Source organism: Salvelinus sp. IW2-2015, linkage group LG37 (assembly GCF_002910315.2).
Source record: "Salvelinus sp. IW2-2015 linkage group LG37, ASM291031v2, whole genome shotgun sequence".
Lineage (NCBI taxonomy): Eukaryota > Metazoa > Chordata > Actinopteri > Salmoniformes > Salmonidae > Salvelinus > Salvelinus sp. IW2-2015.
In genome coordinates this window covers 4330906-4444194 of record NC_036876.1, presented here as the reverse complement: position 1 = coordinate 4444194, position 113289 = coordinate 4330906, and the positions used below count along the sequence as shown (strand labels likewise).

At 43.3% G+C, this 113289-nt stretch overlaps 6 protein-coding genes, 2 long non-coding RNA genes and 1 pseudogene across 15 annotated transcripts; 4 read left to right on the top strand and 5 right to left on the bottom strand.

Annotated features, from left to right (window-relative positions):
• The first annotated feature begins 23730 nt into the window (after positions 1–23730).
• On the top strand, positions 23731–54319 carry LOC111960420 (FMR1 autosomal homolog 1). 4 transcript variants are annotated; one of them, XM_023982415.2, is made up of 17 exons: positions 23731–24414; positions 39145–39197; positions 42174–42267; positions 43027–43098; positions 44346–44494; positions 44854–44947; positions 45178–45294; positions 45390–45560; positions 45662–45740; positions 45938–46047; positions 46673–46759; positions 49500–49728; positions 50410–50589; positions 50899–51099; positions 51217–51321; positions 51494–51579; positions 51673–54319. In XM_023982415.2, exons 1-17 carry the CDS (start codon positions 24364–24366, stop codon positions 51778–51780), a joined length of 1986 nt encoding a protein of 661 aa, XP_023838183.1. In that variant the 5' UTR covers positions 23731–24363; the 3' UTR covers positions 51781–54319. The 4 variants fall into 4 exon arrangements, with proteins under 4 accessions (XP_023838183.1, XP_023838181.1, XP_023838182.1 ...); XM_023982413.2 differs by having other exon boundaries at positions 45938–46095; XM_023982414.2 differs by having other exon boundaries at positions 43027–43113.
• Positions 54320–55584: 1265 nt separating this feature from the next.
• On the top strand, positions 55585–62992 carry LOC111960422 (prostaglandin D2 receptor 2-like). The gene is made up of 2 exons (XM_023982416.2): positions 55585–56982; positions 59162–62992. The coding sequence occupies exon 2, from the start codon at positions 59227–59229 to the stop codon at positions 60400–60402; it is 1176 nt and encodes a 391-aa protein (XP_023838184.1). The 5' UTR covers positions 55585–56982; positions 59162–59226; the 3' UTR covers positions 60403–62992.
• LOC111960253 (G-protein coupled receptor 4) lies at positions 62980–65430 on the bottom strand. Its single transcript, XM_070437923.1, has 3 exons — positions 65295–65430; positions 64128–65082; positions 62980–63840 (listed from the first exon to the last, which is right to left on the bottom strand). The coding sequence occupies exons 2-3, from the start codon at positions 64712–64714 to the stop codon at positions 63444–63446; spliced, it is 984 nt and encodes a 327-aa protein (XP_070294024.1). The 5' UTR covers positions 64715–65082; positions 65295–65430; the 3' UTR covers positions 62980–63443.
• A 599-nt stretch (positions 65431–66029) lies between these two features.
• ugt5g1 (UDP glucuronosyltransferase 5 family, polypeptide G1) lies at positions 66030–78493 on the bottom strand. Of its 5 annotated transcripts, none has more exons than XM_023982176.2 (2): positions 78417–78493; positions 66030–68249 (listed from the first exon to the last, which is right to left on the bottom strand). In XM_023982176.2, the coding sequence occupies exons 1-2, from the start codon at positions 78479–78481 to the stop codon at positions 66608–66610; spliced, it is 1707 nt and encodes a 568-aa protein (XP_023837944.2). In that variant the 5' UTR covers positions 78482–78493; the 3' UTR covers positions 66030–66607. The 5 variants fall into 5 exon arrangements, with proteins under 5 accessions (XP_023837944.2, XP_023837942.1, XP_023837940.1 ...); XM_023982174.2 differs by lacking the exon at positions 78417–78493 and adding an exon at positions 77994–78160; XM_023982172.2 differs by lacking the exon at positions 78417–78493 and adding an exon at positions 77061–77355.
• On the top strand, positions 78247–88605 carry LOC139023862 (uncharacterized). Its single transcript, XR_011475067.1, has 2 exons — positions 78247–78357; positions 83948–88605. It is a non-coding gene; the product is annotated as an uncharacterized lncRNA (long non-coding RNA).
• On the top strand, positions 80966–83009 carry LOC111960252 (UDP-glucuronosyltransferase 2B31-like; annotated as a pseudogene).
• LOC111960254 (uncharacterized) lies at positions 83078–88006 on the bottom strand. The gene is made up of 4 exons (XM_023982178.2): positions 87924–88006; positions 87316–87482; positions 85225–85409; positions 83078–84176 (listed from the first exon to the last, which is right to left on the bottom strand). Exons 1-4 carry the CDS (start codon positions 88004–88006, stop codon positions 83949–83951), a joined length of 663 nt encoding a protein of 220 aa, XP_023837946.1. The 3' UTR covers positions 83078–83948.
• Positions 88130–94151, bottom strand: LOC111960255 (cornifelin homolog B-like). Its single transcript, XM_023982179.2, has 4 exons — positions 94042–94151; positions 92540–92656; positions 91961–92115; positions 88130–89064 (listed from the first exon to the last, which is right to left on the bottom strand). The coding sequence occupies exons 1-4, from the start codon at positions 94112–94114 to the stop codon at positions 88942–88944; spliced, it is 468 nt and encodes a 155-aa protein (XP_023837947.1). The 5' UTR covers positions 94115–94151; the 3' UTR covers positions 88130–88941.
• Positions 94152–100400: 6249 nt separating this feature from the next.
• On the bottom strand, positions 100401–101187 carry LOC139023851 (uncharacterized). The gene is made up of 2 exons (XR_011475041.1): positions 100672–101187; positions 100401–100569 (listed from the first exon to the last, which is right to left on the bottom strand). It is a non-coding gene; the product is annotated as an uncharacterized lncRNA (long non-coding RNA).
• Between the last annotated feature and the right edge of the window lie 12102 nt (positions 101188–113289).

The following is a 113289-nucleotide window of genomic DNA, read 5'->3' as shown; positions in this document are numbered from 1 at the left end:
TAAATCTTTTAAGTTCAGCATTTTTTTTTTTACCTCTCTTCATGGCTGTGTGTCTTAATTCATACTTCATTAATTCCCAATCTTTCCCATAAGACTTAAAATAGTTGGCCTTTCCTCCAATTGTCTTGTATAACATCTTTGGCATCCATCTTGAAATTATCATCTTCCAACAGTCTACTATTGAGTTTCCAATAACTCCGATTCGGTTTAACTTCAGATCCATTCATATTTAAAGATAAGAATATAACTTTATGATCAGTAAGAATAGATGGTTCAATTGATACCTTGACTACAGAATTATCTAATGAATTAGAAATCAACCAGAAGTCAATTCTTGACTGTCTGGACATGTCCTTGTTACTCCAAGTGAAGTCCTTTTTATCAGGATATTTGGATCTCCAAATAGAGACTAATCCAAGAACAAGACATAGATTATTAAACTCAGGACTAACTATGCTGGATATGTTGGGAGGGGATAGGGAGGGGATATCTGTCTATCATCACATTAGATACAGAATTAAAATCTCCAGCTAAGAATTTTGATATGCTGAAATACACCTATAACTATTAATTTCTTCTTCAAATTCTTGAATTAATATCCTGTTTTGTTTGTTGTTGGATGTATAAATATTCCCTAATAAAAACATTTCACTGTGGAAATGTAATGTTAAAATTAACCAACGTCCAGAGTGGTGAGTCTTACGACTTATGACCTTCCCTTTAAATTCACCTCTTAAAATTGCTACACCAGCAGAGTGGTTGTTGCCATATGATAACCAGATATCATTACCCCATTGATTTTTCCAAAAAGATCGATCGGAAGAACAAGCATGAGTCTCTTGTAAAAAAGTAAGTCTGGTCTCCTGAGGGATCTCCTCCCAGACCTGGACTAAAGCATCCGCCAACTCTTGGACAGTCTGTGGTGCAACGTGGCGTTGGTGGATGGAGCGAGACATGATGTCCCAGATGTGCTAAATTGGATTCAGGTCTGGGGAACGGGCGGGCCAGTCCATAGCATCAATTCCTTCCTCTTGCAGGAACTGCTGACACACTCCAGCCACATGAGGTCTAGCATTGTCTTGCATTAGGAGGAACCCAGGGACAACCGCACCAGCATATGGTCTCACAAGGGGTCTGAGGGATCTTCATCTCGGTACCTAATGGCAGTCAGGCTACCTCTGGCGAGCACATGGAGGGCTGTGCGCCCCCCAAAGAAATGCCACCCCACACCATGACTGACCCACCGCCAAACCGGTCATGCTGGAGGATGTTGCAGGCAGCAGAACGTTCTCTACGCGTCTCCAGACTCTGTCACGTCTGTCACATGTGCTCAGTATGGAACCTGCTTTCATCTGTGAAGAGCACAGGGCGCCAGTGGCGAATTTGCCAATCTTGGTGTTCTCTGGCAAATGCCAAACATCTGCACGTGTTGGGCTGTAAGCACAACCCCCACCTGTGGACGTCGGGCCCTCATACCACCCTCATGGAAGTCTGTTTCTGACCGTTTTGAGCAGACACATGCACATTGTGGCCTTGCTGGAGGTCATTTTGCAGGGCTCTGGCAGTGCTCCACCTGCTCCTCCTTGCACAAAGGCAGAGGTAGCGGTCCTGGTGCTGGGTTGTTTGCCCTCCTACGGCCTCCTCCACGTCTCCTGATGTACTGGCCTGTCTCCTGGTAGCGCCTCCATGCTCTGGACCACTACGCTGACAGACACAGCAAACCTTCTTGCCACAGCTCGCATTGAATGTGCCATCCTGGATGAGCTGCACTACCTGAGCCACTTGTGTGTGGTTGTAGACTCCGTCTCATGCTACCACTAGAGTGAAAGCACCGCCAGCATTCAAAAGTGACCAAAACATCAGCCAGGAAGCATAGGAACTGAGAAGTGGTCTGTGGTCACCACAGAAGCACTCCTTTATTGGGGGTGTCTTGCTAAATGCCTATAATTTCCACCTGTTGTCTATTCCATTTGCACAACAGCATGTGAAATTTATTGTCAATCAGTGTTGCTTCCTAAGTGGACAGTTTGATTTCACAGAAGTGTGATTGACTTGGAGTTACATTGTGTTGTTTATGTGTTCCTTTTATTTTTTTGAGCAGTGTATATATATTGGTCATAAAGTTACCAAAGTATTCTTGTGGGAGACATTGTGTAGATTTTACAATAAGCAGTTATTGACCTATAGTTAGTGTTTAGTTTACCAGTTCTCAGGTCAGCCTTTTCTCATTCAAGTGTGTGTGTACATTTTTATAATAAAAGGCTGCTTTTCACCTGGTAATCAGTTTTTTGGCTTGACAGTACTGTCCGAGTTAAGACTCTGGCTCTCACTCAAATGTTCTGATTTGGCCGCATTTCTTTCCCAACGATGATCACTCTGGAGGGGCGCAAGTTGTGAGCATTGTTGTCCGTGCTCACCACATTTTCATCACCAATTGCAGTATTTTCCCCCACAGTTACATTCTGAAGAGGAGTACCCAAAATCATACTATCTTTTGTGGTTAATTGTCCATCTGACGATCTCTCCCATTTCTTTCCTTCTGGTCGTGGCAGTTTCCATGTAAATTCGACAAGTAAGTTTTTGAGCTAGCTAGCTTATCAAGTGTTGTCGCAAACTTAATTTTAGAGGTGAGTAACTTGCAGAAAGTAATCAATTACTTTGGTAAATAAACTAAGCCATATTCATACGGGGTTTTATGACCGTAGAAATAATCCAATGGTCATAATTGGGTAAAGAAATCCAATAATTCCTTCAMCTACCAAAACAAATTATCTGCACTGACCGCCATCTTGTGCGCCAGATTAGCAAACTAACGTAGTCTAGCTGGCCCAACCGTTACCAAATGCTACCTAGCCAACAAACTTTGTTCAATGTGCAAGTTCAACACATTTCTAAAGCCGGATAAGCTGTTGTCTAGCAAGCAAAGTAGTAAAGCCGGACGAAAGTGGAGCGGTTAGCTGGCTAGTTATGGAATACCGAAAAAAGTCAAGACTCCATGACAGCATCCACCGCTATGCGGCTAACATTAGCTAGCCATGCGATAGCTCAATAACGACACAAATACGAATGTCAAATTCATGTAAAGCAAATTCAACTAGTTATTTTTACATAAAACACTTCGAAATAACGAATACATTACCGTGGCAACATTCATTAGCTAACAAACTCACCTTACTACTAGGATGACGACGAAACAAAATATCCCCTCACGTCAGTTTTCTGACCGAATGCGACATGCCCACTAACAGGTTTGATTGAATGGCCTTGTCTGTATTCACTGGTAAACAAGTAGTTTGATTAGAGAAACTGGTAAAACGAAATGAATTTAACAAAATCACAACAAACTGGTTTTCAAATAAATCTTCAGGAAGCCAGGGCTGTGTTAACACAGACAGACCAATTCTGATCTTTTTTACACTAATTGGTCTTTTGACCAGTCACATCAGATATTTTCACATCAGCTCTTTTTCCCAGAGCTGATCTGATTGGTCAACAGACCTATTAGCGAAAAAAATATCAGAATTGGGCCACCAGTGTTAACCTAAGTCACTGAATTTTGCTCTTCTTTTTAAACTCATGTTCTGCTCAGTGCTAACCAATATAAGTGCTCACACATCTCGGTATACGTACACACAAATAATACATTTTCAGACAATTGAAGTTAAAACATTGTATTATTTACACTCATATTATATAAAGCATAGGCAACACATGTCTCCCCCAATATTCAGAACAGGTCGATTCACCCCCCCCCAATTATTTCTTTTTRSCCCCCCCCCCCCCCCCCCAGATAGCTAATGAACACATCAAAAGCGATGGCAAATTGTGTAGAATTGCAGGAAATTTGCTTTAATGGTAATCTTTGGGCACGAAAAACGGTCCAACTCCTCTTTCAAACATTTCAGGCAGAAATGGGGTTTGCCTTTTTGCAGCTAGTCAGTAACTTCTCCAGTATGTGTTGACATAATTTGATAGGATTTGTTTTTGGACGGAAGCTGTAGAGATCAGTAAGAAATATCTTATTCATCCCCAAAAATGTTAAGCATTAAATGACCTGTGCCCAGTTTCCCAAAAGCATCTTAAGGCTTAGTTCATTGTTAGAGCCTTCGTATGAGTGTCATTAAATCACTGAGCGGTTTCCCAAAATCATCATAATTAATGTTGCACTTGAAAACGCTCGTAATCTAACGCCTGCCTCAGACCACTTATAGAACATCTAAGTGCATCGTTATGTTTTTTGCCCTCCTGTGTCACTTTAAACACAGAAGATCTCCGCTAAACATAGAATCACATGATTTATCCATCTCTCTGACCACAGATAACTTCAGAATAATGGTGACTACAACAAAAACAGTTGCCAATATATTTGCAATTGATACAAACAAGCTAGGTATAAAAATATGCTTCAAATGAAGACCGAGATAACATCATGAAAATATAAATACAGTAGGCTATAGGCCTATTTCAATATTTAAATACATTTCATGTTCAATAAATGTAGTTATATGTCGTTTGTTGTAGGCTACTGTCTGTAATTTGTCTCAATATAGTTAATAAATGTGTAGCCTAACATGTACGCAACGATGTGCCAAATCCATGATTTTGTGCATTTTTATTGGGTAAGCGTTAGAATAAGCCGCCTCAATATTTGCAGCCGAAGGTGGTAATATCGCTCAAGGAGCTGATCCGTCGTCAGTATTGTGAAATAATTATACTAAGTTAAGATTTGAATTGAGAAAGCTGATCCGAGAGCAGCACTGCCTTTCTTTCAATTCAATCAGTACTACCGACACATGCTCCAAATCAAATCGATGCAAATAGTCTGAGTAGCCATTTGATAGCTGTTCAGCAGTCTTATGGCTTTGGGGTAGAAGCTGTTAAGAACCCTTTTGTCCCTAGACTTGGCGCTCCGGTACCGCTTGCTGTGCGGTAGCAGAAAGAACAGTCTATGACTAGGGTGGCTGGAGTCTTTGGCAATTTTTAGGATCTTCCTCTGACACCGCCTGGTATAGAGGTCCTGGATGGCACAAATCTTGGCCCCCTCTGCGGTCGGAGGCTGAGCAGTTGTCATACCAGGCGATGATGCAACCAGTCAGGATGCTCTCGATGGTGCCGCTGTATAGCTTTTTGAGGATCTGAGGACCCATGCCAAATCTTTTCAGTCTACTGAGGGAGAACAGGCATTGTCTTGCAACTCTTCACAACTGTCTTGGTGTGTTTGGACCATAATAGTTTGTTGGTGATGTGGACACCAAGGAACTTGAAGCTTTCAACCTGCTCCACTACAGCCCCATTGATGAGAATGAGCGCATGTTCGGCCCTCCTTTTCCTGTAGTCCACGATCATCTCCGTTGTCTTGATCACGTTGAGGGAGAGTTTGTTGTTCTGGCACCACACTGCCAGGTCTCTGACCTCCTCCTTATAGGCTGTCTCATCGTTGTCGGTGATCCGGCTTACCACCGTTAGGTCTTTGGCAAACTTAATGATAGTGTTGGAGTCGTGCTTGGCCATGCAGTCATGGGTGAATAGGGAGTACAGGAGGGGACTAAACACGCACCTGTGTTGAGGATCAGCATGGCAGATGTGTTGTTGCCTACCCTTGCCACCTGGGGGCGGCCAGTCAGGAAGTACAGGATCCAGTTACAGAGGTAGGTGCTTTGTCCCAGGGTCCTAACTTAGTAATGAGCTTTGACGGCACTATGGAGTTGAACACTGAGCTGCATTCTCACATAGGTGTTCCTTTTGTCCAAGTGGAAAGGGCAGTGTGGAGTGCAATAGAGATTGCGTCATCTGTGGATCTGTTGGGTTGGTTTGCGAATTGGAGTGGGTCTAGGGTTTCTGGGATGATGGTGTGGATGTGAGCCATGACCAGCCTTTCAAAGCATTTCATGGCTACAGACGTGAGTGCTACGGATCAGTAGTCATTTAGTCAGGTTACCTTGGTGTTGTTGGACACAGGGACTATGCTGTCCTACCAAGAAAAAAGGCAGTAACTGCTCATAGCGTGGAACTGAGAAAAAATGCTTTTATTTACCTTGGTTTCACAGTAACTTTATGCAGTTACTGCTAACATGACCCCCATTTTCTCCAAAACATAATACAATAGAGGCAGGATCCTTGTAAACATGATTAAGCATGTATTTAATGTAGCAAAAATAACATTAACTCATTGTCAACCAAATGAGCAGTTACTGCCTTTTTTCTTGGTAGGGAAGTATGGTGGTCTGCTTGAAACATGTAGGTATTACAGACCCGGTCAGTGACAGGTTGAAAATGTCAGTGAAGGCCTCCCGATTGGTTCAGCAGTCTAAGGCACTGCATCGCAGTTCTTGAGGCGTCACTACAGACCCGGGTTCGATCTCAGGCTGTGTCACAACCGGCCGTGACCGGGAGTCCCATAAGGCGGCGCAGGCTGACTTCGGTCGTCAGTTGAACGGTGTTTCCGCCAACACATTGGTGCAGCTGGCTTCCGGGTTAAGTGGGCGGTTGTTAAGGAGCGCGGTTTGCCGGGTCATGTTTCAGAGGACGTAAGACTCGACCTTRGCCTCTCCTGAGCCCGTTGGGAAGTTGTAGTGATGAGACAAGATTGTAGTTGGTTCGCTATTGGTTATCACGAAATTGGGGAGAAAAGGTGGTAAAATACTATCAAAAAAGGTACTTTTTTTAGAGCATCTTGTATCACCGCTTAGTACAGCAACTGCACCGCCCGCAACCGCTGGGCTCTCCAGAGGATGGTGCGGTCTGCCCAACGCATCACCGGGGCAACACTGCCTGTGCTCCAGGACACCTACAGCACCAGATGTAACAGGAAGGCCAAAAAGATCATCAAGGACATCAACCACCCAATCCACGGCCTGTACACCCAGCTACCATCCAGTGGGCGTGGTCAGTACAGGTGCATCAAAGCTGGGACCGAAAGACTGAAAAACAGCTTCTGTCTCAAGGCCATCAGACAGTTAAATAGCCATCACTAGCTGGCTACCACCCGGTTACTCAACCCTGCACCTTAGAGGCTGCTGCCCTATATACATAGACATGGAATCACTGGTCACTTTAATAATGTTTACATACTGCTTTACTCCTTTCATATGTATATACTGTGGCAGACGGCAGGGAGAGGTGAGGGGAGTGGTGATTGAAGGAAGATATCTTGCAGCCCGCTGGCTCCACCCCGGAGCCTTAGATTGATCGATAAGCCATTGAGTGCTTGGGGATAAAAGAGGAAGCAGGCTGCACAAAGAGGGAGAGGACCAAGAGGGAAATGCGTGTTATGGAGAGTGTGAGAAGCAGGATAATTATCTCTACGATTACTCGTTGTGAACTGGTTGCTGGATTTCCCCCGTTCCCACCGTATGCAAATATCACTAATAAATTCCCCATTTGCATTCTAGTTGTGCTCCTTCTGCGTGTTTGGTTATTGAACTTGGTGACGTGGAAACCCCACACCCTTGAGCCTGCTACAATACTGTATTCTATTCTACTGTATTTTAGTCAATGGCACTGTGACATTGCTCATCCTAATATTTATATATTTCTTAATTCCATTCTTTTACTTTTAGATGTGTGTATTGTTTTGAATTGTTAGATACTACTGCACTGTTGGAGCTAGGAACACAAGCATTTCGCTACACCAGCAATAACATCTGCTAAATATGTGTATGTGACCAATACATTTTTATTTGATTAGCAAGCTAATAAGCCTGAACTAGGAAGCTAACAAGCTTGTGTGTGCAAAGCGGCAACAGAATTAAAAACACGTCTTACCTTTTTGTAGTTAATAAATTCAACGTAATAACTAGGTCTATATTATCCTTAACTATCATTGAAAAGGTTAATCCATTCTTCTCTAGCTAATTAAAAATCTTTCTCCCCATCTTCTCACGCTTTGGGCTCCCGAGTGGCGTAGTCATCTAAGGCACCACATTGCAGTGCTGGAGACGTCATTACAGACCCTGGTCCGATACCGGGCTGTGTCACAACCGGCCGTGATCGGGAGTCCCATAGGGCAGTGCACAATTGGCCCAACGTCGTCATTGTAGGAATTCATTGTAAATAAGAAAAATTCTTAACGGACTTTCGTAGTTAAATAAAGGTCAAACGTAAAAATAATTCTAACGTCAGCACAGTAGCCTATCCTCTGGAAGAGGGAGGGGCAGGTAGCCTAAACATGTACACACACAATGGTAAAGATTTTCAGCTTGCAGGCAGACACTAGTTAACATTAAAGGAATGCAGACCATGGGGGATAGAAAGATGCCGGATTGGCGCACATTCAAGAAATCTGATTTAACAAAGTGGATATTTGTCAAATCCATCATATGTGATGTATTGTAACAGGCCCACAACGTGGTTACTAAAGTCCGACTAAAATATCTTTGTCTGTTTTCGCTGCATAACATTCAGAAGTAGTCCCTTTTTTAGGTTTAGAAAAAGTGACTGCTAAATGCTAACCCCTGTTCCAATAAGCTGGTAGCATAGCTAGCATAGAGAAATTGGTGGTGGTAGTCAGTCGTTTTTTAACTCTGATGCAGTTGATTGGTGATGACATGAACATGTATTGGGGCTGACATCCATACAAGCATTAAACTCAGTTTTTCACAATTCCTGACATTTAATCCTAGTAAAAATTCCCTGTTTTAGGTCAGTTAGGATCACAACTTTATTTTAAGAATGTGAAATGTTAGAATAATAGTAGAGATAATTATTTCTTTCAGCTGTTATTTCTTTCATCACATTCCCAGTGGGTCAGAAGTTTACATACACTCAATTAGTATTTGGTAGCATTGCCTTTAAATTGTTTAACTTGGGTCAAACGTTTGGGGTAGCCTTCCGCAAGCTTCGCACAATAAGTTGGGTGAATTTTGGCCCATTCCTCCTGATAGAGCTGATGTAACTGAGTCAGGTTTGTAGGCCTCCTTGCTCGCACATGCTTTTTCAGTTCTGCCCACATATTTTCTATGGGATTGAGGTCGAGGCTTTGTGATGGCCACTCCAAAACCTTGACTTTGTTGTCCTTAAGCCATTTTGCCACAACTTTGGAAGTATGGTCGGGGTCATTGTCCATTTGTAAGACCCATTTGCGACCTAGCATTAACTTCCTGACTGATGTCTTGAGATGTTGCTTCAATATATCCACATAATTCTCCTCCCTCATGATGCCATCTATTTTGTGATGTGCACCAGTCCCTCCTGCAGCAAAGCACCCTCACAACATGATGCTGCCACCCCTGTGCTTCACGGTTGGGATGGTGTTCTTCGGCTTGCAAGCCTCCCCCTTTTTCCTCCAAACATAACGATGGGAATTATGGCCAAGTAGCTCTATTTTTGTTTCATCAGACCAGAGGACATTTCTCCAAAAATTACGATCTTCGTCCCCATGTGCAGTTGTAAACCGTAGTCTGGCTTTTATGGCGGTTTTGGTGCAGTGGCTTCTTCCTTGCTGAGCGGCCTTTCAGGTTATGTCGATATAGGACTCATTTTACTGTGGATATAGATACCTTTGTACCTGTTTCCTCCAGCATCTTCACAAGGTCTTTTGCTGTTGTTCTGGGATTGATTTGCACTTTTCGCACCAAAGTACGTTCATCTCTAAGAGACAGAACGCTTCTCCTTCCTAAGCGTTATGACGGCTGCGTGGGTCTCATGGTGTTTATACTTGCGTACTATTGTTTGTACAGATGAACGTGGTACCTTTAGGCATTTGGAAATTGCTCCCACGGATGAACCAGACTTGTGGTCTACAATTTTTTTTCTAAGGTCTTGGCTGATTTCTTTTGACTTTCCCATGATGTCAAGCAAAGAGGCACTGAGTTTGAAGGTAGGCCTTGAAATACATCCGCAGGTAGACCTCCAATTGACTCAAATGATGTCAATTAGCCTATCAGAAGCTTCTAAAGTAATGACATAATTTTCTGGAATTTCCCAAGCTGTTTAAAGGCACAGTCAACTTAGTGTATGTAAACTTCTGACCCACTGGAATTGTGATACAGTGAATTATAAGTGAAATAATCTGTCAGTAAACAATTGTTGGAAAAATTACTTGTGTCATGCACAAAGTAGATGTCCTAACCGACTTGTCAAAACTATAGTTTGTTAACAAGAAATTTGTGGAGTGGTTGAAAAACAAGTTTTAATGACTCCAACCTAAGTGTATGTAAACTTCCGACTTCAACTGTAGGCACATTTTGCTAGGGGGCAAGCAGCATCTTTACCCCACATGTTTCCATGGCATTTCCATTGTTTGGGTCGAGTTCCATTGACCTCTTTACTACATCTATGGCACGGGTGTACCCCAATAGAATGGTGTGGACGCATTCACCTTATTAACTCGGAAACAAAACAATGTCCGAATATTCTGTTTTGTGGAGGACTTCTATTGTGGTGTTCTTGCCATTTTGCGAACATTAGCTAGCTAGCTCAAAACGTTTTGGGATCATACGTGTAGCGAAGACACTGAGTTGAGAAGCAGGTGCAGGGGAAATGTTTAATAAAACAACAAACATGGAACGAGACAACAGAACAGTAGCATCTTTGCATTAACACAGGATCAATACTGACTGGGGAAGGAACCTAAGGGAGTGGCAGATATAGGAGAGGTAATAAGTGAGGTAATGGAGAACAGGTGTGCCTCATGATGACGTGCAGGTGTGCGTAATGATTGATGCTAGGTGTGCGTAATGATGGATCCCAGGACCGGTGGTTCGTATAATGGTGACGTCYAACGCCTGAGGGGAGGAGCGGGAGTAGACGTGACAGTACCCCCCCTCTGACACACGGCTCCAGCCGCAGGACGGCACTGACCAGAGGTGACGACCCAGAGGACAAGGTGCAGGCCGGTCGGCGAGGTGGAGATCACGTATGATGTTGGGATCCAGAATGTCCTCCACCGGAACCCAACATTGCTCCTCTGGGACATACCCCTCCCAGTCCACCAGGTACTGGAGCTGAGAGTCCAGTAGGGATCTGACGGCATAGGCCGTACTCCCCTCGATGTCCAGGGGAGGTGGAGGGGTGTCGGGGGACAGCATCAGCTAGGGGACCAGGAACCACCGGCCTAAGAAGGGAGACATGAAAAGATGAGATACGGTAGTCACTGGAAAGCTGTACGTCACCTCATTGACCCTCCGAAGAACCTTGAACGGCCCCACAAACCGGGGGCTGAGTTTCTTGCAGGGCAAGCGGAGTGGGAGGTTCCTGGTAGAAAGCCAGACACGATCCCTAGGGTGGAACACAAGGGTCACACTGCGGTGGCGGTGTACCTGCTCCTCTTGACGATGGACGGCATGATGTAGTCTCATGTGAGGCCGGTACCCGGAAGTGAGGCTGACCGTGACCCCGAGCTTCTCCATAAAGGCTCTCCATACCTATGATGTGAATTGGGGGCCACGGTCGGAGACAATGTCCTCCATAATGCCATAAGACCTGCTGGAATAGTGCCTCAGCGACCTGGAGAGCAGTAGGGAGAACAGAAATATGGATTAAACAACAGGACTTTGAAAATCTATCCACAACCACCAAAATGGTGGTAAAACCGTCAGAGGAGGGTTTTAAGTAACAAAGTCAATGGATGGATAGATGGGATCTGGGATGCTGAGGCACAGGAAGGGGAAGGAGTTTCCCTGCTGGAGCATTCTGAGGGGGATTTGGTTTGGGCACATACGGAACAGGAGTTGACGTAGCGAGTGACATCCTGTGCCAAGGTGGGCCACCAGTATTTCTTAGAGATGGATTGGGTAGTGCAAGAAATACCTGGATGTCCAGCGACGACAGTTGTGTGTGCCCAGGTCAGTAGCCGGTCCCTTATCCCCATAGGAATGTAGATGCGCTCGGGAGGACAGTTAGTGTGCTCCCTCTCCAGAGCCTGGCGGATGTCCACATATACGTCCCAGACCACAGGGGCTAGAACTCGGGAGGAAGAGATTATAGGTGCATTCTGGACAGGACCCTCTCCCGAATCAGAAATGGGACAGGGCATCAACCTTGGTGTTCTTTTAACCTGGGCAATAGGTCAGCGTGAAGTCAAACCTTGTGCAGAAAAGGGCCCACCTTGCTTGGCATGGATTCAGTCTCCTCGCTGTCTGTATGTCTCTAGGTTCCAATGGTCGGTGATGATGACAAATGGTTCCTTATGTACTGGGCCGTTCGCACTACCCTCTGTAGTGCCTTACGGTCAGATGCCGAGCAGTTGCCATATCAGGCGGTGATGCAACCGGTCAGGATGCTCTCAATGGTGCAGCTGTAGAAATGTTTGAGGATCTGGGGACCCATGCCAAATCTTTTCAGTCTACTAAAATGTTAATCATAGATTTACTGATCCCGATTATAAATGAAGTGGTGCAACAGATCTCTGCTTGATTATCAACCTAGATTTACAAAACCTAGATTAGCTCTGATCCTAGATTAATTTAAACCATGTTGGTGCACCCTTTGAGATAGAAGTTTTATTTTTTCTCATCAAACTGTAGAATTGCAGGAAATGCGTTTTAAAATGTAAACAACAGAAATCTAGGGGAGGACAGCCCTTCTACTGTTTGCCTGCCTCCTCACCATTGATCTAAAGTACAACATTTGTACAGAATCAGATACTGTCGTTACATGATTGTGTTAATCATGTGCAATTTCAAGTGGTAGGTGCATCAAACAAGCCTATACAAAACACTGAAGATTTTTATCTTTTGATTCATTCATTGCAACCAATGTCATTCAGATAGTGTTATGATTTCCTGAAATGTTATGATTTCTCTAAAAGTGGCTGCTTTCCTATGGTGATTTAAAACAGAGATCTTTGTAATGCACTGTTGACTGGCTGTGCTGCCACTCTCACATTCTAGGATAGCACTCGACATCCAAACCCCTCTTAATTTATCTCTTGCTTATGCTGGCTAATCTGTGGCACAGAGGGGTAGTGTCCAACAGGCATAGGCTGTAGAGGCGTAGAGGGGTGAGAGGGGCAAGAGGGATGAGACAAGGGGTAAGGGGGATGTATGTTGATCTGGACAAAGGAAGGGACATTGACAGGGAGGAGAGGGCGCTGATGTAACTTCAACTTGTGGGCCATCTGGCACAGGTGGGGCAGCAGGTGACCATGAGGCAGTCGATGCATATGGTCATCTACAGGTGGTGGTGGTGGGGAAGATATGAGATAGACGGGTGTCATGAGATAGTTTTTTAACACCCGTCTGTCTCTATTGTCTATTGTCTATTTTAACACCCGTCTGTCTCTACTGTCTCTGCTACTCTCTGTTTATCATATATGCATAGTCACTTTAACTATACATTCATGAACATACTACCTCAATTTTGGCCCGGCCAACCAGTGCCCCCGCACATTGGCTAACCGGGCTATCTGCATTGTGTTCGCACCACCCGCCAACCCCTCTTCTACGGTACTGCTACTCTCTGTTAATCATATATGCATAGTCACTTTAACCATATCTACATGTACATACTACCTCAATCAGCCCAACTAACCGGTGCCTGTATGCAGCCTCACTACTGTTATAGCCTCGCTACTGTTATTTTTCACTGTCTTTTTACTGTTGTTTTTATTTCTTTACTTACCTATTGTTCACATAATACCTTTTTTTGCACTGTTGGTTAGAGCCTGTCAGTAAGCATTTCACTGTAAGGTCTACACCTGTTGTATTCGGCGCACGTGATTGGTCCTATTTAGTGATATAAGTCATTGGACCTATTTTGGCCCTCATTATGATTGAGTGTTTATTGATCTTGTCTAGCATCACCTGACAGCTCTGTGTGTATGATACACTGGTTAATTTCATTATTGGAGATGTTACGTTATCAGCCAAGAGTAACATCAGGGGTGTTTCACTCTACCTGGATGCGGTACCTCTCTCATGTTGCTCTTGAGGGCCAGAGAAGTAGATGGGATGCAGGCAGAGAAAATGTCCAGCAGGGGGAGACAGAGACACTCTCCGAAGTCTGTACTGACACCAATGCAACCACACACGCACACGCAGCTGCTCCATACCTCAGTTTTTGAGACTGCAGGGGACTGAAACGTGCCTGGCTGTATGGTCACTGCAGGCATCGGCTGGGGCTGGACTGCCATCACTATGGATATAAAGAGGACAATGCAAATCAAAGGGACTGCCAGAGATCTGCCCAGGTAAGATGGAGTTGAGTTATTTGACAAAGAAACTGAAAAATATGCTGATTCAACATACAATTATTACATTGTCTTTTGTCTTAGCTGAATAACGGAATAACCTTATAATAAATTTATTATTAGGTTATTCTGTTATTCAGCTAAGTTAACAGATTCAATTTACAAAAAGACCGGTGTGAAGGCCAACTTACAGAAGAGGAACTTTTTGAGGCAATTAAATCTTTTCAGTCTGGAACAACACCAGGTCTTGACGGTATACCAGGAGAGTTATATCAGACCTTTTTTGATGTACCCAAAGATCCATTATTGGCATGTTTTAGTTACTCTTATACAAATGGTAGACATTCAGGTACTCAACAAGGTCTGATTTCATTACTACTTAAACAGGACCCAGGTGGTAAGTATAGAGCCAGTTGTGATGCGACAATCCTGGCGAAATGCATAGCATATAGAATAAAAAAGGTTATACCAGATATTGTTCATCCTGATCACAMGTTTTTTACCTGGACGATATATTGGAGATAATATACGACAATTACTTGAAACAATTGAACATTATCAAACATTGAAGATACCAGGTCTGGTCTTCATAGCAGATTTTGAAAAGGCGTTTGATAAAGTACGATTAGAATTTATATTTAAGTGCCTGGAATACTTTAATTTTGGTGAATCTCTTATACAATGGGTTAAAGTTATGTACAGCAACCCCAGATGTAAAATAGAAGATAATGGTTACTTCTCAGAAAGTATTGAACTTTTAAGAGGAGTTAAACATGGCTGTTCGTTGTCTCCATATCTATGTATTATGGCCATTGAAATGCTAGCTATTAAAATTAGATCCAACAAGAACATCAAGGGGTTAAAAATACAGGGGATAAAAACAAAAGTGTCAATGTATGCTAGTTTTTTATTAAGTCCGCAATCTGGATCCCTGCACAGTCTCATTGAAGATCTTGATCACTTTTCTAGCCTCTCTGGAGTTAAACCTAATTATGACAAGTGTACCATATTACGTATCGGATCGTTAAAAAAATACATTGTTTACGCTACCTTGTAGTTTACCAATAAAATGGGCAGATGGTGAAGTAGACATACAGTTGAAGTCCGAAAATTATTTCACTTATAATGGAAACAGGTACAAAAGTATCTATATCCACAGTAAAACGATTTCTATTTCGACATAACCTGAAAGGAAAGCAAGGAAGAAGCCGCTGCTCAATAACCGCCATAAACAAGCCAGACTACAGTTTGCAACTGCACATGGGGACAAAGATCTTACTTTTTGGAGAAATGTCCTCTGGTCTGATCAAACAAAAATAGAACTGTTTGGCCATAATGACCATTGTTATGTTTGGAGGAAAAAGGGGGAGGTTTGCAAGCCGAAGAACACCATCCCAACCGCGAAGCACGGGGGTGGCAGCATCATGTTGTGGCGGTGCTTTGCTGCAGGAGGGACTGGTGCACATCACAAAATAGATGGCATCATGAGGTAGGAAAATTATGTGGATATATTGAAGCAACATCTCAAGACATCAGTCAGGAAGTTAAAGCTTGGTCGCAAATGAGGCTTCAAATGGACAATGACCCCAAGCATACTTCCAAAGTTGTGCCAAATTGGCTTAAGGACAACAAAGTCAAGGTGTTGGAGTGGCCATCACAAAGCTCTGACCTCAAGCCTATAGAACATGTGTGGGCAAAACTGAAAAAGCGTGTGCGAACAAGGAGGCCTACAAACCTGACTCAGTTACACCAGCTCTGTCAGGAGGAATGGGCCAAAATTCACCCAACTTATTGTGGGAAGCTTGTGGAAGGCTACCTGAAACGTTTGACCCAAGTTATACAATTTAAAGGCAATGCTACCAAATACTAATTCAGTGTATGTAAACTTCTGATCCCCTGGGAATCTGGGAGCTGGAATTGCATAGCATTCAATTGTAAGTGCATGGGATCTCAAAAAAGATCTGGTTGGTTTTTCTTTGGATTTTCTCCTACCATATCAATTGTGTTATAGTCTCATACATTATTTTAACATTTCTACAAACTTCAAAGTTTTTTCTATCCAATGTTACCAATTATATGCATATCCTGGTTTCTGGGCCTGGGTAACAGGCAGTTTACTTTGGGCACATCAGTCAGGCGGAAATGAAGAAAAATAGACCCTAGCCTGAAGAACCGCTCACTAAAAGCTTCACTCATACACAAATTATACGTAAACCCAAAATGGTTCTCCAGTAGATTATTAACTTCTCTAGGGTATGTGGGACGGTAGCGTCCCACCTCGTCAACAGCCAGTGAAACTGCAGGGCGCCAAATTCAAAACAACAGAAATCCCATAATTTAAATTCCTCAAACATACAAGTATTTTACACCATTTTAAAGCTACCCTTGTTGTAAATCTAGCCAAAGTGTCCGATTTCAAAAAGGTTTTACGACGAAAGCACACCAAACAATTATGTTAGGTATGAGCCAAGTCACAGAAAAAGACAATCATTTTTCCAGCCAAAGAGTGCAGTAACAAAAAGCAGAAATAGAGATAAAATTAATCACTAACCTTTGATGATCTTCATCAGATGACACTCATAGGACTTCATGTTACACAATACATGTATGTTTTGTTCGGTAAAGTTCATATTTATATCAAAAAATCTGAGTTTAGGCGGGACGCTACTGTCTCACTTGGCAAAAAGCCTGAGAAAATGCAGAGCGCCATATTCAAATTAATTACTATGAAAATTACTATAAAATCAAACTTTCATTAAATCACACATGAAAGATACCAAATTAAAGCTACACTGGTTGTGAATCCAGCCAACATGTCAGAATTCAAATAGGCTTTTCGGCGAAAGCATACGATGCTATTTTCTGAGGATAGCACCATTGTAAACCAAGAGAGATGAGCATATTCCAACCCTGCAGGCACGACACAAAACGCAGAAATAAATATATAATTCATGCCTTACCTTTGACGAGCTTCTGCTGTTGGCACTCCAATATGTTCCATAAACATCACAAATAGTCCTTTTGTTCGATTAACTCCGTCGATATATATCCAAAATGTCAATTTATTTGGCACGTTTGATCCAGAAAAACACAGGTTCCAACTTGCTCAAACGTGACGACAAAATATCTCAAATGTTACCTGTAAACTTTGCCCAAACATTTCAAAGTACTTTTGTAATACAACTTTAGGTATTTTTTAACGTTAATAATCGATAAAATTGAAGACGGGGTGATCTGTGTTCAATACAGGATTAAAACCAACCGTAGCATGCCTTCTGGTCCTGCGCTTCTATCTCACAGCACACCTAGAGTGACTCGACTTCAAGATGGCCGTATTTCTTCATTACACAAAGGAATAACCTCAACCAATTTCTCTAGACTGTTGACATCCAGTGGAAGCCGTAGGAACTGCAGCAAGTCGCTTAGAAATCTGGTTTCCCAATGAAAACACATTGAAAAGAGAGTGACCTCAATTTTCTTTAATTCTGAATGATTTGTCCTCGGGGTTTCGCCTGCTAAATAAGTTCTGTTATACTCACAGACATGATTCAAACAGTTTTATAAACTTCCGAGTGTTTTCTATCCAAATCTACTAATAATATGCATATCTTATCTTCTGCGGATGAGTAGCTGGCAGTTTAATTTGGATATGCTTTTCATCCAAACATGAAAATGCTGCCCCCTACGCTTTAAGAAAAAATCATCCTTTGTTCAAAAATAGCTTTTTTCCTTCTACAGATTACAATTGATCATTTCCGACTAATTGAAAATGATATTTTGTTTAAAGTAACGCCCTTTCTTAAAAAAGCCATACAAAGCTGGTTAGAATTTCAGTTTTATCCTCCAGAAAAGATAGAACAAATATTACAACAAATGTTATGGTTAAACTCAAATATATTGACTCATAAAAAAACATTCTTTATGGAAATAAATGTTTAAAAATTGTATTTATTAATGATATTATGAAAAGAAATGGAGGAGTTATGTCACATATGCAGTTATCGACAATATATGGGAATATCTGCTCAATACAAATTTACAACCACCTGATTGCAGCACTACCACAAAAATGGAGGAGGCAAGTGGAAAAGGGAGAAGGTAGGGAACTTGTTTGCCTGCCATATATTGAAGATACAAATTGGCTGAAAGGAACTGGCATAAATAGAAAAATATACCAGTTTCATCTGAGGACAAAAATGTTGACAGCTGCACCATACAGGTTGCAAAGTAAATTGGAGGAGATTTTCAATGTACCAATTCCATGGCACATGGTTTATGAACTGGTACAAAGAAAAACTACACTTGACTCAACAATGACTTTTTCAATTTAAATGATTATATAAAATTCGTGCCACCAACAGAATGCTATATGTATGGGACATACACCAATCTCAGCTCTGTAGATTTTGTTGCGAAGYGACAGAATCAATAGATCACTTATTTTGGTATTTCCCCAATATAGCTTGTTTCTGGTCACAGGTTCAGGAATGTGTGAAAGGCCGTATCTATTCACTGACGAAATCCTGGGCGGGACAGCATGAGACGAAATGAGACTCAGAGACGTGACTTCAACAAAAATAAGGAAACTGTATTGGGAGTTCTTCTTTCAACTCTCTCAGGGACCGTACAAACAAAGGCCAGGGTAATGGCTATCCAAACAAAGAAATTAACTAACAGTTGGTACCCAACGCCACTCCAACAGCTTGAGCGGAACCTATAACAGGGCAGCCTGTTGTCCTGGAATTCAACATAGTCTCCAGCTCATAATCACTCTCTCCCTTCTGCCCCTTCAGTCAGGTCCTTAATAAGAGAACACAACCAATAATCAGTCAATTGGCCTCAGGTGAGCTCATCAGTAGCGGCTGTACTGCGGAGCAGCTCCAGGAGGGGGCGCAGTCGGACCACTTGATCCGGCTGATCCCTCACAAATGGTTAAAAAATCACTACGTGCACTTAAAATTAACCTTACAAATAGCAATGTTGGGCGATCTGGAAAGCCATAGCCAGTAAATAAATAATATAATAATACTCGTAGGAAAGGTTTTCATCTTTAGCTCACAATCTGTTGATAATATACGATTAGAAAGATTCAATTATTTTGTAAAACATCACAGCACAATTGAAAAATATATGGCACATGGAAACCAAACAAGGGCGGTCTATGGAGACAGGTGGGATGGGTTGAGAGTGGCTGAGGGTTTGCGATTAAAGAGTTTGTTTGGTATGTATTGTTGTTATATATAAAAGTACCATGTATGTAAAATGTATATGTAAAATGTATATATTTTTTATATGTAAAATGTACAGGTAAAATGTATGTATATGTAGCAAAAAAGCTGTAAAAAAACCTAAGATATTTGTCCTCCGAAGAGGGGGGGGGTGGTAGAGCGGTTAAAAAAAAATAAAAAAAATAAAATCAAAGTTAACAGATTCAACATCATCACTACTGGCCTTTCAACTTCTGAGGTCACAAAGAATACATCTTATTTCACTACTGCCAGAGGGACTAGGTCAGTAGCTAATACCACAGTGTTTATTGGTTGCTATCACAAGTCCCATCTGAAACTCTAATAGCAGGCTGGTTTTTATATGTCTGCTCAGATCAGAGGGGCTGGTCTGGTCTTTTCACAGTAAACAGAATAAGAAAGGACATCTCCTCCCCTTCGATTCATCTCTAGGTTACTGGTAGTCTCCCTAGGCAGACGGGTTGCCTCCCACATGAACAATGTGGCAAGGGAGATGACCCAGTGATGTTGCTTATGTGTTGCTTTAAGTCTGGGATTAAAGAGACTAGGGAACTGAGCTCTTAGAGCACTCAAAACACTGAAGTTGTGGTTCAAGGGTTTAGGTACTTACAGAATCGGTCAACGACGGTTCATGTTCCGATCTATTGTAACTGTTGTATGAAATTCATGTCAGTAACATTTTCTGCTACGATAACTTTGGCAGTTACTTAGATGTATTATTATATGAAATGACAGCTTTTATTCTCTTATTAATAACTTATCATCTGCTCTAGAGCTGAATATAAAGTTATTATTTAAAAAGCAAGCACACAATTCATGATTTTATTTCACGTACAAATTCCAGGATGCACTGTATTGATTGTGATATAAAAGCATTAATGGTAATGATAGTGATTTTAACCCACACAATGTTTAGAACTTTTTGCGCCTTTATTGCTTGAACGGTTCCACATAACCATTTTAATTTTCTGTTTCCTGGTATGACATAAAAATAGCATACAGCATAAAAAATAATGACTTCTCATCGAAGAACCACAAAAGACATCTCACAGTCTACCTGCTTCTGAAGGTGATGGTGATGGTCAGGTCTACTCCGTGTCTAGAAGGGGTGGAGATGCAGAAAACAAGACTGGATACACAGAGTCAAATTCACACACGGATGGATGGGTCAGCACACAGCTAATGAGAGTGTGTACCTTAGGTTCTCTCTGGCAACCAAATGTGTCTGTGTGGAGGGAGGAACCTGTGTGTGTGTGCTGGGTGTGTGTTGTTGTGTGTGTGTGTGTGTGTGTGTGTGTGTGTGTGTGAGAGAGTGCGTGTCACTCATGACATTGTCATACTGTCATAGAGTGACCTGGATCTGGGTCATCTCCCTAAACACCTGCCTGCAGCCCACTGGGCACCTTGGATATAATATCCTTGGTGTGTGTGCGCTTGTCAATGCATTAATGTATGTGTGTGTGGAGATAATATCAATGGTCACAGCTGTGGTGTGTGTGTGTGTCACTGTCACTCGTGACAATGTCATTGTATATTTCTTTGAGTGACCTGGATCTCGGTAAACTTCTGCCTGCAGCCCTCTGGGCATCGTGTGTGTATGATGGATGAAATGAGACACTTGAAAATAAGTTGTTCATATCATTGCAGAGTTTTGATGAGCCAGAGGACTATTATGTGTTGTATTGTTTGTTGACAGGGAGTTTTATATATACAGTGCTTTCGGAAAGTATTCAGACCCCTTGACTTTTTCCACATTTTGTTACATTATTCTAACATGGATTCAATTAATTGTTTTCTCATCAATCTACACACAATACCCCATAATGACAAATTGAAACCAGGTTTTTAGAAATTTTAGCAAATGTATTAAAAATAATATTTACATAAATATTCAGATCCTTTGCTATGAGACTTGTTGAGACCTGTTTCCATTGATCATCCTTGAGATGTTTCTACAACTTGACTGGAATCCACCTGTGGTATATTAAATTGATTGAACATGATTTGGAAAGGCACACGCCTGTCTATATAAGGTCCCACAGTTGACAGTGCATGTCAGAACAAAAACCAAGCCATGAGGTCGAAGGAATTGTCCGTAGAGCTCCGAGACAGGAGTGTGTCTAGACACATCTGGGGAAGCGTACCAAAACATTTCTGCAACATTGAAGGTCCCCAAGAACACAGTGGCCTCCATTCTTAAATGGAAAATGTTTGGAACCACCAAGTCTCTTCCTAGAGCTGGCTTCCCGGCCAAACTGAGCAATCGGAGGAGAAGGGCCTTGGTCAGGGAGGGGACCAAGAACCCGATGGTAACTCTGACATTGCTCTAGAGTTCCTCTGTGGAGATGGGAGAACCTTCCAGAYGGACAACCATCTCTGCAGGAACTACACCAATCAGGCCTTTATGGTTGAGTGGCCAGATGGAAGCCACTCCTCAGTAAAAGGCCATGACAGCTCGTTTCGAGTTTGCCAAAAGGSACCTAAAGATTCTCAGACCATGAGAAACAAGATTGTCTGGTCTGATGAAACCAAGATTGAACTCTTTGGTCTGAATGCCAAGCGACACATCTGGAGGAAACCTGGCACCATCCCTACGGTGAAGCATGGTGGTGGCAGCCTCATGCTTTTTAGCAGCATCATGTTTTTTAGCAGCATGGACTGGGAGACTTGTCAGGATTGAGGCAAAGATGAACAGAGCAAAGTACAGAGAAATCCTTGATGAAAACCTGCTCCAGAACACTCAGGACCTCTGACTGGGGCGAAGGTTCACCTTTCAACAGGACAACGACCCTAAGCACACAGGCAAGACAACGCAGGAGTTGCTTCAGGACAAGTCTCTGAATGTCCTTGAGTAGCCCAGCCAGAGCCTGGACTTGAACCCATTCAAACATCTCTGGAGAGACCTGAAAATAGCTGTGCAGCAATGCTCCCCATCCAATCTGAGAGAACTTGAGAGGATCTGCAGAGAAGAATGGGAGAAACTCCCCAAATCCAAGTGTGCCATCGACAGAGCAGTCACAACATTCAGCCAGCATGATAGATGTTAAGCAAGATCAACCAATGACATTCCCATTCTTGCTCTTTTTCAACTAAATGGTTTATGTCACCATAGGTCTGTCAGACCCATGTGGCAAAGTCATTATAGCTGTCACTATTCTTGACCTGTGAAACCTAGTGTCTAGTCACCACAGCTGACCCCTCAAGCCGGGATGACATTCCCCCTGGTCCTCCAGATCACGCTTAAAGGGGAAACCTGCAGTTCAAACAATAACAWAAAGGCCACCAGACCGCTCTTTTTGGTAAAAAGCTGAGGGATAGCACTAGAGAAATGTAACTACTCTCAAATTCATAGAAAGAGCTATGGATGCAAGGACAGAAGTTTTAACCATGTTTTAAAGCTATACAATGTTTGTTTACAATTGGATTGTTTACAAACAATGGAGTAAAGCATGCTTATATTTTGTGTTCTGATGGAGTGCGACAGTTGAACTAAGCTCCTGCTGCATTAATAAGTGATATTCTTCAAGATTCAATTGATATAGCGTTATAGCATTCATTTCAAAGTCCAAAGATGGATGTAGCAATTGCTGATTAACCCCTTTAAATGAATCAGATCAGCACTACCACTCTGAGACACTTTTTGAATAGGCGCCCTGGTCCATAATAGTTATTCATGGTCCCTCAGATGGGGTTTTGTAACTTTGGGCCCTTGCATAATGTAACAACTGACTGGGCACTGATTGGTAGAGGGCTCAGTCAGCTGTTACAAGCTCTCCTTTACAGGTTTGGCAGGGGTAGGCCGTCATTGTGTAAAAAATACCTCTTAACTAGAACTGGACATTGAGGCCATTTCTCTGAAAGTATGTCACTTCACTTGCAAATGTGAATACCTGCATTTTCAAATGTCTATATACCCGGTAGCCTACTAATGGATCTAAAAGAAAAACCATGCAAAGTGTACATTGTTTTTCTTCCACAAATATTTATTTTAGATGAATAGGAATATGAATGTGGTCTGCACATTTATGAACGTGATTTGATAATTTTTCATAGACTACCCGTGGACTCAATTAAATCACACTAAGGATGGGAATGTAGAGGTCCACAAAATTAACTTTCCATAGAGCCAGTAATTTGGGTAACATAACTGACAGGCAGTATCTCCAATAGAGATGCCTAAAATAGATATTTTGCAAAATGATTGGATGAAACACAGACCGGCCTCTAACTGTCAAACCAATGAAAAATATCTATATTTGATTTGCGGTCAGGTTGACCAATGATAAGTCAGTATGCTATTTTGGGTGTATCTTTCAAGAATGAGGGTGGGATTATCGAGATCATTCAGTACCTCACTGATGTACTCTGTCGGCGTGCGTTTGAGGGACGGGCGGTTGGAGTATAAGGAGTTGTAGGGCTATAGTGCACCACAAACGCTTAGTTCGGGAGGAGACTTTTTTGCTAAATTATACTTAAAAAACAACAAAAGGAATCCCAGCGATGACTTAATACAGTAACTTCTCCGACTGCTGCATGTATACGCCTGTTTTGGCATCCCGCAAGTGACGGAATCAAGGTGTCGATGATAGCTAGCTGCTTGCTAACATCTCCCTTTCACATAGCATCATTAGCTTTGAAGCACATTGCAACTAGACCGCCGCGGGCCCCCTCAACGCAGGACAGCACCTTGCTAGTGCCGTTGCACGCTAGCTAACAAAGGTATCGTCGATAGTTTGCTAACGTTAGCTAGGTAGTGAGCTAACGTCAAGTTGACTGCTGGAGACGCTAACGTTAGCTATTCGTTGATCCCATAATCAACTCCCCGATCCCTTCACCCCTCTCCCTCCACCTCCCGAAACACTGGAAATCCACAAGCGGCCGGAGAGCGGCGACGGGCCAGCGGCAGAGAAGCTGGGGGTGGTACCGGAACCGCACGGAGTCGTAGCGGCTCAATCAGAGAAGCCCAGTCGTGGGGACCTACCGACGACTATGGACGGGCTGGCGGTGGAGGTTCGCGGTTCGAACGGGGCCTTCTACAAGGTAAATGAAATAGTGCAGTCATTAACGTTAGCTAAGGATGCACAACTGGTAAACAATTGCAAATATGGATGTCGACAGAGTTTTGTTCTAACTAGTTAGCAAATACCAAGCTAGCGTTGGTAACGTTTAACTAGCTGGCAGATTTGGTTAGCAGCATCATTCATTGAGAGTAGGCCCAAATGTTAAGATCGCTATTCCTAGATTTTTTTTTTCTTCATCAGGTCACGGTTGGCCGTTGTGGAGCACGCTTGTTTTGGCCTGGTTTTGGTCAATTCCAAATGTCTATTTTTACACTTTGTTGGCTGTCTTGAGCTAGTCAGCTAACCATCTTCTCGGGGCACTCCTTTCTTTGGTAGGAGTTGCTAGCTAATCACTCACATTTGCTAGCGAMAATAAGGGCGGTGGAAGGATGGCAAATCTAAAATGTTATGAGATCTCGACCTGTTTGTTTACTGGCCCGGGTGAGACATAGCAAAGTAAGTAGCCTAACTGACGTAATGTATTTGATTAGTCTTTCTAAGCAGGTACCTACCATAAAGCTGTCAAATTATTTCCACTTTCGCACATTGTTTCCTAACAAGTTTTTTTTCTTCCAATTTCTCGTTCAAAGGAGGCTGAGTCAGCCTACGTTATTACAGTGAATCAAATTATTTACATTGATAGTCAGTCATATCATGGCTGTTTCCAAACATCACACTACAGTGACATAACCAAATTAGGTGACTCAACATAAGGTAGTCAATGCATTTATTTTCATTATGAGGATGTTAGTTATTTTATTCAGTGACTCAAGTTGAGTCAAATGACTACATTTAATGTCAGCAAGGCAGAAGTCCCCGTGCAAATGCTTGCTGTAGTTTAGTAAAACAGACAGTTTGTGTACTGGCAGACAGTTGAATAGGCCCTAGTGATTTGCTATGGGTTGAATGGCTCAGTTGAGCCTGCCTGACAGTAACTGAAGAACTGAAGCAGGTGTTGGTGGAACAGGTGATCCTAATCTCAGCACTCTGCCAGTCCAAATGATCATTCACTCTGTCCTGTTTTTTCTCTAGCTCTGCTCTCCCCTTGTAGTTTAGACCCCTCAAATTCAACTCTGGACCTCGAAGCCAGTTCCACTGCATTTTTAGATTGTTTCCATATATTTAGGGATGGATTTAGACCTTGGACACCAGGTGGGTGCAATTAATTATCAGGTAGAACAGAACCAACTGGCTCAGGATCTCATAGGGTAAGAGTTTAATACCCCTGGTTTGGACTATGTTTACTCTCCTACCTCACACCTGTTCTGTTAACTTTGTGACATTTTGGCTCTACGGCCTGAAAGTATACAATCCATTCACCTTTACAGTACCTTTTTATTTTTACATTTTGTTGCCTTACAGCCTTCATTTAAAATATATTAAATTGAGATTTTTTGGGTTAACTGGCCTACACACTACCCCGTGATGTCAAAGTGGAATTATGTTTTTGAAAATGTTTACCAATTCATTCAAACGAAAAGCTGAAGTGTCAATACGTGTTCAATCCCTTTGTTATGCTAGCCTAAATAAGGAGTGAAAATATGCATAACAAGTCACATAATAAGTTGCATGGACTCACTCTGTGTGCAATAAGTGTTTAACATAATTTTTGAATTACCCCATCTCTGTACCCCACACATACAATTATCTGTAAGATCCCTCAGTGGAGTAGTGAATTTCAAACACAGATTCAACCACAAAGACTGGGAAGGTTTTCCAATGCCTTGCAAAGAAGGGCACCATTGGTAGATAGGTACAAAAAAAACACATTGAGTATACCTTCGAGCATGGTGAAGTTCATTACGCTTTGGATGGTGTATCAATACACCCAGTCACTACAAAGATACAGGCGTCGTTCCTAACTGTTGCCGGAGAGGAATGAGCGGTTGTGCCGGGATTTCACCATGAGGCCAATGGTGACTTTAAAACAGTTACAGAGTTGAATGGCTGTGATAGGAGAGCACTGAGGATAGATCAACAACAGTGTAGTTACTCTACAATACTAACTTAATTGACAGAGTGAAAAGGAAGCCTGTATAGAATAAAGTAATATGGCAAAGAAATTCACTTTTTGGCCTGAATACAAAGTGTTATGTTTGGGGCATATCCAACACATTACTGAGTATCACTCTACTAATTTCCAGCATAGTGCTGGCTGCATCATGTTGTGGGCATGCTTGTAATTGTTAAAGACTGGAGTTTTTCAGGATATAAAAATGAAATGGAGCTAAGCACAGGGAAAATCCTATTGGGAAAACCTGTTTGTCTGCTTTCCACCAGACACTGGGAGATTAATTCACATTTCAGCAGGACAATAGCCTAAAACACAAGGCCAAATCTACACTGAAGTTGATTATCAAGAAGACAGTGAATGTTACTGAGTGGTCAAGTTAGATTTGACTTAAATCTACATGAAACCCTATTGCAAGACCTGAACATGGTTGTCTAGGAATGATWAAAAAAAACAAAAAAACAATGGGAAAATATTTGCATAATCCAGGTATGGAAAGCTCTTAGACTTAACCAGTCTCAACTGTAATCACTGCCAAAGGTGCTTCAAAGTATTGACTCGGTTGTAAATAAGATTTATGTGTTTCGTTTGAAACAATTTTGGTGCGGAAAAAAAATCTAATTTTGTCATTATGGGTTATTTTGTGTAGATGACTGAGAAAGTCGATTTTTATCCATTTTGAATTCAGGCTGTAACACAGACATGTTGATTTAAAGTCAAGGGGTATGAATACTTTCTGAAGGCACTGTACTAATCTCCTCTCACTATTCTTCATATCAAGCACACGAGTGCGTTTTCGACATCCCGTAATTTATCTAGGAATCCTGTGAGAGCAGCACCTTTGACTTCTTTATATACAGTATCAGTCAAAGGTTTGGACACCCCTACTCTTTCCATAGTTTATTTGGTTTTACTGTTCTCTACATTGTAGAATAATAGTGAAGACATCAAAACTATGAAATAACACATATGGAATCATGTATTAACCCAAAAAGTTTTAAACAAATTTATTTGAACTTGTTCAAAGTAGCCACCCTTTGCCTTGATGACAGCTTTGCACACTTGGCATTCTCTCAACCAGCTTCATGAGGTAGTCACCTGGAATTGCATTTCAATTAACAGGTGTGCCTCGTTAAAAGTTTGTGGAATTTCTTTCGTTAATGCATTTGAGCCAATCAGTTGTGTTGTGACAAGGTGGGGGGGTAGTAGTACAGAAGATAGCCCTATTTGGTAAAAGACCAAGTCCATGTTATGGCAAGAACAGCACAAATAATCAGAGAAATGACAGTCCATCGTTACTGAGACATGAAGGTCAGCCAATCCGGAAAACTTCAAGAACTTTGAAAGTTTCTAAAAGTGCAGTCGCAAAAACCAACAAGCGCTATGATGAAACTGTCTCTCATGAGGACTGCCACAGGAATGGAAGACCCAAAGTTAACTCTGCTGCAGAGGATACGTTTATTAGTTACGAGTTTCAGAAATTTCAGCCCAAATAAATGCTTTGGATTTCAAGTAACAGTCATCCCAACATCAACTGTTCAGAGGAGATTGTGTGAATCAGGCATTCATGGTTGAATTGCTGCAAAGAAACCACTACTAAAGGACACCAATAAGAAGAGACTTGCTTGGGCTAAGAAACACGAGTTATGGACATTAGACCGGTGGAAATCTGTCCTTTGGTCTGTGTCCAAATTTAAGATTTTTGGTTACAACAGCTTTGTCTTCGTGAGATGCAGGTTAGGTGGACGGATGCTCTCCGCACATGTAGTTCCCACCGTGAAGCATGGAGGAGGTTGTGTTATCGTGTGTGGCTGCTTTGCTGGTGACGCAGAAGGTGATTTATTTCAAATTCAAGGCTCACTTAACCAGTATGGCTACCACAGCATTCTGCCGCGATATGCCATCCCATCTGGTTTTTCAACAGGATAATGACCCAAAACACCTCTAGGTTGGGTAGGGGCTATTTTACAGAGAGAGAGAGTGATGGAGTGCTGCATCAGATGACCTGGCCTCCCCAATCCCCCGACCTCAACCAAATTGAAATGGTTCGGGATGAATTGGACCGCAGCATGAAGGAAAAGCAGCCAACAGGTGCTCAGCATATGTGGGAACTCCTTCAAGACTGTTGGAAAAGCATTCCTCAGGAAGCTGGTTGAGAGAATTCCAAGAGTGTGCAAAGCTGTCATCAAGGCAAAGGGTGGCTACTGTGAATAATATAACATCAAAATATATTTTGATTTAACATTTTGTTTACTACCTGATTCCATATGTGTTATTTCATAGTTATGGCTTCACTTATTCTACAATGTAGAAAATAGTAAAATTAAAGATAAACCCTTGAATGAGCAGGCATGTCCAAGCTTTTGACTGGTTATGTATGTGTTTATTGGGGTGGCGGGTAGCCTAGTGGTTAGCGCGTTGGGCCAGTAGCCGAAAGGTTGCTAGATCGAATCCCCGAGCTGACAAGGTCAAAATCTGTTGTTCTGCCCCTGAACAAGGTAGTTAACCCACTGTTTCTAGGCCGTCATTGTAAATAATAATTTGTTCCTAACTGACTTGCCTAGTTAAATAAAAAAGTATATATATACATATACTATAGTTCAAAAGTTTGGGGTGACTTGGAAATGTCCCTTTTTTTTTTTAAAGAAAGGCACTTTTGTCCGTAAAAATAACACCAAATTGATCAGAAATACAGTGTGGACATGGTTCATGTTGTAAATGACTATTGTAGCTGTAAACCGCCCATTTATCATTTATCAGCAACTATCACTCCTGTGTTCCAGTGACACATTGTTTTAGTTAATCCAAGTTTGTCATTTTAAATGGCTAATTGATCATTAGAAAACCCTTTTGCAATTATGTTAGCGCAGCTCTAAACTGTTCTGATTTAAAGAAGAAATAAAACTGACCTTTAGACTAGTTGAGTGTCTGGAGCATCAGCATTTGTGGGTTCGATTACAGGCTCAAAATGGCCAGAAACAAAGAACTTTCTTCAAAAACTCATCAGTCTATTGTTCTGAGAAATGAAGGCTATTCCATGCGAGAAATGTATGAGATCTTCAGTTTCTTGGCCAACGTCGTGTACTACTCCCTTCACAGAACAGCTCAAACTGGCTCTAAGCAGAATAGAGTGGGAGGCCCCGGTGCACAATTGAGCAAGAGGACAAGTACATAAGTGTCTAGTTTGAGAAACAGACGCCTCACAAGTCCTTAACTGGCAGCTTCATTAAATGGTARCCGCACAACACCAGTTTCAAAGTCAGCAGTGAAGAGGTGACTTCGGGATGCTGTCCTTCTCAATTAACTTCTCAATATTGTTTAGTCCATTTTGAGAGAACGTGAAAAAATATATAATAATTAGGGGCGGGAATAGGCTTCCATACTCTCTCCCTGTGTATTCCTAAATTTAGGGATGCATGATATATCGGTGAACATATCGGTATCGGCCGATATTCGCTAAAAATGCCAACATCTGTGTCGGCCGATGTGCAAAAGCTGACTTGCATACCTAAATAATGTAGGTACATGACGTAATGACGCCACGTAAAATTTTGTACTACAGTGCAACACAGCATTCCTAACCTACCCCACAATGTCTGCTGTGTGGATCAAGCAGTCATTTGAAAGAGTAACAATTTAAGCGAGACAACTCAAAGGCTAAGTCCATTAAAGCCAAGATAATGGATTTCATTGCCCTTGACAATCAACCGTTCTGTCGTGGGTGATGTTGGCTTTCGCCGACTGGTCGAGCACCGGTTAACACTACCAAGTGCGCTATTTTTCCGATGTTGTCCTACTTGAGTTACACAGTAATAGCGTCACTGCTATTAGCTGCATGACATGCATACCATGGAATGCTGTTTAGGTATTTGCGTGTCAAAAAAGATACAGTAGCACTGTCAAAGTTGTACAAAAAGTCAGCAAACACCGGCCATGAACGATGTGTTTACAATACCGCGTTGGTAATAAAGCATAATTTGTTCGACCGCTACTGCTGGGGTAGCTAGCTTTAGCTTGGTACCTAGCTAGCACCAATACAACCAGCCTGAAAACAATGACCAGTAAAAACTGCAGTCATTTTAATTATTCTTAGCAATGATTTGTATCATCAATCCTTGTAAGTATTGGCTAGGTTGCCACTTGTTGTTCGCCTATTGAAATTGTAACTTCAGTTCATGAAAATAAATAGCTACCCAGCTACCTAACCCTGTTGCCCAAAGCTAATGTTATAAGTCGCCAGCTAGCTTCATCTGGCTAGTGTACTTGAGGCTCGATCAGGTTGTGTTGTGAAGCTAGCCAAATTAAGGCATAGGCACAATAGTGGAATTTGCAGTTTGTCAATGACTGATGCAAATGAATAAAAAATAGTAGAATTATGCCATTTTTATTTTGAAGGCTAACCGCAAAGTCCATTATTGTGGCTAATCCTTATTGTGCCTAGCTTCACATAGATGGGTCCAGCCATCATTAATCAAATAAGAATTCTCTTATAAATTAGGGTTATTTTAGATGACAGCTATATAGTTAGCTAGATTGTCGTTTGGCTATGTTTTTGGGGAAGAACATTGTTTGCACAAGTTCCACAGACGTGTGACTAACAGAAATGTGTCCCTGAACAAAAGGGGTCAAAATCAAAGTCATTATCTGGTGTGGCCACCAGTTGCATTAAGCACTGCAGTGCATCTCCTCATGTACTGCACCAGATTTGCCAGTTCTTGCTGTGAGATGTTACCCCACTTTTCCACCAAGGCACCTGCAAGTTCCTGGACATTTCTGGGGGGAATGTTCCTAGCCCTCACCCTCGGATCCAACAGGTCCCAGATGTGCTCAATGGGATTGAGATCAGGGCTCTTTGCTGGACATGGCAGAACACTGACATTCCTGTCTTGCAGGACATCACGCACAGAACTAGCAGTGTGGCATTGTCATGCTGGAGGGTCATGTCAGGATGAGCCTGCAGGATGGGTACCACATGAGGGAGGAGGATGTCTTCCCTGTAACGCACAGCGTTGAGATTGCCTGAAATGACGTCAAGTTCAGTCGGATGATGATGTTAAACACCACCCCAGACCATGATGCACCCTCCACCTCCAAATCGATCCCACTCCAGAGTACAGGCCTCGGTGTAACGCTCATTCCTTATACGATAAACGCGAATCCGACCATCACCCCTGGTGAAACAAAACCGCGACTCGTCAGTGAAGAGCACTTTTTGCCAGTCCTGTCTGGTCCAGTGACGGTGGGTTTGTGCCCATAGGTGACGTTGTTGCCAGTGATGTCTGGTGAGAACCTGCCTTACAATATGCCTACAAGCCCTCAGTCCAACCACTCTCAGCCTATTGCGGACAGTCTGAGCACTGATGAAGGGATTGTGCGTTCCTGGTGTAACTCGGGCAGTTGTTGTTGCGGAGGTAGCGGTCCTGCTGCTGGGTTGTTGCCCTCCTACGGCCTCCTCCACGTCTCCTGATGTACTGGCCTGTCTCCTGGTAGCACCTCCATGCTCTGGACACTACGCTGACAGACACAGCAAACCTTCTTGCCACAGCTCGCATTGATGTGCCATCCTGGATGAGCTGCACTACCTGAGCCACCTGTGTGGGTTGTAGACTCCGTCTCATGCTACCACTAGAGTGAAAGCACCGCCAGCATTCAAAAGTGACCAAAACATCAGCCAGGAAGCATAGGAACTGAGAAGTGGTCTGTGGTCACCACCTGCAGAACCACTCCTTTATTGGGGTGCTTGCTAATTGCCTATACTTTCCACCTGTTGTCTATTCCATTTGCACAACAGCATGTGAAATTTATTGTCAATCAGTGTTGCTTCCTAAGTGGACAGTTTGATTTCACGGAAGTGTGGTTGACTTGGAGTTACATTGTGTTGTTTAAGTGTTCCTTTTATTTTTTTGAGCAGTGTACTAATAATATGCTTATATTAGCATCTGGGACAGAGGAGGCAGTTCAGTTTGGGCACGCAATTCATCAAAAGTGAAAATGCTGCCCCCTATCCCCTAAAAAGTTAACAACCGTTCCACAGGTGCATGTTCATTAATTGTTTAGGGTTCATTGAACAAGCATGGAAACAGTGTAACTTCTACCGAGTCAGAAACCCGGATCCGGGAGCACCCCCACCAGTAAAAAAGCTGAATAGCATAGCTAGCATAGCGTCACAAGTAAATAGTAGCATCAAATATCATTCAATCACAAGTCCAGATACCAGATGAAAGATCCACTTCTTGTGAATCCAGCAATCATTTCTGATTTTTAAAATGTTTTACAGGGAAGACACAATATGTAAATCTATTAGCTAACCACGTTAGCAAAGACACCATTTTTCTTTGTCCACCATTTTTTCTCTCCACCAGTAGCTATCACCAATTCGGCCAAATAAAGATATTGATAGCCACTAACCAAGAAAAAACCTCATCAGATGACAGTCTGATAACATATTTATTGTATAGGATAGTTTTTGTTAGAAAAATGTGCAATATTCAGGTAGAAAACATAGTTTACAATTGCACCCACCATCACAACTCGACTAGAATAAATACAGAGAGCAACGTGTATTACCAATTTACTCATCATAAAACATTTCATAAAAATAGACAAAGCATTAGCAATGGAAGACACAATCTTGTGAATTCAGACAATATTTCAGATTTTCTAAGCGTTTACAGCGAAAACACATAAATCGTATATAGGCATACCACATGTGCAAACGTTACCCAGCATGAATCCAAGGCAAGGGGAGGATAACGTTATGATCACCAAAATATATTAATTTTCACTAACCTTCTCAGAATTCTTCGATGACACTCCTGTAACATCATATTACACATACATATAGAGTTTTGTTTCGAAAATTGCATATTTAGCCACAAAAAACGTGGTTATACAATGAGAATAGTAGAAAACTGGCCTGAATGTCGGGGCGCTATCTTTGAGAGTGATCTAGTCTAATCGATAGCTAATCATAAACTTGACTAAAAAATACAGGGTTGACAGGAATCGAAAGACAAATTAGTTCTTAATGCAATCGCTGACTTACATTTCTAAAATTATCCTTACTGTGCAATACCGGGTCCGCCAAGCGAAGCTACACATAACAAAATGGCGATATATGCGTTTAAATTTTTTCAACAGAACAGCGATTTATCATCATAAATAGTTCTTACTGTGAGCTGTTCTTCCATCAGTATCTTGGGCAATGTATCCTTACTGTGAGCTGTTCTTCCATCAGTATCTTGGGCAATGTATCCTTTCTTGGGTCTAATCTTCTTTTGGTCGAAAGATGTCCTCTTGTCCGTCGAAATGCCCACTAACGTTCGACCGGGACCCCGAAACGTGCCCGGCGCTTCAAAGTGCATCACAAAGCAATGCCCCAAAATCGCACTAAACGGATATAAATTGCTATAAAACGGTTTAAATTAACTACCTTATGATGTTTTTAACACCTATAACGAGTAAAAACATGACCGGCGATATATAAGTGGCTAAACCAACGCTTGGAAAGAGAGCCAGTCCGACGTCCATCTTGCGTCAGGCGCAGCAGGAAAAGAACGGTACATCCGGTCTTTCGCGTTTTATACAGGCCCTGATTGCGCAATCGACTCCATTCAAWTTGTCACCTCTTACTGACATATAGAGGAAGGCATGGGCAGTGTTTGTATCCTCATAGGATTTACAGGGACTTTAAAACTGACCTGGGACCAGAGGCCAAKATTTCTGAAATCTCACTCCATATCAGGAAAAGTGCTGTAGAATGAGTTCTGTTTCACTCAGAGACATAATTCAAACGGCTATAGAAACTAGAGTGTTTTCTATCCAATAATAACTATAATATGCATATTGTACGAGCAAGAATTGAGTATGAGGCAGTTTAATTTGGAGACGATAAATGCTAACGTTGAAACAGCACCCCCTATATTGAGAAAAGGTTAACCTCTCTAGGGTACGTGAGACGGTAGCGTCCCACCTCTTCAACAGCCAGTGAAACTGCAGGGCGCCAAATTCAAAACAAAAGAAATCCCATAATTGAAATTCCTCAAACATACATGTATTTTACACCATTTTAAAGATAKATTTGTTGTAAATCCAGCCAACATGTCAGATTTCAAAAAGGCTTTACGACGAAAGCACACCAAACGATTATGTTAGGTGAGTGCCTATTCACAGAAAACCACAGCCATTTTTCCAGCCAAAGAGAGGAGTCACAAAAAGCAGAAATATAGATAAAATTAATCACTAACCTTTGATCTTCATCAGATGACACTCATAGGACTTCATGTTACACAATCCATGTATATTTTGTTTGGTAAAGTTCATATTTATATCCAAAAATCTCAGTTTACCATGGCGTGTTATGTTCAGTAGTTCCAGAACATCCGGTGATTTTTCAGAGAGCCACATCAATTTACAGGAATACTCATAATAAACATTGCTAATAGATACAACTGTTATGCATGGAATTTTAGATGCACTTCTCCTTAATGCAACGGCTGTGTCAGATTTTGAAAAAGCTTTACGGAAAAAACAAACCATGCAATAATCTGAGTCAGCACTCCGGAGCCCAATCAAGAAACAAATATATCCGCCATATTGTGCAGTCAACATAAGTCAGAAAAAACATAAACATTCACTTACCTTTGATGATCTTCATCAGAATGCACTCCCAGGAATCCCAGTTCCACAATAAATGTTTGTTTTGATCGATAATGTCCATTTATGTCAATTCCTCCTTGTTGTTCTAGCGTTCAGTACACTTTACAAACTCACGACGCGCGGTCAAGTCCAGCGGAAAGTACGGATGAAAAGTTAAAGGTATATTTTACTGTCCGTAAAAACATGACAAACAAGTTATTTGTTTGTTTTTAACATAATTCTTCAATAATGTTCCAACTGGAGAATTAATTTGTCTTCAGAAGTGCGATGGAACAGAGCTCGGTCTCACATGAACGCGCATGGTCAGCTCATGTTCAGGTCATGATAGACCCTACTCAATCCTCTCTCATTCGCCCCCACTTTACAGTAGAAGCAATAGACAAGGTTCTAAAGACTGTTGACATCTAGTGGAAGCCTTAGGAAGTGCAACATTACCAATATCCCACTGTATCTTCAATAGGAGCCGAGTTGAAAATTGACCAACCTCAGATTTCCCTCTTCCTGGTTGGATTTTTTCTAAAGTTTTTGTCTGCCAAATGAGTTCTGTTATACTCACAGACATTTAAACAGTTTTAGAAACTTCTGAGTTTTCTAGCCAAATATAATAATAATATGCATTTTCTAGCTTTTATGGCTTTGTAGCAGGCCGTTTACTCTGGGAATGCTTTTCATCCGGACGTGAAAATACTGCCCCCTACCCCAAAGAAGTTAAACCATTTACAATAAAGACCTGTGAAGTTATTTGGATTTTTACAAATGTTCTTTGAAAGACCGGGTACTGAAAAAGGGATGTTTCTTTTTAAAAATATATATTTTTTGAGTTTAGATATATAGAGATCTGTTTTTCTTGAGCGGATGGTCATGGAGCCAAATAAATTGTGGACAGCAACTTAATTAAATATATACTTCTCCTTAATGCAACCACTGTCAGATTTCAAAAAAGTTTTGCGGAAAAAGCACACCATGCAATAATCTGAGTACAGCGCTCAGGCACCAAAACAAGCTATACAGATACCCGCCATGTTGTGGAGTCAACAGAAGTCAGAAATAGCATTATAAATATTCACTTACCTTTGATCTTCTTCGGAATGCACTCCCAGGAATCCCAGATACCACAAATGTTTGTTTTATCCGATAAAGTCCATAATTTATGTCCAAATACCTCCTTTTTATTTGCGTTTAGTTCACAAATTCACGAGGCGCAGGCACTTAGTCCAGACAAAGTAAAAAAATTCCATTACAGTTTGTAGAAACACGAGAAACAAAGTATTGAATCAACCTTTAGGATGTTTTTATCATAAATCTTTAATAATTTTCCAACCGGACAATTCCTTTGTCTTTAGAAATGAAAAGGAACGCAGCTCACTCTCACGGCCGCGCGCATTACTTAGCTCATGGCATTCTGCCAGACCCCTTAGTCAAACAGCTCTTATTTGCTCCCCCTCACAGTAGAAGCCTGAAACAAGGTTCTAAAGACTGTTGACATCCAGTGGATGCCTTAGGAAGTGCAATCGGGTCAACTTTTACACTGTGTATTCGATAGGCCAAGAGTTGAAAACCTATACACCTCAGATTTCCCACTTCCTGTTTGGATTTTTTCTCAAGTTGTCGTCTGCCAAATGAGTTATGTTATACTCACAGACATCATTTAAACAGTTTTAGAAACTTCAGAGTGTTTTCTATCCAAATCTTCTAGTAATATGCATAGCTTAGCTTCTGGGCCTGAGTAGCAAGCAGTTTGCTCTGGGCACCTTATTCATCCAAGCTACTCAATACTGCCCCCCAGCCATAAGAAGTTAACCACAAGAAGCCCAAATGGATATATTTGACTAAAACATAATAATTTCAAACCTTGCTTACATTTTGTTAACGATCACATGTACACTTTATATACAAAATAATGTGGACACCCCTTCAAATTAATGGATTCGGCTATTTCAGCCACACCCGTTGTTGACAGGTGCATAAAATTGAGCACACAGCCATGCAATCGCCATAAACAAACTGAAGAGCTCAGTGACTTTCACCGTGCCACCTTTACAACAAGTCTATCAACTTTTTGCCCTGCTAGAGCTTCCCCGGTAAGTGCTGTTATTGTGAAGTGTAAACATCTAGGATCAAAAACGGCTCAGCCGCCAAGTGGTAGGTCACAAGCTCACAGTACGTGACCATGGAGTGCTGGAGCGCTTAGCGTGTAAAAATCATCTGTCCTCGGTTGCAACACTCGCTACCGAGCTCTTGAAGCAATGTCAGCACAAGAACTGTTCGTCGGGAGCTTAATGAAATGGGTTTCCATGGCCGAGCAGCCACACACAAGCCTAAGATCCCCATACGCAATGCCAAGCATTGGCTGGAGTGACGTAAAGCTCGCTGCCATTGGACTCTGGATCATTAGAAACACGTTCTCCTGGAGTGATGAATCATGCTTCACCATATGGCAGTCCGATGGACAGATCTGACCTGCCTCGATGCATAGTGCCAACTAAAGTTTGGTGACGGAAGAATGTCTCGGGCTGTTTTCCATGGTTCGGGCTTGGCCCCTTAGTTTCAGTGAAGGGTAATCTAAACGATACAGCATACAATGACATTGTACACTATTCTGTGCGTCCAACTTTGTGGCAACAGTTTGGGGAAGGCCCTTTACGGTTTCAGCATGAGCGGATTTGCTGGAGCGGATTTGCTGGTATTTGTAGTCTTATGTCCAACAATATTAAAACAGAAGAAAAAAAACCTTCCTTACACAGGTGCTTACAGGGACGTCGTCCTATACCAGGGTTGTGTAGAGTAGACCTGGCACCCCCACGCCAGAGTGGTCCGTCTTTGGGCATGTGGGGAGTTATCCTAGTGCAGCACATGGCTGGAGAAGGAGTGACCTCACTGTACCACCGGGAATGACACTCTAACCTCTGCTCTCATGCCAAAAGGCTTGCCTGACCTTTGACCTGGTAGTAAAATGAACACCATTCATTAGAACTACTTCAGTAAGCCATGTATTGGAATATACTATGTCTGTCTCCTTTCATCAAACAAGGTAGCTATCCAAAGTGGGGTTTTCTTCTCTTTCCCCCTTCTGGTAACTACTAGCTAGCTAGTCTCTGTGGTACTAGCCTGCAGTTTGAGTGACAGCAACACAGACAGTGGCAGTTTGAATTGCACTGTCACAACACAATCTGGCGTCCCTCTGGCTCATTGGCCGTCTCTCTGGGGCCGTCTCTCTCTGCCTAAAAGTGGCAGCAGTAGAACTGAAGTTATTGTTAGATTGTGTAGTATAAGGGAATCTTGATGCTATCACTTGTAAGGGCTTTCAGTATGTATAATGCCTGCGCTGCCTCTCGAAACCTTAGGTTTCCTTTCCAGCAGGTGAAGCTCTGACAATCACTCTCCCTCTCAGGCCTTGGCTTCATTATCCCAGTATACTAGCCTTGATGCTATCACTTGTAAGGGCTTTCAGTATGTATAATGCCTGCGCTGCCTCTCGAAACCTTAGGTTTCCTTTCCAGCAGGTGAAGCTCTGACAATCACTCTCCCTCTCAGGCCCTAGTGCCACTGCCAGCGACCTCTTGCCCCCATATAAGGCAGTGTAACACTGAGCACCATGGCAACCTCCCTCCACTACTCCCAACTCCCACCCTCATGGGGAGTTAATGGCACAGTGTGACAGATCTGTAGAGAGCTGACTGATGGATGGGGGACAGATTTGGAGGAGGAGTCTCTCTTGTAATGGCTGTTGATCCAGTATCACCTAACTTTCTCCAGTGGGGAGGGTCTTGTGCACTTTTGTCAACATTTGAATAAACATTCTACATTTTTGCAAAGCACAACGTTTCATCACATTGAGTCCATGTTACTGTAGAAAAGGACTCAACTGCACGAATGCCCCGCCGTCCCCTCTTCAGTCAGCTGTTCCACAATTTATTATTTTTAAACAGTTATGCAGGTTATTTTATTTTCAGGACTCTTCATCCATAACCGTGCCAGCCCTAGAGACCTGTTTTTACCCTCTGACACGCATACGCATCAACCTTTTCTCCTCTTTTTCAGGGGTTCATCAAAGATGTCCACGAAGACTCACTCACAATAGTATTTGAAAACAAGTAAGTTGTTATTTACACTCATGTGTACGTGTAGTAGCCCCTCTATTTGTGAGTTACTGAGTCACAGGTTTATCCTAGTTAGAAACACACACCAGTCTACCCACGCTGCTCAAATCATCGCTCTCCCCCATTCCCTTGGGTTTGTTTTACTCTCTCTTCCTGAAATCCCCATTTCAGCACCACTTGTGCTCGGGACACAGCTGTCCTCAAAACCCTTTTTAGTAACTCCTAACCCCCTCCCCGTTCCTCTTTCTCTAGTTGACTCTGTCTGTCGTCTGTGGTGTCCCTAAATATAGTCCTCTGAGGTGTACAGGCAGGCGCACTGGACAGTGGCCCCTGACATTCTTGAGATGGTTCTGCTGTTCCAACACCCCCCCCCCCCCTGCCTTGTGGAGGAGTAGCTGTTTGTGTGAGATACTGCAATACTGAGTGAAACCTGTGATTTCTATGAGTGTCTGCTTCGGCACTATTTTAAGAATGTCTTGTCCATATTTTCACCACTGTCCTCAACCTGTATACAGTTCAACCCTATTTTATGAGGGCTAGCCTATATTAAAATGATCATGAACCCCCTCAGTGAGCATAAGTATCTTTCTGTGAATTTGATGCCAGTAGGTTGAAATAAGCTGCAGTCCATTGAGCTGTTTTTAGACCGAGCTCTCGTTTTTAGTATTTTAGATAAATGCACACACTACCTCCCCGATATACTAGTTCTGTAATCTACTGACGTTTCTGATGATTTTAATCGTCTCTCTCACTTTGCCTTTATACACAGTCTATATGTAGATAATTTATCTACTGTAGATTATAGGTGCCATCTTAGGTTCATTACCAAATGTAATTGAGTTACACTCAGTAAGTTTATGGCTTTTCCCATTGCAAACAGAGTTGAAGTCGGAAGTTTACATACACTTAGGTTGGAGTCATTAACTTGTTTTTCAACCACTCCTCAAATTTCTTGTTAACAAACTATAGTTCTGGCAAGTCGGTTAGGACATCTACTTTGTGCATGACACAAGTAATTTTTACAACAATAGTTTACAGACAGATTATTTCACTTATAATTCACTGTATCACAATTCCAGTGGGTCAGAGGTTTACATACACTAAGTTGACTGTGCCTTTAAACAGCTTGGACAATTCCAGAAAATGTCATGGCTTTAGAAGCTTCTGATATGCTAATTGGCAGCATTTGAGTTAATTGGAGGTGTACCTGTGGATGTATTTCAAGGCCTACCTTCAAACTCAGGACCTACCTTCAAACTCAGTGCCTCTTTGCTTGACATCATGGGAAAATCAAAATAAATCAGCCAAGACCTCAGAAAAAAATTGTAGACCTCCAAGTCTGGTTCATCCTTGGGAGCAATTTCCAAATGCCTGAAGTTACCATGTTCATCTGTACAAACAAAGTACGCAAGTATAAACACCATGGGACCACGCAGCCGTCATACCGCTCAGGAAGGAGATGCGTTCTGTCTCCTAGATATGAACGTACTTTGGTATGAAAAGTGCAAATCAATCCCAGAACAACAGCAAAGGACCTTGTGAAGATGTTGGAGGAAACCGGTACAAAAGTATCTATACACAGTAAAACGAGTCCTATATCGACACAACCTGAAAGACCGCTCAGCAAGGAAGAAGACACTGCTCCAAATACGCCATATAAAGGTCAAGCTACGGTTTGCAACTGCACATGGGGACGAAGATCATACTGTTTGGGGAAATGTCCTCTGGTCTGATGAAACAAGAATAGAACTGTTTGGCCATAATGACCATTGTTATGTTTGGAGGAGAAAGGGGGAGGCTTGCAAGCTGAAGAACACCATCCCAACCATGAAGAACCCCCGGGTGCCAGCATCATGTTGTGGGGGTGCTTTGCTGCAGGACGGACTGGTGCACTTCACAAAATAGATGGCATCATGAGGCAGGAAAAGTATGTGGATATATTGAAGCAACATCTCAAGACATCAGTCAGGTTGTTAAAGCTTGGTCGCAAATTGGTCTTCCAAATGGACATTGACCCCAAGCATCCTTCCAAAGTTGGAAAATTTGTGGGCAGAACTGAAAAAGCGCTTGCGAGCAAGGAGGCCTACAAACCTGACTCGGTTAAACCAGCTCTGTCTGGAGGAATGGGCCAAAATTTACCCAACTTATTGTTGAAAGCTTGTGGAAGGCTACCCGAAACGTTTGACCCAAGTTCAACAATTTAAAGGCAATGCTACCAAATACTAATTGAGTGCATGTAAACTTCTGACCCATTGGGAATGTGATGAAAGAAATAAAAGCTGAAATAAATAATTCTCTACTATTATTCTGACATTTCACATTCTTAAAATAAAGTGGTGATCCTAACTGACCTAAAACAGATTTTTTTTACTAGGATTAAATGTCAGGAATTGTGAAACTGAGTTTAAATGTATTTGGCTAAGATGTATGTAAACTTCTGACTTCAACTGTACATTACTTCCTTTCTCTTTCCCTGGCCTTCACTGACTGTCACCATGATATTTGTCTGTCAGCTAGAGAACACCGCCTCAGGCAGCAGGACTATTAAGCCTTATGTTAGGGGTTGACACTCTTTTGGGTGTTGTCTCCTGTGTTTTGCTGTGTTTCTTAGTAGTTCTTTCATTAGGTTCTATGTTCTGGAAGCGCGCACACACACACTGACCTTTTTTTACAAGGAGCATGTGCGTCCCTAAGTTAAAATGTAGGCGCGCGCAGATATTTAGGAGCACAATGAAAAATATGAAACTCCTGGTCTCACAGCAAAATATTTCGCACTATAGAACCCTGCACGCACGCGCATGCAGAGGCAAGAGAAAGTGTTTAAGGTAGTGGACTTGTTTCCTGTTATAAATCACATGACGGGAGGAGGGAGTCAGCCGATGTTGTAGTCTTTCAGGTTTCTCCTGTTTGTAAGATGGCTGACCGGTGTGTGTTTGATTGTTTGTCTTCTCTCCCTGTCCCCTTAAAAAGCTGGCAACCAGAGAGACAGCTGCCCTTCAGTGACGTGCGGCTGCCGCCCCCAGCCGACTACCAAAAGGACATCGGCGAGGGAGATGAGGTTGAGGTACGCCAGGCTGTTCATGTCATGTCGCAGACCCCACTATCTCCCTCTAGGGTTGGAAAACTGATTCTAGAGAAGTTCCAGGAATCTTCCAACCGGGATTTCTGGGGAGGGGGGAATCACGGTTTCCCCCCAGTGAACTGTGATGTCATACAGAGTCCCGTACCATACATTAATCCATATCACTATCAACGGTTTAGTTTGCTTCCTCCGCCATGATTGCAGTCATAGCTGGAGATTACTACCCATGCGGCAGTTCCCTGCTAGTCCAGAGATTACCCGGAGTCCTGTTCACCACGGCAGCGTGATATATAGAGAGAGATTAACCACGTGATTAGCCAGCTAGGATTTCATTCATCACAGCAGCACTCATTATCGCCATGAGACAAACTCATCTCATTGTCCATATCATTTATTTATATCTCATACATTCACAATTATCACTTTCCTATAGGTTTTTCACACCTGAAAGTGATGGTTTATGCTACTTAGATTTCCGAAGAAATATTCCCTCTTTTTGTAATTTTCCAGATATTTTCCTCTCGTACCATCCTTGCTGTATGCGTCCCTAAGCAGGTATTAGGGTTGCAAAATGATGGTAACTTTCCCAGAAATCTTGTTTGGAAGATTCCTGTATACAGGAGGAAATGGGCCTAAAGAGGAAATCCAGATCTATTTTTTAACCAGGGACATGGTGGAATTTTGCATCCCTTGCAGGTATAAACTCTCTCCAGTTTTAAATATCTCTCTACCCCTCCCCAGGTGTACTCCAGGGCCAACGAGCAGGAGCCATGTGGCTGGTGGCTGGCCCGGGTGAGAATGATGAAGGGAGAGGTGAGTCAGGGACTGGTGAGTTAGGGGTTGGGTGCACGCTGGGGCCGGCATGGGGTCGGTGGGGGGGGGGGGGGGGGGTGGCAACGGTGTGTGTTCGTAAGGGGTTGAGTTTCACTCTAATGTGAACAGAGGCATGAAGAATATCTCGATCTCATCCAATACTTTAGCTATTTAGTCCTCTTTTCAAGATCAGTCCAGGTTGTCATTTGGTGCACCCTCGTCATGTGCATGGTGTGTGATGAATCAGCGTTTTACACACCCTCCTCATCCACTATGGGATATCCCTCAGTCATTCCTTGGCTAGACTGACCGACAGCAGTCTAATGTAGGTTAATAGGGTCAGCTAAGGCAGCAGGAAGCGCATGGTGTGTTTAATCCCATACTGTAGGGCCACCCAGACTATACACAGGTTCTAGATTTCATATTGACCCCTACACCTGACGCACTTCTGTAGATCAGAAAGCATTGGTTAGGTGGAATTATGGGGGAAGTTTCACCTAGTCTATGAGAAGGAACACTGAAGCAACTACCATTGTTTTATACCTATTCAATCCTCTCAGATCTTCAGGAGTGGCTAGGTGTTTTCTTCCCGAATCGGCCCCCTATTCCCTATATAGTGCACTACTTTTGACCAGAGCTCTATGGGAATCAAACAGGCAGACTGACTATGGGTCAGTAGGGTGAGACTGAGGAGGCGTTAGTTATTTGAGGCCTCGTGCTGTGTGACGCTAGATACGACAATTGTATTTGGATCTGTGATAAAGCCCTGTTGGAACGTCTGCTTTGTTTAGTGATGGTTTTAATACTGGCCTTAGAGCATGGCGTGTGGTGTGTTCCATCTCTCTCTCGCTCTCTCGGGCTCTCTCTCATTCTGAGCCAGAGGGGACTAGAAAAGGGACTTGGTTCATCAATCAAATGAATAAAACCTAAGCTGGATGAAATATTAAAGAGAAGTGCCATTTTTGATTTACTTTCCCTAAAAACCCTATTAATCTTCAATGCGATGGAGAAATAAGTTGTCTGTGGTATGAATGCAGTCTTGGTCTGTTTTAGATTTGTTGCGGTGTTTGCTCACTAGGTAGTTGGGTAGTATTAACGTGTCTAGCCTGACTGAATATAGCCCCTCGTTATTTGGCCCATATATTCATATGGGTCTGTCTCTATTGATTAAATTCTCTTCAGCACTACTTTTATTTCTCTTGCCATTTCTCTCTCTGAGAACCCTTGTCTCTATTTGAACCCTTCAGTTCTACGTCATCGAGTACGCAGCCTGCGACGCCACATACAACGAGATCGTCACGCACGAACGCATCCGGCCCGTCAACCCCAACAGCCCCTCCTCCCGAAACTCCTTCCACAAGGTCCCCATCGCTGTCCCAGAAGACCTCCGGGACATGTGAGTGTCTGACCCTGGCACTGCACTACACCAGCCTCACCACGCTGTAGCGCTGCACTGTCTGACTGTCTACGGGTGTTACTCCAATAGTCATTGGAGTATATTGCTTTGACATGAAATGGCAAACCTATTTCCTATTTAGTGCACTACTTTTGACCGTTCCGTCTCGTAGTGCACTATGTAGGTTATAGGGTGCTATTTGTGAGGGGGGTTCTTGTTACAGTTAAATACATTGAAATGTCATCTGAGCTCTGTCGTGTTTGGCCAGGCCAATGGCGCCTCTCTCAGTAGCTACATAGTGCGTTGTTATTGTTGTGAGTAACTGTGGATTCACCCAGAGTTTATTGTTGGACCAACAGCTGTGCAAACGACAACATCCACAAAGACTTCAGGAAAGCCATCGGAGCCAACTGTATCTTCTACAGTGCAGCCTCACACGAGCTCACCGTGCTGGTCAGTATCACAACATCTACTGCTTCCAAGGCCTGTGTTCACTAAGCTTCTCAGAGTAGGAGTGCTGATCTAGGATCAATTTAGCCTTTTTAGGTAACTCATAAGGTTATATGGACTGGGGGCTTGATCCTATATCAACACAACTACTCCGACATGTTTTTAACGGACCCTAGTTTTGTCCTTTTTTTCTGTGAAAGTAGCTTTCTCACGCTAATTCTCTCTTTCTCTAGTCAACGAACGAGACGTCAGTAAAGCGTGCTGCTCTCCTGAGCGACATGCACTTCCGCAGCATCCGTACCAAGCTCATGCTCATGTCCCGCAACGAAGAAGCCACTAAACACCTTGAGGTACAAATGTATATCCTGTTCATTCAATTAAAATGTAACTTGGAGACCGGCTATCAAAATGTTGAGACATACACACATTTCTCCTTGCCCCCCAGACCAGTAAGCAGCTGGCGTCAGCATACCAGGAGGAGGTGAAGGTAAGGGAAGACCTGATGGGTCTGGCCATCGGCTCCCACGGTGCCAACATCCAGCAGGCCAGGAAGGTGCCCGGCGTCACCGCCATCGAACTGGAGGAGGAGAGCTGCACCTTCAGGATCTACGGAGAGGTGTGTGGGCGTGTCGTGTTTGTGTGTGTGTTTAGGTGAGAGAGGGGTCTTGGTCTGTGTGGCAGTCTTTGTCTGTGTATAATGGCTTGTTTGCATTGCAGACTCCAGAAGCAGTGAAACTGGCCAGGGTTTTCCTGGAGTTCAAAGAAGACTACTTCCAGGTGCCCAGGAACCTCGTCGGTGAGTTAAAGCACATACCCATGATTTAGTCAATCACAAAATGTCCTGTACAATGCATGTATTGAGAAACAATGATACAATCTCAATTGTTCCATCATTTTCTATTTTAATATAAACCTGACTCGGCCAACTATTCCTTAGTCTCCAAATGTCCACCTTCCCCCCCCCCCCCCCCCCCCCCCCCCCTCCTCTCCCAGGGAAAGTGATCGGCAAGAATGGAAAAGTCATCCAGGAGATCGTAGACAAGTCGGGTGTGGTTCGGGTCCGGATCGAGGGGGACAACGACAAAAAGCTTCCCCGGGAGGAGGTAGGCAGGCAGGGGGCTGGCAGAGAAGACACTGCCCCTAAACAAGAGGTGAATGGAGCGCTGCGGCCGCTCTAACAATAACCGTACCACGGTGTTAATTACCGCTTCTATGTTTTCACCGTCACCACCATCGTCTCTGTCAAAATTCTGATAGCTTTCCCAACATTTCCAGAGATTCTGGTTGGAAGATTTCTGGAATTAGGAGAGAATAAGCAGGAAATCCAGCAGTCCTTCAACTGAGATTTCTGTAAAATCATAAGCTCTGTCTATAGGCTGCCAGTTGTGCCATTTCAGTTTCCACAGCATGTCTGTACTGTACGTCGCCCGTTCTAGGGGGGTTGGCTGGGGTCTCATCGGTTGGTGTTTATCTGTTGTTCAGTGTGCTTTCTTGTGATTGTGAGCGTACACGTAAGTTTTCTAACATGTTTCCTTCAAAGAGAACCCTCTTTCATTCAGCGTATTTCTACATCAACGTAAATACATCGATTCTTTGGCCCTTGCGAAAATGTACAAATGTCCATGACTAAACAGCAGGACTCGCCCTCCTCAAATTCATGACGCGCTCTCCACTAGTAAGTCTGCTCCACCAGTCTACTGTCTTACATTCTCCTCTCCTCCTCTCCAGGGCATGGTCCCCTTCGTCTTTGTGGGAACTAAGGAGAACATCAGCAATGCCCAGGCCCTGCTGGAGTACCATGTGGCCTACCTACAGGTGAGACACAGGCAGAAACCCGTACAGAGACCACCAGACAAATAATAGCCCTCTGCTCATGTCAATCAAACCTCGGATCCCTCTTTTACGGTATCACTGTGGCCTGACAGACCCTTTAGGTTCCGTACTGTCAGCTACAGTGCCTTCAAAGTTTTCACTTGTCTTTTTCCACGTTTTGTTACAGGCTGAACTGTATTTAATTGAGATTTAATGATGTCAGTGGAATTGTTTTTGGAAATGTTTAGAAATTCATTGAAAATGGAAAGCTGAGATGTTTTGAGTCAATACGTATTAAACCCCGTTTGTTATGGCTTAATACGTTAAATGGCCTCTTTGCAATAGTGTTTAACATTTTTAGTACCTCATCTCTGTACCGCACACACACTTATCTGTAAGGTCCCTCAGTCGAGCAGTGAATTTGAAACAGATTCAAACAAAGACCAGAGAGTTTTTCAAATGTCTCGCAAAGGGCACCTATTGGTAGATGGGTAAACATTAAAAAAGCAGATAATGAATGTCCCTTTGAGCATGGTGAAGTTATTAAATACATTTTGGATGGTGTATCAATACACCGTCACTACAAAGATGCAGACATCCTTCCTAACTCAGTTGCCGGAAAGGAAGGAAACTGCGCAGGGATTTCACCATGAGGCCAATGTTGACTTTAAAACAGGGAGTTTAATGGCTGTAATGTGGGAGAACTGAGGTTTGGTCCACATTATAGTCACTCCACAATACTAACCTAAATGACAGAGTGAAAAGGAAGACTGTACAGAATAAAATGTTCCAAAACATGCATCCTTTTGCAAAATTGCACTAATTAAAACTCAATGTCCTGGATACAAAGCTTTATATTTGGGGCAAACACAACACATCACTGTGTACCACTCTTCATATTTTCAAGCATGGTGGTGGCTGCGATGTTATGGGTATGCTACACAAGGACTACACTTTTTTTTTGGGGGGGGGGTAAAAAAGAAACGGAATAATGCTAAGCACAGGCAAAAACCTGGTTGTCTGCTTTCCAACAGACACTGGGAAACAAATGAACCTTTCAGGAGAACAATAACCTGAAACAAGGCCAGTGTACACTGGGGTTACTTACCAAGACCACATTATGTTCCTGAGTGGCATAGTTTTCATGTAAATCACTTAAACCCAAGACTTCAAAATGGCTGTCAAGCAATGTTCAATAACCAACTTCACAGAGCTTGAATAATTTAGAAGAACAATGTGCAAATATTGTACAATCCAGGTGTGCAAAGCTCTTAGACTTTCCCAGAAAGTCTCTCAGCTGTAATCGCTGCCAAAGGTGATTCTAATCTGTATTGATTTAGGGGTTTGAATAGTTATGTAAATTTTATTTCTCTATTTCATTTTCAATAAATTTGCAGGAATGTCTCAACACGTTTTCACTTTATTATTATGGGGTATTGTGTGTAGCTCGAATTCAGGCTGTAACAGAACAATGTGGAGTAAGTCGATGGGTATGAATACTTTCTCAAGGCACTGTATATGTTGACCCTATATGCCTCTGAATATCTAGAGTAAGCCTAGGCACTGAATGACTGGGCCAATGGCCTGAATATACACGCATGGTAGGAGTTCCCCTTACCCACAGTTCTAGGATCAAATTACCCTCCCCCATCATAACCTTAACCATAGAAGGCAATTAATATCTGACCCTGAATCAGGAGCAAGTTCTAATCTACCTACTTGTGAACATGTGGAAACTAGTGTCTTTCAATAGGTGTTCTGTGTACTGTACACTGTATGGGGACTTGTGGGGGTTCCAGATCATTTCAGCTTGGTCACCTGTCCCCCCTCCATCCACCCTTCACCTCGTGTGAAAGCTGCTGAGAGTAGCTCCGTTTTACCCTTACCCTGTGTGCTTTTATAAATAGTCCCCTGCTCAGGGTTGGGAAGAGGGGGTAGCGGTGTAGATTACAGGTTATCTGGACCCTAGCCTCCCAAAATAACGCCTCTACCCATCCTTGCACCCCCTTGCTCCTGGTCAGCCACCTCCCTCAAGGGTCAGCTGTTCAGCAGCTGTTGCATTCTGAAGTGACACCCTCAGCCACCTCACCTAACCAAAAGGCCCCAGTGAACTGCTGTCAGTGTACTTGATCCCCAGCCCGTACACTCCTAAACTGATCCGGCTACCCACAGTTTTGCCCACACTGCAGAACTGAAAAAGAGAGATGTCAGTCTAGAAAAGGCTTTTTTCCTTCTCTCCAGATACTGAAATTTCACGTCAAACTGTTGCAGTATGGCCCATAGAGCTCCCGTCAAAAGTAGTCCACAATATAGGGAATATGATGCCATTTTGGGATGGGTCCTGTATGTTTCAAAATAAATGTTTGTCAGCCCACAGAGGTCCAGGCTCTTTGCCCACACAAGATATTCTTTCTGTCTGTTGTAATGAAAGAAGACAAGTAGTACTTTCCAATAAACTTCAGTGGACTATTAACAGAATATATTTACATAAGAATACATATGGGAGCAGTCAGCATAGTGCATCAGGACCCACAACTGCAACGCGTTTCAACTAGTCTTCCTCAGGCAGCGTATGTCAATTAGATTTTTTTTATGGACCAAAAAAAGTGCTTTTCTTTCAAACGCAAGGGAATTTCTAAATGACCCCACACTTTTGAACGGTAGTGTGTTCCAACATGTACTCTGCCCAATAGGAATGAGTCTAGGATGTAAGTTCTAACATGTACTTCTGTCTCTCTAACAGGAAGTGGAGCAGCTGCGTCTGGAGCGGCTGCAGATTGATGAGCAACTCCGTCAGATCGGGGTGGGTTATCGTGCTCCCCCTAGTCGGGTCGGGGGCACCGGCCCCGGGGACAGGGAGAAGGGCTACCTGACGGACGAGAGCAGCAACTCCACCAACCTCCACACCTCCCGCATCTACGGAGGCCGCGGCCGAGGACGCAGGCCCTCCAACAGCCAGTACTCTGGATATGGTGACTAGACAACTCCTTTGATCCCTCCCTGTTTATGACAGATTCTGACCTAACAAACCTGGCATGCTTCTTATCTGAATAATTCAATTGCCTTTCTGGGTTGTTAGTTGTTGGTTCTGTGTGATATTAGTTTTTTGCAGGTTACACTCTGTCAATAGTCTTCAGGGACGATGATCTGGTTCAATTTTGAGCTTTGCTACAGTGATCACCAACCAGTCTGACTCTACTAGGAGAACACCCTCTCATGGGTTTGCTGATGAGTTGACTGGTACATACTTAGACTACCAGTAGAACATCCCACGTATGGTGGCAGGTAACTTGGCGTTCAGAGCGTTGGACTAGTAATCCCCGTGCCGACTAGGATGAAAAATTGGTCGATCTTCCCTTGAGCAAGGATCTTAAACCTAATTGCTCCAGGGTCGCTTTTAGTAATGACTGATCCCTGGCAGTGAGTGGGATATAACATTATAAAAAGTCAATTTTACACCACACACTGTACAGGTTACACACTTGTACATGTGTGAACAGGACAAATATAAGCACCCTCTATTTGACATAGACCCCACCCCCCCTGCATCTTCCTCTTTCCTCATGCACACCCTCTCTTTATCCTCTGTTTTTGCTCATCCCTTGTTCCATACCATTTTTTTAATGCTGTATGTTTCTGTCTATGTGTTACAGGTACCAACTCTGAGCAGTCCAACGCCTCTGAGTCTGAGGACCTCAATGAGCGTGACCAGCGGCCTCGGGGCGTGGGTGGAGATGAGCGGGGCTCCCGCCGGGGTGGCAGGGGCCGTGGATCCAACACCGGACGGGGCCGCGGAGGACCTGCCTCACGACCTTCCAACTCAATCAGCTCCGGTACAACACGGGGGGCTAATAGTCCAAGCTAGGGTACTGGGTTGTATTCATTAAGCACCAAATGGAAGATAACTGACAGAATTAGGGAAGTACTGCCTGAACTTGTCCAATGAGAAACGCTAATTTGCGTATTCTGTAGCAAATCGTTTTTCTACAGTTAGCCCTAATGAATAGGACCTGGGTGATATTGGCATCTTCCAGGTCAAACCCCATGGTCTAGTTGTTTCTCATAACTGGAAGGTGGTGCAGTTTGATACTAAGGCATTATCTTGCCATCTCTCACGTTCCCTCTTTCTCTCCCCTGTCCAGTGCTGAGGGACCCGGACAGCAACCCGTTCTCCCTGCTGGAGGGTGAGAGTGAGCAGGGTGACACAGATGCCAGCGAGGGGGTGGGAGAGGTAGACCTCAGGAGACGCTCTCGCCGTCGCCGCAATGACCAGGAGCCCAGTGTGATGGACGCCGCTGCCACAGAGTCAGACAGCCAGGCCGGACCCAACGAGAATGGACTGGGTAGGAAGCCTGGAGGCTTAATTTTGTAGAACGCCAGATGGTTATGCTGTGAGGCTATGTTGAAGTATAATGTTTATTTTCTGACTTCCTATCTCTTATAAAAAACATTTTTACCAGATGAGCAGGGCAGACCCCAGCGCCGCAACAGGAGCCGCCGTCGCCGTAACCGTGGCAACCACCCAGAGGGAGGATCTGCCAGCTGTGACAGACTGCCAGTTGAGGGTGAGTAGTGTGTCAGACCGTCCCTCCATGTTGTCAGTCTGGACCTGGGATAGTTTTCTATTCTCTACCCTATCCTTCCTTAGTCTGATCCCCTCACTGTGTAGTGCTGGGGTTGTCATTATACTGGATCTCCTGGTTACATCACTGTTCTCTGGGTTGTTTGGTTCTGCAGTGACCGTGGCAGACTACATCTCCCGCGCCGAGTCCCAGAGCCGACAGACCCTTCCCCAGGAAACACTCGCTGCTCCCGAGCTCAAGGTATGTGCGCGCACGCACACACACACACGGAGATGTCAGCTTTTAGTGAAACTGTTAAACTGACCGTTTCCCTCCCCTGTTCTCCTTCCTCAGGAGAACGGGAGCAGTGCCAAGAGGGACGAGCACATGGTCCCCTCCAAGCGTTCCCCTAGCAACGGCATGGCCACAGCCAGCGAGACCCTTGTCAACGGCGTCTCGTAGAGGACTAGGCCTCGCCCCCTAAAAACCCACGTCTAGAGCAAGACTTCATGGCAAACTCTGTCCCTGCTTGCATTTACTTAAACATTAAAACAGATGAGTGAAAAACGACAAAATACCAGATTCATACTACTACGAGAGAGAGGGGGGAGAGAAAGTACATAAAAACGACAAAAGCATCTTTAAAACACACGTAATGGTGTATGTTATCCTATCTATCAGTACTTAGTGCTTATTTAAATAAAAAAACAACTAGCTTGCCAGAAAATAGCTGGTGGATACGACTTGATTTTTAAAGAAATAACAAACACAGGACGGGACTTTATTTTTTATTTTTTTTTGCAAGTTTTTGTTTTATTTTGATGTTATCACTGGTTTGGACTTTTGGCCGCTCTCCCATTCAAACAGACATGTCTTTTACCAGTCTTAAAGTCCGGAGGGTAGATGAGGCTAGCTGGAGGATAGGAGGGATGGGCGGACGAGTCCAAGAGGTGAAGAACAAGCGTCAGGAGTGTTATGTTACGTACCCTGGCCTAAACGTCAGTTGGTGATGGACAAAGTCAAACAGATGTGATTATTGATAGACATTGTGCCTTGAATTTGAAAAAAGAAAAGAAAAAAAAACTAGTTTGTTTTTGTTTCACAGGAAAGAGGTTTTTCTTTGAGAAGAGAACAGACCAGTAGTGAGGGAAGGGGGAGTTAAATGATTGCAGAAGTATTAACTGTGGTAATACAGAAAAGAACGAGGGAACGAATGACTGGCCAGAGTCTGGTGCCAAACAAGAAATTCAAGGCGCTTGTCCTCCCTAAGAGTGGACTGGACAGCGTTTGGGCTGTGTGTGTGTGTGTGTATGTACGTGTGCAACCCTGGGTCAGTGGTGAGTTCACAATGCCAGGTGAGGCCACTATTGGCTGGGAGGATAGGAAGAGGTTTTGCGTCACTTCCCCTCTCCCTTGCTTGACGCTCGTGTCCAGGGCTGGTCCTACACACAGCCTTTCAGACTGACAGACAAGGAAATAGATTGAGTACTTGATAAGTCGATGGATTTAGACTGTAAACAAAACTTCACAGTGCCTCTTTCTCCGGGCGTACTGGCTGTGTGGAATAGGGAGGTAGGGTAACATGGCGCTGTAGCTCCCAGCCACACTAACAAACGCCTGGGTGATCCGCACCATGGGAGTCCCAACGCACACGCCACGGTGACCACGAGATGGAGGGAGGTAGACGGTAGAAGGCTGGCCACGTTATTTCACCCTTCTAGAGGGTCTGTGTGGCGTGGGGGGGAGAGGAGACTGACTGTGTGACAAGCGCAGCTTCAAAAGAGATAAGTAGAGCCATACACACGCACTGTTACACACAGATGCACAAACTGCAACCGCAACACGACACTGTTGCAATTCAGTCACGGGCGGTGGGGTGCAGTCAATGTGGTCGCCCCACGTTATGGTCGGAGGAGACGTGAGTGTTTTTGAGATTAACTAACTATAAGCAAGGTGGTTGTCCTGTTCTTAAAAGGTGGCGGGCGAGGGGCGTGAGGGAGGAGACTCAAACTCTTATTGGCTTGTGGGCTCATGTTGTTACTGTCGTCTTGGTTACCTCTCAACTACTTTTGTTCTTTCCACATCATAGAAAATGTGAAATAAAATGGAAGTGAAATCAACAACTGTCTGAGATGAACTGATTGATTTCTTCTGTCTGAGTTTGCGCTCTATTTTTCTAAATCAATAAACACGCCAATTTGCATGATCATTTAGCAGTAGCTTTGCATGAGGGAGAGGGTCACGTTTCAGTTTCACCATTACTTCATCCACTACTAGAACTGCTGCTAATGTCCACATCGAATGTGTTTAAGAATCCATACCTTGGAGCAGGGCTTGCCAACATTGTTCCTGGAGAACTACAATCCTGTAGGCCGGCTTTTGCTCCTACCAGACTGTAGCTCTCCAGAACCAGGGTTGGAGAGCCCTGCCTTAGACACTTTAGTACTGTAGTGGCTTCTCTGACTACCTTTACACCACTCATTGACCCACAAGATGGCTGCCTTTTTACTGGTATGACTAAGAATAGAATAAGCCCCATTTCTTACTCTTAAGTATTACAATACGTTTTTAACACAAACCTGGAACATCAGTGTTCTCACAGCCACAAGTATTGAGTGGGTTAAATTGGGTTGAGGTGTCTACTGGATTSTGTTGCCCCCTTTTGGTCAAACTGTCTGTTTCTGTGTAATGGAATGAGAGCAGAGCACTGATTATTTCAAATAATGAATTCAGTTGTGCATGCCTGCATGTGGGATTAAGAGACCGATTGAGCACTTAATGTATTGTTTGTGTGAAACGTATACCTCACTCGTGTCTACTGTATCTCCCTCTTTTGGCTCCCTGTATCCCTATGTCTTTCTGGTTGGGGAGAATGTTGACGTGTGTTTGTGTATGCTAGTAGTACTGTTTAGGTACTGTCAACTCTTCACTCTGTCAGGTTGTCTCTGGTCTTCTCACTCATGTTCTGATGGCAATAAAGGACTTTTCATTGTTTGATACATTTTTACGTATTTGTCCCTTTGGCTAAATCAGGAGTCGCTGAAATACAAAAACCTCCCCTACTGATAACCAAGTATTAACTGTTATCACTCATCTGATGACAGTAACATAGATTGCATAGTCTAGATTAAATGCAACCTTTTAAAATTCTACATTTCTCTATTACAGCAGCCTACGCTGATAATGTTTCTACAAACACAGAGCTAAACCCTCATTTCAGTCCTCCTAATATCGTCACAGAGCATTTAGCTCTAGTTCAGTGTTCTCCAACCTTGTTCCTGAGGGGCTACTGTCCGGAGATTAGGCTGAAACCCTAATCTAGCGCACTTCATTCTAATAATTAGCTTGTTGATAAGCGGAACCTAGTTAGTTCCAACTGGGTTCGGATTGAAAACCTACAGAAGGATAGTGCTCCAGGAACAGGGTTGGCGAGCCCTGTTCTAGAGTGACTCATGGCTGATCCAGAGGCAGCAGGGCACCCTGGGTCAAATTGCACCTTATTCCCTATATGCCTCAAACTCCGCTCTGGACCTTGAAGCCAGTTCCACTGCATATTTTTGTAACCCCTCTTATCAGGGACTGATTTACACCTGGTCCAGGTGTGTGCAGTTAATTGTCAGGTATAATTATTCATGAAAATTTGTCTAGCCCGAAGGTTGAAAAACGTCTGACGTCCCAGATATGAGTAAAGTAGGTTATGTGTTACACACTACCTCCTATACGTTTTGATTTATAGCATTTAGGTTGCAGACCGTCATTAGTCCACCAGGGGGCAAGTGTACTAGAGTGAGTTGACAGTTTATCTGAGGCTCTCAGAGGAAGGAAGAGGTACACCACTGTCTCAACATATTTTGCAATCAGTCCGTACACCCGTTTGAAAAACATTGGCTGCTAGTCTTTGACATTTTAATGTAGTTGTCGTTAATATGTGTATAAATTGTGAATCAAAACTGATAGGATAAAAATTTAAACAAATGGGTGGCACAGGATCTGATGGACAGGACTGAAAGTACGCTGTTGTAACTCACACATCAGTGTGGACTAGTGCTACATTCCAAATGTCACCCTATTGCTCTGGTCAAAACTAGTGCACTTTGTAGTGAATAGGGTGCCATTTGGGACAGAACCTGGGAGGACCTCTCAACCCAACTTCTGTGTTCTCTGTTCAGTTTAGCATGAAACCAGTGTTCTCAGCAAGGTCTCATAGACTAGACGTAACATAGTAAATGTAAATCCTTGACACAAGTTAGTATGAATTTTTATTAAACATTTGGTACGTTTGGTATAAGATCTATGGTTACTTCAGGCAAAAATGGAAGTTGGGTGGTTGGCTGGGTGTATAACATGAATGTCTAGCAACCCAAAGGTTGTGAGTTCGAATGTTGTCACGGACAACTTTAACATTTCAGCTAATTTTCAACTATTTATAACTTTTTTAGCTACTTTGCAACTACTTAGTGTGTTAGCTAATCCTTCCCCTAACCTTAACCCTGTAACATATCATACTAAATAGTGTTTGGGATTTACATACAGAATAATACGAATTGCTCTTTGACCAGGTTGGTGTTCTTCAATACCCAGGTATGGATTGGGATCCCCAGAGAAATAGCCTCAGGCATTACTAACACCCCAGCCCATTTTTCTCCTTGAGGTTCCCAGACTGGCCCATTATTAGCACTATGGCCAGTCTGTTTCTGGAAACACCCAAATAGTATTCTAACTAGACCCTTATCAATCTATAAGAACAGAATATATTTTCCACAGTCACTAAATTAGATTTCTTTTGAGATATCATTTGAAATGTTTTATGTTGCTGTGCCTTAGTACCAAAAGCCTATGTTGAGTGGAATCATTTGCATTCCCTATGCAAAGATAGGCTACTTTTTTTTTTAGAACTGCAGGCAATAAACCGCAGATGGACAATGGCACATCACATATCTTGCCCGAGAGAACTTTGAATTTCCTGTTCTACAGAACCTGTCACTGACGCAAGTCTAATTAGTGATGCAATTGTTGTGCTTGGATTATTGTTTTACTGTCAGTGATGCTTTGCCATACATACCATGCATGCAAGTGGAAACGGGTTGAGAAAAGAGTAGTTATTTTGTGTGAATTGACGCTTTCTCCCTCGTTGAAGCAAACAATGGGTGACTCACGTCTGAAGTTTCCCCATCGACACCACAGCTGAGTGTGGTATTCAAGCATATTTTTTGTGGTCGTCAGTAATCTCTTAATCAGCACGGCAAAGAAACAGCTTGTGTGTGAGAGAGAAATATAATGCATCAATAGAGTCGCAGAGCATATCAAAACCATAAGATTGCATTAAGGAATGATGATATGAACTGCTTTATCCCCAGGTCCACTTAAATTTTTTTTTTGATTTTACCCATTTTGGGTTAGGTTGAGGTCCTTTTAATTTGTTTCTTCTGAAACTTCTTCCTCGGCCATATCACCAATAATCAGTAGTCAGTGTATTAACAAGGCCAGATAAACTTATCTTTAATCTGTCAAATGCTTTTCATCCCCAGTTCAACTGACTAGTGGGTGTAACTCCAGGCGTGTCAGTGTGCTTGAATACCCACCAATCGTAACTACACTGATCACAACCAGGGCAGCAAGTCTCTCAACGTGGACTCAGCAGTGGAGAGAAAATTCTCAGCTAAGGTGCGTTTTTATTTGTAATCCATTCAAAACTATTTTGGAATTTAGAATCATTTTGTATGTGGACTACAAAGAGATAAGATCCAGAATAAATTACTCTAAGTTTTGGCTCTATTTTTCACTTTAACTGAGAAATGTAGGCGTACAAAAAAGCTTTCATGTAATTTTAGATAGGAGAGGAGGGATAGTTGAGCCCCCCTTGTTTCTCAGAAACCAAAATGTGTCGTTTGACCAAATATTTAGAAAGAGGTTATCATTTCACGGAGTCTGTGAAGGAAGAAACCACATGGAAAAAGCAGTAAGCTAGTTAGGTCCAAAAAACGGATTTTCAAAAGTCAAATGAATTTATTAGAAGTTATGTGATGCTTGTATCTAACCAAAGTAGATACTTTTATGATTGTTCTATAGATCCGTTGGGGTCTCTATAAGCTTCAATATGAAGTCCTAAACCTAGCATCCTTGTAGCTGTGTTTAAGTGCCTTAAAGTATCAGACCCCTTGACTTTTTCCACATTTTTGTTAGGTTACAGCTTTACTCGAAAATTGAYYAAAAAAAAAAATAKWCCTKAAWCRACKCACKADACCCCKCAWWGAWKAAGCAAAACCCTTTTTTTTTTTTTTTTTGTAAATTAAAAAATAAAATAACACTGAAATATCACATTTACATAAGTATTCAGACTCTTTACTCAGTACTTTGTTGAAGCACCTCTGGCAGTTATTACAGCATCAAGTCTTCATGGGTATGATGCTACAAGCTTGTCACACCAGGCTGTAACGTAACAAAATGTGGAACACGTCAAGGGATCTGAATACTTTCCGAAGGCACTAAAGTCCAAATGTTTGCCTTGGGGTAAGTTGAGCCAATGGTTGAGCAATTTTTTTCTTCCCAGGCGTAATGCAATTAATTATCGCTGGGATATGAGGTAACAACATTGCCTAGTCTATGTTAGAAGTGTAAAAAAATTAAAATAAGTACAAAGTGTTTGTTAGGTGTTAAGCCTGTGTTTAAAAATGCTTAAAATATGTTGTATGTTGAAGGCATACTGCAAACCGCATGCGTATCTGCGAGCAACTTCATACTGGACATGGAGACATGAGAATGGTATCCATGAGTTAAATGGCCTCATTGCCAAAATGTCAAAGTATCCCTTTAAAAGACAAAGTGATTGTGTTGAACTGTGTTTGGGAAAAAAAGATAGACAGGGTTTTAAAAGGATTTTGTAGGTGGCTTAACTTACCCTGTCCCGCAGCTCAATTTACCCCATACCCGGGATAAGTTGTGCCAAAAGACCACCTTTTTTGGACAAGCTATGTTTTCAAAACTGTTATGTTTACATAAATTCAGAGTTTTTTTCCATGGATACACAACATCCTGAAATATATGTAGATATCTTTATTTCCCCTGACAGAGTGATGCTGAATGTAAAAACTGGCTCAACTTACCCCACTCTCCCCTACTATGGGGTACATTTCCATCAACAAACACAACGTTCTGTACTAGGAGACTAGCAAAGAGCTAGAACAGAAGTTGCCTATTTGTACAATGGCTTTCACATATATAGACAAGGCAAACTTGCACAGAGGATGTGGAGAGAGTGAGAGAGTGAGACAGAGAGATAAGCCATCTCTCGCTCTTAACCATTTGAGATGGTAGTGGCAGTTGAACAGTTTCAGGCAAACTTGACACTTCAGTCGTGTTAGACAGAAACCACCATGGCTAATAATCGGAAACAATTGCCAGTTTGGAGATGGCTTTTACGATTTATTAAAGCGTCAGGAAGCGAGGCAGAGAAGTAGAGGCATGCTAAGAACGTTCTCTGAAGGTTTTTGCTAACGTATATTCAGTAGAATGTTCCCCAAACTGGGTCCTGGGGTCCCCCCTGGGTGCACGTTTTGTTTTTTGCCCTAGCACTACACAGCTAATTCAAATAATCAAAGCTTGATGATCAGCCGATCTCCTGACAACTGATACAAAGGAATGTTCTTGCAACATTCTCATGAAACATGTCTAGAACATTAATATTTTATATTCTGCGAACACGGCAACCATGTTCTGTGTATGTTTGGTGTAACGTTGATGGAATATTCTCCTAAATTTCAATCATGCTGTAACTCTGAATTTCCAAGATACGGAATGAATAGAGTCCTAATTCGTAATGCCTCTTTGCCTTGTTTCTTTGCAGTGTTGTACACAGGAATTCAGAGCCAAAGTGGATAAAGTGTCAGAAGCAGAATCTCAACTGTCAAGATGACCAATTCTAGCAGCAGCCCCGGCTACTGCCCTCTCATCCAGGCCATGGTGAACGCCAGCGTACCTTCCAACTCCTCGGCTGAGGTGGGGGCTCTGAGCCTGGCCACGGTGTGTCTCCACGGCCTGGTCTCCTCCTTCGGCATCCTGGAGAACATCCTCATCTTGGGGGTCGTGGGTTTCCGTGTCCGCCGTACCGTCATCAGCGTGTGGATCCTCAACCTGGCTGCCTCGGACCTCCTGGCCACGGCGTCACTCCCCTTCTTCACCATCTTCCTGGCCCGCGGAGCCACCTGGACCCTGGGCACCACCTTCTGCAAACTCCACTCCTCCGTCTTCTTCCTCAACATGTTCGTCAGTGCCTTCCTGCTTGCGGCCATCTCTCTGGACCGCTGTCTGGTGGTTCACAAGCCCGTCTGGGTCCACAACCGGAGGAACGTGCGGCTGGTCGGCAGGGTATGTGGAATCATCTGGGCCCTGGCTGTGCTCTGTACGGTACCGTACTACCTATTCCGGGATACTATTCATCGGCATGACGGGCGGATCATGTGTTACTATAACTACGCCCAGTATCTCCCTGTTAGGGAGTTTGACCTAAAAGAGCTGTGTGAGGCACGCCAGGATGCCCTGGCCTTCTCTAAGCTCCTCCTGGCCTTCATTCTTCCCCTGGTGGTCATTGTGTGGAGCTATGTCTCAGTGACCATTAGTATCGCGCGGCGTGGCCGCAACCGGCACCCTTTCCGCTTCGTTAGACTAGTGGTAGCGGTGTTGATGAGCTTTGTGGTCTGTTGGGCTCCATACCACGTCTTCAGTGTCCTGGAGGCTGTAGCTCAGTATCGACCCTCCCTCCGGGGCCTCGTGGCCAGCGGCCTGCCCCCCACCGCCAGCCTAGCCTTCCTCAACAGTGTGCTAAACCCCATCCTCTATGTGTTCAGCTGCCCGGACCTGTGCCATAAGATCAGACAGTCCCTTGCGGCAGTAATGGAGAGCGTGCTGGCGGAGGACCTAGGGGAGTGGTCACGGCGACAAAGCACGCAGAGATCTTCCATCAGTACCTCAGAGCTACTGCTGAGGGGGAGGCGGTCCCTCAACAATGCCCCCAGCCTGAGAGGAAGAGACTCCAGGGCGGAGGAGGAGGTGGCACAGAAGACGAAGGAACCACACCCTGCTAACTGAGGTGGTGTTGTGTCAATGACGGTTCCGGTGCCAAAGCCAGGTTCGCGTCTAGGTTCTGCAACAGTGGGATACATAATGATCCATTTATAAATCATTGCATTTTGAATCTGTGTTATGTACAGCATACACTCAGAAGGATTAAGGGATATATCTTGTGTGTTTTGCAATGGTTTCAGTAGTGTTAAACCAAAGGCTCAGCAATGTGCTAGTATGCTTTTATATTTGCTTGTTGCTTTTTTACGGTACCCATTCCAAGTAGGCTCTGATGCACCCCTGTTCAATTGCAGACTTGCCTGCTAATGTAAATGGTGACCCACTGGTCTCGCTCTTAGTTATTGATGGGAAAAGTCCACTGGGGCAGACATGCTTGACCCATGTCTTCTACGACTTGCTGTACATATGATTGTGGAATCCTTGACACATATATTTTTAATCTATCCATTCTCTTGGGTATTATTCCTAAGGTGTGGAAGGTGGCCCTTGATCTCCTGCTCCACAAAGGTGGTGATCCCTGCTATCTTTGTAATTATCACCCAATCTCAAAACTTTCATGTCTAGCGAAGATATTAGAAGTCTCTGTAAATTCTCAGCTGCTGTCCTTTTTTAGATGGAAAATCTATTCCGAATGCTCACCAGTCAGGCTTTAGGCCAGGACAGAGCACCATCTTGGCTGCTTTATATGGTTAACGCACTAGACAGGAAACTGCACTGCACTGCCCTTTATATTGATCTGTTGAAAGCATTCGATATGGTTGATCATGCACTCCTGCTACGGAGGCTATCCGAAATTTGTATAGACCAACTGGCCTGTAGCTGGTTCAAAAATGATCTGCACGACAGAAGTAAACACCTTCCTAATATTGATTTGCACGCTCTTTTGCCCTCAGAACAGCCTCAATTCGTTGGGGGATGGATTCTACAAGGTGTCAAAGCGTACCACAGGGATGCTGGCCCATGTTGACTCCAATGCTTCCCACAGTTGTGTCAAGTTGGCTGGATGTCCTTTGGGTGGTGGACTATTCTTGATACACACAGGAAACGGTTGAGCATGGAAAAACCCATCAGTGTTGCAGTTCTTGACACAAACCGGTGTGCCTGGCACCTACTACGATACTCCGTTCAAAGGCACTTAAATCTTTTGCTTTGCCCATTCACCCTTTGATTGGCACATATACACAATCCATGTTTCAATTGTGTCAAGGCTTAAAGATCTTTCTTTAACCTGTCTCCTCCTCTTCATCTACACTGATTGAAGTGGGTTTAACAAGTGACAGCAATAAGGGATCATAGCATTCACCTGGTCAGTCTGTCATGGAAAGAGCCGGTGTTTGTAATGTCTTGTACACTCAGTGTCTGTCTGCTGATGTAGTTCAGTCAAATTTTTTTTTTACATAACCAAGGAGTGCCACAAGGCTCAATACTATGCCTTTTACTGTTCACTATTTACATTAATGTTTGTCCCTGAATAATAATAATAACGGGCTTACATCTCTATGCGGATTCGTTATTTAATCATGTGCCCCATCAGTGCAGCAGGCCGTTCGCGACCCTCGGCTTTGATTCAATTCAAGAATCGCTCACCGATCTTAAATTAGTGCTAAATGTTGATAAAACCAAGTTTTTTTTCTTCAGGTATTGTGAAATTGATCCTAAAGACCTGCGTATCTGTACCTTGAGAGGAGCACAAATTGAGCTAGTTCCCCATTGTAAGTCTCTACGGTGCCTTCGGAAAGTATTCAGACACCTTGACTTTTTCCACATTTTGTTACATTACAGCCTTATTCTAAAATGGATTAAATAAAACAAATCCTCTGCAATCTACACACAATACCTCATAATGACAAGGCAAGAACAAGTTTGTAGAATTTTGGGCAAATGTATTGAATAAAAAAACAGAACTTGTTTACATAAGTATTGAGACCCTTTCCTATGAAACTTGAAATTGAGCTCAGTTGCATCCTGTTTCCATTGATCATCCTTGAGATGTTTCTACCACTTGATTGGTGTCCATTGTGGTAAATTCAATTGATTGGACATGATTTTGAAAGGCACACGCCTGTCTATATAAGGTCCCACAATTGACAGTGCATGTCAGAGCAAAAACCAAGCCATGAGGTTGAAGGAATTCCCTATGGGGGGGCTGAGACAGGATTGTGTCAAGGCACAGATCTGGGGAATCGTACCAGAAAATGTCTGCACCATTAAAGGTCCCCAAGAACACAGCCTGGCCACATTGAGCAATTGGGGGAAAAGGGCCTTGGTCAGGGAGGTGACCAAGAACCCAATGGTCACTCTGACAGAGCTCCAGAGTTCCTCTGTAGAGATGGGACAACCTTCCAGAAGGACAGCCATCTCTGCAGCACTCAACCAATCAGGCCTTTATGGTAGAGTGGCCGACGGAAGCCACTCCTCAGTAAAAGGCACATAAAGACTCTGACTCTCAGACTGTCTGTTTTAGTCTCTGGAGTATGTGTTTGTAAATATGTTTTGGTGTCTGGTGTATGTTTAGTTTGTCTGGTTATGATAAGCTCTTTTGGAAAGATATTTTGGAGTTTCTCATACAACTTAATAAATAAGGTATTTAAAATGACTTTATTTACTGCAATAAGCAAGTAATCAAGACATATTTGACATTATTATTGATATCCACTGATAGTCATTCATATGGCTGTATACTCTGAGGCAGCTATTGCAGTGCATTAAAAGTTAGAGATGACTGTCAGCAGAAAGGTGAAGCAGATGGAACACCGTTTCCAATGTCAGCCAACAGCATACATAATCTCCCCACTAGGTGGCACAATCGCTGCTTTTTTCCATCACCAATTCTCAGCAGCCAAACCAGTGGAGTCAGTTCCTTGAGCAAGTCTATGAAAACACTGCATTGTAGTGTATGGCTGGTGTCACCACAAAATGTTTCCTCTCCTCTCGACTTCAAGACCATCAAAGAACAAGAAACGGGTAACATAATACAGTTTATCCAGATTCTTCTTCCTTAGAATCAAAGGAACAGGAAACTCAAAAACGTGTCCAATCCAGTCTCTCTACACACTGTCACTCTGATCAGGATGCCCCCGGAGACTGAGTCTGACCTGTTTGGGGGCTGTGTGCCCCGGTCCCAGACAGGGCGTCAGTGACTTGCGGAGCTCCAGACGGGCGTCATGACACAGGAAGATGTAGAACAGAGGGTCCAGCAGGGTGTTGAGGCTCGTCAGGCCGTAGCACAGCCGGTAACATAGGAAAATGGACCGCTCCAACTCACAGGGGTCATCTGTGAGGAGCAAGGAGACAAAACGGTACCCCCCGACGAGGTGGTAGGGTCCGAAGACGACGATGAAGATGACAGTGATGACAATGAGGATGCCTGTGATTTTGTGACGGCCCTGGTTGGAGACGGATGGCGAGTGTTGGAGAGTCACGCCTATACGGGCGGAAGTGTAGCTGTAAGGGGAGGGTGCGGGAGAGAGATACAGAGGCCAAGGTCAAAGGTCATGTCAGGTAAATATGTTAGATGTGACTTTTTAACAAGACTCCTCTCATTGACACATCCTTTTGCATGTAATGTGACATGTTAATATAAAGGTGTTTATAGTGTGCACTTCATATTTATCAAAGCATTATCGACGGACACATGTAGATGCAGAGTGCAGGCCATACTCCTCCATTTCTTTATGCAATCACACATAACATGTCAGCCAAGCATACTTCATACTCAGTTTCCCACTCACCCCAGTATACCACAGGGCAGCAGGAACCCCATGACAACCGTAGCAATCTTAAAGTGAGCATATCTGAGGCTGACGGGGTACTGCTCCAGACACAACAGCCTCTCCGCATCAAACACTGACGGAAGAAGCCCGCCCAAACAGAACAGAAAGGTCAGTGTCCAGACCGCCACCCCCAATACCGCCGCCACCCGCACGGTCCGAACGCCACGACTACTCAACGGGTGTACTATCGCCAGGCAACGGTCCAGTGCGATGATACAGAGGAACACCACGCTAGCGTAGACGTTGACGTAGAAGACATAGCCCACAAACTCGCAGGCGGGGCGGCCGTAGGGCCAGCGGTGCGCCCCCTGGAGATAGAGGATCCAGAGAGGGAGGGTGAGGAGCTGGAGGAGGTCAGAGAGCAGCAGGTTGAGGATGTAGACCAGCTGACAGCCACCCCCACCGGACCGGCCCAGTTGGTACAGTCCCCAGAGGGACAGCAGGTTGCAAGGGAGACCCAGTGAGAAGGCCAGGCTGTAGATGTAGGTGAGACCAAGTGTGTCGGTGTTCAGGGGGAGGTTGCAGCTGTCATTGCTGTTGGACATGATCTCTGACAGTCTCTGGGTGAGGAGGGATACCCTCAAAGTCCTTTGACAAGAAACCAGGTACTACAGTACACAGGTGCTTATTTCACCCTCTGGTGCAAATTTATATTCCCAGAGAGAGACAGTGGTGTGACAGTCTCTGGATTTATATCCATTCAATTCATTCATAAATGCAATACTTCTGATAGAAAATGTGGAAATAGATGCACTTGACAGAGGAAGTATTCTAATCCAAATCATTCATAAAATCTATAAATTCATATGCATGTGATCTGTCCGTATTGTTTCTATTGGCTCCCAGAGTCAGGTGTCCATCACGCAAATTTCATTCTGCTAGGATCCAGTGATCTCAAATCCTGGTGGAAAACCTGAGGAGGACAAGGATGAAGATGATAGGAGGATCATGACAACATTAGTACAACATTTCTACAACATTAAATCAGAACATTACACAAGCATGTACAGTATTGTTACACAAACATTATGTCAACAGTTGCATTGGAGCATGAGATTAAAGTGAAACCCATACAACTAAAGCATAAAAAAGAGAATTTAAAAAAAATTGCCCAAGAAAACTCACCTCACCCATACAGCTCTAAAATCCATGCAGTAGAAATTGTTCCACAAACCTCTTCTTCCCTCCAGCTGCTTGGTGTACAACACAAAGTGACTGTGTCTGCTGCTGAAGGAACACAGCGTCTTAATCCTCAGGGCCTTGTCTATTCTCTGATTGTTACCCTGGACAGGAAGCCCACTTTTCCAGGCTTTAAGGGCAACATCCTGAGAACCGCAGGAGAACCCCTTTCTTTTCCTGAACAAAAACACTCACTCCTCTCCCCACTCTTTCTCCCTCTTCCCTCGTTCTCTCACCGTTAGAGGAGGAAAAAAAGTGAGTGAGAAGGAGACTGGTTTTATGAGTGTAGGGAAGGAAGGGAAAAATTCTAAGTGCTTTATGGATAGTGTTCTTGTAACAATCTATGAATGTGTGACCATTTCATGGTTGGGGAAACTAAGGCAAAACATTTTAAGAAACAAATATTCTGTAACATAACATATTTCCCCTTTGTCTTCTCTTAAACAATGGATGCCTCTCACTGCGTGTGTGTGTGTTTCTGTGTCAGAAAGCAGAGATAACAGGCCACAGAGGCTATGTGATGAGAGGATCAGCCTCTGCGCCGGAGGAGGAAGCAACTGACAGGTTGAGATAACAGCCTCACAAAGAGACAGTGTAAATGCAACACACAACGCGCACCGCACACCACTCAACACTCAACAGAAAAAGGAGAGTGTGTAATGTTAATTGACTCTATTCGGATGACAATAATTACATCTTTATTGAGACTTCTTACTGGGGCTTTTAGGTGGAAAAGTATGAGTATGACATATATTTTTCCTTTGAACAAACATATTTGTTGACTGTGTACGACTGTGGTATACAGTATAGTCATAATTTACCCTAAGTTTACTTTGTAGCTCAGGCACAGGGAAAAGCTACAACTACACAATTCAAATTGTTTGAGGAGAATGGGAGTGTGAGACAATGTTGGCTAGGCTGTATTTTTAACACATGATATCATAGAGAGGAGAGTGTTATCTTTGTCATCTTGTACTTTCCCTCACCAGACTGAAATCCAATACGTAATCTGACAGTTCCAGGGCACCACATTCCCTAAGGCCAGWCTGAATATAAATAACTTTTCCTCAGTTTTTATTGAGTCATGTACTTCCCTTTTAATGTTATTATGTATTTATGGTGGATTTTTTGAATGTGTAAAAATTTTCTCAAGATTCGTTTGAGCAATTTTTAAAATCGTTGACGGAAAAGTGCCAATTGATGGTCAAATACGTACAACATCTAAAATAGCCATCTTGGCCCATCTTTAGATTCATGTCTCACTCCAGCTTGGTCTTCCTCCTGGAGCTCCTGCAGCACAGCCTGCTGCAGACATAGACTGATGCCCAGAGAGAGGCCCCGCTGAGGGCCAGGAGCAGCGCCGCCACGTCCAGGCTGTGGTAGGAGTACCAGGGCAGGCTGTAGGCTTCGGTGCGCAGGTGGGACGCTCCACCGTTCCTCATCACGTACTCAATCCAGAAGGTGGCACTGGCGAGCGGGGACAGGGGCGTGTCGCGGTGCAGGCCAGAGAGCTTCTGCATGTTGTGGCGGTAGGACTTATTCTCCAGCACATCCCTTAGGGCCTCCAGAAAGTCCTCTGTGGTGAGAGTGGCGGCCTCCAGCACCCGTGCCACCCCGCGCACCTGCAGTCGCAGGACGTTGTCAAACTGGTCGAAGAGGAGCGGCAGGCCCAGCACAGGGACCCCGTGGTAGATGGCCTCATACAGGCCGTTGGTGCCTCCGTGAGCCACGAAGGCGCGGGTTTTGGGGTGGCCCAGGAGGTCGTTCTGGGGGAGCCAGTCCAGTAGCAGGGTGTTGTTCCCCAGGGAAGAGGGTCTTTCTCCCAGGAACCTCCACACCACCTTGTGGGGCAGCAGGGCAAAGGCTTGGGCCACCGCCTCGGTCACCTCCTTAGGCAGGGCGGACACCAGCGTTCCCAGAGACATGACCACCACCCCGTGCTCTCCAGAGCTCTGCATGAAGGCCTCCAGGTCAGCAGGAAGTGGCTCAGCTGGACGGCACTGGAAGCCCCCCACATAGACCACATTGGGCATGGTAGGCCGCGGGAACTCAAAGACAAAGTCCACCCGCATCAGCCACACGTCTGCTGAGCGCTGCATGGAGAGCAGGTCAGCACCAGGGGGGAAGTGACGTTGGAGCAGGTTGACGTAGAGTGGCAGGATGACCAGGTGCTCCTGGAGGAGGATGACCAGGTAACGCAGGAAGTTCTCTGTCCTCTGAAGGAGGTCCATATTATCGCTGAACAGGGAGTTGTACATCGGAACATAGGAGGGCAGCGTGGGGGCAACAGTCATGTGGGCCTCGCCTGCGTTGAGCCAGCGGACATTATAAACCATGGGCATGCCCAGGTATTGGGCCAGGAGCACTCCAGCAGGGAAGGCAGGGTCGGTGAGCATCAGGTCAAATCTGGACACCCTCAGTTTGGCGACGAGGACGGAGTCATCCAAGATGGTGGAGATCATGCAGAGTGCCTCGCTGTGAAACATCATCAACATGGCCGCCGTGTCCTTCTGCTGCTCCAGGAAACGGAGGACCGGTAACATCCTGCGGAGTTTCAGTGAGCGCTGCATCAGGATGGTGTAGAAGTCAGGACCCAGGTCCTCGCCCGCCGGAGGAGGAGCAGGGTTCACGGTGATAGAGGTGTAGACAGGGGAATTCTGGGGAATGTACCAGCTCTTGGCAGAGCGCAGCACGGTGAGGTTGTGACCTCTGGAGTGGAGCTCTCGGAGGATGACCTCCATGTTGAGCCAGTGGCTGCCATCCTCTGGGAAGACCAGGATTCTACCTCCCCGAATGCCGTTACTGTGGCAACCCCGAATGAAGACGAGGAGGAGGAGGAGGCAGAGGATTCGTCGAAGGACCACCGCTGTTCCACCGCACATGCCCATTACGTCATTGGAGCTGGGAACAAACAACAAGAAAATAACAACATGTTTGTTTACAATCTCAGGAAAATGTTCTCTCTTCTCTTCTCTACGATAGTATATGTTATATTTAGAAAAAGTATACAATAGAAATTGTTTGATTTTCATGAGCAGTTTTAGCATACAGAATGCAAGGACTGAGAAAGAGATTACAGGGTCTGACTATAAAGTAGCTTTATCGAGGTATTGTCTTTTCTGTACAAAATAAATTCCATAGTCGACATGTCAGCCTCTGCAATTGGCAGATGTCCAAATGTCCACTGGGTTATTATCTAAAGCTGTACATGCTGAATCCCTAGATAAAACTGTTATGAAGGAAGGGAGGGGGACATTTTCTGACATTGTGTGGAAACAGTATTCCCATGTTATGCTACTGTGAGAATGAAGCTTCAAGCCACACAGTAGATGCACGATATGATGTAATCTCAACGGAGTTGTCACCACTTCGTAACACTATGGACAGATTGGTTCCCTAAATTACATATAACTGTATGGTTTTTCAATCTGGATGAAATACAGAGATGAACTCAGTACAGTGCACCTTATCAGTCAATTTCCTCCACTCCCACGATATAGACCCTCTCCATTCACTGATACATCAGTACTGAATCAGTACAGGCATTACAAATACTACATGCTCAGTAGACACAGATACAGTGGGGCAAAAAAAGTATTTAGTCAGCCACCAATTGTGCAAGTTCTCCCACTTAAAAAGATGAGAGAGGCCTGTAATTTTCATCATAGGTACACTTCAACTTTGACAGACAAAATGAGAAAAAGAAATCCAGAAAATCACATTGTAGGATTGTTAATGAATTTATTTGCAAATTATGGTGGAAAATAAGTATTTGGTCACCTACAAACAAGCAAGATTTCTGGCTCTCACAGACCTGTAACTTCTTCTTTAAGAGGCTCCTCTGTCCTCCACTCGTTACCTGTATTAATGGCACKTGTTTGAACRTGTTATCAGTATAAAAGACACRTGTCCACAACCTCAAACAGTCACACTCCAAACTCCACTATGGCCAAGACCAAAGAGCTGTCAAAGGACACCAGAYACAAAATTGTAGACCTGCACCAGGCTGGGAAGACTGAATCTGCAATAGGTAAGCAGCTTGGTTTGAAGAAATCAACTGTGGTAGCAATTATTAGGAAATGGAAGACATACAAGATCACTGATAATCTCCCTCGATCTGGGGCTCCACGCAAGATCTCACCCCGTGGGGTCAAAATGATCACAAGAACGGTGAGCAAAAATCCCAGAACCACACGGGGGGACCTAGTGAATGACCTGCAGAGAGCTGGGACCAAAGTAACAAAGCCTACCATCAGTAACACACTACGCCGCCAGGGACTCAAATCCTGCAGTGCCAGAAGTGTCCCCCTGCTTAAGCCAGTATATGTCCAGGCCCGTCTGAAGTTTGCTAGAGAGCATTTGGATGATCCAGAATAAGATTGAGAATGTCATATGGTCATATGGTCAGATGAAACCAAAATAGAACTTTTTGGTAAAAACTCAACTCGTCGTGTTTGGAGGACAAAGAATGCTGAGTTGCATCCAAAGAACACCATACCTACTGTGAAGCATGGGGGTGGAAACATCATGCTTTGGGGCTGTTTTTCTGCAAAGGGACCAGGACGACTGATCCGTGTAAAGGAAAGAATGAATGGGGCCATGTATCGTGAGATTTTGAGTGAAAACCTCCTTCCATCAGCAAGGGCATTGAAGATGAAACGTGGCTGGGTCTTTCAGCATGACAATGATCACAAACACACCGCCCGGGCAACGAAGGAGTGGCTTCGTAAGAAGCATTTCAAGGTCCTGGAGTGGCCTAGCCAGTCTCCAGATCTCAACCCCATAGAAAATCTTTGGAGGGAGTTGAAAGTCCGTGTTGCCCAGCAACAGCCCCAAAACATCACTGCTCTAGAGGAGATCTGCATGGAGGAATGGGCCAAAATACCAGCAACAGTGTGWGAAAACCTTGTGAAGACTTACAGAAAACGTTTGACCTCTGTCATTGCCAACAAAGGGTATAMAACAAAGTATTGAGATAAACTTTTGTTATTGACCAAATACTTATTTTCCACCATAATTTGCAAATAAATTCATTAAAAATCCTACAATGTGATTATCTGGATTTTTTTCTTCTCATTTTGTCTGTCATAGTTGAAGTGTACCCATGATGAAAATTACAGGCCTCTATCATCTTTTTAAGTGGGAGAACTTGCACAATTGGTGGCTGACTAAATACTTTTTTGCCCKACTGTACTACACAGTACACACCACAGGAGGTTGGTGGCACCTTAATTGCTGAGGGTGGGCTTGTGGTAATGGCTGGAGCGGAATAGGCAGAATGGTATCCAATACATCAATATGCCATTCCATTCACTCCGTTCCAGCCATTATTATTAGCCGTCCTCCCCTCAGCAGCCTCTACTGGTCCACACACCCTTTAGCTTTGGCCATTTAGCTAGATCTGGGTTGCATTAATTAGGGCACACACTGCAGCAAAACGTTTTGCAAAGGAAAACGAAAACAAGCGTTTCTAATTGAGCAAGTCCAGATAGTGCCTCCTTGTTTGAGGCTGTTTTGTTGCATTTGGTGCCTAATGAAAAGGACATTGGTGCAATGGCATCACATCTCAGGGGCTGAAACCCTAGATAGAGCCTGACTCTACACTGTGCTCCCACCAGGATCTGCAGAACCCGTCCTGTCTGGACGGGTGCAGCAGACACTGGACATGGGTGACCTGACCTGGAATGTTTATTACAGCGATGTGCAATCAGTTTATTCAGGGTAGGCATTGGTTCCCTTGTGATAATCTAATGATTATGATTCTGGGGATTTTATGCTAAAAATCTAAACATTTGCTAAACCTGCAACAAAACTTCAGGAAAGGCCCCAAGGTATTCATGCCTTTCTTTCTATCCATTCAAATCCTTGACACACACAGCCATTCCTGACTCCAGTCACTGCCTTGCATGCTTTTGCTTAAACATGTTGTGTGGGTATTGACTGGGCTGTGCATATTTGGGCGTGTCTACATATTTTGGCGCTCGCATCCCTTGAATTGAACAAAGTTAGCTACAGTTGAAGTCGGAAGTTTACATACACTTAGGTTGGAGTCATTAAAACGCATTTTTCAACCACTCCACAAATTTCTTGTTAACAAACTATAGTTTTGGCAAGACGGTTGGGACATCTACTTTGTGCATGACACAAGTAATTTTTCCAAAAATTGTTTACAGACAGATTATTTCACTTATAATTCACTGTATTGCAATTCCAGTGCGTCAGAAGTTTACATACACTAAGTTGACTGTGCCTTTAAACAACTTGGACAATTCCATGAAATGATGTCATGGCTTTAGAAGTTTCTGATAGGCTAATTGACATCATTTGAGTCAGTTGGAGGTGTACCTGTGGATGTATTTCAAGGCCTACCTTCAAACTCAGTGCCTCTTGACATCATGGGAAAATCAGCAAAGACCTCAGAAAAAAAATGTAGACCTCCACAAGTCTGGTTCATCCTTGGGAGCAATTTCCAAATGCCTGAAGGTACCACGTTCATCTGTACAAACAAATGTACGCAAGTATAAACACCATGGGACCACGCAGCCGTCATACCGCTTAGGAAGGAGACGCAATCTGTCTCCTAGAGATGAATGTACTTTGGTGCGAAAAGTGCAAATCAATCCCAGAACAACAGCAAAGGACCTTGTGAAGAAGCTGGAGGAAACAGGTACAAAGTTTCTATATTGTGATTATTATTATTTGACCATGCTGGTCATTTATGAACATTTGTACATCTTGGCCATGTTCTGTTATAATCTCCACCCGGCACAACCAGAAGAGGACTGGCCAGCCCTCATAGCCTGGTTCCTCTCTAGGTTTCTTCCTAGGTTTTGGCCTTTCTAGGGAGTTTTTCCTAGCCACCGTGCTTCTACACCTGCATTGCTTGCTGTTTGGGGTTTTAGGCTGGGTTTCTGTACAGCACTTTGATATATCAGCTGATGTAAGAAGAGCTATATAAATAAATTTGATTTGATTTCCAAAGTTGTGGCGAAATGGCGTAAGAGACAAAAGGAAAATGGGGTGCCCCTCTCTCGCGCGCAGGAAATATTCAGAGGACACCTGACTACTTTTGAAAAAACTCGCTCATTTTTCAAAATAAAAGCCTGAAACTATGTCTAAAGCTTGGTCACAGCCTGAGGAAGCCATTGGAAAAGGAATCTGGTTGATARCCCTTTAAATGGAGGTTAGACGGGCCAGGGAACACAGATTTAAAAAAAGAAATATCACTTCCGGGTTACATTTTCTCAGGTTTTCGCCTGCAGAATAAGTATTGTTATACTCAGAAAATATTTTGACAGTTTTGGAAACTTTGGAGTGTTTTCTATCCTAATCTGTAAATTATATGCATATTCTACGATCTGGGCCAGAGAAAATGTCCGTTTACGTTGGGCACGTTATTTAAAAAAAWATATATATATTCTGACCCCTAGCTCTAAGAAGTTAAGGACAACAAAGTAAAGGTATTGGAGTGGCCATCACAAAGCCCTGACCTCAATCCTATAGAAAAGTTGCGGGCAGAACTGAAAAAGCATGTGCGAGCAAGGAGTCCTACAATCCCGACTCAGTTACACCAGCTTTGTCAGGAGGAATGGGCCAAAATTCACCCAACTTATTGTGGGAAGCTTGTGGAAGGCTACCCGAAACGTTTGACCCAAGTTAAACAATTTAAAGGCAATGCTACCAAATGCTAATTGAGTGTATGTAAACTTCTGACCCACTGGGAATGTGATGAAAGAAATAAAAGCTGAAAGAAATAATTCTCTCTACTATTATTCTGACATTTCACATTCTTAAAACAAAGTGGTGATCCTAACTGACTTAAGACAGGGATTTTTTACTTGGATTAAATGTCAGGAATTGTGAAAGCCAAATACATATAAACTTAGATAACGTGTATGTAAACTTCCGACTTCAACTGTAGCTAGCAGAAACAACCTGACAAATGGATGCCTCAAATCATTTTCAACGTTGGAATCATCATGTAATGTGCCCTTTGCAGGGTTCGAAGAGTGGAACATCAAATATAATGAAAGTTAAGACCAGACAGAGGCAGCATACAACACGTAGCTTATTTCATGACAGTCAAGGCAACCACCATCTCCCTCATTGCTAGCTGTCGGGCAGACGAACAGTGAGTACTGCACTGTAGACTTGTTTGAAATATCATAACAAATTCACAGTTTTTACCCTGACTTTTAGACATCTTGGGCATGTACTTTTGCTTTGTATATACAGTGGGAATGGGACTTCTCCAGCCACTTTATGGGTGCCTGAGCCTTGGCTTCTACAAAATGGATGTGACTAACTGCAGTACACCCATTCTACATGTGTGGCTTCCCTGCTGTGTGCATGCAGAATAAAATAATGGACATTTGCTTCTGTTGTCACTGAGAGGGAAGGACTGACAAATGGACTTCATTTAAAGGTAAAGGTAGACGTAAATCCATGTTCCTTTGCAATTTGTGGATTATGCTTCTGTTGAATCATGAGAATAGACAACATCCCTTTGAATGCATTTGATTTATCAAGCTAGAATTTCATTTTAATGGAACAGTTTTTTGACGCTTTGACCTGCATTTTTTTATCATTTAAACATTTTGACATGGAATATTTGTTCAAACCTTATTTATGATATAAAGTCCACTTGAAAAGTATTCATTTAGGTCTACCCTTCACTTTTTCCACATTTTGTTACGTTACAGCCTTGTTCTAAAATTGATTAAATAGATAAAAAATCCTCATCAATCTACACACAATACCCCATGACAAAGCAAAAAGAGGTTTTTAGAAATGTTTAAAAAAAAGATGTATAAAAGAAAATACATAATTTACATAAATATTCAGACCCTTTGCTATGAGACTCGAAATTGAGCTGAGGTGCATCCTGTTTCCATTTATCATCCTTGAGATATTTTTACAACTTGATTGGATTCCACCTGTGGTAAATTCRATTGATTGGACATGATTTGAAAGGCACACACCTGTCTATATTAGGTCCCAAAGTTGACAGTGCATGTCAGAGCAAAAACAAAGCCATGAGGTCAAAGGAATTGTCCGGTTGCCAAAAATGTCTGCAGCATTGAAGGTCCCCAAGAACACAGTGGCCTCCATCATTCATAATTGGAAGAAGTTTGGAACCACCAAGACTCTTCCTAGAGTTGGCCGCCCGGCCAAACTGAGCAATTGGAGGAGAAGGGCCTTGGTCAGGGAGGTGACAAAGAACCCGATTGTCACTCTGACAGAGCTCTAGAGTTCCTTTGTGGAGATGGGAGAACCTTCCAGAAGGACAACCATCTCTGCAGTACTCCACCAATCAGGCCTTTAAGGTAGAGTGGCCAGACGGAAGCCACTCCTCAGTAAAATGAACATGGCAGCCCGCTTAGAGATTGCAAAAAGGCACCTAAAGGACTCTCAGACCATGAGAAACAAGATTCTTTGGTCTGATGAAAACAAGATTGAACTCTTTGGCCTGAATTCTAAGCGTCACATCTGGAGGAAACCTGGCACCATCCCTACGGTTAAGCATGGTGGTGGCAGCATCATGCTGTGGGGATGTTTTTCAGTGGCAGGGGGAGACTAGTCAGGATCGAGGGAAAGATGAATGGAGCAAAGTACAGAGAGATCCTTGATGAAAACTTGCTCCAGAGCGCTCAGGACCTCAGGCTGGGGCAAAGGTTCACCTTCCAACAGGACAACGACCCTAAGCAGACAGCAGGAGTGGCTTTGGGACAAGTCTCTAAATGTCCTTGAGAGGCCCAGTCAGAGCCAGGACTTGAACCCGATCGAACATCTCTGGAGAGACCTGAAAATAGCTGTGCAGCTGACGTTCCCGATCCAACCTGACAGAGCTTGAGAGGATCTGCAGAGAAGAATGGGAGAAACTCCCCAAATACAGGTGTGCCAAGCTTGTAGTGTCATACCTAAGAAGACTCAAGGCTGTAATCGCTGCCAAATGTGCTTCAATAAAGTACTGAGTAAAGGGTCTGAATACTTATGTAAATTTTATATTTAAGTTTTTAATTTTAAATACATTTGCAAAAATGTCTAGAAACTAGTTTTTGATTTGTCATTATATTGTGTGTAGATTGAGGTGCAAAAAAATATTGAATCAATTTTAGAATAAGGCTGTAACAACAAAAATGTGGAAAAAGTGAAGGGGTCTGAATACTTTCCGAATGCACTATAAGAGTTTAAGCATATTTCACATAGTACAATTATTGTGTGTTTGCTTGCGCCGCACATTGGAATAATTGTAAATCAGTTGTGAAATGCTATGGAGTTTGCATTGTGAATTCTTCAGATGAAATGTGTCTATAAATTGGTCTTTTAGTGCCACCTATCAGTTGTAACTGTTGATGATACATTGGTCTATGACTGAGCTGAGTTGAGCAGTGTGTCAGAAGCCATCAGAGGCTATTGCTTGAGTATCTTGGCTACATTGGTATTTACATTTGGTGAGAATTGTTTGTCAATATCAGTTAATAATAGCCTATGTCACTATGGTTGTTGAAGTTATATGTTGTATGGTGAACTTTGTTTATTTGTGAGTAAATCTGGCTTTGATAATAGCCAGTGCTTACCCAGCTACTGACCTCACCACAGGTCATTGGTTAATCATGTTTATCTGCTGCCCGTCCCTGCTGCAAGACATCAGTTAGACTATAGAACACCATGTACTCAACCCAGTATCACAGATTATTGTGAAATAGACACAAATTGCTTATTGGAAATTCGTGACAGGCACATGAAAAAGTATATGTTTTGTGTAGTACACTTTTGTATACATTGCACAGATAAAGACATTAGGTTACTTATGACAGAAAAGATGGCTGTATAATGTGAACGTTTAGCAACCCAACGGTTGTGTGTTTGAATCTCATCACGGAAAACTTTGGCATTTTAGCTAATTATCAACTTTGCATTTACTTAGCATGTTAGCTAACCCTTCCCATAACCCTAACCTTAACCCTTTAACCTAACTCCTAACCTTAACACTAACCTTAACCCTTTAACTACTTAGCCAGCAGGTTACCTCACTTTAACCCCTAGCCTAGCTAACGTTAACCCCCTAGCTTTCCTAGCTAACATTAGACACCTAGCTAGCCTAGCTAACGTTAGCCACAACAAATTGAAATTTGTGTAATGTACACAAATGCATTATGAAGAAAGAAAATTGTGTAATGTTGGGATGAAAATTGTCTAATACACACGAAAAGTGGACTTTTTCATGTGCCTGTCACGAATTTAAAATAAGTAATTTGTGTCTATTTCACATTAAGCTGTTGATAGTCTGTTGATGTACAGGAGGTTTACACAGGGTTCTGAACTAGAATCCATCAGCATCAACTGGCTCCACTCTCACAGTATTCTGTGCATCATTTAGAAATTATTCCCCTCAATTCAGTATATTACTTTGGATGATTATTATGGTTGTGTGGTTATTTCATTATCTCTAAAAGTCATGGAGCGTCCAGCCTTTTATCATATTTTATGCTAATATCCAGTTGAAAAATGATCAGTTTAAAAATGTACATCTTTCCGTAAAGCAAAATGCATGCATGTTGGTTTCTTTTTGAAAGATTCTTATTCAAATATTTTTTACTACAACAATATATGGTAACTATGTGATGTTTTTGCCTAACAAGGCAATAGAAACTATGGTAATCCAAATTTACAAAACATATAGTGAGATACAATATATCTATCTCCTACCTCTTCAAGTGCACTCTCATCATATCAATGTAGCAGCAGTGTGCACGGATAGCCAGTCTCACTTTCACTGAGAAGCGCAGTTAGTGTTTAGTGAAAGACATGATAAACTCACTGTGACCTGTAACACAAAGACTGTCCGTGTCCCTTGTCCTCTTCCTCGTCGCTAGTTAATACACGAGATCCCAGATTGACTGTTTTTTATAATCAAGCATCACACCAACAAACAACCAACTAACTCCTCCTCTGAGTTAGATAAGGAAGATGAGGGAGGAATGCCGTGTTCGGACATCCTGGGGGACAGTTTGTATTCTAAGCAGCCGGGTAAAGAACATTGAGCTCCTCGCCCCCCACGGTGGAAGGGATTTGTAGGGTTGCCCATTTAATAAGAATCAACTTTGAGTGTTTTGTTTATTTCACATGGAAGCCATTAGAAAGCTTTTTATGGTTTTAACTGTTTCACTGAGAACCATTGTAGAAGTTGTAGACCATAAAGATGTTTAATTTATGCAGTTACTATATCTGTAGGCCTACTGGTACCTCAAAGATATGTGTACGCTGATTGAGGAAATGCAGTATGAAAGAAATTGAATTCCCAATTAATATTTAGTTACTATTTTACTAGATCCGTTCATTTTAGCATACTATATCACAATTTAGCAAGTCATAATTGAAGATCAAATTGTATGGAGGGGTATTTACAGACGTCGTTGAACTATCACTGCTAATGTCTGAGTCAGCCATCACGGTTATCCATTTCATGTTCAATAAAGTGCAAAGTTGTAAAAATGTTGTCAAGTCAAATTTGTGTCTTATGACTCACAGCTCTATTTCATCATCTATACACAGCAATGACTTAAATATCTAAGGAACAATGCCGTTTCAAAGTTAAATGTCTGACTGGCAAGATGTCTAAGATATTGCATACACAAATACCTTTTTCACTCTACTGAGCCAAGCTGAGCCAAGCCAAGCTGCACTGTAGGCCTACTTGCCAGGTTACGCGTCCACCATACTATAGTTACTGGAAAGGACAATGTGAAAAGAAAACATCCGAGCCAGCACAGTAGGGTTCAGTTTAGCATGATAGCAAACGTTAACACAGAGCAAAGAACAACATGGTTAAAGGTGACACAGGGTGTTGTTCTAAATGGACCTTGACCAACTATGTGCACAGCAGACTATGTGCACAGCAACAAGGACACTCCAGCCATGGACAGAAGAGCGAAACAGTACCTACATGACGGCAAAATCTATGTGGAATCTCTCTAATTACTTTGTTCAACCCAACATCACATAGGTGAGACTTTCAGGTCAATTCTCTATACGAAAGAAATGTCAAAATGTACAAAACATGACCAGGTAAATCCAGGTGAAAGTTTTGATCCCGTATTGATGTCACCTGTTAAATCCACTTCAATCATTGTAGATGAAGGGGAGGAGGCAGGTTAAAGGAGGCGTTTTAAGCCCTGAGACTATTGATACATGGAGTGTGTACTGTATGTGTGCCATTAAGAGAGTGAATTGCCAAGGTAAAAAATATTTTATTGCCTTTGAACCAGTGGAGGCTCCTCAGAGGAGGAAGGGGACGACCATCCTCCTCAGTGAATTTTATGAAAATAAAATAGTAAAACATTGAAAAAGTTATCCTTTCTAGATAAAACTACACTAAATATATTCACGTCACCAAATAATTCATTAAAACAGCCAGAGGACAGCTAGCTTCCGTCCTCCTCTGGGTACATTGACTTCAATACAAAACCTAGGAGGCTCATGGTTCTCACCCCCCTCCATTTGACAACTTCCGGAGACATCCTCCAACCTAACAGAGCTCTTGCAGCATGAACTGACATCTTGTCCTTCAAGTCAAAGGATCAGAGAAGTACTGAAAGCATAAGCTACAGCTAGCTAGCACTGCAGTGCATAACATGTGGTGAGTAGTTGACTTAAAGGGAGAGAAAGACAATGGTTTAACAGTTTTGAACAAATTCATTTATTCGAAAATGTATTCACTTTCACTTAACATGTACTTAGCTAGCAAATGCAGCTAGCTAGCTAGTTTAGGCTACTCAAACACCCGGCTCAAACAGAGGGATGCTATGTTAGCTAGCTGGCTATGACTATCCAACACAACACTGGAACTCTTCCAAGTCAAGGTAAGCTTTTGGTTTGACAAATTTATTGCCACCGGGGCCTGCCGGTGTAACTGCTAAACTGCATACTGAACTGCTTACTGACTGTACACTAATGTTACTAGGTGATTGTAGTGGGTTTACTAACGTGTAAGTTCTATTAGATATGTTTACTATGATGTTACTTCAGCTAATATGGTGACAATGATGTAGGATGTGTGTAGCAGTTATGATATGGTTTGGCCAGGCAAAAAAACTTTTTTTTTGGCCTGGTCACATACAGCTGGAGTGTTGTGCATTGAAATCCACAAGCGAAGGGAAAAGGTGAGAGGAGGAGAGTGCATTGATGCGAGAAGGAATACAACGTGGCTGCTATGAAAGTGAACTGTGTTTACTTGTGATCAGGGGTGTATTCATTCCGCCGATTCTGTTGAAAACGTTTCTTAAACAGAAGCAAACGGAACGAAATGGGGATAAACATACCAGAATTTGTCCAATAGAAACACTTGTTTGCAACTGTTGGACTAATGATTTCACCCTAGATCAGCTAGATGCAGGCAAGAGTGTGCAAGGCGGTATTGAATGTGTCACTGTATGTCGATGTTTCACTGTCTGTGTTGTTCTCTGGCGCTACAGTGCATTCGGAAAGTATTCAGACCCCTTGACTTTTTCCACATTTTGTTTCATTACAGCATTATGGATAAACACATATATATATATCCTCATCYATCTACACACAATACCCGTAATGACAAAGAAAAAACAAGTTTAGACATTTCAGCTATTTTTCTTATTTTTTTTAATACTTCAATTTTACATTTTACATAAGTATTTAGACCCTTTACTCAGTACTTTGTTGAAGCACCTTTGGCAGTGATTACAGCCTTGAGTCTTCTTGGGTGTGACACTACAAGCTTGGCACACCTACTGTATATTTGCGGACTTTCTCACATTCTTCTCTGCAGATCCTCTCAAACTCTGTCAAGTTGGATGGGGAGCATCGCGTCACAACTTTTTTCAGGTCTTTCCAAAGATGTTAGATTGCGTTCAAATCCGGGCTCTGGCTGGGCCACTCATGGACATTCAGAGACTTGTCCCGAAGCCATTCCTGCGTTGTCTTGGCTGTGTGCTTAAGGTCGTTGTCCTGTTGGAAGGTGAGTAGTAGGTGCCAGGCGCACCGGTGTCAAGAACTGCAACACTGCTGGGTTTTTCACCCTCAACAGTTTCCCGTGTGTATCAAGAATGGTACACCACCCAAAGGACATCCAACCAACTTGACACAACTGTGGGAAGCATTGGCGTCAACATCGGCCAGCATCCCTGTGGAATGCTTAACACACCTTGTAGAGGCCATGCCCCGARGAATTGAGGCTGTTCTGAGGGCAAAATGGGGTGCAACTCAATATTAGGAAGGTGTTCCTAATGTTTTGTACACTCAGTGTATCAAACCATCTGTACCTCTGTCAATGCAAATAGAATACTGCAACACTACCTTTGCACTCTGCAAAGAACAGAGCGTGTGGAGTTTGGGAACGCAGATTGATATATATATATATTCATTGTTCTACATGTAAACTTTGCAAGTCTATATTTTATATTCCATGTCATGGATCAGGATCCATGAAGCCTTTCACTACTTAATATTCCAGTCCCCTGCCTCTGGCTCTCTAGCAGACCAAGCAGACCGATATGATACAATGCCCCCTCTGTAGAGCATATCCAACCTAATCGCCTTAACTGTGTTGTTACCAGGACAGTGTTATTAAGGTTCATTAAACTAAAGTTCACTATGGACTTTAGTGAAGTTGGGCTGTAATGGTATTTCAGTAGCCTGCTTTCTGAGTTTTATTAAATAATACAACACTTTCTGTTTGTTGATGGATTACCACACTTTAATAAGTATTGTAGAGTCTCGTCTAAAGTCCTAGCTCGCATTAGCTCACATGGAGCAGGTAGCCTAGTGGTTAGAGCAAAAGGTTGCTGGATCGAATCCCCAAGCTGACAAGGTAAAAATCTGTCGTTCTGCCCCTGAACAAGGCAGTTAACCCACTGTTCACCGGTAGGCTGTCATTGTAAATAACTGACTTGCCTAGTTAAATAAAGGTTAAATAAAAAAACATTAAAAAACATGAGTCACACCAGAGCTGGCTCTGGTTTACACACATGTTCTTTATTTGTTTTGTGGGATTGGACCTCCTTAATCAAGGCCATATGACTTCTCCACAGACAGCTATGATGATAAGAGTGACATCTCCTTTCTTGGCTGCTCTTTACTTCCTGATTCTATCGCCCGGCAATGGTTGCCACTGTAGCGCCGGCAGTAGGAAGATCCTGGTGGTCCCAGTGGATGTCAGCCACTGGGTCAACATGGAGGTCATCATCCATGAGCTCCACTCCCGAGGTCACGACCTCACCATGCTGCGCTCTGCCAAGAGCTGGTACATCTCCCAGAAGTTCCCTCTCTACAGCTCCATCACCGTCCTCATGCTGGAGGACGAGGTGGACAAGAACTTCCATGACAAGATGCTGCAAAGGATTCTGGGAATCAGGACGCTGCCGCCCTTCCTGCAGTCCTCCACCATCAGTACGAGATCACATCCATGCAGCCGACAGGCCACAAGGTCTGCGCCAGAGCGGACGTTCTGGCGCAGATGATACAGCATTCATGGTGATCCAGCGTTCATGGCTTGGCTCTGGGATGCTCGGTTTGACCTGGTGCCGACTGATCCTGCTCTGCCCACATGGATCCTCCTGGCCAACTACCTCCGTCTGCTTCTGGTCTTCAACCTGCCCTGGATCAACARGGGAGAGGGTCACTTCGCCTTCGCTCCCTCGCCACTGTCCTACGTCCTCGTGTCGGGCAAAGAGCTCTCTGACCACATGGACTTCCTCTAGAGAACCAGAAACGTGTTGCATTATGTCTATAGTGTGGTGGCGCAATATTTCTTTGTTAACCATTGGTACGCCAACCTGCTCAAATGTCACTTCCCCTCTGCTGCTGACTTGCTCTCCATGCAGCGCTCAGCAGACGTGTGGCTGATGCAGGTGGACTTTGTCTTTGAGTTCCTGTGGCCCACCATGCCCAACGTGGTCTATATGGGGGGCTTCTAGTATCGTCCGGCCAGGCCGCTCCCTGCTGACCTGGAGGCCTTAGGGGCCTTCATGCAGAGCACGTGGTGGTGGTCATGTCTCTGGGAATGCTGGTGTCCACCCTGCATAAGGAGGTGACCGAGGCGGTGGCCCAAGCCTTTGCCCTGCTGCCCCACAAGGTGGTGTGGAGGTTCCTGGGAGGAAGACCCTCTTCCCTGGGGAACAACACCCTGCTACTGGACTGGCTCCCCCAGAGCAACCTCCTGGGCCAACCCAAAACCTGCGTCGTGGCTCACGGAGGCACCAATGGCCTGGAAGAGGCCATCTACAATGGGGTCCCTGTGCTGGGCCTGCCGCTCCTCCTCAATGTCTGGAGGCTGCCACTCTCACCACAGTGGACTTCCTGGAGGCCCTAAGGGACATCCTGGAGAATCCCTCCTACTGCCACAGAATGCAGAAGATCTTTGGCCTGTACCGCAACACGCCCCTGTCCCCTCTCGCCAGCGCCACCTTCTGGTTTGAGTACGTGATGAGGAACGTCGTCCCACCTGCACACCGAAGCCTACAGCATGTCCTGGTACTCCAACCACAGCTTGGATGTGGCGACGCTGCTCCTGGCCCTCAGCGGGGTCTCTCTCTGGGCCTCAGTTTCTGTCTGCAGCAGACTGTGCTGCAGGAGCTCCAGGAGAAAGACCAAGCTGGAGTGAGCTTGTTAACTGTTAACTTGATGTGTAATATATTGTAACATTTTCATAAGCAGACTGGAAAATACTTGTTTCGTTAAATGTTTATTGAGTTTAACTAAGAATATACACGTTTCAGGCAAAGCAACTGTTCACATTAACATTATCTTTGTATAGATGATGTTTTCATTTTTAAATGCAATAAGACCATACAGTAACATATTCAACATTACATCCATGACATTAGAGATGGACTCCTCTCTTCCCTAATGTACAATAATGTTCTTTACTGTTTTGTAAAGTCAGAGGGAGAGACGGAGGGAGGTCACAGCAGTGTAAAAATAAACCTGAGCTTTAATGATGAACATGTGTCACTGTGACTGTTAGCACAGTCCTATCAGAGAGGGCTACAGCCTTCCCCTCTGTCACCCTCTCACTCAACCTCTCTCCCCCTCTCTCTCTCCCTCTGATACTGGCCTTATCCACAGACATTAACAACTGTCTGGCTCTCAAGGTAACAGAAGGCTTACTTACGTCACATCGTGTAAATCGATGTGCCCTTGAGCAAGGCACTTAATCCTAAATGCTCCAGGGTCGCCGTTGATAATGGCAGACCCTGGCCGTGACCCCACTCTCAGAGGGTGTCTCAGGGGGAGTTGGGATATGCAAAAAATACATTTCCAATTCACACATGTATACAATACACACTTGCACATGTGAAATAGGACAAATATAGGCACCCACCAAATGTTCATTATTATATAACAATCTGCATTGGGTGATTGACATAGTTAAAAGAGTAGATACTTACATTTCACAGCTATCCTTATGTACAGTAAATGCTGGAATTGTGCAAGATTTGAATTCCAATGCCTCAAGTCTTATACGTCTATACATTGTGCGTCACCTCCATTACATCACCTCTATGAAATCACCACCAGAGGGCGTGGCTAACCCAGTGAGGTTTCTGTGTCTTGGGTCAAAGGTTACATGAATCTAGTGCTCAAGATGGCCTGAGGGGCAGAGGTGATCATAGGCTGTGATGTGATGACCCCAGGCTGGGAGGCCATCAACATGGGCTGACCGGGCAGCATGGTGGGCTGTGCGTTGATGACGGTGAAGGTCTGTCTGCGTCTCTTGATCTCCCTGGCCATCTGGCACCAGGAGCAGACGTTGCAGAAGGTGGAGTACACACAGTCCGCCATCATGTCACCCTGAACACACATATAGACACGATTATGATCCCAAAATTCCCTGTTTTTCTAGAAATACCAATTTGGATGATTCTTGGATTTCTTGCTTATGCCTGCCTGATTCTGGGAATGTTCCACCCAGGATTTTGTTTTTACTTGCAATGAGGTATCAGCAGAGGTTTCAAACCTGGGATACTGTATGATTACATAGACTACCGAGCTGTTGTATTAACTGGACAGAAGCTCTCAGGAGGCTGAAGAAATTTGGCTTGGCACCAAAAACCCTCACAAATTTTTACAGATGCACAATTGAGAGCATCCTGTCGGGTTGTATCACCGCCTGGTACGGCAACTGCACCACCCGCAACCGCAGGGCTCTCCAGAGGGTGGTGCGGTCTGTCCAACGCATCACCGGGGGCAAACTACCTGCCCTCCAGGACACCTACAGTACCCGATGTCACAGGAAGGCCAAAAAGATCATCAAGGACAACAACAACCACCCGAGCCACTGCCTGTTCACCCCGATATCATCCAGAAGACAAGGTCAGTACAGGTGCATCAAAGCGGGGACTGAGGGACTGAAAGACAGCTTCTATCTCAAGGTCAGATTGTTAAATAGCCATCACTAACACATTATAGGCTGCTGCCCTATATACATAGACCTGAAATCACTGGCCACTTTAATAATGTTTATATATTTAGCATTACTCATCTCATATGTATATACTGTATTCTATCCTATTCTTCTGTATCTTACTCTATGCCGCTCTGACATTGCTCGCCCAAATATTTATATATTCTTAATTCCATTCCTTTACTTTAGATTTGTGTTTATTGTTTGATATTACTTGTTAGATATTACTGCACTTTTGGAGCCAGAAATACAAGCATTTCACTACACCCGCAACAACATCTGCTAAACACGTGTATGTGACAATTTTCTTTTCTTTTTTAAATTTGTTGTGTTGTATGTACTGCCTCACGTTTACACAGTCTGTAGGCCTACTCTAACAGTCTTCCTTGTCTAGTTTCTTTATTCAGGCGTTCAGTTCGACATTCGTTAACCCACCTGAATGCCATAGCGGTTACGTACAGCCACCCTCATGGACATGGACACAGGAGGAGTGCAGGTTGGCACCCCTACCAGCTGGGTGGAGGACCATAAGATGTCCAGCATGGGGAGACAGAAACACTCTCCGAACTCTGAGGTGGTGGTGCAGGCGAAACAGGGGAAGCACCAGCAGGCAAAACAGCCTGATCATAGGGTCGCAAAGCGCAGGTCAGGGAAGAGATCTGTTAACACTGATTACGACACTTATCTCACTCACTTTGATTAGTGGCTAGTAACGCTGTCAGTCAGGTCCATATGTATTTGGACAGTGACACAATTTGCATAATTTTGGCTCTGCACACCACCACAATGGATTTGAAAGGAAACAATCAAGATGTGTTTTAAGTGTAGACTTTCATCTTTAATTTAAGGGTTTTGTAAAAATGATTGTATGAACCGTGTAGGAATTAGAACTATTTTTATACATAACTCCCCAATTTTAGGGGCTCAAAAGTAATTGGACAAACTAACATAATCATAAATTAAATTGTGAGTTTTAATACTTGGTTGGAAATCTCTTGCAGTCAATGATTGCCTGAAGTCTGGAACCGATAGACATCGGTAGACATTCTTCCCTGGCGATGCCAGGCCTTTACTGCAGCTGTCTGTTCCTGCTTGTTATTGGGGAATTCTGCCTTCAATTTTGGCTTCAACAAGTGAAATGCATGCTTATTTGGATTCAGGTCAGGGTATTGACTTGGCCCTTGCAGAACATTCCACTTCTTTGCCTTAAAAAAGTATTGGGTTGCTTTCACAGTATGCTTCGGGTCATTGTCCATCTGCACGGTGAAGTGCCGTCAAATTAGTTTTGAAACATTTGGCTGAATCTGAGCAGATAATGTAGCCCTAACCACTTTAGAATTCATCCTGCTGCTTTTGTCAGCAGTCACATCATCAATAAATACAAAGGAACCAGTTCCATTGGTAGCCATACATGCTCACGGCATAATATTACCTCCACCATGCATCTCTTCCCATCATTCTGGTACAAGTTGATCTTTGTCTCATCTGTCCATAGGATGTTGTTCCAGAACTATACAGGCTTTTTAAGATGTTTTTTTGACAAACTCTAATCTGGTCTTCCTGTTTTTGAGGCTTACCAATGGTTTACATCTTGTGGTAAACCCTCTATTTACTAGTCTTCTCTTAATTGTTGACTTTGACACAGATACGCCTACCTCCTGAAGGGTGTTCTGGATCTGGCCAACTGAAGGGGTTTCTCTTCATCAGGGAAATAATTATTCTGTCATCCACCACATTTGTTTTCCGTTGGTCTTCTGGGCCTTTTGGTGTTCCTGAGCTCAGCAGTGTGTTCTTTCTTTTTAAGAATGTACCAAATGGTTGATTTGGCCACACCTAAAGTTTTGCTATCTCTCTGATGGGTTTGTTTTGATTTGTCAGCCTAACGATGGCTTGCTTCACTGGCAGTGACAGCTCTTTGGACTTCATATTGAGGGTTAACAGCAACAGATTCCAAATGCAAATGCCACACAACTCTAGACCTTTTACCTGCTTACTTGTAAATGAACTAATGAGGGAATAACACACACCTGGCATGGAACAGCTGAGCAGCCAATTGTCCAATTACTTTTGGTCCCTTAAAAAGGGGGGGACCACAAATAAAAAGTGCTGTAATTCCTACACCGTTCAGCCGATTTGGATGTAAATGCATACCTCAAATTAAAGCTGAAAGTATGCACTTTCAGCTCATATTCATTATTTAATTTTAACTCCAATATGCTGTGGTAATAACTTGGACTAAGTCCAAGTTATTATTATTTTAGGACAATGTCCAAATATTTATGGACCTGACTGTATGGGCTATAATACTCCATTGATGTCTCAAAATATTCCAAACACGGCGTAAGTCAAAACGGAACAATGTAATGTATAACATATGTGCTTTTTATAAAACAATGTTTTAATAAGGTATTCCGAAATACACAATGTAAATGAATAGTGAACTCTGAATTCAAATTTTTGCAGAGAAATGTGAATGATTCGCTGAACACTGGATAAATGGACAAACAAATAGACAGACAGACTCACAGACTTGCAAGTRGTCGAAGCAGTCACAAATGCCAGTGCCCCACTGGTTAGAGTGGACAGCTATGAAAGCTGGTGTCTGAGGCTGAGGAGGCTGAGAATGTTGGTTGTTGATTATCACACTCGTTGCCATGGTGACTGGCCGGGCCACTCGACTAAGGACAAAGAACCTGAACAAAAGGCAACAACAAACATCAATGAATTGTTACTTTTTCCTAACTTTTGGCTCTTTCTGCCTCCCCAATGCCAACTTGCTGAAATCAAATATGAAATACCCCCCCCACATCTTTCACCTGGCTTCGAAATGCGCTTTAATAGCTCTGCACTTCCTTCTATTCTAAGTGGCTAATTCACGTCTTACAAGTGGAGCCCCTTCAATCATCACTTAACAACCAATAGGCTACTGTGTGCACTCTGGTACTGTTTATTTCCAAATTGTAGTCTATATAGTATTCACCATTAACCTGATGTTAAAACGTATAAGTCTATGTCGTCTACGTATAAGTCTCCCCATCAAATACAAATCATTGCAGCCTATAATTCTAAGAGTGGGGTATGTTCAATCTAAGTCCTGTTTTCTTGAATTATGACTCTTAATAAAATATACTCACCTGAAATGGACAGCTCTGCCTGGCTGTATCCAGGTTTGTGATAGGTATCTCCGGACCAGAGGTTGCATTAAAAACCATATCATTCAGGAACTAAATTATAGAACACTATTTGCATGTGTGTGGTTTGCATAAGATTCAACACCTTCACTAAATATCAGTGACATACAGTATCCTCTGTATTAACGTCACAGAGAAAGGACAGACACTCATCTTTTAATAATTTATTCACCATTAATTAAGATACATTTATACTGCAAACATGAACGATATATCTGAATGTATGTTTTGTTGTTTGGAAATGTGTCACACCTATTTCTCTCGTATATGTTTCTACAATACATTTGCACATGTTTTGTACATTTAGCATAGTGGTAGATAAAAAAGTCCAGTTTTCAAAAGGGTTTTGGAAACTTATTTATACATACATATTCATTCATCTTTCACACACCCCAAAAAATCTAAAGGGCCTTTACAGATACAGAGTAAACTATTTCAGCTATCAGTACGGCAGAAGTGAACGTGAACAACCTAAGAACAGGATACTATTGCAGACCTGCTTGAAACTGAATGGAGAACAGTTTTGGGTGGCTCACAGTACAGGTGTACACGTGTGTGACGTTCAATGGTGACGAGTTTGGTGACAGTGAGCGGTGATAGAAGAGTCAACAGAGGATAGAAAGCACAGGAGATTGGTGGCCCTTTAATTGTGGAGGACGGGCCCGTAGTAATGGCTGGAGCGGAATTAATGGAATGGTATCAAATACACCATTTGCTCCATTCCGGACATTATTATGAGCCGTCCTCCCATCAGCAGCTTCCTGTAGTAGAAAGTGCAGTCCGCGATAAGGCTTGGTATTGTTACTATTCCATGAACATGAGTCTAATGATGATGATGTTGATTATTATTAGTCTAATGACTATTATGAAGGTGGAGGAGGAAGAGGATGAAGAGGAGGGATATATGATGATGATGGTGCATGATGCCGAAGAAGAGGATGAGGAAGAACGAGGTCTGTCCTTATCTTACATGTGGGTTGATGAGAGTGACTGGTTGGAGGCGGGTCTTCATCTCTCTTGACATTTGACACCAGGTGCAGGGCCCGCAGAAGAAGGAATAGACACAGTCATTACACATGGTGCCCTTTTAGGGAGGAGACAGAGATACATCACATTACACCTGATCTAGGATCAGTTAACACTGACTGCATGGATCAATGAATCAATTAGCGGAGATAGACTGTCTGATCGGAGTTCAGCACTGTGCCATCTTCAGAACATTATGCATTACTCCCTGAGTAGCCTGGTCCCCAATCAGTTCTATCATTACAACTCATTGATTGGCATGACTAGGATTGGCAAGGAGAGGAATGTTAACACAGACAGACTGGTACACAGGCAACCCCCTCAGTATGCAGGTATTGAAACAGACGTTGAGTACTCTAAAAGAAATGTGGGCATGGTCTGGGCCACAGGTACTCCTGAAACCTAGGTCATTAGAACTGGTTAGGAGAATTCTGCAATCAGATTAGAAGGTGAGGTGAACATTGTTACTTATATTTCTTCCTTTTTTAAGGTATTTTTCTTAAAATTGCATTGTTGGTTAAGGGCTTGTAAGTAAGCATTTCAATGTAAGGTCTACACCTTTTGTATTCGGCGCATGTGACAAATACAATTTGATTTGATTTGATCATGAATTACTGGAGAGATGGAGGGACTGATAGTTGTACACTATTTTGAGATATAACACATTCACATGTACAGTCAAAGGAACTGGGCGATACACATAATTTGTATGGACATTGTATTCATATGCATTATTTTCACAAAATGTTTAAATAATACAACATCTTCAACAATAATTATGGCCTAGACCTATGAAGCCCAGAGTTTTTTCTGGTCAGATCCTGTGATCAGGAAAAACTCTAGTCATAAGGCATGCCAAGCCTTATGACTCTTGTTCTTCTATACATTCATGTACATACTACCTCAATTGGCCCGACCAACCAGTMCTCCGGCACATTGGCACAATCTGCATTGTGTCCCACCACCCACCACCCGCCAACCACTCTTTTACACTACTGCTACTCTCTGTTCATCATATATGCGTAGTCACTTTAACCATATCTACATGTACATACTACCTCAATCAGCCTGACTAACCGGTGTCTGTATGTAGCCTCGCTACTGTTATAGCCTCGTTACCAGAGGTGTGGACTCGAGTCACATGACTAGGACTCGAGTCAGACTTGAGTCACAAATATGATGACTTGCACTCGACTTTGACTTTAACACCAATGACTCGTGACTTGACTTGGACTTGAGCCTTATGACTTGACCTGACTTGATACCTTCCCCAAGCCCAATTATTTAAAATTATGCTATTAAAAAAAGTGTGCAGCGCATCAACTCTTCATTTAACGGATTACAGTTTGAATCGGACAGCAGCCAATCAAATTGTGCCAGCTGAGAAAAAGTTGTGCGTGGCAGTGCAGAGGAACGTCGGCGAGTGAATTCAGATGGAGCCCTTGGAAAGATGATACAACAAATTATTATTTTTGGATATAAAGACGACGCTGTATCAACAAAAAACGGATTGCAACTTGCAAAACATGCGGGAAGAAAATTACAGGCGGAGGCGCAACAATTTCCAACTTTGTTCGACATTTGAAGCTGCACAAAGAATGGTAAGTCATGGCTAATATAGCCGACAGTGTTACGCTCGTCGTTTGAATGAGGAGACCAAGGTGCAGCGTGGTAGGCGAACATCTTACTTTTATTAAAATGAACACCAAAAAAACAACAAAATACAAAACGAACGTAAAGTTCTGCAGGCTACACAGCAACTATACAAAATCAAGATCCCACAAACTAAAGTGGGCAAAAGGCTGCCTAAGTATGATCCCCAATCAGAGACAACGATAGACAGCTGCCTCTGATTGGGAACCATACCAGGCAAACAAAGAAATAGGAAAACTAGATTGCCCACCCTAGTCACACCCTGACCTAACCAAAATAGAGAATTAAAAGGATCTCTAAGGTCAGGGCGTGACAGACAGCTATATATTTTATTACTTCACTAGTGTATCATGTAGGCTAACGTACTGTTAAATCAATGAGCCTCCACACAGTCAGTCAGTGCGGGAACGCGATCATTGCACKCAAGATTGAGCTACAACTGGCTAGGCAGTTGGTAGCCTAAATCCTGCTTGATGTTACTGCTGTTCCTTAAACCACTGACATACGTTAGCCTACTGTAACTAGACACAGAGAGAGAGAGCGAGGAAAAAAGGAGAAAAAGAAAAAAAGTATGTGTGTGTGTGTGCGCGCGGTTTGCGTGTCTGTGTGTCTGTGTTAAGGTTGGGCGATTGTGTACAAGTCTACTGCGCCCCATAGCGATCCTCGATAGTTGATAACTATTGGGGGGGGGGGGTCTTTCTCATGGCTACCCATGTATTTCCATGGAAATATCTAGTTTATTTGGAAGGTAATAAATATATAGATCATTTTAAAAGCATTCATGATTTGCGTAAATGTAATATACTAACTATTACTCTTGGTATTACATTTGGTGAAGAGCACATTATGACTTGTTTAGGACTCGAAACTCAAGGTTTAGGACTTGAGACTCGACTTGATACTTGACGTTCTTGACTTGAGACTTGACTCGGACATGCCTGTCGTGACTTGAGACTTGATTTGGGACTTGAGTGCTAAGACTTAAGACTTACTTGTGACTTGTAAAACAATGACTTGGTCACACCTCTGCTCGCTACTGTATATAGCCTRGCTARTGTTATTTTTCACTGTCTTTTTACTGTTGTTTTTATTTCTTTACTCACCTATTGTTCACATAATACCTTTTTTGCACTGTTGGTTAGAGCCTGTAAGTAAGCATTTCAATGTAAGGTCTACACCTGTTGTATTCYGTGCACGTGATAAATAAACGTTGCTTTGATTTGATTTGTGCTAACAGTAAACAATGAGAAAACCAAACGTCATGACTCTAGACAAGATCATGGCGTTCTGTGTGTCCTTACCTCGATGCCGTAGCGCTGGCGGATCCCCACCCTCAGGGACATGGTGGCGGGGGGGATAAGGCCGAAGCCATTTAGCAGGGGCAGACACAGGCACTCCCCAGCCTCCCTCGCCGTTATACAGGCAAAGCAGGGGAAGCACCAGAATGCTAAGCAACCTATAAAGGGAGATAGAGGACAAGAAATGACAGTGATTTACCCATGGGATAATTTTTTATTGACATTTATTTATTCAGGCAAGTCAGTTAAGAACAAATTCTTATTTACAATGACGGCCTATCCCGGCCAACACTGGGCCAATTGTGCACCATCCTATGGGACTCCCAATCACAGCCGGATGTGATGCAGCCTGGATTCAAAACAGGTACTGCAGTGACACCTCTAGCACTGAGATGCAGTGTCTTAGACCGCTGCGCCACTCGGGAGCCCAAACTCCAAACGAATGTGTTATGTTGTTGATTGAAACAAGTTTGCCCCCCATTGAATGGAATTGAGCGGTAAAAGAGGCCTTGTTTTTAAAGATGATCAATATATGTACACACACAAACATGCTCGTACGCACACACGAACACAGACACTTACATGAAGACATATCCTTGGTGCAGTCACAGATTTCGGAGCTCCATTGGTTTGAGGTAATGGCCTGAACAAAGGGCTTGGGCTGCTGGATGACCATCGTGTTTGCCATGGTGGCGTCTTCTGTGAGGATAAAAAAAAAGAATATATACTGTATGTATATATTTTTTTTTACAAAAGTCACACCACCAGCAAATCAATATAGGGCGATGTTTCATGCTTCACAAAAATGGCGCCAGAACTAGTTCTCAAGATAGTTTGTGAAATTCTTCAAAACTAGTTGAAGTTATTCAAAATGCTGTATGCTGTACAGAGAAGCCTAGTGTTTAGAGCTTAGTTGTCCCCAGGCTTTACAACTGCTCCTTTGAACATGAGCTAGAAGGAGTCATAGTCCAACTCAAACTGTAAATTCAACCTTGACTCAGGGGTAGACGTAATAGAGTAAAACTGTAAATCCATAACACTCCAATTAGTATGACATGTTACGTTTCGTATGGTATGTATTCATTTGTGGATGTCCGTCACCCATTTCATACTCATAGAAAAAAGGTTCCAAAAGGGTTCTTCAGCTGTCCCCATAGGAGAACCCTTTTTGGTTCCTGGTAGAACTCTTTTTGGTTCCAGGTAAAACCCTTTGGAGTTCCATGTAGAAGCCTCAGTGGAAAGGGTTCTACATTGAACCTAAAAGGGTTCTTCAAAGGGTTCTCCTATGGTGACAGCCGAAGAACCTTTTAAGGTTCTCGATTTTTTTTAAGAGTCTATGTTACGAATTACAATTTCTACAATATGTTACGAATTGCAATTTGTACAATATGTTACGAATTTGCAAAACATATATGTTACGAATTCCAATTTGTTGTGGCTAACATTAGCTAGGTGGCTATGTGGCTAACACTAATGTTAGCTAGGCTTTGGGTTAAGGGTTAAGTTTAGAGTTAGGGTTAAGGTTAGTGTTAAATTAAAGAGTTATGAGATAGGGTTAAGGTTAGGATTAGGTTTAGCTAACATGCTAAGTAGTTGCAAAGTAGCTAAAAAGTAGTAAGTAGTTTCTTATCCGCTAAAGCGCTGAAGTTGTCGTGATGAGATTCGAACCCGCACCCTTTGGGGTTGCTAGATGTTCGCGTTATACGCCCACTCACCATGACCAACCACCCTACAAGTAACCTTCTGTCTTATGTAACCATACTATACGTAACATATCATTCTAATTTGAGAGTCCCTGATTTATGTTTACTGTGTTACATCTAGTGAGACCAGGCTTGTAAATTATCATTACATTCAGCAGTATGTGATTCCCCTTTCCCTTTCATTCCTTATGCCATACAGAAAATAAATACATGTTTTAATATATGTGTAAATATGAAATATACGTTTGGCCAATTTTTTATATTTCTAAATAAATGTGAAATATAAAAAATAGCCAAAATATATTTCATATTTTCACAAATATTGATTTTCCGTATAGAGGGACTAAGCTCCCTGGTCTTTGCTCATAGACATAGTCTTACCCGAGTTAGCTTCAGAGAAGAGGATGGTGAAGAGGAATGCTGAGTGACTGAAACCAAGCAAGAAGTGTGGCATGCTATATGTGGGGGCAGAGAAAGTAGGGCGGGCGGGCGGGCAGGCAGGCAGGCAGGCAGGCAGGCAGGCAATAGGCTTACAAACCAGTGTTTCACCCATTAACTAGTCTATCCAGTTTGTCTAAATAGTTGAGACTGTCAGACACAGGCTTTCCTCATAAGCCCCACACCTCAAAAGACTGACCCGACCACGACAAACTTGAAATTCTGGGGCACTGTAATGTACTGTTAAATGCATAGTTTCTCCTGGTCAGGTCATATGGTCAGGAAAACATCCGGGCCCTAATCATTAGCATCAAGCCTTTTTTGTGTCCAAACAAGTTTAGCTTGGCAAACCATGCAAGTTATTTTAACGAGCAATTATGATATCTGGTAGCATTGAAGATATGATCTCCCTGTATGTTAGCATTGTAGTTTATCAAGATTCTTCCAAATAGCTTGCAGTGCTACTGTTTCTCTAGAACAGGGCTATCCAACCCTGTTCCTGGAGAGGTACAGTCCTGTAGGTTTTCACTCCAACCCTAATCTACCACACCTGATTCTAATAATTAGCTGGTTGATCAGCTGCATGAGGTTAGTAACAACTGCGGGTTGGAGAGAACCTACAGAGGGTAGTTCTCCAGGAACAACCCTGCTCTAGAATCACCTAAAATAATGTGCTATACTGTACGCAAACAGATCAGTGCTAACCTTGGCTGTCCCACTTCTTGCAAAAGTCTGGGGCCAAAAATGTTTAACAATTAAAATATCGAAGAAATGTGTCCGGTAGCGCTTTATAATAACACCATTAAGAATCCTTAATCATAATTATTAAGTATTTATAATGGGTTAGTAAATAGTTGATTCATAATCTTCATTAATCTTTACTCCTACATTTGTAAATGTTAGTAAGCAAGTTATTAACACATGTATAAACCATTTTTAAAGTTTGCACTAATGATTAATAAGATAATTCATAACATGTTTAATATAGGTCATTAATAACCATTTAGTAATCAGTTAAGTATTTTTGTGTGGGATAATCTAAAGTGAGGTCTATTTCAACTTAATACATTTTTTGAGTGACCAGTGTAATTTTTCACAAAAAGATAGACAATGACTCAATTCCTTTCATGTTTCCTGGAATCTGGGTTTGTTGGTTGAAGGAGGTCATCTCAACCTCTAAAACATAAACCTGAGAGATAGTAGAACATTGACTGCGTTCCACCTCATCACACCCAAAGTCACGTTGAATGAGTCACTGAGAGACAATTGTTGTTGTAGCAATAATTTAGGCAACTCCATTGTGTGCATGTTGTGCAGAATGAATACAAAGAGAAGCAGCAGTGGAAATTACCCTCTCTGTTTATTTACCCAGACTGGAAAGACCAGGGGCCTGTTGCACAAAACTAGGATAAGGGATTAAGCCAGGATATCTTGGTGATCCTGGCTCAATTGATCCGTAATCCGGTTGCACTAAAGATGGATAGGGGGCAGGAGGATATGTTATGGTATAAATTACCATGGAGATTTATTCTGTGGAGCTAGCCTGCTCCAGACCAGGCTAAATTCCAGGATCTATTTAATCTCATCCCTAATGTCAGTCAGCAGTCACCACAAATGGAAACCAATAGTTATTTCACTGCTCACTATACATTGTTATCACATATAACTAGACCCACTGTTATTATTTAAACGTTTGTGATCATTAATTTCATGATTTGGATAAAAAATGATTTTTAGATGATGTTGCTATCATTAGATAATTTACAGTTCCATAGACTATAAGGCTATATATAAAATGATAGAATATTAGGGCCACAGAGGGGAAAAAAACACAAGTCATAATATTGTAACCAGTTGTTTTAAAGGAGGACAGTTTTAAAATGACAGATGTGGGGCATTTCGTGAAATTGTACTTCAGTATGGTTTCATAAACAAAGACATGCTGATGTGCCAGAATATTAAGTATCACATTGTCATAATATCAAAACTGTAAAAACAATATGTAGCTTTTCTGCAGAAAGAACCAGCCTCATAAATTTATGACTTTATCCTTTTTCTTCAGTGTGGCCCTAGTACTCTGTCATATAAACAAATACACATTCCATATGAATATAAAAACACAATGTGTAACATTATGTTCCTTTATTGAATAAGGACAAAACAAAGCAGGTAAACCATCAGCTCCTTTCGAAACTGAAGTCACAGTGACTCTACAAGATGGAAAGCACAGAATCCAAGCATATTATACAAAATGATACATACACATTCAAAGGTCTGTATATAACACACCCTGCATGTCTGCACACTAAAATAAATGCAGGACAAATCATACACATCAACTGAACAGACAAATGAATGGATGCAGTAGCCTCCCTGCAGCCTTGTATTACACACAGTATACCGCACAAACATCATAAGAGCCAAATTCGTCAAAAAACGAACCCAAAAAAACCCAAATTCCTCTGCCACCGCAGGACATATTTAACCAAAATTGAAAGCTCACATACTAACTAAAATAATTCAACACATATTGGTCCCTCAGCAGCCGACCACTGTCGTCATCAGGGAAGATTGCCGGATTGTCCCAGTCCATGGCTGGTGGCACTCTGGGGGCCTCTCCTTCCTCAGGCAGGCCACATTGTGGAGGACAGCACAAGCCACAGTAATATCACATGCCCTAACAGGGCTGACCTCCCTAATTTGTGAAGGCAGTGAAAGCGTGCCTTCAGGAGGCCAAAGGTCATTTCAACTCTGGCCCTGGTCCTGGCATGGGCATGGTTGTAGGCCTGCTGTGCTTCCTGGGGGTCTGTGAAAGGTGTCAGGAGAAAAGGCTGGCAGCCATACCCCTGTCTCCCAGCAACACACCAGAGAATTCACCTGTCAACACAAATCTCATCATTACTACCTCATAAACACAGTGATATTCTTGACCAGCCATGATGGTTATAAATAGCGGGTGTGTGGCTTACCTGGATAGGCACTGATAGATTTCGAGGCCCGAAAGATTCTGGAGTCATGGACTGAGCCAGGCCATTTTGCCACAACATTGCTGAATCACCAGTCAGCATTGCAGACTCATCTGTAAATCATAAGATCAGAGGATATACACCAACTGTCATACAGTCAATGCAGCATGCAGCTGAGTCATACATTTGCCTGATCATCGAGTTCGTCATGACAATATCAAAAAGTTATGTTCACCTGAACATTAATGCTGTGAAAGGATTTCCTATTCACAAAATCGGCCTCATGGGCACCTGAGGGGTTTTATCCTTATGTGTGTGCAGTCCACTGCACCAATGACATTGGGGAACCTGTCACACAAAGTAATGAGTATCCTACTATGTGTTAACAGTTGTCTTGTAATTTGTAATCCTCTTACCTGCAATCCTATAGAACTCCTCTTTGATGTCCAGAGTCTTCTGTGGCCAGGGAAGGAGATGAAGACATCTGCTATGCTGATAGCCAGACACACACTCCTTATTGGTGGAATTGTGGCCTTGTTCAGCTGTTCTGCATCCCCCACTGAGTACAGGAAGGCTCCACTAGCAAAAAAGCGCAAGGCCACACAAACCATTTGTCCCACTCAGTGCATGGCTCCGTGCAGTGCGGTGCTTAATCCTGGGACCCAGTAGTCTGCATAGATACCTGATGCCATCTGCAGAAAACCTGTATCTTTCATATAGATGGTCATCAAGGAAGGCCAGTGGGTCCAACCGGTCCCTGAAGACCCTTCTCGCCTGAAGGCTCTCCTCAGCACAAGTGCTTCTTCATCCACCACATCTCGCCGAATGGGCATGCCATTGTCAGAGCAGAAAGGAACACACAATTTTGGGCCTTCATATAGGCTAGTGGCCACACCTGGTGCTGGGGGGGGGCAAAGAGGCGATGCCTTATAACGATGACTTGGTTGTACTGATGCTGGGAAAATAAAAAAAAAACTTAGAAAGATGCCACCGTCCTGTGTGCTCACAATAAGAGCTCATATGTCATGCTCACTTGACTTACGAGAATATACCTAATTTTTATTTTGAGCTGTGTCATCTTCTTGGAGCTGGGGGAGGAAAGAAAAATAATGATTATACATTTGTGTTACAGTTAGTACATACAGTGTCATTGAAGGCTATCTCACCTCCCTCTCAAGTTTTTTTATTTCAAGTCCAGTTTCCTAATGTCCTCTTTTTTATTTCGGACTCCAGTGCAAGATTTTCCATCTTTTTCTTCTTGTACTGAATGTCTATGTCTGCCAGTTCTATTTGGCGCCGGAGGTGGTTGCCATACAACTTTCTGATAGCTTGTGAGCTCTGTGACACAATACAATTAGCGCAGCTGGAATTTGGCAGGATGTGGTGTCCTTTTATTAATACGCACTATGTTGCCAGGCTGGTTTTCCCACGTTATAGCATCTGGTCCTGTAAAAGAAATTAGATTTTTTGATTTTGATGAGGACTCCTCACCATTGTAGAGTAAATAGTACGTTCACAGTCTTAACAGATACCTCATGCCTTCTGGAATCCAGAGAGATGGTCTCCTCCTCATCATCGTCTCCATCATGTGCTGTTGCTGCTGCACTGGGCCTTCACCCTATCACATTTAATCGGATTCATATTGAAGCTAGTAGACAAGACATGCCAGGCCTACAGTATGCCTTTGATGGGTACTCACTGGATCAGCATCGTCTGGTGCTTGTGCTGGTGGCTCTAACAGGAACACAGTGCGCCAGACACTGCAAGGCAATAGGTAAACCAAAGTCAGACAGTCCAAATTGATTCAATGGATGTGGTTGTATCCCATGTAGAGATGGAAGGACATACCTTGAATGAAGCGGGTGGCATCTTGGGAGGAACCTATGCTCGTCTCTTTCCCCCAGGGATCCCCTCTAAGACGGGCCTGCCTTTATTTAGCTCCAAGGCCATGTCCCCTGCTGGGGTAAGGTCAGCCTTGGTGACCCACCACCCGTGCCTTGTCTGTGGGTATTCTTTTTCACTGCTAAAACAGTACAGACAATGTGTGAGCAGGCACCTTCTGGGTACAATATATGCTTGTGCTTTGTTAAATATTAGTCAGGGACCATACCATTCTGCAGAATGTTCTTGATTTGATTTTGACCTGCTGCCATGTCCGTTTTGGCCCGTTCATGTTTAATCTACACACACACACACACACACACACACACACACAACACATTTAATGGAGTCACACTGCAAAAAATTACTTGGTATTTTTGTCTTGTTTTCAGTAAAAATATCAAAAAATTTATCATAGCTTTATACAGTGTGATGGAGTTACTTTACACAATTTCACTCATATCTGCAGTGCATTTCAATTAAAAATTTAACCGTTTCATATTACAGTACAACTGCATTTTTGGAGATGTGAATTAAATATTTGAATTGTAATTGTGATGTTTCAGGGAGCGGTGAGTGTGTAATTGTGCACTACTTACGCATTCAGGCGGTCTGCATACTTTGCCACGCTTTTTCTCTCTTGCTTTATCACTGTGGCGGTGTTGCCTTTCTTCTTAATTATATCTTTTACCTCCTCGTATGCCTCCATGAGGATTTGTGCTTCCGACGGGGAAAAGTACGCGGCTCTAGTTGCCATGGTAAATTCAGTAATCTGTGGCGGGGTCTATTTGAGTGAGCCGTGAGCGCGCACTTTATCCACGGATGGTTCACCTGGCTTAATGAATCCGTGTCTGCTCATCCTGGCTTGGTCTTTGTGCAACCAATTAAGCCTGGACGCACATGTTTTGGCTTCATTGAGCTCAGCTGAGTCATTTATCCCGGATGTCTTAATTCTACTTTTGTGCAACAGGCCCCAGTTGTCAGCATCAACATGATTGATTCTAGCTACTTTAATACTACAGTGGGCTAAATCAGGGTGACAAAGAGTGTTCCTTGGTAATCTTAAACAAATCTACTTTGAAGCAAAGGTATACACCTCACACACATGGTTAGGGGCTTACAAAGAAGAAGACACCTGTACCATGTCAGATAGAGAGTTCAAATGTATTTCAATTTGAGTTTGCATCCCAATATTACACTTTATATACATCACAGAAGACTGAAATGTAACAAAACCGTTTGACATAGAAACATTTTCAAACTCGTATTTTCGGCGCGTTTTTGGAAATAATGTTATGAAAAATGCTAATAACATTCCACCCATGAGGCAACTATAGAGGGCAATTTMTTCATTTGACTGCAGGAAAGGGTTTTAAAGCTGAGTCACCCACTTATACTGCATATCTGTCACGGATCTCTAAAGTAGAACCCAGAAGCAGACCAGGACAAGGAGAGTAAGACGAAGGTGAGTATTTATTTACAAGTTTAAATGTAGTGATAGAAAAATCCAAGTAGCGGAGCGGGCAGCGGAGGTGAGTTGATGGAATTGAGTAAGCAGATCCAAGGAAGTAACTGAAGTCACCGACGACCAGGTAGGGATGGGATGAGTGTTCCGGGTGAATGACTGTAGACAGAAAAAACGGAGGTAAGTTCAAGGCAAGCAAGACATACAAAACAACAAAACAAACTCTATCAAACTGGAGGCTGATACGCTGGCACAACATACTGTTCATGGCTAACGATCCGGCAGGGAATGGATGTCAGGTCAGCGCTTATGAAGTGGAGGGGTGATGATCAGGACCAGGTGTGCAGATAGCTGATGGGATACAGGTGCGGGTACTCAGAGATCCTCCAACTAGCTACGTCGCCCGGCAACCAGACAGGGTGCGTTCCAGGACACCGGAAAAAACACTCCAGGACAGAACACAGGCAAAAACAGACTCAGGAAGCGGGATTCGTGACAATATCACTCATCATCCCTGTTTTTCATAATCCCTTCACTCTCCATTGTTTAAAGGGTGGGAGTAAGGGAGCAAAAGAGAGGAGAGGTAGCGAGAGAGAGGTAGATAATTACTTGATACATTGGAAAGAATTTACAAAAAAACGGAGCAAACTAGAATTCTATTTGGCCCTAAACAGAGAGTTCACAGTGGCAGAATACCTGAACACTGTGACTGACCCAAATTAAGGAAATCTTTGACTATATACAGACTCAGTGAGCATAGCCTTGCTATTTAGAAAGGCCGCCACAGGCTTTGTGCACACTGCCCACAAAAGGAGGTGGAAACTGAGCTGCACTTCCTAACCTCCTGCCAAATGCATGACCATATCAGAGACACATATTTCCCTCAGATTACACAGACCCACAAAGAATTCGAAAACAAATCCAATTTTGATAAACTCCCATATCTATTGGGTGAAATACCACAGTGTGCAATCACAGCAGCAAGATTTGTGACCTGTTGCCACAAGAATAGGGAAACCAGTGAAAAACAAACACCATTGTAAATACAACCTATATTTACAGTATGTTTATTTATTTTCCCTTTTGTACTTTTACTATTTGCACATCATTACAACACTGTATTTAGACATGTGACATTTGAAATGTCTATTCTTTCGTAACTTTTGTGAGTGTAATGTTTACTGTACATTTTGTTTATTGTTTATTTCACTTTTGTTTATTATCTACTTCACTTGCTTTGGCAATGTAAATATATATGTTTCCCATGCCAATAATGAGAGAGAGAGAGAGAGAGAGAGAGAGAGAGAGAGAGAGAGAGAGAGAGAGAGAGAGAGAGAGAGAGAGAGAGAGASAAATAGCTCAAATCGCGTAGGTGGTAAACAATAAACAAGCCCTTGTAGGGTGTTATCTGAATTTGTCTACGGGTGTTAACGTAGCCTACATGACATATCACACAGAATTATCTAGCATTCACATGCTGCTCAAACTGAACACATCCTGAACACATCTTGACAACAGACATAACATACAGTACATGCGTGGCTCAAGTCATTACTTAGTCTTCAAGTATTTAAATTGCCTTGCTTTTCTATAACGTCAATGGGTGACAGGCAGAAACAAGTAAAAGAGCTCTCTCTACAGACAGAAGCCGTGTACTGCAGGGCCACCCCAGAGTAATCATAATTGCGGTCCAGATTTGATTTGTTTTCTGTTTAGATCACATGGTTAGGACATAATCCCATGCATTAGGAACACGTTTGGTGTCCAACAGGTCATGGAACATTGACGCCCTCCTCTTGATCTACTTGGTCCATGGTTTTGATCTATGTTGCTGACGCAGGTGAATAAATCTCCTTCTATTTGTCATGACAAGAAAATCCGATGCTCCTCCATAAGAAAACCTTCAGACACATACTGCTTAGCAGAAAGTCTCTATAGCTTATAGACTGCAGTAGTAGCAACAGCCCACTTTATCAACAATAAGAGGGTGCCTGGGCCAAGGGGCATGTTTGGACCAAAAGGACAGAACTGAACGTCTCTGARAGAGAGGAAGAAGAGCGATACGAGAGGAACTGATGAGCACTGGCAGTGGGCTGAGACCATCTCTTGGAGTCAGGCCATAGAAATGTAATACGTTTGGCCCACTGTGTTGCCCAGATTTGCTTAGTGCCAAGTGCAGTCAGTGACTGAGACTGTGTGAACTGATGATCATCAGTTTCAAAGGCCCTCGAGACAAACAGGCGCCATGTCAGGGTATTGTGTTGACAAACAACAKCTACCAACTACTAGCGTCTGCGCACGTTGTCTGCATATCCAGATGCATGTTTATTACACTGTTATTACATTAGAGTTCAGATAGGCCTCCACTGCACGGCACAACATAAAGGTACTAGGGGTACTGAACAARAACCACAAAAATTCAACATAAGTGCTTACCAAGACAAATATGGAAGTTTTTCTTTGGCAAACCATTTTGTTGGACTGTTATTACATTACCATGGTGARGTGGGAGGAAATACTGTATATTAATATAATATTATTCATATGTTATAATAATATGCCTTCCTGATAGTACTARATCAATAAAACAATTGATTAATTAGTGTAATACCATGAATCAATGAAGAAGGCCCTTTAGGGAAAGACGGGGAACATAGCTGATACAGTCCAGCAGAGGAAGACAGGGACACACCCCCACCACACTGGTGGTCTTACAGGTAAAACAGGCAGGCAAAACAAAAAAGGGTTCCAAAAGGGTTCTTWGGCTGTCCTCATAGGAGAACCCTTTTTGGTTTCAGGTAGAACCCTTTTGGGTTCCACGTAGAACRTTCTGTGGAAAGTGTTCTACCTGGAACCCGAGATAGTTCTACCTGGAGGGACAGCCAATGTACCCTTTCGGGTTCTAGCTAGCACCTTTTTTTCTAAGAGTGTGTGAAGGAAGAAGCGAGGACAGAAGACTGGGTTCCTGTACAGGACTCTCTAGATCAGTGTTTACCCATCGCTCTGTCCTCTCAGATTACTGGACTATCACGTTTTACCTCTCTGCTCCTCCTCCTTACCAGGGGTTTATAGTGTAAAATGACTGAACCACATGGAGTAAACAGCAGTGMACTCACGTTCCCATGAAAGCTTACAAAAAAGTTGCTGATCAGATTTTTGAGGCGCCATAGGGCTGTCTAACCTGTTTCTATACAGACGTTGATTTGTTTGCTGTTGTTGTTCAACCCATGTTGAATAGAACTATTAAACATTTATCACAGTATTAAACTGTCACCTGAAGATTGTGACTTCATGTTGTTGATTGATGATGTAACTGACGCCAAAGCCCAGTGGTGTGTGTGTGACCTGTCATTGAGATATAATGATGACCCTGATGTCAGTGAGAGTTGATAGAGATCAGGAGAGCCCTAGAGTGTGAATTCCCACCACTGAAACCTAAGTACTCTCCTGTTGTGTATAGGGGCTACTGCTGACTGAGACAATGCATTTGACAAATGACTTAAGTATGGTAGTGATTGCTACTTTACAATGTATATACACACCCAATACCATTATGCTTTTCCACTTGCAAATAATGTGGATCAACACAAGAACACATATGTGACTTAAAAATATAGCAAAATCCTTTATTTATTTGATTTACATGTTTAACCCTCAAGCTACCGACTGGGGGTCATTTTGACCCCAGAGGCATACTTTTGCTCATAGCCCAAAGGTAGTTTATTCAAATCTTCCAATATTGGGACAGTGCCCAATTTTTGTTGTTTTGTCTCTGTACTCCAGAACTTTGGATTTAAATTGKTACAATGACTATGATGTTAAAGTGCAGACTGACAGCTTTAATTTGAAGGTATTTTAATCCATATCGGGTGAACAGCACTTTTTGTACATAGTCCCTCCATTTTAGAGGACCAAAAATATTGTGACAAATTAATTTATATGTGTATTAAAGTAGTCAAAAGTGTAGTATTTGGTCCCATATTCATAGCATGCAATGACTACATCAAGCTTGTGGCTCTACACATTTGCTGTTTGTTTTGGTTGTGTTTCAGATTATTTTCTGCACAATAGAAATGAATGGTAAATGATGTATTGTGTCATTTTGGAGTCATTTTTATTGTAAATAAGAATAGAATGTGGTCACGCTTTAAATGACATGCAGCTTATAAAGGCTTCATAAGTCCTTCATAAACACTACATAAATGTGTTAAAAATCAACTATAACCACAGGTCATGCTTTATAAAGGGTGTGGGATAACCACCCATGTCAAATGTGACATAAACTTGTGCTTTATAAAGGGTGACATAAGCACTGCTTAATTAATATAGGCCTTATAAATCATATTAAATTGAGGCCCCAAAAAGCATTTCTAACCCTGTAATGCATCTTGGTAGAGCATTGCAATGCCAGGATATTGGGTTAAATTCCCAGGACCACCCATATGTAAAAATGTATTCACGCATGACTGTAAGTCACTTTGAATAAAACTGTCTGCTAAATTTTATATATTATATTTTATTTCATTAAAACATTTGTAGGATGGACCAACCTCTTTCCCTCTTGGATGCTTAGTCAATATTTGACCTGATCTCAATTTCCCTCAAAATGCTGTGCTGCAGGWTGACACACACTCAAAWGTGGAAGGGCGTTTTAAAATCTGTTTTTATWTTTTGCCTAKTTCTGTTTTTTCTTGGTTCTGTTTTTCCAGGTTTCAGATTTCCCCATTATTTTCTGGTTAACCCGAGTTTAACTTTTCTTAATAGAAAAACAACCACATTTKATTTCCTATGTTCACAACAATGCTTAAACCACATCAAAGGATTACTTTTGAGGTCTGGGAAATATCTAAGAAACTGCATTGTTGTTTGGTTAGCTGATTTTCTGTAGTGCAGTAAGCGCACATGTAATGTGATTCGGCCGCCAATGGAATGGGTGGAGTAAAAGACCAGCCACACTTCGTATTGTTCAGAGAATCATGAAATGACACCATATATACATTCTACAGARGCTACTGAGTATTCCCTACAAAACTTTTACAGCTGCACCTATCAGAACTCAGGATAAGACCCAGATGCAGACAGCTAGAATCACAGATGTTTATTGAGCCAAACAGGGGGCAGGRAAAAGACAGGTCAGGGCAGGCAGAGTAATCCAGGGCAGAGTCAATAAGGTACAGAACAGAAGGCAGGCTCGGGGTCAGGACAGGCAGAATAGTCAGAACCGGGGAAGCTAGGAAAAAGAACTTGAGAYAGCAGGAAGATGGGAAAATATGCTGGTAAGACCTGACAAGACAAGACGAACTGGAAACAGAACACAAAGGACGGTGAGAAAAAGGTTTTATCTTAGACATAAAATGTAGGATGGATACAGAGGGTGCGGGGCAATAGAAGGTGAACAGCAGAGGGGCTAAGGATTTTAGAGATGGGGAACGGGCCGATGAAATGGGGGAAAGTTTACGGGACTTCACCCGGAGGGGCAGGTCCCAAGTGGAGAGCCATACCCTCTGCCCGAGCCGATAGTGGGGAGCAGGGGTACAGTGGCGATCCGCTTGTTGCTGATACCTGGATGTAGTCTTCAAAAGAGCATCCCGGGCTCTCTTCCAGGTATGGTGGCAGCGGCGGCGGATGAACATCTGGGCAGAGGGTATGCTGACTTCTTCCTCTTGCTCAGGGAAGAGCGGGGGCTGATATCCCAAGGAACACTCAAAGGGAGAGAGACCAGTGGCCGAGCAGGGAAGGGTCTTGTGGGCTCCAGGTGGTGGGGTTGGCGGAGACGAGGCAACGAAGGGCCGTCTCCAGGTCCTGATTTGCTCGCTTCGACTGGCCATTAGAGTGGGGGTGGAAACCAGAGGACAGGCCAAATGAGGATGCAGAACGTCTCCCAGAACCGGGACGAGAACTGGGGACCCTGATCGGAGACCATGTCGACTGGAAGTCCATCGATCCGGAAGACGTGCTGCACCATGAGCTGAGCTGTCTCCTTGGCTGAGGGTAACTTGGGAAGGGGAATAAAATGGGTGGCTTTAGAAAACCTATTCACAACCGTCAGGATAGTAGTGTTYCCGTCTGATGGGGGAAGCCCAGTAACAATGTCCAGGGATATATGGGACCATGGACAGTGAGGAACAGGGAGTGGTTGGAMAAGGCCTGCTGGAGCTTGCTGCGGAGTCTTATTTTGTGCACACACCATGAAGGCAGCGACGAATGCAGAAACATCCGGCACCATGGAAGGCCACCAAAAGCGCCATCAGATCATCTAGATCTAGATCGCCATCAGATCTTCTAGTTCCYACCATGCAGTAATATCTAACATGTAATCTAACCTAACAATTTCACAACAACTACCTTATACACACAAGTGTAAAGGAATGAATACGAATATGTATATACAAATATATGAATGAGTGATGCCCGAACGCATAGGCAAATGCAGTAGATGTACAGAGTACAGTACATACATATGAGATGTGCAATGCAGGGTATGAAACATTATATAAAGTGACATTGTTTAAAGTGGCTAGTGAACATTACATCAAGATGCAAGATCAGTAGATGGTATAGAGTACAGTATATACATATGAGATGAGTAATGTAGGGTATGAAAAACATTATTGAAGTGACATTGTTAAAGTGGCTAGTGATACATTACATCAAGATGACAAGATGCAGTAGATATTATAGATACAGTATACACATATGAAATGAGCAATGCAGGGTATGAAAACATTATATAAAGTGACATTGTTTAAGTGGCTAGCGATACATTACATCAAGATGGCAAGATGCAGTAGATGTTATAGCTACAGTATATACATATGAGATGAGTAATGTAGGTATGTAAGCATATATAAAGTGGCTAGTGATAAATTGATGACATACATTTTTCCATTATTAAAGTGGCTAGAGTTGAGTCAGTATGTTCGCAGCAGCCACTCAATGTTAGTGATGGCTTTTAACAGTCTGATGGCCATGAGATAAAGCTGTTTTTCAGTCTCTCGGTCCCCGCTTTGATGCACCTGTACTTACCTCGCCTTCTGGATGATAGCGGGGGTGAACAGGCAGTGGCTCGGGTGGTTGTTGTCCTTGATGATCTTTTTGGCCTTCCTCTGACACGTGGTGTAGGTGTCCTGGAGGGCAGGTAGTTTGCACCCGGTGATGCGTTGTGCAGGCCTCACTACCCTCTGGAGAGCCTTACGGTTATGGGCGGACAGTTGCCCGTACCAGCGGTGATACAGCCCAACAGGTTCTCTTGATTGTGCATCTGTAAAAGTTTGTGAGTGTTTTTGGTGACAAGCCGAATTTCTTCAGCTCCTGAGTTGAAGAGGCGCTGCTGCGCCTTCTTTACCACGCTGTCTGTGTGGTGGACCATGTCAGTTTGTCCGTGATGTGTACGCCGAAGGAACTTAAAACTTTCCACCCTTCCACTACTGTCCCGTCAATGTAGATAGGGGGCTGCTCCTCTGCTGTTTCCTGAAGTCCACGATCATCTCGTTTGTTTTGTTGACATTGAGTGTGAGTTATTTTCCTACACCACACTCCGAGGGCCCTCACCCCTGTAGGCCGTCTCGTCGTTGTTGTAATCAAGCCTACCACTGTAGTGTCGTCTGCAAACTTGATGATTGAGTGGAGGCTGCATGGCCACGCAGTCGTGGGTGAACAGGGAGTACAGGAGAGGCTGAGAACGCACCCTTGTGGGATCCAGTGTTGAGGATCAGCAGGTGAGATGTCTTACCTACCCTCACCACCTGGGGGCGGCTCGTGGTGAGGGTAGAAGCCAGGTCTGACGGGAGCCTGGACGACAGGTCAGTCTGGAGCAGGGGTGTCAAAGTCAAATGGACGGAGGGCCAAATAAAAAAATTCTACAAAGCCGAGGCCGGACTGTTCGAATGTTCATTGAAAAATTTTTAAATGACGCATATAGTCTAGTGAACCTAATTGAACCTACTGAAACCTAACAAATATATTCCAATATGATCAGATAATAAAGCAATATTTCTTATGGCTCTGTCAGTAATCTTTAATTTCAACAGACACAAAGACAAATTTCCTTTATATAAAAACCCCATAACATGAACATTAAATGAAAGAAACCGGTATTCAAGGCACCATCAGTAGCCTATTATTTCTATTTTAGCAAAAGTGGGCTAAATTTACTTCGAAGAAAAAAACAATAATAGCAATTCTATCATCCACTCAACTGAAATATTTTTAAAATATAATTGATTGAAATACAATAAAATAAAGTGCAAAAATCTATTAATCAAAAACAACACTTTGTTTAAGGAGAAGTAACATGCAGTGAAAACAAATATTAAACTTAACTTTAAACTTGAACTGAGTAAAAACTCTAAATATGTGATTGCACAGTAATGTTCACTTGTTTGAGGTTGAGGGTGATACTTGGTGGTCCCATCTTTTCCACAAGTTCCTCAATGTTCGGGAAGGCTCTGAGCTGAGGAAATCCTCAGAATTGAGTGAGGTGTTCAGCAGTAAGTCGACTTCTGTGTGATGTTTTGTTCAGGTTCATCAAAGAAAACAGTTGTTCACACAGGTATGTGCTGCCAAACATAGACAACGTTTGAGCAGCCTGGATGCGCAGCTGGGGCATTGTGTCGGGGAGGAAACGGGCGAACTCCGCAGCACCCACTGCCGCATATTTTGCCCTCAGTGCATCATTGCATTGGAGGTCAATCAACTCCATTTGGGGTTGGTGTGAGCTTTCCACGTCAACAGCAAATGGGTTACCGAGCAGTTCCAACCTCTTTTTTGTGCTTCAAAGTCAGCAAATCGGCGTCGAAAGTCAGCGGCAAGCATACCTATTTTATCAGCCAACTGTGCGCTCGGGAACGCACTGGTAGAGAGCTTCTCTTTCATGGTCTGGCAGCTGGGAAAGTGGCTCAAATTTACTGCTCGGTGCGTCACCGTTGCATTGTGGGAAATGTAGTATTGGTGCGTGTAAAAGATCTGCGGGCTGCCGGCTTGCTGCGGTCTGCGGGCCGGTTCTAATAATAAATCAAGATCATCCCAGGGGCCGTAAAAAACCTTCTCGCGGGCCGGATGTGGCCCGCGGGCCTTGACTCTGACATATATGGTCTGGAGGAATGTGCCCATTCCAGAACTGGGGAATGGGCAGAGTCCGGGACAAACATCCGGCTAGGAACGCTGCTTACGGACCAGGCTCTCTATACCCCAGACGACTGCAGAAGCAAGACAGGATTTTGGGAGGATGGTCTTGGGGTCAGACGGGTGATTATCAGGTCCAAACGAGCCTGACTAGAGTTGAGGCGCTTGGCAGTGCAGAGATATTCCAGGTTCTTATGGTCAGTCCACACTAAGAATGGGTGTTCCGCCCCTTCCAACCAGTGTCTCCACTCCTCCAACACCATCTTGATGGCAAGGAGTTCTAGATTTTCCACATCATAATTCCTCTCGTAAGACGATGGGAGAGGAAAGCGCAGGGGTGCAGCTTTTGGTCCCGGCCAGGACAGGACGGCGCCTCGGATGTCTGGGACGACATCCGGATGTCGGAGTGGGGGCCGTCCTGTCCTGGCCGGGACCAAAAGCTGCACCCCCCCCACTCCGACATCCGAGGCGTCGTCRTCCACCACAAACTGACGGGACAGGTCCGGATGGACTAAGACGGGGGCTGTAGTGAATCGACGTTTGAGGTCCGAGAACACCTGGTCAGCTGCTGGCAACCATGTGAAGGGAACCTTGGGAGAGGTGAGTGCTGAGATGAGTGAAGCCAGGATGCTGTAACCTCGGATAAAGTGMCGGTAGAAGTTAGAAACCCCAGGAAARGTTGCAGCTGCACTCTGGATGTGGGTTGAGSCCAATCTACCACCGCTCTCACTTTGTCTGGATCCATCTGTATATGTCCTCCAATATCTCCTTCCTGGATCCAAGGAAGGAGATATTGGAGCAATGGAACTCACACTTCTACGCTTTAACGAAAAGCTGGTTCTCCAGGAGATGCTGAAGGACTTGTCGGATGTGGAGGATGTGTTCTTGAGCTAACCGGGAAAAGACCAAGATGTCGTCGAGGTACACAAACACGAACCGGTTCAGCATGTCCTGGAGCACATCGTTGACCAGGAACTGGAACACAGCAGGAGCATTGGTCAGCCCGAATGGCATAATTAAGTACTCATAGTGCCAGCTAGCCGTGTTAAAGGAATTCTTCCACTCATCTCCTTCCCATATCCGAACCAGATGGTAGGTGTTCCGAAGCTCCAACTTGGAGAAGATGGTCGCTCCCTGAAAAGGTTCGAAAGCCAAGGAGATGAGTGGTAGAGGGTAATTTATTTTTTACCATGATATCATTATGGCCCCTGTAGTCGATACACGGGTGCAGGGTTTGGTCCTTCTTCTCCACAAAAAAGAACCCTGCGCCGGTGGGGGAGGCTGATGGGCGATGAGCATGAGCATGCCAGCACGGTCTCCAACCCACAATAGCACCAGTAGCCCAGTCGATCAGGGGATTGTGCTTCTGGAGCCATGAATATCCTAAAACCACAGGTACATGGGGAGACTCGATTAGCAGGAACTGCATACATTCACTGTGATTCCCTGATACTCGTAGGTCGATAGGAATTGTATTGCGGGTCACTCTGCCAGTAGTTCACCCATCCAGCGCTCTGAAGTCCATGGGAATGGAGAAGGGCTGAGTGGTGATACCAAGCTCCAACACTAAGGTAGCATCGATAAAGCTTTCATTGGCCCCAGAATCAATGAGCACCCGGAGTGATTTGGCCTGGTCATCCCATAACAGGGTGGCATGTAGAGGGGTGCGAGTAATGGGAGATTGGAAAATRCCTGTACAGCTCACCAGAGTACTCGTGCCTACTGATGAGCCTGGGTTTTTCAATGGACGGGTGGAAATATAGTGTCCTGTAGTCCCGCAATACAGACAGCTTCTGGTGTTCAGTCTGCATAAACGTTCATCTGGAGAAAATCGAGCCCTTCCCAGTAGCTTGGGCTCTGGAGGAGGCGAGTCGACAGCCTTCTGCGATTCCCGTGAGCACTCGGGTGATGTCGGAGTCTCTCGGAAATGCCTTTGGGGGTTTCCCGGGATTCCTCGGAGTCAACGTTGGAATCGAGGGCGAGCGAAGGCAACAGGGGACAGATGCCCTCTCCCTCCTACGTTCTCGTAGCCGCCCGTCGATCCGGATGGTCAAGGCTATGAGGAAGTCGAGGTCCATGGGCTACTCCCGGGCTGCGAGCTCATCTTTGATRACCTCTGATAATCCGTGAAAGAACATGTCGAACAATGCTTCCGGGTTCCAGGCACTCTCAGCCACCAATGTGCGAAAATCCACCGCATAGTCTGCCACACTACGGCATCTTGACGTAGCTAGAGCAMTTTACGAGCAGCCTCTCTCCTGGACAATGGAGACTCGAACACCTTCCGTACTTCCGCCACAAACTCCTGCATACTGAGGTAGACGGCGGACTGTTGCTCCCATACCGCCGTAGCCCAGGCGTGTGCCCTCCCGGACATCAGCGTTATAATGTACGCTATCCTCGAGCGGTCCGAGTGGAACAAAGAAGGCTATAGCTCAAAAACGAGGGAGCACYGGGAGAGAAAGGCCTGGCAGGTTCCAGAATCTCCAGCGTAACGCTCTGGAGGTGGGAAGCGGSGTTCTCGAGACACTGMGGTAGGCTGGGAAGAAGRGCCACTGGTGGCAGGGTTGCTGAGAGTCTGGGGCATTACTGATGTGGCTTGCTACCTTGTAGAGAATCTCTTGAATTGCTCCAGTAATGTATCGGACGCCTGGTCATGTCGTTCCACCAGGGTATGGAGTCTCTCCATAAGGCATTGCAGTAACTCCTTGTGTCTTCCAATGGTGGCTCCTTGCTCTGAGACAGCATTGTGGAGCTGGTCTGAGTCTGCTGGGTCAGTCATGGCCAGTTCGTACTATCAGAACTCAGGATAAGACCCAGATGCAGACAGCTAGAATCACAGATGTTTATTGACCCAAACAGGGCGTAGGCAAAAGACAGGTCAGGGCAGGCAGAGGTCCGTAATCCAGGGCATTGTCAATGAGGTACWGAACAGCAGGCAGGCTCGGGGTCAGGGCAGGCAGAGGTTTACAWTCGGGTCAGAGTCAGGCAGGTACAGAACGGCAGGCAGGCTCTGGGTCAGGACAGGCAGAATGGTCAGAACCGGGGAAACTAGGAAACAGAAACTTGAAAAGGCAGGAAGACAGAAAAACATGRTGGTAAGACCTGACAAGACAAGACGAACTGGCAACAGACAAACAGAGAACACAGGTATACATACACAGGGGATAATGGGGAAGATAGGTGACACCTGGAGGGGGTGGAGACAAGCACAAAGACAGGTGAAACCGATCAGGGTGTGACAGCACCCAGAATAGTTCTTGCTCTAAGCCAATATGTATTCCATATACAGTGGTTTGCATTGGTGGAATTGATTTGAACTTGGAACATGTTTTAAAACCCAAAGCACAAAGACAGGTGAAACCCAAAACCCAAATAGGAATAATTGTTCATGTTTAGAGAATTAATTTTCATATATCATGAATGGTTATTGACACTTTTCTACTATTCTGTGACCCAGAAGTACTTTATTAGTGTTGCTGATGAGATGCTGATCATGTGATGTGTTCGCAAATCAAATGGCCCAGTTTTGCTGCCACTGGACAGCAAAAAACAAGTTTAGCCTTTATTTATTGTAATTGAAATGAGTTTATTGTAGCTAAGTGTTAGATTATATACTGTAGCTACCTGTCACGCCCTGGCCTTAGTTATCTTTGTTTTCTGTAATATTTTGGTTAGGTCAGGGTGTGACAGGGGGGATGTTTGTGTATAGTTGTCTCGTCTGGGGTGGTTGTATGGTATAGGGGGTTTTGGGAG

What these genes read in the sequence shown, in the direction of transcription:
- LOC111960420 (XM_023982412.2), top strand. Translation starts at nt 24,364, where the DNA reads ATGGACGGGCTGGCGGTGGAGGTTCGCGGTTCGAACGGGGCCTTCTAC. An exon ending in CCTTCAGGATCTACGGAGAG is followed by an intron (nt 45,561 to 45,661) that starts GTGTGTGGGCGT and finishes TTTGCATTGCAG; the next exon opens with ACTCCAGAAGCAGTGAAACT. An exon ending in ACCCAACGAGAATGGACTGG is followed by an intron (nt 51,100 to 51,216) that starts GTAGGAAGCCTG and finishes CATTTTTACCAG; the next exon opens with ATGAGCAGGGCAGACCCCAG.
- LOC111960255 (XM_023982179.2), bottom strand. Translation starts at nt 94,114, where the DNA reads ATGCCACACTTCTTGCTTGGTTTCAGTCACTCAGCATTCCTCTTCACC. An exon ending in CTTCTCTGAAGCTAACTCGG is followed by an intron (nt 92,657 to 94,041) that starts GTAAGACTATGT and finishes TTATCCTCACAG; the next exon opens with AAGACGCCACCATGGCAAAC. An exon ending in CACCAAGGATATGTCTTCAT is followed by an intron (nt 92,116 to 92,539) that starts GTAAGTGTCTGT and finishes CTCCCTTTATAG; the next exon opens with GTTGCTTAGCATTCTGGTGC.
- LOC111960422 (XM_023982416.2), top strand. Translation starts at nt 59,227, where the DNA reads ATGACCAATTCTAGCAGCAGCCCCGGCTACTGCCCTCTCATCCAGGCC.
- LOC111960253 (XM_070437923.1), bottom strand. Translation starts at nt 64,714, where the DNA reads ATGTCCAACAGCAATGACAGCTGCAACCTCCCCCTGAACACCGACACA. An exon ending in CTGCCCTGTGGTATACTGGG is followed by an intron (nt 63,841 to 64,127) that starts GTGAGTGGGAAA and finishes CTCCCCTTACAG; the next exon opens with CTACACTTCCGCCCGTATAG.
- ugt5g1 (XM_023982176.2), bottom strand. Translation starts at nt 78,481, where the DNA reads ATGATTGAAGTGGATTTAACAGGTGACATCAATACGGGATCAAAACTT. An exon ending in CTTTCACCTGGATTTACCTG is followed by an intron (nt 68,250 to 78,416) that starts GTCATGTTTTGT and finishes GTTTGTTCCCAG; the next exon opens with CTCCAATGACGTAATGGGCA.